Source organism: Erigeron canadensis, chromosome 5, assembly GCF_010389155.1.
Source record: "Erigeron canadensis isolate Cc75 chromosome 5, C_canadensis_v1, whole genome shotgun sequence".
Lineage (NCBI taxonomy): Eukaryota > Viridiplantae > Streptophyta > Magnoliopsida > Asterales > Asteraceae > Erigeron > Erigeron canadensis.
The window spans coordinates 39,182,161-39,309,430 of NC_057765.1; the positions used below are offsets into that span (position 1 = coordinate 39,182,161).

The 127,270-nt window shown below is 34.1% G+C and overlaps 12 protein-coding genes, 5 long non-coding RNA genes and 4 pseudogenes across 22 annotated transcripts; 14 read left to right on the forward strand and 7 right to left on the reverse strand.

Moving 5' to 3' along the window:
* Positions 1 to 10,038: 10,038 nt before the first annotated feature.
* On the forward strand, positions 10,039 to 17,468 carry LOC122599936 (probable inactive ATP-dependent zinc metalloprotease FTSHI 1, chloroplastic). The gene is made up of 15 exons (XM_043772555.1): positions 10,039 to 10,793; positions 10,888 to 10,972; positions 11,712 to 12,146; positions 12,235 to 12,288; positions 12,403 to 12,468; positions 12,615 to 12,710; positions 12,796 to 12,924; positions 13,215 to 13,267; positions 13,843 to 14,038; positions 14,177 to 14,291; positions 14,736 to 15,010; positions 15,256 to 15,339; positions 15,746 to 15,858; positions 15,956 to 16,205; positions 17,057 to 17,468. The coding sequence occupies exons 1-15, from the start codon at positions 10,129 to 10,131 to the stop codon at positions 17,231 to 17,233; spliced, it is 2,793 nt and encodes a 930-aa protein (XP_043628490.1). The 5' UTR covers positions 10,039 to 10,128; the 3' UTR covers positions 17,234 to 17,468.
* Positions 17,469 to 22,375: 4,907 nt separating this feature from the next.
* On the reverse strand, positions 22,376 to 23,296 carry LOC122598975. The gene is made up of 3 exons (XR_006323811.1): positions 23,202 to 23,296; positions 22,703 to 22,754; positions 22,376 to 22,385 (listed from the first exon to the last, which is right to left on the reverse strand). It is a non-coding gene; the product is annotated as an uncharacterized LOC122598975 (long non-coding RNA).
* A 5,199-nt stretch (positions 23,297 to 28,495) lies between these two features.
* LOC122600523 lies at positions 28,496 to 31,792 on the forward strand. 2 transcript variants are annotated; one of them, XR_006324060.1, is made up of 4 exons: positions 28,496 to 28,525; positions 28,606 to 28,769; positions 29,307 to 29,370; positions 29,445 to 31,792. It is a non-coding gene; the product is annotated as an uncharacterized LOC122600523 (long non-coding RNA). The 2 variants fall into 2 exon arrangements; XR_006324059.1 differs by having other exon boundaries at positions 29,307 to 31,792.
* Positions 31,793 to 32,539: 747 nt separating this feature from the next.
* LOC122600521 lies at positions 32,540 to 37,425 on the forward strand (annotated as a pseudogene).
* Positions 37,426 to 39,201: 1,776 nt separating this feature from the next.
* Positions 39,202 to 41,978, forward strand: LOC122600701 (GDSL esterase/lipase 7-like). Its single transcript, XM_043773455.1, has 5 exons — positions 39,202 to 39,594; positions 39,920 to 40,047; positions 40,162 to 40,401; positions 40,813 to 41,068; positions 41,564 to 41,978. Exons 1-5 carry the CDS (start codon positions 39,207 to 39,209, stop codon positions 41,794 to 41,796), a joined length of 1,245 nt encoding a protein of 414 aa, XP_043629390.1. The 5' UTR covers positions 39,202 to 39,206; the 3' UTR covers positions 41,797 to 41,978.
* Positions 41,979 to 42,680: 702 nt separating this feature from the next.
* On the forward strand, positions 42,681 to 43,479 carry LOC122601983. The gene is made up of 2 exons (XR_006324134.1): positions 42,681 to 42,898; positions 43,204 to 43,479. It is a non-coding gene; the product is annotated as an uncharacterized LOC122601983 (long non-coding RNA).
* Positions 43,480 to 44,356: 877 nt separating this feature from the next.
* Positions 44,357 to 45,390, reverse strand: LOC122598828. 2 transcript variants are annotated; one of them, XR_006323751.1, is made up of 2 exons: positions 45,255 to 45,390; positions 44,357 to 44,593 (listed from the first exon to the last, which is right to left on the reverse strand). It is a non-coding gene; the product is annotated as an uncharacterized LOC122598828 (long non-coding RNA). The 2 variants fall into 2 exon arrangements; XR_006323752.1 differs by lacking the exon at positions 45,255 to 45,390 and adding an exon at positions 45,155 to 45,243.
* Positions 45,391 to 53,380: 7,990 nt separating this feature from the next.
* LOC122601779 lies at positions 53,381 to 53,864 on the reverse strand. The gene is made up of 2 exons (XM_043774518.1): positions 53,730 to 53,864; positions 53,381 to 53,650 (listed from the first exon to the last, which is right to left on the reverse strand). Exons 1-2 carry the CDS (start codon positions 53,862 to 53,864, stop codon positions 53,381 to 53,383), a joined length of 405 nt encoding a protein of 134 aa, XP_043630453.1.
* A 681-nt stretch (positions 53,865 to 54,545) lies between these two features.
* LOC122598953 lies at positions 54,546 to 56,815 on the forward strand. Its single transcript, XM_043771416.1, has 2 exons — positions 54,546 to 54,955; positions 56,360 to 56,815. Exons 1-2 carry the CDS (start codon positions 54,578 to 54,580, stop codon positions 56,537 to 56,539), a joined length of 558 nt encoding a protein of 185 aa, XP_043627351.1. The 5' UTR covers positions 54,546 to 54,577; the 3' UTR covers positions 56,540 to 56,815.
* Positions 56,816 to 57,857: 1,042 nt separating this feature from the next.
* Positions 57,858 to 61,858, forward strand: LOC122598954. Its single transcript, XR_006323799.1, has 6 exons — positions 57,858 to 58,144; positions 58,746 to 58,827; positions 58,925 to 59,100; positions 59,435 to 59,545; positions 61,152 to 61,378; positions 61,460 to 61,858. It is a non-coding gene; the product is annotated as an uncharacterized LOC122598954 (long non-coding RNA).
* Positions 61,859 to 65,004: 3,146 nt separating this feature from the next.
* LOC122601780 lies at positions 65,005 to 66,354 on the forward strand (annotated as a pseudogene).
* Positions 66,355 to 67,814: 1,460 nt separating this feature from the next.
* LOC122598952 (pentatricopeptide repeat-containing protein At4g21065-like) lies at positions 67,815 to 69,991 on the reverse strand. The gene has a single exon (XM_043771415.1). It carries the CDS (start codon positions 69,676 to 69,678, stop codon positions 68,227 to 68,229), a length of 1,452 nt encoding a protein of 483 aa, XP_043627350.1. The 5' UTR covers positions 69,679 to 69,991; the 3' UTR covers positions 67,815 to 68,226.
* Positions 69,992 to 74,427: 4,436 nt separating this feature from the next.
* LOC122600285 (formin-like protein 3) lies at positions 74,428 to 77,514 on the forward strand. Its single transcript, XM_043772987.1, has 3 exons — positions 74,428 to 74,686; positions 76,401 to 76,555; positions 77,203 to 77,514. Exons 1-3 carry the CDS (start codon positions 74,443 to 74,445, stop codon positions 77,218 to 77,220), a joined length of 417 nt encoding a protein of 138 aa, XP_043628922.1. The 5' UTR covers positions 74,428 to 74,442; the 3' UTR covers positions 77,221 to 77,514.
* Positions 77,515 to 78,127: 613 nt separating this feature from the next.
* On the reverse strand, positions 78,128 to 79,156 carry LOC122601781 (vinorine synthase-like). Its single transcript, XM_043774519.1, has one exon. It carries the CDS (start codon positions 79,154 to 79,156, stop codon positions 78,128 to 78,130), a length of 1,029 nt encoding a protein of 342 aa, XP_043630454.1.
* A 2,725-nt stretch (positions 79,157 to 81,881) lies between these two features.
* LOC122599441 lies at positions 81,882 to 85,193 on the forward strand. 3 transcript variants are annotated; one of them, XM_043771954.1, is made up of 8 exons: positions 81,882 to 82,011; positions 83,443 to 83,629; positions 83,743 to 83,859; positions 83,944 to 84,026; positions 84,104 to 84,167; positions 84,261 to 84,378; positions 84,466 to 84,620; positions 84,881 to 85,193. In XM_043771954.1, exons 2-8 carry the CDS (start codon positions 83,513 to 83,515, stop codon positions 84,965 to 84,967), a joined length of 741 nt encoding a protein of 246 aa, XP_043627889.1. In that variant the 5' UTR covers positions 81,882 to 82,011; positions 83,443 to 83,512; the 3' UTR covers positions 84,968 to 85,193. The 3 variants fall into 3 exon arrangements, with proteins under 3 accessions (XP_043627889.1, XP_043627890.1, XP_043627891.1); XM_043771955.1 differs by having other exon boundaries at positions 83,463 to 83,629; XM_043771956.1 differs by lacking the exon at positions 81,882 to 82,011 and having other exon boundaries at positions 83,558 to 83,629; positions 83,724 to 83,859; positions 84,881 to 85,133.
* A 1,414-nt stretch (positions 85,194 to 86,607) lies between these two features.
* On the forward strand, positions 86,608 to 88,560 carry LOC122599442 (nucleoside diphosphate kinase 3-like). Its single transcript, XM_043771958.1, has 7 exons — positions 86,608 to 86,894; positions 87,115 to 87,243; positions 87,335 to 87,372; positions 87,463 to 87,513; positions 87,617 to 87,784; positions 87,891 to 88,003; positions 88,245 to 88,560. Exons 1-7 carry the CDS (start codon positions 86,807 to 86,809, stop codon positions 88,366 to 88,368), a joined length of 711 nt encoding a protein of 236 aa, XP_043627893.1. The 5' UTR covers positions 86,608 to 86,806; the 3' UTR covers positions 88,369 to 88,560.
* Positions 88,561 to 91,153: 2,593 nt separating this feature from the next.
* Positions 91,154 to 94,780, forward strand: LOC122599583. 2 transcript variants are annotated; one of them, XM_043772112.1, is made up of 7 exons: positions 91,154 to 91,297; positions 91,646 to 91,712; positions 91,837 to 91,901; positions 91,981 to 92,070; positions 92,173 to 92,312; positions 93,899 to 93,953; positions 94,328 to 94,780. In XM_043772112.1, the coding sequence occupies exons 2-7, from the start codon at positions 91,646 to 91,648 to the stop codon at positions 94,508 to 94,510; spliced, it is 600 nt and encodes a 199-aa protein (XP_043628047.1). In that variant the 5' UTR covers positions 91,154 to 91,297; the 3' UTR covers positions 94,511 to 94,780. The 2 variants fall into 2 exon arrangements, with proteins under 2 accessions (XP_043628047.1, XP_043628046.1); XM_043772111.1 differs by having other exon boundaries at positions 91,155 to 91,297; positions 94,325 to 94,780.
* Positions 94,781 to 101,142: 6,362 nt separating this feature from the next.
* LOC122599326 (UDP-glucose 4-epimerase GEPI48-like) lies at positions 101,143 to 105,770 on the forward strand. The gene is made up of 9 exons (XM_043771823.1): positions 101,143 to 101,574; positions 102,362 to 102,411; positions 102,612 to 102,747; positions 102,857 to 102,958; positions 103,695 to 103,922; positions 104,019 to 104,097; positions 104,433 to 104,515; positions 104,942 to 105,033; positions 105,337 to 105,770. The coding sequence occupies exons 1-9, from the start codon at positions 101,386 to 101,388 to the stop codon at positions 105,416 to 105,418; spliced, it is 1,041 nt and encodes a 346-aa protein (XP_043627758.1). The 5' UTR covers positions 101,143 to 101,385; the 3' UTR covers positions 105,419 to 105,770.
* A 2,944-nt stretch (positions 105,771 to 108,714) lies between these two features.
* LOC122599328 lies at positions 108,715 to 109,966 on the forward strand (annotated as a pseudogene).
* A 4,089-nt stretch (positions 109,967 to 114,055) lies between these two features.
* LOC122601783 lies at positions 114,056 to 116,338 on the reverse strand. The gene is made up of 3 exons (XM_043774520.1): positions 115,069 to 116,338; positions 114,864 to 114,982; positions 114,056 to 114,750 (listed from the first exon to the last, which is right to left on the reverse strand). The coding sequence occupies exon 1, from the start codon at positions 116,336 to 116,338 to the stop codon at positions 115,751 to 115,753; it is 588 nt and encodes a 195-aa protein (XP_043630455.1). The 3' UTR covers positions 114,056 to 114,750; positions 114,864 to 114,982; positions 115,069 to 115,750.
* A 1,803-nt stretch (positions 116,339 to 118,141) lies between these two features.
* Positions 118,142 to 121,100, reverse strand: LOC122600879 (annotated as a pseudogene).
* Between the last annotated feature and the right edge of the window lie 6,170 nt (positions 121,101 to 127,270).

Below are 127,270 nucleotides of genomic sequence, written 5' to 3' on the forward strand. Positions count from 1 at the left end.
CAACAGGATTCTGGAGATGTAAATTTGGGAACCTTGTCTGCAGCCACTTCCACAATTCTGGTAGGAGGAAGTGGTGAAGAATTTAGAGAGCCTGCCCAACTCTCATTAGAGTCCGTGTCTGAGCACCAACTTGAACAGCCAATAATTTCTGACACAACTCTTGCACAGGCTAGAGTAACTGGAGACTCACCTCTGGTTATTCAAGTCTCAACTTCTGCGGCAGGTGATATCATGAATGAAGATGGCAGTCTGATTGTGGAAGAAGGAGGAAATAGAGAAAATCTGGAGCTGGATGCTCAGATTGACTTAAACAGGATGGTGGAAAATGTCCAAGTAGAGGACCAAACAAGTGGAGCCGGCCAGGATTGGGATATGGCAGAATCACCTTTGTCTGAAAACAATGATTTTGATGGAGACTTAAGCTTTCTGGGAGAAGAGGAAGTAGATCGTGCTGTTGCTTCGGTCTCCCAGTCTGTTTTATCAGATATGCCACCTCCACCACCACCACTAAATACAACAACACCACTACCAGAAAATACACCAACACCACCACCAGAACAAGCAACAACAACAACTTCAACAACAACAACAACACCAATCATCTCACCCTTTGCACCAGAAACTCAACCCCTTCAACTTTCTGAACCACTGGTGGTCACTCAATCAACAAGAAATTTCACAAGGGTGGCACCAGCATCCCAAATCACCAGAAACATAAATCCTTCAGGAGATCTCTCTCCCTCTTCTACTGCCGAGGTCCACGTCCTTTATCATAAGGTAGAGGACCTGGAGAGATCCCTCCAGACTTCTACCCAGGTGATTTCTGACTTCAAAACCCTTATCACAAATAATATAAAGTCAGATATCAACATGTTTGCTGGGAATGAAAAGATGGTGTTTGAGAAACTGGAAGAACTTGTTGAAGCAACAAATTTAAATTCACAAAATATACAAGTTGCTGTCCAGGAATTGAAGGAGAATATGTTGACATCTGTTCAGACTGCCATGAAAGCAGAACTGGTAAAACCCTTGGCAGATCTGAAAGATGAAGTTCAGAAGTTGGTTGAGAAGGTGGATGATCTGGAGAAGAAGCCTTCCTTGGATAATGACTCAGTAATCAGCAGTGTCAGTAACTTAGTAATTCAGAGATTTAGGGGAGACATGCTGAAGGAAATCACTGAAGAAGTGTCGGGGTCTATTCTGAGAAGTCTCCAAGAAGGTTTTCTGCCCCAAGTTGTGAAAATGATTGATAACCAGTTGCCACGTCACTTTCCTCAGGACTTGGAAATTATCAAAAAGGAAGTGATGCAGACCAGGCAGACTGTGAACAATATTTCACCAGTATCTGGCAGAACTTTTGACTCTGCAGATAGGCATAAGCTGGATCTGGTGTGGAAACATCTTCAAGCTGGAGATGCTTCCAAGGGGGAAAATTTAAAGAAGGAAAAATTGAAAGAAAAAGTTCAAGAATCCCCCAAGGACGTCTCCAGTGCAATCAATACTATGGCCAGTGCAATTCAAAAGGCCTTCTCTTCAGATGCCAGGAAGTATAAAAACAACAACAAGTGACTGGTACTGATGCCAGTGCACAAGCATTTGGAGAGATTGTTGTTCGGGAAGAAGAAGTTGAGGTTGCTGGTACTGATGCCAGTGAACCAACCTTCGAGGACTTTCCAGATATTCCATCAGAATTAAAATTGGTGAAAAGGAAGAAGCATGTGATATCTGGAGGGGAATGATGTGCAGATTTGTTAACTATATTTTCTAACAAGTTTTAAATTTATTTATTACAAGATTAACTTCTCTACTACACTCACTTACGGGTTACGAGCAGTAGACCCATTCGTTTATAGTATAGCAAATAGGTAAGACCAGGATCGTTCTCAGGGACTATGTTCTAAGAATGTAGCTAGGTGCAATTCTAAGATTGTTGGGGGGTTTTGTCACTACTTAATTAACTAAAACTGAAAGCAAAAGTTTCCAACCGCTTGGTCTAGCGAGGAAACACTGAAAGATTTGATTTGTAAAACAAAGATAATAATAATGGGAACAATACATCTACTTGGAACTAGTTCACATGCCACATGGATCATCTACCAAATTACTTATAACTGTTGAACGACTAATCACGACCAAGTTTCCTATCAAGTCCCCCGGTCTCAGTGGTCAAGATTCCCGTCAAGTCTCCTAACCCTTTAATTAAGCTTCATGTCAAGTTGCCTAATTAAGATTATAACTAAGTATGTTTTTATGACCTAACCTTTATAGTTTAACGGATTCCTGTCAAGTCACCCAAGCAGTTTGGCTTCCGGTCAAGTCCCCAACCTACTTTAACTAGATTAAGCATAAAAACGATTCAACAAATACAAGCACATAATATCACTATGAAGGCATGATTACATTATCCAAGCAGATGCAAAACTATCTAGCTACTCATGGCAAAACAAATAATACTAGCAATCATTATCATAAATAAATCCACAGTAATAATTGTATGGTAATTGATAAGTCTTGCAACAGTAACGCTAATAAGAGTAAAAGAAACGAAATATCAAACAAAAGAGGTGATGCGGTTGTTGTCGACGACCACAGCTGTTCTTCTCGGCCGATCCACTCAAGAACCAAAAACCCACACCTTCTTGATTGATTATTGATGATGTTGTTATTATGGATTGATGTTTGATTATCGGATGATTTGGAGGTGTTAGGAGGGTTTAGATCTGATGAAAATACCCTAGAAACGACCTACAAGTCGCCTGGAGGAAGTGTGTTTCGGCCCTTAGGGTTTAGGGGGGTATTTATAGGTTTTCGGCAAAACCCTAGATCTGGCCGACCTTCCCAGCGCCGCTGGTTGATGTTCCAGCTCCGCTGGTTGACTCCCAGCTCCGCTGGTGATGGTCCCAGCGCTGCTGGTGGCTTCAGGATCACTTCAAGCGGCGCTAGCGCTTTATATGAGCGGCGCTGGTCCTGGACATCAACACGAAAGTTGTAGATCTTTCTCTTGCCTTTCCGTGGATAGCTTACTCATCTGAAAAGGAGTCCGTATGAAGAAGTTATGTCCAAAATACTAACAGGTGGTTGTATGCTTCATGTTGGCCTCGAATTCTTCATCTTCCGCTTGCTAGTCTTCGTCCAAAAGTCTCGTGGCTTCATGTTAAGTTGAGTAAAGATGTTTGCCTTCACTTCATGCCTTGTGAACCTATAATAACATGTTATCCCATTAAGTACCAAAAGTTCACATTTCTTAACTCATTTAGACATCAAAACATGACCTAAAGATATAGGAAATAATCACAAAATGGACGCTCATCAAGGAACTTGAAGAAATTGTTGAAGAAGAAGCTGGTGAGAAGAATACTGAGGAGTTTCCTTCAGTGGATGAGGAAACGTCCAAGAGGTTAGAGCAACAATGCATTGCCATCGAAATCTGGAAGCAGAATCTGAAGAATGATCTGGCCATTCACAAGGCAGACATGGCAAGGATGGGAACTCTGGATTCATACCATGCTGGTAGGTTGGGTGTACCAGTTGAAGTGTACAAAAAGATGAAGGATGATCCCAGAGTTCATAAATGCATTGCTGCTCTGGATGATGTTCATGTCAGGTCCAGATACTCCCAAGATGAACAAGTATATGATTCGGAGATTTATGGGGAGACTATTCTGGAGTTGATTGCCAAAAGAAGGGCCGCACTGGAGCAGCTTCAGACACAAGTTAGAAAGAATGCTGCATCCCTTGAAATTGAATATAGGAAGAAATACAAGGGTCTGCCAAAGCCTCCAGTGCGACGAAGCAAAGCAGATAGAGATGCAGATCTCAACACCTTCATTCCTTTGAACACCACTGAAAGAATAAACAAGTCTCAAATTCAACAAGTGGTTGTGGAGGTTATGGTCAGAAAGGCTCAAACAGAGAAAGGTATGATTTCATGACAAACTTTAGAGCTGATGCCAGACCAATTCTGGGAGCTGAGATCCATCTGACAGAAAACCATGAAAACTTCTCCAAGTACCATGTTAAGCTTTTCAGAGAAGGGAAGTTTACAGACGAAAGACCAAATACTTCCACCAGAGCATTTGGTTGGTCAGAATTAAAAGAGATTGCTCTCTCCTTCAAAGGAAAGTCAGACACTTCTAAGGATGCCAGAATGTTCATCAAAAGGATCCAGAAGGAATTGAACAGGAAGAAGGTCATGGAACTGGAGTTGGGACTAAGAACTGCTTTATCTACACCACCATCTCCAATCTCAAAGAGGAAGGCCACAGAAGAGCCATATGGGCATGCTGAAAAGAGAAGGGCCTGACTCTGACATTGTACTTGTATTTTATTTTTCTTGTATAAAATTGTAACTTTCCTTCAGATGATGTCTGTATATACAAGTTGCAATTTCAAAAATTTCACAAGTACTTGTCCAGATTAAGTCTAGTAATTAAAATGTATAAACTGGGAACACTGATGATCTATAAAGTGGCTCTCCAGTAATTCAAATTAGACTTAGTCAAATTTTCAAGTACAAACTTGTACAGATATAAACTTGAAAATCCTTGCATAATTTCTAAACAAATAGGGGGAATTTGTTAGGTCCAGATTTACTGGACTCGCTCCAGACGAAGAAATGCTCACTGGACGAATGTCCAGATTTGAAGTCTGGAGCCTTTAGAAGATTTGTCCAGAAATTATGAGAAGGTCAGTGAACAATTTACTTGTACAGGAATCTGGATTCCACCAGATATGTTCACTGGACTTCACTCCAGTCGAAGATCAACTTACTAAAGAACATTCTCACTGAAGTCAAAGACTGAAGTCTGAATGAAGAAGTCTAACAAAATAGCGGAGCTCAATGGAAGACTTACCAGATCTGATGACTGGAGACCTTGACAGTGTTCTAGACCTTACAAGTCTGAACACTGATTACGAGTATTGCTTTACATTGTGTCTCACCATTTACTTTACTTGCTTATTTATTTATATTGCTTAAGTACAAGTATTACTTGTATATATTCTTGCATTTATATATCTTGTAATACTAGTCCAAATCTAGTGCATACTTGACTTGTTATTCTACACTCTTGGGTTAAACCATCGAGTGAGGGACTTCACACTCAATTAGAGGCCTTAATTTGACTTGATCACTAAGTCATTTATGCCCTAATATTACCCTATAAATAGATGCTTAAGTCTAAGAGTTTTTGCATCAATTCACACAAAAAAAATCCTCCTCTTTTTCCTTCTTGGTTTCGGTCGAACAAAAAAAAAAACCAATCTTGTAAATTTGGTTTTGGCTTCATACGTATAACTTATATTAATATATTAGTATAAGTTTACTCATGAATCATTGATTACACATTATCAATAGTTTGATTTGATTGTGGAATTATTTTGGGTTACGACTTCAACACAAGGAAAAACACAACCGGGTTTGTGAGTTCGTGATCAAGTACTAGCATACATACATTCCAACGTTGTGTGTGCAATCGTAGAGAGATTAATTTAAACCTTGTTCTTGTTTTAATCTCTCCAATATAAGGTATATATTCTATACTTTGGTTGATTAATTAACTACATAGATCTTGTCTTCCGTTACGTGCTTTATGATTTAATTAGATAAATTGTTATATAACCCAACAATAACATGTTGTGGTTGTTTACGGTTTGAGCTACTTCGCAATCATAGTGTCTGGTGAAAGTCTTTGCTTTTGTTGAAGTCGACTCACATTACATTTAGAGTAGCAAATTAATATGTACTTAGATCATAAATTAGTAGAGGACTTAAGTGTTTTTAATTCTCTTCTCTCATAGAGAATTTCCGTAGCTTATCACTATATACAACAATTGTTTATTTATCCATCTAAATCACATTGCATCACATTTGAATGTCAATCGAAACATCAAAATCATGTCAAAATGTGCACTACACCTGTGTCGACCTGGCCGTGATGCCTGCAGTCTAGTCTAGAGAACATGTGTGTGTATTACACCTCTGGGTATAGCTTAATTCATTTCTAAAATTGTCACTTTTACTTAGTTTTTGACTTTTACTAGTCACTCAACTGTACATGAATCCTCAAGTCCTTAACGACTTCTGGTTATATTCCATATTTGAGCTTCTTAAGTTTATCAAATATACATAAATTAAAAAGAAAATGTTAAATATAATCCTAAAAGTTGTAGTTAACATGTATAAATAAATTGTACCTTTCATATCAAATTATCAAAACCCAAACTAGAAATAGTGGATTCAAGAGTTTCTAACCTAAGATATGTTGAATGTCGCCTTATATATGTATGTCGAACGTGTTTTATGAGAGTTCGAGTTTATGATTCTTGTTTATTCAAGTAGCTAAGACCATCAGTATATTATGTAGCTTATGATTTCAATAAATTTATAAACTATAAAATACTTGAAATAATAGTTTTTGAAAAGTAGCTATGACATACATGTGTAAAACGATAATAAGGATATCTATTCTAAATAAATCCTCGGAGTAAAAATTGCAAAAACAACAAAGTATAGTGATGATGATACACGTAATTTACTCAAAACTGTGTTACAATACTTAGGACTTAAAGCACCTGCAATGGTCAAGTTATTGGTTGAAAACTTTTGTTTAAAAGCTTTTTTATCAAGTCATTGCTCTAATAGTAAAACCTCAAAAAAAAGTCTTTTAATTATGAAACAAATAAGAGATAGTGTAAAATCTTTTCAAATACTTCAAATTCTTCAACCTATTCAAAAAAAGCTTTTCACTCCAATGGTAAAAAACTTGTTCAAAAGCTTGATGAAATAGTAAAAAGCTTTGAAAAAGTTTTAAAAAAAGCTCCATTTAGAAAAAGCTCCATTGAAAATACTCTTAAAGCATCCACAATGGTTAGGGCATCTCCAATGGTGAAAAATGAAAGACTTATTTTGTGCAAAAAAGTCTTTGTAAAAGGTTATTACCATTGAGTAAGAACACTTATTTGATGAAAAGGTTGAGAAATTTCAACCTTTTGGCTAAATTTTTTTCCTATTTGTATAGGAATTTAATAGAAAAAAAGCTTTAAAAAAAGTCTTTCCATTGGAGTGACAACATTTTAATAGGTTGGAGATAATGGGATGATGAATTGGCAAAATAAAAAGCTTTTAATGACTTTATACCATTGTGGATACTCTTATAAGTCATTAAAAGCTTCTTTTTTTTTTCCACTTCACAAATCCATTAACTTTAACTTATTAAAAAAAGTCTTTATTGTAATGGAAAAGCTTTTTTATAATTTTTTTTTTATATTAAATTGATATTTAGTAGAAATATATACAACCTCTCCTCACATATTAGAAAAATGCTTTTGGTCAATAGCTTGAGGCTAGAAGCATTTCCTTTATGTATATGTTTGAATTCATACTAAACAAAAAACTTGTATCAGTTCAAAACGGCAATTCCACCCACCAAATTGATAAATATAACTTAAATTATATCAGATTTCCCTAAATTATAAAAGTATAACTTAAATCAAAATTTATAAATAAAGATTTTAGAGAAATTATCACAAATCGTCCCTGTGGTTTGCTCGATTAGCATTTTCATCCCTAGACTTTTTTTTATCACTAAGTGTCCCTGTGCTTTTCCATTTCATTGCTAGACGTCCAACCTACTAACGTCCATCACTTTTTAGCCGTTAAGACCCTCACGTGCTTGCCACGTGAGGGTAAAATCATTCGGCCACACTAAAAACAAGCCACAAGGTATTTCATAAGTCTTTCTTTCGGTCTCTCTTTTTATATGCGAATATAAATCCCATTCCAAATAGTATAAACATAATCTTTCACTTTCAAAAAATGAAACAAGGAAAAAATATAAAAGAAAAAAAAGGAAAAATTGATTATTGTTGTAGGTCTCCAGCAACGATACGGAGTTTGATACGGAATTGTCCTGAGCAGATATTTGTTGAGGAATTGTCAGAAGAAGACGCATTCGATACGGAGTTTGATACGTTACCAAGAATGAGCTTTGAGGATTTGCAGAAAGCTATAGAGACTGATAACATATTGGCGGAGAAGATGGTTCATACTTTAACTCATGTTTTTAACTCCCGAGTTTTAGATGTGTGATTAACACCAGCGAATGTTATAATTCTAGCAAATTCTCGAAATATGACGAGATAAATGAAAAACGAACAGAGAAAAAATATGAAGGGACTATAAATGTGAAGGGATCATTTGTTGTCCTTTTATTATAAAAGTGTGTCAAATGACCACAATATCCTTTGTATAGTACAAAATTAAAGTCTAGATTTGTTAAGTTTAAGATGGATGGTCAAGATTTTAACTTAACTTAAAATTTGAAGAGTTTTAAATTTGTTAGTTGAGGGTAGTCTAAATACTTTACATATAAGTATAGAAGTATAAATTAGATAGTTATATTGAAAATGACTCCATTGTCATTAATAATTTTTTAAAATGAAAATAGTTATTGACAATTAACCAACTTGTCCTCTAACTAGATAGATGTCCGCGCGATGCGGCAATGTGACAACAACGACTGGTGGTGGTGGCAACGATGTCGATAGGGGTGGGGGTGGTGGCGACGGTGGCGTGTGACTATTGATGTAAAAGTAATTAATGTAAAAAGGTATTATAAAGCAACTAGGGTTTTTGTTTAACTTTTTAAGTTTCAACTTTCATACTATATTACAGAGCAAATAGAGTTTTTGTTTAAATTTTAAGTTTCAAGTTTCAACAATTCATCAAAACCACAATAAATCAAAAACCTAAACTACTCGACGCCAGCACCACTAATAATTGCCCACCACCGCCGTCATTACCCGCTGCATTGCGCGAGTATCGTTCTAGTAAATATATTAGGTAGATATATTTAAACTAATGAATAAATGAAAAGGGTAGCTTGAGGTTATCAAGTTCTTTTTTGAGGAATTTGGACAGAGTAAATTATTTATAACCTAGTATAGATATAGATGAACAAATTTACACTCTAAACCATTATCTTACTAATTTACACATTAAACTCTTATCATCTAAAATATTTCTGCCTACATCACTCGACACTGTCACAACCACTGTTGCCGTATTGCGGGTACCGTGCTACTGATTCAGAATTTCAAATGTATGTGACTTAACCAGAAGATTCTATAATCGAATCTGAACATTTTTTTGACCACCTTCAATATTATATCTAACAAGTTTCAGTTCTAGATGATAACCAACAGATCATTTTGAAAATGACAAAGTTTTCAAAACAATGACCTATACTTATATTTTGTTAATTTCTACTGTTTTTTTTATTTGGATAGGAGATTTATCTACCAGGTTCACATTTTATTATTGATGGTGTGATATATCACCACTTGACCTATTATTTGGACTTATTGTTCGATATCATACTAATATGTAATAAAGCATTTTTACTTTTGTACTATACAAAAAAGATGTAATGAAAGGCAATAAGAAAAATATGCTCATTTGTATTGCATTGTCACCATGGTTTCTAATCCAAAGCTTTATATAGAATTGAAGATAAGTTCATTTCTTTATAGAAACCAAATCGTTCATAAAGCTTTTGAGAAGTAAGTTCTAATATTAGTTTTCTACGAGCTATACTGAAATGAGATGATTCTAACCAAAAATTGATACATAAACTAAATTTCTTTCGGTATTATTTTCAACTCTAACACCCGTTCAATTTCGATATTTTGATAATCTTGCTCATTATTGTTCACTCAATTTAAAGCCTTTACGGCCCTTCCACCAAAACATATTTACAAATCTTCCGCATAGCACAAATGACTCAAGTTTGTACACGAGCTCGTGGTGATATTCATATCACAAATACTCGTATCTATTAAATACTAGTATCGTATGCTACAGTATATAATTTGTATTTTACGGTAAATTTATCAAGACTTTACTAATATCACCACCCATTTATTATTACTTGGTCCCATGCCGCCATGCGGTTGTCGAATACAAAGTTTGACCCGTTCATATACCCGGATCCGGATAAACTTCATTGTTCATTACAGATTACAGTATTTCACAACACAGAGGTCATACTCAGTCAATTTTCCATGAAATTCATCTCACACATTCTCTAAAACCCAAAAATTTCAATAAACCCTAGTTCTTAATCCAACATGCTTTCGACACATATACATACAGATAACAATTTTGTATCACCCAAGCCTTTTTCATCTCAATCCACCATTATCCTTCACACATCACTCAATTTCAAAACCGCACTGAAAAAAGATTCAAACTTTGTTCAAATTAGGCCAAAAAGATTGCATATTTTCAATGCCCTTTTTAGTCGAACTTCGGTTTCGGGTCAAAATAATGATGGGTCAAGTATAACCCAAGATGATTTTGTGACAAGGGTATTGAAGGAAAATCCTTCTCAAGTAGAACCCAGGTATAAAATTGGTGATAAATTGTATACATTGAAAGAAAAAGAGGATTTTGCGAATAAAAGGCGAAATTCGAATGGATTTATTAAGAAAGAAAGTGATGGAATGGAGTATAAAGATGATGTTTATTTGAATGATATTTTGAGGAAATTTAAGGGCAAGCTTTATGTTCCTGAGCAGATATTTGTTGAGGAATTGTCAGAAGAAGACGCGTTCGATACGGAGTTTGATACGTTACCAAGAATGAGCTTTGAGGATTTGCAGAAAGCTATAGAGACTGATATGATAAAGTTTTTGAGTTTTAAGGAAGATGATGGGGCTGTTAATGGTTACAAGGATTTTATTGTGATGTTGAAAGAGATTCCTGGAGATAAGAATTTGCAGAAGACTAAGTGGTGAATATATTGGATTTTAGATAGTAAAGTTTATTTTATGTGGTATTTGGTAAGTGTTTTGGTGGGTTGTTGATGGTTTTGTGATTGTGTTTAGGTCAGTAAAACTAGACGGCGTTCAAGTACAAAGTGTTTTGAAGGAGTATAATGGACCACGATATGAAATAGAAACACAAAAAATGGTATTTCATTCATCCATGATATAGCCTTTCGTAAATTTTAGCTTATAGCATGTAACTAGGTTGCAGTTAGGGGTGTTTGAATGTGCTTTTATGGGTTGCTTAAAGATAGTACTAGACTGCTAGTTAGTTAAGCTTATACATATCTCGACAAATCGTTTTCTTATGATTTGTTACCGCGTTCCAAATGTGATTATCTAGACACCTAATATTTTCATAAAATTATAATCAGCCTGAACGCTCAAATTTGACTATTGTGAGTTTACATTTACATGTACATCCAAACACCCTTACTGACTCATCATTATTGGTTTAGACGGTCAAGAATAAGGCACATGACAATGAGTTAAGAAATGAAGCATAAAGGATAAGAAACATCATTTGCCGGTCCTTTACTGTATACTTATCATCTAAAAGAGCTGAGATACACTGGTGTAGATTCTTAAGATTCAGTTGATGGTCAAGTAGTGTAATATGTTGTTACTCTTGAAATAAAGACACTGCTATAGTGTGGTTAATGCTCGACAAAATGCAATTCTAATCATAAAGGGGTGGTTATGTGTGTATTGAGAGTTATTAGCCGTCTAGTGTTTTCTTAACCTATGTTCCCTTTGATCATTTTAGTATCTAGGTGTCAAAAATAATCAGCTTGATACCAACCCTCAACAAAAACTGAGTATCAAGCAGTAGAGCAATTTTACACATCATTCTTATTATATCCTTCTCTTAAATTGTGATGCAGACATGGATGGCAAAAGTGCCACAATATCCTAATCCAGTTGCATCATCAATATCAAGCAGGGTGATGGTGGAACTCGGTGCAGTGACAGCTGCAATTGCTGCAGCAGCTGTTGTTGTTAGTGGCTTTTTAGCATCAGCAGCATTTGCTGCAGCCAGTTTTGTTTATGCAGGGACCGTATATGCCATCTGGCCTATCGCCAAGTCACTTTTCACTGTTCCTTTGGAAGTTCTTGTTGGTGTTCTAGAGAGAATGGGGGATGTCATATTAGACATGTTTATTTATGGCGGGATTACCTCCAAGTTCAATGAATTTTATACATTTGGGATTTTTTCTTCTGCCACAAAAATTGCTGGACCTATGTTGCTGGTTGGTGTCTGCATGGTTATTCTTCTTCGTTTCACTCTCTCTAGAAGGCCCAAGAATTTCAGGAAATGGGTGAGATATGGTTTCTATAGTTTTTTATTTGTTAATATATGAACTTTAGGAGTTGTAGTTTGTATTTAATTCATTGTTGATGTTGCAGGACATATGGCAAGGGATTGAATTTTCTCAGTCTAAACCACAAGCTCGAGTTGATGTTAGTTTCATATAAATTTGTGATACTTAATTGTTAAGCACATTCTTTCAGAGATCAGATTGTTTATCTTCTTTTTTTAATGTATTACTAAATATTTTTTGAAAACTTATGTAGGGCTCAACCGGAGTTACTTTTAGCGATGTGGCTGGTATCGAAATAGCAGTCGAAGAGCTCCAAGAGGTAAAAATATGCGTCAGTTTTCTAACATCAAGCATTGTGTGTCGATTGAAATTGATTTTAATTTTCTCGTAACATATGATTGTTAGGTAGGTTATATCTGTTATAAGCTGATTATGTTTTTTCCTCATGATACTTGTTCAAATTAGTTGGTGAAATACCTGAAGAACCCTGAACTATTTGACAAGATGGGGATAAAGCCTCCTCATGGGGTACTTCTAGAGGGGCCTCCAGGATGCGGCAAGGTTAGCTATATCATGTTCTTGTCTTGCAAAATTTATTGGATATCCTCAATACACATGTGAAGAAACTTAATTCGATGTGATTCAGACCCTTGTTGCCAAGGCTATAGCTGGTGAAGCTGGTGTTCCGTTCTACCAAATGGCTGGGTCAGAATTTGTCGAGGTGTTGGTTGGTGTTGGTTCTGCTCGTGTTAGGGACTTGTTCAAGAGAGCCAAGGTGATTACAACCCCTCTTAGTATAATGTAGTTTTATATTCAAACTCAGAATTGATTTATTTCTAACAAGGTTTGAAGACATATCAGTTAACTAGGGTAACCTTTACCCAAAAAACTTTGATGACATATCAATATCTAACTAATACTGCCTTTAGATTATTGGTAAAAACATGTTATAAGATTTTAAAAACTTTGAATTTAAAAAATTTGAACTAATTCCTCATGGAAAATAAATGGTTTCGCAAGTATGAAACTCTACTAATAAAAGAATTGGTCGTTTGGTTTTCGCAGGTCAACAAGCCATCCGTTATTTTTATCGATGAGATTGATGCACTAGCTACAAGGTATTGGTGTTCGTGTTGGTTTCTTTTTTTCTTAGACATTCTATCCTGGAGATATCAGATAACCTATTTTGGTTTGAGTTAATTGATCATTAAGATTGACATTCAAATAACTTTGATGGTTACTTCTTTTCAATGCTCTTAATTAGCAGTCATGGTTTACATTGCCGAACTGGATTCTTGTTTGATGCAACCTCAATCCTAAAATAGGCGCAATAGTTATTTCTTTTTAAAGCCAAATACTTAATGCAACTTTTTTCTTTTTGACAAATTATAATCTAGAATTACCTTTTTGCTCAGCAGTAATCGTAACAAGATACTAACATCATTGATTTGACCCATTGAAATCCTCTATTATTCTATCTTGAAGTTGGAGGGGAATTTTAGATCGTTCGTTAACAGTCAACACTTATATCAACCTCTGAACCGAGTCATATATTGACTTGCTTTGGTATGAAGGGAATGCATTGTTCCTCTTTATAGTATGTTTTAGTCCAAACGAGTTAATTCATCTTCATACAAACACATATGTCCATCTTTGAAACATTGTAATTTATATTCCTTTGTTTGTTAATTAGGCGTCAGGGAATATTCAGTGATAAGACAGATGATCTTTACAATGCTGCTACACAAGAAAGGGAAACTACATTGAACCAGCTGTTGATAGAACTGGATGGATTTGATACGGGAAAAGGGGTCATATTCTTGGGTGCTACAAATCGTAAGGATTTGTTGGATCCTGCGCTTCTCCGGCCTGGTCGCTTTGATCGAAAGGTTGGATTTTTGCTATTGAATAGTAATGGTAACAAAATGGATGGGTCGAGCTGTCTGGATAACAGGTCAAAATGGATATTATGTGAACTTTATTTGTCATCTGTGATTAATTTTCTTTATTTGGTGCTATTTTCTTAGATAAGAATCCGTCCTCCTAATGCAAAAGGGAGGTTGGAAATATTGCAAGTCCATGCCTGCAAAGTAAAACTGTCAGAAACTGTTGATTTGTCCGTTTTTGCCCAAAACCTTCCTGGTATGTGTTTCCCTGTAGACCCCTTCCCTTTTTAATAACTTTGTACTCACAAAAGAGAGCAAATAGTTAGATAAATAGATTGTAACATCTAGGGTGCAATATAATATGATGATCACATTGGTTGATCGCCTCTTTGGTTTGTTTCATGAAATTATGATAAGTATTAGACAATATGAATGGTATTAGGATTAAGATTAGGATTAGGATGGGTAGTATAGTACGAGCAATTACCATGTTATATCAAATTAGTTTTCTAATATGATCAGGTTACTTTGTTATCCAAGCCTATTTATATGGATCTTTTAATTCTAAGTTAATTAATTCAATCATATACATTAATTCTTTGTGATCTATTAGAAAGAGAGACTTATATTTAGTTTTCATAAATCTCTATATCTGAATCAGTAATGTTTATATCTGAAATGTTACACAATCATCCATCAGGATGGAGTGGTGCAAGGTTGGCTCAGCTCCTTCAAGAGGCTGCTCTTGTAGCTGTCAGGAACAAACATAGCTCAATCCTTCAATCAGATGTGGGTGAAGCTGTTGATCGGCTAACCGTGGGCCCTAAACGTGTTGCATTAGATTTGGGTCATCAGGGTCAGTGTCGTCGAGCCACAACCGAAGTGGGAACTGCGTTGACTTCCCATCTTATAAGAAAAATAGAGAATGCAGATGTTGAACCCTGTGATCGCATATCAATTCATCCTCGTGGCCAGGTTTAAGATCGCTTTTATATAAAGACATATTATTGATCTTTTACTATATACTTCATTTGGAGAAAAGGTTTACCTATCATTTTGCAACATTGTTATGTGTCAACATATTATGTACACTTCGTTCAGGTGGTCAACATATAAATATGGCTCACAACGTAAACAAAGATGAACTTTACCATTGAAAAGTAGCACACAATTCCATGGATTTTTTATCTAATGATTTTGTTTATTGCATGTGTGTGCAGACACTATCACAAGTTGTATTTAATCGACTCGATGATGAGAAGTATTTATTTGAACGACGGCCACAATTGCTTCACCGCCTACAGGTATGAACTTAAATTCTTTATCTATATACTGGTGGTAATTTCTACCCATTTGATTGAGTTGCTCAATTTGTGTTGTGTTATATCTCTAATGGGTTAAAAAGGTTCAGTATAATAATAGTATGAGAGGAACTGGATTGAATAGGGCAAACCGATCGAAACTTGAAAGTTCCAATTTTTCTTTCTAATGAATGAGACCATATCGTGTAAATAGATCGTGAGATAGTTTTCTTATTCATAATTGACACACTAGATATTTATCAAAAAATCTAAAAAAGGACGGTTATCCGGATTAACTGGGGCCCATTTCAACATGTACCTCTAGTACCTGACCACCCACCCATTTTGCGACCTCTACTATGCATGTTGTATAGGAAGGAACATAAGCGCTTACTGCCAACATTAACAGGTTTTACTCGGAGGGAGAGCTGCTGAAGAGGTGATTTTTGGGAGGGATACATCCAAGGCATCAGTAAACTACCTTGCGGATGCAACTTGGCTTGCTCGTAAAATTATCACAATGTAAAGTTACACATTATGATCATCACAATTCAACTGATGTGAGGGGTATTTTAGATATACGAAGGAACAATCTGACATCTTTTTTTCTTCACTTCAGATGGAACATGGAGAACCCGATGGCAATACATGGGGACCCACCTCCATGGAGAAGGCTGCCTAAGTTTGTGGGCCCACGGCTAGACTTTGAAGAATCATTATATGATGATTATGATTTAATAGAACCACCAGTCAACTTTCATATGGATGATGAAATTGCAAAAAGAACAGAAGAGTTGGTATCTAACATGTATAGAAAGACTGTTGGTTTGCTGAGACGCCACCATACCGCTTTGCTGAAAACTGTAAAGGTAATGTAGTAATTATATTCTATGTTTTGTTTTTAACGCTTTTTCGTTGGAGAATTGTCGATTTTTTTGTCAAATATGATTAATGACGGCAAGCTTATAAACTAAAATGACTTATTTACCCATTGGTGTCATTATGGAAAATTTAATATAAGATCTGATTATCAAGGGTCTCCCTTTATCAGTAATGACTAATGAGTCATGGAGTGCCATTTTCATCATTAGACTATTATTGGAACGCGCTTTCTTTAACTATGTAGTTGACCAAACATTGTCATGTTTCATCGGATACAGAGATTAAAATAGTGATACACTAATTAAAGGAATTGTTAAGACTCAGGAGTTGGTAATAATGTAATATATTGAGAAGAGTTTCTATGATAAGATAGGAAACTATCATTCTAACAATATGTGGAAGTTTCATGAGTGGATCCATCTGGGCTATAATTTTGTTTAAAATGCTAAAAGAAAATTTGAGTAAAAAGGAAAAGGGGTTGAACCTGTTTAAAGTGAACCTATGGGTACTCTTTAGTCTTTATGCACTCAACCTTCATATATCTAAATTATTACCGATACAATCAAAGATAATCAAACTTGATGCATTATTCGTACAGATTTTGATTTCAAAGGACGAAAAAGTGTCTTTGGGCTAACTTGCCAATCCTGTTTGACCTGATACCATTTGCCAGCCCATTTGCCACTACTGTCCCAACCAACTTATGCTTTACAGCCTTTAATGTTCTCTTACAAAGTTACAAGAATACTTCCATATTACTTGTATTGCAGTTCAAATTACCTCATGCCAGTATAAATTAGACTAATAGTGCAACATGTATGGCTCACTTGCATTACAGGTTCTTCTTCGTCAAATGGAGATGACTGGGGATGAAATTGACTATATTTTAGACAAATACCCACCAAATACTCCTACAAGTCGCTTACTTGAAGAAGGAGATCCAGGGAACCTTTCTTTTTTTAAGCAAACGCAAGGAGAAGATCACGAGTTGGAGTATAGCATCTTGAATCAATGACATGCTATCGTCATACCCAATACTAATAATTGCAGTTAAAGTTTTCTTCCGATTTGGAATTTTGGTGTTTGTGTAAAAGGCATAAGCAACTAGTTTTGTTTACAGAGAAAAACCGAGGTTTTAGATGTCTGTTTTATAGTGGTGTTGTAGAAATCTTGAAAGTAGCATTGTAACAAATATTTATTTGGTGGTTCCTAAGTTCATAAGAAAATTTCTAAATTCACTTTCAGCTGAATTATACGAGTATATCTTACTGGATTTGTGTACCAAAAGACAACAGTATAAATTTAGCAAGCTTTACTTGTTTTAGTCCAAAACTTTGGGGTCAAAATTAGCATAACTGACATTAGTATATATATACGAGCATGCTACCCGCGCAATGCGGCAGAGAGCCGACGATGACGGTGGTGGTGACATATATTGGTGTAGCCGTGTAGGTTAAAGTATTTGATTTAAAAAGGTAAGTAGAGATATTTTATAATATAATGGACTAATTGTGTAATCTATACTATATTATAAAGCAAATAGGGTTTCAACTTTCAAATTTCAATTCAACATTTACTTTCCCGAAATACCCCTTCTATCAATTCTATATTACCAAATACCATTTCTCTTTCCTCAAATCTCAACCAATCATCTTTTTTCTCTCTCATCCATAAATCATTTATTCCTCCAATTCGTTCAAAATTTTTTATCTCACAAACCGTACATCGATAAATTATAAAAATTATATGGATGTTTTTAAAATTTCATGCTCTTTCATTAGAGATATTATTCGATATACTTTTGACGAATTTTTAAATTCGAGGTCGGAGCCCGTACGGCTAAGACATTTGGCTATCTCACTCTATGACGTATCACCCCATCATCTCACCGCCGCAACGCGCAGGTACTTGCTCTCGTTTAATATTAAGAGTTGATGATGATTTAATTCATTAAGGGTATTTTGGTCAATTTGCATGTCCCATTTATGTAAACTATGGGCTATAATTTTTATGCCTATTTTAATCAAACTTTAAAGCGTTTAAATACATATTACTGCAAATATAAAGACAAATGGGCAATTGGTTCAGTTGGTTAAACAAGTTGCCTTCTACACGCTCTACCCGGGTTCGATTTCCCTCCCCCACCCCATTTCTTGAATTTTTTTTTCCCTTAATTCTTTTAAAAGCAATTAAAATGGTTAAAATTAAAGTTACAGCAAACAAATAACAACTTTTGAATTGTTTCTGGTGGTAACATGATGCCTATGACACTTTCCACTCGGGTTCTACTTTTTGCAACACCTTTTTTAAAACGTTTTTGATTTATAATTTCACATTTATCATTGTGATTGCCTCACACAAGTTTAACCTTTTTATTACAAATCTTCGTTTTTCAAAATACTATTTCACATCAATATTTATCTTTTTTTTAAAATATTTTTTATATATATTAATTTGATAAATTTCATATTAATCATAGTAATTGGTTAGTTTTTTTCTATATGTTTCATGATTTATTAGTACGTTTGTATCATTTGTTTCAATGAATTTCAAGCCAAGTAAATATAATTTTATTAACTTCGTCATTTTATATATTTTTTCAATTGGTTAAATAGTCCGATAAACCTCAAAAGTACAAGTACGCATAAGAAACGTTAAAGAGGTCGATATCAAAATTTACATGTTATAGTATACAATAAACGAAACGTTTCCCGGGACAACGCCACGGGCGAATATAATACTATAAAGCGGCATTTTCGTTATAATAATCTAGTTAGCTTCTAAATATTCGTTTACAACACTTTTTATTGTTCGTTGTATACCTTTTTTTAACCTTCAGATGCTTTTGTAGTGTACATTTATCATTACGTAATTATTTTATATAATTGCAAATTTTACGTATCGTTGTGTGTCCCGGGGCGAAGCCCGGGCACAAAAACTAGTTGATCTGAAAGGTAATATAGGATGAGGCTGTGGACATTAGTATACCCTTCAGAATACGGTAAAAAGTATGGATTAATCACTGGATACCTAACGTATTTTCTTTTTTGTACACGGTTGCCCATTAAACTGGAATATAGAGATGTATTACCCACAAACTTTTCAAATTTATACATGTTTGCCTAATATGTGACCGGTTACCTGCTATAGCCAATTAAAACATTTTTTTATTATTTAAAGTTGTATTCTTTTATTTCATTTTACAAAAAATAAAATATATATTTCATTTAAATCAAATTCATATCTGCATCTCTCTTTGTATTTTTTTAGATAACTGCTTCTTTTGCATGTTTTTATTTATTTATTTATCACATCAATAATATAAAATAATGTTAAAAAACATATAAAATGGGAATTATTACCTAAATAAACAAAAATATTGGTCTATTTTATGAATTAAACATGCTTTTGAAAACTTACCAAACTAAACAAAATACCCGTGAGATTTTTGTAGAAACCACACGGATTCCCTTACCCAATCATATATCACCACTTGGCCACTACCTTTCACTCCCCCAAACACCACCATCTTCTTTCTTTTTTTTATTTCCCTTTCAATTTTTTATGCAGATTTCTTGTAAAAAAGAAACATGAATATTTAACCTCCTTCTGCCAGCGGTCAAAAAATGTCACATAAACCATCATTCGAATCAACAAAGTTAATTACTAAGCTGATGATTCTTCAAACCGTAGTTTTCCATATATTTAACCTCTTTTTCTGATAAAGTTAATTATTATAAATTTTGCAATTGTATTTTGCATAAAATCAATCAGTTGATATATACATTAGTGGAGGGGCTAAAAAGGGCTTTACACAAAGCTTGTTGAGACAATTTTAAATAACTTTCAAAGAATGGAGAATGGATATATACCTGGATTTTTTTGTTTACAGTGAAAGATTAAGAGCTTGTATATTTTATTATAGAAATATCAAATCTTGTCATGGCAAATATCAAACGATGTCGCATAAAACAATGACTAAATTTCAAAAAATTGATAACGGCAAGAATTTAAGTCCCTAATCTTGCTTTGTCGGATCAACATCGCAAATCATACTAATCTATACATTGTAACGAAAAACAATGATCTAGAAAGAGGAGGTGAAAAGGACCCAACTGAATGGATAAAGTAGTAAAAAATGATACACGACTTCAGGTTTGGTCCGATCGAGTGTGCTCTTATACCTTGCTCTTGATACCTTGCTTTCTATAAGAAACGGAGTATGTCATCTTCTTCTTATAAGAGCTGATTTTGTGCTCCGCCATGTAGTTTCTCCAAACTTATTCCATCATATTTAACATCTTGACTGCATTAATAACATTGATCAATAATCCCCTGATGACTAATAAGGAACTTGCGAACATACCATATGACAACTTTGGATCTGTAAACACTTCTTATATATGTAGTTGCAGCAGAAGAGGAAAAGGAAAAAGAGTTTTTCTGGACCTTTCTATATGAGTAGTTTGAAGAAAATCAAACGTATATATCAATAAATCAGATTCAAGGAGATGTTTTGGGAAAAAGAAGAAGATAATGGTGGTTTCGTGTCTTTTTTCCAGAAAAAATATGCAAAAGGATCAAAGAGAAAAGGGAAGATGAAACGCCCGAGAAATTTTTTTTTTTTTTATTTAAAAAAAAACATTTATATTCTGTTATTTTTCTTTTATAAACTGTAACTATTATCGACTAGTGTATAATCTCAAAAATAGAACTTGGTGCATGACTTGTTACTTACACGTGTACCATTCTAATGACCAAAGCTCCAGACACGAGACCTTTACATAATATAAGATGAAGTTCTAAACACAAGACTGAAACTAATGACTCAAGAGTTATGACCAGGGGCAGAGTGTAGTTACCATGTAAACCCGATGAACAGATTTTACATCAACTATTGAAAGACGACTACCACCTGATCTTTGGTAACAGAGTAATTAGTCTACAAACCATCAGGTGGTTTGACATGAGCCAACAATAAAGATCATCTAAAGTTTGCTAATAAGTATTGATTCATTTTGTGACTAAAAGCTAGATATAATCTGGACAGAAAGCATCAGAAGGTTTTGACATAGACCATCAAATAGTTTCAACATAAACCCCGAATTGAAACTGTAGGAGGCTAACTAATAAAATTCGACTCTTGTTAAATGATCAGGAACTACGATATAATTTGGACAAAACCATTAGTGGAGTCTCTTTGTACAGAGCACCAAAAAGGACCAGAAATATGGAGCTCACTCATGTAATAACACTGCTAGAGAATAAGATCTTTAAAATACCGGACTAGTAAAGACTCGCGGGTTTTGACCAGGAGTATAGTTATATTATGATGTAAACTCACTAGAAAGATTTTTCCTGATCCAATCACTAAGAACAACTACCACCCGACACACTTTAATATGTAACCATTATTATATAAAACCATCCGGTGGTTTAACATTAACTTGAACCAGAGAAACGTATCCAAGCTACCTATATATTTACTTTTCATTTTATGACCAAAAGCCGAGATATAACTGGACAAAAAGCATTAGGTGGTGGTTCTGGACATGGACTACCAAGGGGAAGCTATACAACTAACATATGCAGCTCGTATTTTATAATCAAACGCTAAGGGTATGAACCGGACAAACGATCAGGTAGTTTTTCTTTTGGTTTTGGAGTGACCAAGAAGACCAACCATACAAGTAGTGAATCTGCTCACTAGTCGACTCAACCCTTGGCGTATCTCAGCCTAAAACAAAACATTCAGTACTACTTTCAACATCATATTTACATACAAAATGACGATCCAGGTTCAAGATACATGAAGTTTAAGCTTGACCAAGACCAGGCTGCAAGCTGATGCAAACACTACTTTCTTACTTGTTTCAAAACGACTATTCATACTTTACTAGGACCTGCTTGCAAAAACCCTTTTACAAACTGATATGGATAGCACTACATATTTACTTACTTACAACATGACCCTATATAGTTACCATAATATGTTTCAAAAGCTGGTTTACAAACTGGTTTAATTTGCAACTTTATAAGTTGCACAAAAAGGGCGTAACTAGTATCAAAGGAAGGCATAAGAGATACTCGTTACCCATCCAACGAGCAACACCGCTAGTGCTAAGCTATACCCTTCCCTGGATCTTTTCGGGCTCAACTTGTCTCACCTAAAAAAAAACATATATAACGGTAAGTATAAATACTTAGTGAGTAAACGGGTTCTAGCATATAAAGAATGCATAATCTAAATTCTTTCTGTTGTGATCTGAAACAAATTCAAAGTCACATTCTAGTATGTAAGGAATTCCTTTTCTGGTAATTCTATGCATTCAACATTCATGAAATAAATGACATACTCATACGAGAGATATCTAGATCAATCCCGTATAAAATAACCTTCTGGTAATGTGATAAGTACATACCCTCATACATATCTAGATGCATTCCGGATATTACCTATCATTCTATTCTATCCGTTACTCACCTTATAATCACCGTTAGCTTTTAAGTAAAACTTGGTTGATCTCTTGTATCACCTATACACAAAGCATAATACACGTATCACTTAAAGGTTAAAATACAACTATCTATTCCTTTTGGGCTGTTTTCCATCAGCTTCTAACTACAAAATATCCCATAGCTAATATGACCTTTTTCTGAAACTCGAGTTTTCTTTGAGGCTTTACATCAAATACCTTGTCTACATGATTTTATTCACTATAAAAAATTACTTCTTTTGTTTAAGTAAACATCCATGTATCTGCTACATCAATTCCAATCAACTTGTTGCAAATCACGAGTAAATTATATGAAGCAAAACTTGTATAATCAAATCTTATAAAAACATATCTTTCTCTTTTTGACTAAAACATGGTGGTATAAGATTACCACACCATCTTTATCTATAATATCTCAACTAGTAAGTTGAGACTCAGATCTTCTACAAAAATCAGGTTGATTATATCTAGTAGAAAAATTCATACCTTGATTTACTCCTGATTAAAGATCAAAAGCACTCTACTTTACTTTCTAGTTAGCTAAAATCAAGTTTCTCTTTAATCTTGAGCTAGATATCTTCACGAGAGGGACACATACTCAGGACACCATGTTTTCACACACTAAGTATATGTCGTGTTTGTAGAAGGAGCTCCCAGATACTTCTGTTAACTTCCCTTTTGTTTTTCATTCACTTTTTCTTTTAAATTTCTACATATATATCTATTTGATTAACTTTATCTAATAATAATAAATATGAACTTTACATATATGATACATTAGTCCCTAAAATAACTTATTGTGTACAATAAAGGCACTAACTAGTTGACTGGTACTTCAGGCATATAATAGATATAACTTATATATCATAATGTTTATATTTTAGTTCATATAGATTAAAAATACCTATTTGAATTACCTTAATTTATGGGGTGTTACAGAAGATGGTGGTATTGGGGGAGTGAAAGGTAGTGGCCAAGTGGTGATATATGATTGGGTAAGGGAATCCGTGTGGTTTCTACAAAAATCTCACGGGTATTTTGTTTAGTTTGGTAAGTTTTTAAAAGCATGTTTAATTCATAAAATAGACCAATATTTTTGTTTATTTAGGTAATAAAGGATAAAATTTGTCAATTTAAACCTAATAAACATTAATTCTGGTAATTCAATTTCATTTAAAAGAAATACAAATACATAAAAAAAAACTGAAAAGTACAACTACATATCCCCACGGGTGTTTTTAGAGCCGAACTTGAAGTAGGGACCATCATTAATAAGCTAAGAGAAGGGCGCCTAAGATGGTTTGGCCATGTTAGGAGAAGGGATTGAACAGCACCACTAAGGAGAGCGGAACCTATTCACGTTGAAGGCATACGAAGAAGGGGAAGGCCTAAGATGAGGTGGGAGGACCAAATAGCGAAGGACCTTATAGAGCTTGGTTTGTCGGAGGACATGACAGCGGATAGGAAGACCTGGAGAACTAGGATTAGAGTTGAGGATTAGGTTAGGGTTTGACTTTCGCGGGACTCTGATCATCATCTTTTCCCATATTGCCTTGCCTAAGGAAAAGTAGGCCCAACATAGGTGACTCGAGGCAACAGAAGCCTTTAACCGGACAGGAGAAGAGGTAAGTTGACGGAGGTGGAAGGACAGAATACCGGAGGATACGAAGGAGTTTTCTGGTGGAGGAGGTGGACAATGAGTGTAAGGCATATGGGAATAGTTTTGTTTTTTTTTGTTTTTTTGTTTATTTTTTTTAGACTTTTTTTTCTTAGTCTTTGGTTCTCAATAACCTCCGTGGTGGTTTTGGCCGGAGTAGAGGGAGGCCAAAATCGAGGGGGGAAGTTACTCTTGGCTGCCCCTTGCTTTGCCTGTTGAAGGACATGACCGATGAGAGATTATTAGAGTACTAGGACTAGTTTAGGGGTTTGAGAGCTTAGGAGAGGACTAGGTTTAGTATAGCTAGGCGGCTAAGTTAGTGTGTTCCATAGGTTGTGCACTACTCGTTATTCTCCTTGGACCTATCGGGCACTAGGATTTCTTAGTTAATTCCTTGTATATAGGTAGGTTTGAGCTTTATGCTGAAATACTTTTAAATTTGTCTACGTTCTATATGATTGGTATTATATGAGTTTTGTTGAACCTGTGCTTTTAGTCCGTAGGTTGTGTAGAAATAGCTTAACCCCCTTAGTTTTTAGTCAATACATATGTATAGGTCTGGTTGCCCTGACGGTTTACGTTTCTCCTATTTGAGCCCCTTGCTAAAGTCTTTGTTTATTATGTTTCTACTTTTTATGTTGTTATTTGCGTACTATCATTGTTAGAGTTTATGTACTGTGCTAAGGTATTGTTAGGCATACGTTTGCTACTCTTCGCTACTCTTAAGGTAGCCTTACCCAGTGGATCCAGCTGATAGGTATATACACTTCACTATTTACGGCTTTTACATCTTCGTGGCCGAAGGTCCTTATGGAAGTAGTCTCTCTACCTTTTGGGTAGAGGTAAGACTGTCTACAGCTCACCTCCCACATACCCCGCTCAAGGATTGGGTACAGTTGTTGTTGTTGTTGTTGTACATATATCAATCTGGAAATAATAGATTGTCTAGATGGGCAGATCTACTACTGTTCAGATCAGATACAATGGATTAAAATAAATGAAAAAGATTGATGATGCTAATGTTGGAGAATAAAACGAGATCGTTCGATAACCGGATCTGCTACTTCTCTTCTTTGTTTTGATGCCTCTTTCACAAAATCCCATTGTTCTCCTTCTTCTTAATTTCTTTTCATTCACCGATAGGATATTATTATGTATGTTACTATGCCTGTATCTATCTATCTATCTTGCTTGATGTTTTGACATTTTATATTTATGAAATTGATCTGATGTATGTATCTATCTATATTGCTTGATGTTATGCCAATAATTGAGAGGGTTATGTTAGTTACTAGTTAGATGGTATATATGAAATTGATCTGCTTATATAATATGAATAAAGAAATATTGTGTATGTATATGTAATATACAAATAAGTCCACCTCATCTCTACCGCTCTACACAGGATGTCAATTTAAATACTAAAAAATATTTCAACCAGCTATAACAGGTAACTAGTTACATATTACGCACTTTTCAAAAAAAAAAAGTTACATATTACGTAACCATGTACAAATTTAAAAAATTTACAAGTGATACATTTCAATATTCATGTTTAATGGATAACCATGTACAAACAAGAAAGTACGTTAGTTATCTAGTGATTAATCCCTAAAAAGTATAATGAAAGTGACATGTCTGATGCAAATTTTACGTCTTGATGCACTAATAATTGTTGGTACATTGAAAAGTAAAAAAGTAATTATTCTTCATGTATTTAAGCATAGCATTATATGCAATGTGTGTAACTATCTCCGAATACTACTAAAGGAGATTAGATAATGACTTAAGAAAATGATGTTGTCAAGTAATTAGAATAGCCACGTTAGTATAAAGTGCTAATTTGATGACATCAGAATTTGGTTAGGAGGTTAGTTAGGAGCTTAATTTGGTTTTAACTAGATAAATAGGTTGGTTTTTGTAAAGGTTTGACCACAAGTTGTACTATTAGGAACAATTTGCATGCACCAGTAAAAAAGGGACTGTACGTTACTCTCATCAAAAATTCAAATTTTAAAAGCTTCTTATATACACTTTTCACCAAAGTGTTGGAATATGATCACGTTATAATAAACGCATGTCCGGTAATTATTTAAACTTACGGGGTTACACAAAAATGACACGTAAACTCTATGCAATTAATTAATGTATTAAAGTAATATATTGATTAATTAGATCACGAAATAATTAATAAACTATTAAAAGATTAATAGTGTTTATTAATTAATTAAACGAGAAGGATTAAAGTGTAAATTAGAAAATAAGAAAGTTTCCTAATTACACTAAAATAAGGGGTGGGCCGAAAATTGTAGATGGTTTTCTAATCCTCTACAAACTTGGTCACCAAGTAATTAAACCTTAAATATTAGTCCTTATAAATAAGGGTTAAGGTTTAAAAATTTTGTATGACAATTAGATTCGTAAAAAACCCTAATTAAATCAATTCGTCTCTTTCACTTCTTTTAGTTCGATCAACATTAAAGTTAAAAGAAGTTTCATTGGTTTTAGTCAACAATTATTATAATAATTGTCATGTAAATCAAAACCAAATTAATCATTTATTATTCATTGTGAATTGAAGCGGTCGATCTCTAATTTTGAGTGTTCGACTATATATGGTAAAGGATATACGGGTTTTTAGTTTGTGGTTGGGTACTAGCATACATCATAGGAGTGTTAAGTGTGTGATCGTAGATGGGTTTTAGTTTAGACCCTTTAATAATAATAGTAATTATTAATAATATTATTGTAAGCTTTGGCGGAAAGTTACACATATTCTATTCATTACTTTATTAGTTAATATAATTGCATAAACGTTTTTTTTTCCGCTGCTTGCTCGTGATGTTTATGTTCACAAGACAAAGCTTCTTCTGTACTCCTTCTCTTTCTTTTTCTCTCCAAATAATTCAAAGATTACAGATGGTCTTTTACTTTCATGTTTCTCTTCTTCCTATATTTCTCTCCAAATAATTCGACAACCCTAACTTTTGAACACAAATTAACACATCTAAACAAATCATGTCACTCTATAGATCTAACCGGAATTTTTAGGAGATGTAACAAATTAAGAGTAGGTTGGTGGTTGTTATTATATAACAAGATTCACTTATGTTTTTTTTGTTTAGTAATTAGGGTTTGTTCTCTCTTCTATTTTTTCATTTTTTTTCTTTATTACAGATAACCATTAAAAGATTTAATTTAATTTCTTTTTGTTGAGATCGTAGACTATATATAGAAGCATGGATGAATAAGAAGATTGTAGATATATTTATGGTTTGTTCGATCTTGTAGCTAGAGGCAGCCATCGGTTAATCGAAAATATGATACAGTGATATATTGAGTATGGGATTGTTCTTCATATCTTCGGGGTTTTTCCATCTGTTTCTACTTCACAATAAAAAATTCGATCTTTTAGTGAGAGGCAGCCATGGGTTTCTTCCATTTGCTTTATGTGATTATATATATACATGTGTTTTTAAAGATTTTTGGTGTTAATTAATAATCTATATATGAAGGTTGTATCAGGTTTCATTGATATCTGTTTTCCCTAATGGGTTTTGTTACATATATCAATTAATTAATAATCCTTAATGGGTTTTGTTACATATATTAATATGAAGGTTGTATCAGGTTTCATTGATATCTGTTTTCCCAAATTCATATTAAGAGTACATGCTTATTATAATTTTTACTTTTTTTTCTAATCTTTTTCCAGTTTTGTATTTATGAGTTTAATATTGGTAAATTAAACTTTTAAAATGTTTTTTGTTTGGTGTTTGTAAGCCATAGTTGGACTTCAAGCTTAAAAGGTGGATAAAAGAACGTGAATGAATGTCTGTGAAGGATACTCAAATCATGTATGTTTTTGTGAATTTCAATTTTGTGAGGCAATATATAGTTTACTATAGATAAGGTTTGTAAATAACCAACTAAGTCATTAAGGTTGTGTAGAATCGCTATATTTACAGGCAACTGGGTTCTTGCTTTAGATTGATGAAGCTGTCGTGTCAATTATATGTAAATTGTGGGATTACGATGCAAGGCAAGTTCTGATTTTTATAGCTACTTATGTAATAAGTTTGTTGTTCATTTAAATTACTTACTTGGGTTATGTTTTTTCTATAGGTTTACTGGTCGTTGGAAAGAAGATTAGGTACTATGGGCATATCAAAAAGCCTAGCTAGGGTTGAACTTGTGTTTAGAATAATTATATAATTGGTTTATGTTTAACAGGGATGTTTTAGGTCAACCGTTGAATGTTGAAATGGCCAAGTCACTACCTCATAGGCCTGCTAAATCTGCTCTCGATTAATCTTCTTTGCTAATGGTGATGCAACAGGTTGTTGCAACGCAGTTTCAGCTGCCTCTTATAATGCAACAAACAAGGTCATGAAAAGGTAATGTTTTTCAATCTATCCGTTTTTAGTTTTTTTAATATAAGTTGCTTTGCTTAATCTGTAGATATAATCTTGATTAACAATCTTTTGTTGGTAGCTATAATAAAATTGCTCAAAAGGGGTTGTTACCAATCTTTTTTCTAAAGTGAACATTTATATTTGTTATATTTATTTTTCATTTAGATTGGTTATTGTGTAATTTAAATCTTTGTTTCTTGAGAAAGGTGTTGACCTTTTTAATCTATATATTCATTTCACTGATTTTGTTTATTAGGAATCTTTAATTATTTGGATTCATTATAAAAAAAAAAAAAATTGTAGAGATGGTACGGTTTCCAAAGAGGCTTTTAAGTGTCTACATGAATTTGAAGAAGGAAATAACAATGGATGTTGTCTTAGTGTTCTTTTGATTAAATATTTTTGTTTAGTTGTTTATCTTGAATCTCTAATGTAATAATTGATTACTACAAACTTCTTCTCATTTATTGAAACATTTAAAGTCAAGAGCTAAGTGAGAGATTCAATTGTGAAAACCAGGCATGGTGGATTGAGTGTACCGAACAGAGAAAAGTTGACAGCTTGATGCCGTAGCCAAAGCAAGGTAAGTGCCAACACTATTGTCAGGTAAAAGCTTTTACAATAATCTTAGAAATTTATGGGTATATGCAAAAACAGGTTATTCTTTTTCACATAAGCTTTACTATCTATTGTATTGGTGGGGCCTTTGGATAAGATGAAGGAATTTGATGATAACATCCCTCATCATGACTTCCATAATTTCTAGGTAAGAAACAATGCTACTTCCTCAATATACAAAATGTGATGGTGGAAATGGGTCATTGTTAGTACATGTCAAAACAAGTGGGCTGGGTTGTCATCTAAGTATATTTTGTAAGAACCAGCATGATAGTCATGACCACTTATTTTTTTGGTTGTGACTATCCTAATGGAGTGTGGAATAGGTTAAAGACAGATGCAAGGTTGGAGATGGCTCTTGATATTTGGTCTGATATTATGAATTTTTATATAGCTAGACCAATCAAAAAAACCATCTGGAATATAATTCAAAGGTTAGTGCTTGGGGCTGTGGTTTATTTTATTTGGCAGGAAAGAAATCTCAGAATGTTTGAGGGGAAAACAAGGCCTGTCGAGGTCTTGTGTCAAATTATTTTATCTGAAGTTAAATTCAGATTGATGGGCCTTAAAATTAAGATATCTAAACATTCTGGAGCAGCTGAGACGATTTGGGGTTTTAAAGCAGATAAGGGTTTTGTTGTTAATGATTATGATAATAAATCTTAATGGAGCTGCATGTAAGGTGTAAGAATGGAAGGTTTTTTGGCCTTGTGATCTCTTATTCTGTTCAATATATATTTCATTTAGGGGTAGGATAAGAGTTATAAGGGGGTGTTTAGTTGTAGTACCTGTTGTGGACATTTGTGTAACTATGCCAAGACATGAGTTTTGGAGTTGGATGTTGACTCATGTTTTTTTCTTTTCTGGCCTTTTCATTATTGGGGGCTTTCTTTTATATATATATATTTTTTTGTCAAAATGCTTAGTCCAAACGGGCATAAGATTAGTGGTGTTTAGGGTTGTTAGTTGGCATGGAGGGAGGCTTTCTTGGGTTTTCTTTGGAGATATAAGGGGGATATGTGTTGTCATTTTATTGCATTTTAGTCCCTCATGGGCTTTAATGTTCCTTTTTTCTTCATTTTTGCTTTTTAACAATTCAGTACTTTTGTATTTCCACTGGATTGTTGTTAGAGTTTTAGGCTGCAGATTCCGGGGAAGGAGGATTTGTAGAATCTGGTCCCTTATTGAGTCTGTCAGTCTTGGTTTCTTTTTCTTTGTTTTGAGTCTGGTAGGTATCTGGCTCTTTATGGGAGGGTTTATCGCTTTTATTTGGGCTGGGTTGCAGATTTTGAGAGTAATACTGTATTTAAGTATCTTGGGTATGGTATTGTTGCTGATCCTGCTCTTCATTTAGATGTTTATGCCTATGTTCTGAATTTTAGTCTAGATATGTGGATGAATGGGGTTTCTTCTGGTGTTGGATTGCTTTTATTGAGGGTTTGGTTGGGTTGTTTGAGATGTTGCTGCTGTTTTGTTTTTGAGTGTTTTAGTACAAAGAATGAGTATGGCAGCTTTTGTTTGGATATAGGAATTATGAGCATTTCAGTTCTATGGTATTTTCTGGATAGTATTAGTGTTTTTTAGGATGCTGGTTTATTAATGGGGACTTTTAAATTAGGGGATGTATTGTATAATAATTGTTGTAATGAGTTGGTTTGGGTTAGTAGAGGGATTTGTTGTAGAAGAGATTATTGGCATTCAAATGATAGCAAAATTACACCGAAGCTATTTTATTTTGAAGGTTAGGGTGTTGTGAAATGCGCAAATCAAAGGGGTATAATTGGTTTTATATTCTTGGTGCTTTCTGAATGTGAGTGGGTAGGTTTGACTTTCAAAAGTTAAACAATATTTGTTGGTATGAATTTTGGCTCAGGATATAACTCATTGATATTTGGAAGTAGTGATTTTGATTCTCACTTTGATTCATTTGCTGGGTCTTTTTTGGGCTCCTTGGTATGATCAGTGTATTAAGTTGTTATAGACTCTTTTTGGCATAAATGGATTATTTTGATTGTGGATAAACAATGGAGGTGGGCTAATACATATGGGTCCAAGATTTCAGTAGATTGGGCTAATAGCTATGAAGAATCAAGAGATTTTGTTGGATGGTTTACTGAGGACAAGAGATTTTGGTTTTCTTTATATTGTTTCGTATTTATACTTTGTAATAAGTTACACTATATTGTATTTTCTCTGTTTTTTGTTTATAGTTTTATTATTTGGGATGTGCAATAAGGATTGTAAAATGCAATCCCCTACGAGGATGCCCATAGTATTTTTGTCTTCTTTTATTTTCTAATAATATTATCTAAAGGGTAAATACCCTTTTACCCGGAAAAAAAAGTATATCAATGAAATGGTAACTGATGAACTTGTTTTTGAACGTACTTAGATGGAATATGTAATGTCAAATATTTTATAAAAAGTCTATGGATTGTCCGTGTTTTTACACAGGTCTAAAACTAGTTGTAGAACTACAGGTTGAAATTACAACATCAAGACATGTGAGGTTTGCTTGGATTAGGATTCTTTAAAGTTGATCATCAACTTTAGGTAAAGTTGGATCAATTTTGACCATTGGATTAAATCCAACGGTTAAGATTAAAGTATGATATTTAAATCTTAACCATTGGATTTAATTCAATAGCTAAAATTGAAACAACTTTACTTAATCAACTTTAAGGAATCTCAATCCGGTTTGCTGAGTAGAGTTTACTCGGTCAAGAAGTCTGTTGCACATTTCCTATTTTACATGTTATATTATTTGATTTAGTCTAAGTTAGTAGTTCATTTAGTGGGTTAGTGGTCCTAGTTTTTAGGAAGTGAGTAAGTGGAATGCCCAACGTTATTTTAGTAGTTTTCCTAGTTTTATTTTTTTTTTGCCTATTTAAGGCCTTCATGTAAGTTGATTTTGAGTAATCAGAATTTTAGAGAGAAAACCACTTTGTGTGAGTGTGAGTTATAATTTTCTGATTCAACACAGGCCATAAAATGTTAGATGGTAGACAAAAGTGTAAATTTTGTGAAGACATTTCCTTAGTATAACCAGCACAAGAGAGTATACAGTGACATGGCAGACCAATTTTTTGGGAGACCTGTTGTGAGGGGTGAGGGTGTTAAATACAAAAAAATAGGCAAAAGAAAATAGAGTAAACTTCTCATGTCCACTCTTAGGTTGGTAAATCTTTAAACTTCCATGAAATATGAAGAAACCCAATATCAATGATGCATCATCTACAGATATTGAATTTCATCCCAATAACCTTAAATTGTTGATCAACGACGAAAAAGATAGTTATTTAAAGCTATCATTGCCTTTGATCATCACATTTTGGTTCCCTTTTATAATTTCATTCTCTGCATTTGGTCCTAATCATGGCAATGAAGGTATATCTTGGGAAGCTATTCCTGATTTGTGTTCATTTTGAGAAACAAATGTTCTTTTTCCCGAGTAATGTCATGTACCTGTGATTAATTTCTTGATTTTAAGAATATACATTGATGAAATGTTCCAAGACAATCTGATATTTAAGTTTTGTTCATGTAATATTTAGCCTGGTTTTGAGAAATGTGACATCCCTTTGTTCCAAAATGTATTGTTTTCATAATTGACCCGGCTATGAAGGTGCATTGCATTGTGCGTTTAAACAAAAAAAGATTGTTCATGAATCATCTGCATTCCATTGACATAGAACATATTGGATGAAAAGATGTATCGATGAGGATAATCATAGGTATGGTTTGGATGTGTGTTTGGAATAGATTCTCCGATCCTAGTTATCAGGATCAGGTTTAGCTGTAGTGAAATGTATTCCAACCAAAAAACATTTAAATCTTTCTTCTTGAAGTTGGCTTCGTACACGGCTACAGGATACCCTAATTAGGTCGCATCGTCTGAGTCAGCCTTCCTCGGATAACCTAAAGAAGGACTTTCACCATCATTTGTTTTTTGAAGTTGTAATAAATGATTTACTGTACATTCAGTTTTCATTGAGTTAAAACAAGGTCATTTGGTAAAATTTAAAGGTAAAAGATGGGATTTTGATGGTTTCACTAGATATTTGGTTTTCTTGCAGTTAGTATCTGATCATTAGGCCCCTGTTTGATAGATAACAATTTGATCTAACTGTTGCAGGGAATGCAGGTGTCTCTTATAAGAACTTCACTAATATGAGCTCGTATCCATACCTTGAAGATCAAGGCAGAAATCATACAGAGAAGATCCTTTTGGAGTTGAATATTTCTAGAGTCTATAACGATTCTCCATTTTATGAAGCTAGCATTGAAGAAACCGAGGATAATCCTCTTCAGGAAAAAAGCCCAGGGGAGGACTTATTGTGGAAACTTTTAGGTTACTCGGCATTCATTTGTGAACGACAAGTTCAAGATATTTATATCGATAGTAAACAAGAAGAGGTACAAACAGACCATTTAGCATATTTCACTTCAGACGATTTTAAGACCATTACAAAGGAGGACAACAGGCTAAGTGGTACCCCCAGTAGGTTTAGTCGACATCACTCATAGGCTCGAGGCAGATGGGACTAAATACAACTATGCAGCTGCATCAAAAGGAGCTAAAGTTGTGGCTCCTGATAAGGAATGATAAACCTTGTAGGTTATTGTAATTGTAATTGTAATTGTATTATTATTGTTGTGTTATTGAAAGAGATTACAAGAGGCTATATTTATAGAGTAGTCTAGCCTAATACATGGAAACTAATATTATAGAAACTTAATATATAGAAACTAAACTATGACTAATACTCCCCTGAAAGCTAAGCGCTGAGCGATTCTAGCTTGAAAAACAAATATGAAGAAACATAAAAAACTTAAATCTAAAAGCAACTTTTAAAAGCAATGTCTTCGTCTTCAACTTCTTCTCTTCAAACTCCTCCGTTTCCGCCTCTAAAGCGCTGAGCGATTCTAGCTTGAAAAACAAATATGAAGAAACATAAAAAACTTAAATCTAAAAGCAACTTTTAAAAGCAATGTCTTCGTCTTCAACTTCTTCTCTTCAAACTCCTCCGTTTCCGCCTCTGGCTTGTATTTATGCCGGAAAAAGGAAAAAAAATATAAGCAAACCTTTATTGTGATCGGTGCCGTCTTTGTATGACAGAAATTTGTGAATAGAAGTGGCTAGGACCGCCGTTAGTCGAAACGATCTTCTAACCGTTGTTGTATAGGACCGTCGTTGTCGGTACGATCACTAAACAAGTATTTTATATGCAGATTGTTTCTGCGAATTGGATAGGACCGCCGTTTGTCAGTACCATCTTCAAACCATGTTTGTATAGGACCGACGTTAGTGGGTACGATCTCTATAGATTTTTTTTAAGTGAATTCTGAAAGAAATTTTTTTCGAAAATTAGGGTTTTTGGCGGCGGTTTGCGGTGGCCGACGGCGGTGGAAATCAGCGGTAGGCAAAATTGAAAACAGGGTTTTGACCGGAATTCGTCAAGGATCACAAATATGTCGGCGGTGTATAGTAAGGCACTGTAAAAGGGGTGAATCGGCCGGATTTTACTTTTTCCGACGAGATAAAAAAGCGGCGCGTGACAATTCCGTAGGTTGCAAAAGTTGTAGGGTTTTCTCGAAAATTGGTTTCGAAGCTAATGGTGGTGGAGGTGTTGTTTAATTCGAAGATATTAAGTGTTAATTGCACTCGACCAGATTTAGTTTTTTTTTTTTTTCTTGGTCGGAATTTATAACTAGAATTGTGTCTGGATTCTTGGCTCTGATACCATAATAAACCTTGTAGGTTATTGTAATTGTATTATTATTGTTGTGTTATTGAAAGGGATTACAAGAGGCTATATTTAGACCATTATTAAACGGAAGGTGAAGACTATAGGTGAAGGGAGATAATGGATAGGTGAATTGTTAAGCCACATAGGTGATAGGAGAATGTGATGTAGAGATAGGTGAATGGTTTACCCTAGGTGAAAGATGAGATGTGGGTCCATTTTAATTTATCTATATTATTTGTGTTGTTTTGTTCTATTTTGATTGGCTACATTGTGAGACATAAAATAAAAGTGAGGACCAAACGATAAGTGAATGGTTAAAGGGAAGAAGAAGGTGAAAGAAATGTGAAGGTGATGCTGAGATGGCATGAAAAAGTGTATGTGAAAAGGTGAATGGTTATGAATTATAGAGTAGCCTAGCCTAATACATGGAAACTAATATTATAGAAACTTAATATATAGAAGCTAAACTATGTCTAATAAGGAAGCTAAATGTGCAAACAATATATTAGGTGGAGATCATGATATGTATTTAAGGAACCCTTGTTCGGTTCTTGGGAAATTTGTAGTCATTGAGCTTGCAGAAGAAACTTTAGTTGATGTAATCACGATAGCGAACTATGAACACCATTCTTCTAATTTTAAGAAATTTGAATTATTGGGAAGTTTGGTTTTTCCAGCAGAATCATGGTATGAGCTTGGGACTTTTGTTGCACAAAATGTCAAACATAATCAATACTTTAAGTTACCCGAACTAAAATGGGCTAGATACATTATGTTGAGATTAATTACTTATTATGGAACAGATTTTTACTGCACTCTTAGCCTTTTTGAAGCATATGGTATTGATGCAATTGAAAAAATGCTTGAAGATTTTGATCATGGCTTCAGGGGAAGCAACTGACAGAAAAGTATCAAATCCTAACCGGACTGCAGCTCCTGCCTTGTGGGAAACTACTGGTTTTTCTAACAAACTCGATGGTGACAATAAAAAGATCGAAGGGGTAGATGATCACGATGCAACAAAGAAACCATTGATAGATATTAGAGTTCCTGAAACTATAACCAAAGGTAATGGAAGAATACACGGTGACGCTATTTTAAAGATTTTGATGCAAAAGATTTGATTATTGGAAAATGATATATTGTCGTTGGAGGATTACATTAATGAAGTGAACAAGATACAAGGGGATGTTCTTCCGCATCTTGATAAAGAAGTTGTCAAGTATTTAGGGCTCGTAGGGCAAACTAGATTGGAAATTAAGGAATTCTGGCTGTGGAAAGAGACCATGGTTTGTTTTTTTTATCCGACTAAACTGGTTTTTGAACCTCCCAAAGACGGTTCTGTTTGACTAGGTCCCATTCAACCAGTTAGAATTAACTATCTTGGGTACTACTTATTCAAAGTTATATGATTTGTGTACAAAAGGTTAACCATTTCAGGAGAAAGGCATTGCAGACTTGGAGTCATGGAAAGCTTCAGTCTCGTTCTTATTGGAGTCAGTTGTCAAGGAAAACGCCATGCTAAGGTAATTGTTGTAGTATGAAAGAAGCTAATATGCATACATGAAATGGTCATCTGCAAGTAAATTCAGCTAATTTTTCATATGCATGATAAACCTTGTAGGTAATTGTAATTGAATTATATTGTTGTGTTATTGAAGGGATTACAAAAGACTATATTTATAGAGTAGCCTAATCTAATACATGGAAACTAATACTATGGGAACTTATTATATGGAAACTATCCTATGTCTAATAGTCCCCCCGCAAGCTAAGCGCGGAGCGATTCTAGCTTGAAAATCAAATAAGAAGAAACATAAAAAACTTAAATCTAAAAACAACTTTTAAAAGCGATGTTTTCTTCTTCAACTTCTTATCTTCAAACTCCTTTTCTCCCCCGTTTCCGCCTCCGCCTTGTATCTGTGCCGGAAAAATTATTTAACTTGTTTCATAGGCAAGATATCGAGAAGATTGCAAGAGATGAAGAAAGCATGGACAAGACTGAGCATGTTTTACTTTGTGCAAGCCTTTCTTTCGCAATCGTTACTGCCTTCAAGATTCTTTGGAATTTGTTACCAAACTCTGCCAGTAGCTTGCCTCAAAGGCAAGTGAGTAGGCCAAAACGAAGGTGGAAGCCACTGGTTTTTACCTGCTTTATCACAATAATAGTTACTTTAGCTTTTTGTTAGACTGTTGAACAACGCTAAGCTCGGGATACTTGTACATTACCATTAGTATAGCCATTTTTGAGGTTCATAGTTCATCCAAAATGAAGCTGTTTAGACATATTTGATTCTTGTAGCTTTCTTTTGTTATTAGTATTTTAAAATAAGCATAAACTTACCGTACTCGCACCAGTAATCACAAACAATATGAAACACTACGAGTCAACTCGTACTAGTGGAGTCACATTTTGAGTTACGCATCACAAATCGAGATTTCAAGTCGGGATTTACGAGTCGAAAACCAAGGGTAAAAACTTTAAACATCTCTGGGACCACTAAGTTTTATTGAGATACTTATAAGATTACTAAGTTTTATTGAGATACTTATAAGAATGCTTAAATATTCACACATTCGATCAAAACTATGATGTCAATGTCGACTTACAAAGTTTCTAGACTTACAAATGGTGGTTTGCAAATTCAATTTGAATGAGATTTTGAAATGGTGGTTTGCAAATTCATTTTGAATGGTCCAAAGAATACCAGCCAGAAATTAAAAAATTTCACATAAAAACCGTTACATTCAACTGTATATATGTATATATTTATATAGAGATGGGTTATTTGTAGTACATGTACTTTTTATAGTACATGTTACACATGTGTAACTTAACTTATACACTTCTTCTTCATTCTTCCTTCCATCTCCGACCACCACCATGATCCTCCGGCGACGGCGACCATCTCCGGCGAGAGTTACACATGTGTAACTACAACTTACACATGTGTTAGTTAACTTTCCGGCGAGAATCAGGTTCGTTTTAGGGTGGATACGGTACGGGTCAGAGGCCCTCATCCGTTCTAAACTTAACCGTCAAGGGACGCATATGAGAATCGTATGGATTTGATGGACGACAATCCAAAAGATGGTGGCGGTGTGCTACGGTACGGGCTCCGCCCTTGCTGTCGGCGCCGGCACCGTCGCTGGGTGGTCGGAGATGATGGTGGCTGGTGGTAGTTGTCTCGCGAAGGAAAATACCTAGAAATTTTAAACCCTAAAATCTAAAAAAAAGTTGTACTTACACATGTGTAATTACTTACACATGTGTAACTCTCGCCGGAGATGGTCGCCGTCGCCGGAGAATCATGGTGGTGGTCGGAGATGATCATGGTGGTGGTGGTGGTGTTCGGAGATGGAAGGAAGAAGAAGGAGAAAATACCTTGTACTTTTTGTACTTTTTCAAACCTTTGTACTAAAAATAACTTTCCTCTATTTATATATATCTATACTATATTATAAAGCAAATTCTTTTTGAACTTTTAACTTTTCAACATTTATTTTCAACATTTACATCCCCAAAATGCCCTTCTATCTATTCTATATTTACCTAAAATAACTATAATACTTTTTCTCTCTTCTCAAATCTAAACCAATCATTTTTTTTTCTCTTTCCTCCATAAATTATTTATTCCCTCGATTCATTCAAAATCTTTTATCTTAAAAACCGTACATCGATAAATTATAATAATTGTATAGGTGTTTTTTAAATTTCATGCTTTTTCATTAGAGATGTCATTCGATATACTTTCGATGAATTTTTATATCCGAGGCGGAGCCCGTACAACTAAGACATTTGACTATGACACTCTATGACATATCACCTTATATGACTACTTATCACATTCCATGACCTATCACCCTCACTATCTCACCGCTGCAACGCGCAGGTACTTGCTCTCATATGTATATATATATATATATATATATATGGAAAAGTGAAGTTGTAAGACAAAGTTAGCTGGCTCATCACCTTCACTTCCCCGTATATATATATCTATATATCCCGCCATAATTCCTCTGTCTCAAAACCTCCAACTATTCATCAATGGAGCCATCATCATCATCTTCATCGTTTTTCCGATTACTTCCACTCTTAATTTTCACACACACATTCTTTTCATCTTTCGAACCAATCGAATCCGTCCACGTTTCGCAAGATCTTTACACTCACCCATCAAGAAACGCCTCTCTTTCTCCACCACCACCGCCATCTTCATATTCAACTCCGACACTGCAACCTCCCCCATTACCTGCACTCCCACCATCTCCGGTTCCGGCGTTGTTTGTGATTGGTGACTCTTCTGTTGATTGTGGAACTAACAACTTTCTTGGTACACTTGCTCGTGCTGATCATCTTCCTTACGGCCGTGATTTCGATACCCATCAACCGACTGGCCGGTTTTCGAATGGTCGGGTTCCCGTTGATTATCTTGGTAACTACCCATTTTACTGTTTTCTTGAATTAATAGTTTTTGTTATAAAATTTTGATGCTCTTTATCGGTTGCAGATTATGTGTTTGATGAAATGCCTAACTGAATTACTTTTTTTATATATATCTCTTTTTAAACTTTATCATACTGATTTAGTAATTTACAAATGACTCTTTGATATTCCATAATTAGTAGTCTTGAACCGAAATTTTTAACTTTGTTTCTTGATACGGGTTTGTAACGAATTAAAATGAATGTAGTTCATGTTATAAGTTTTTCTTGCAATGGCTGACAAATGTTTCTTTTTTTCCTGTAAATTTAAATCAGCATCTTATCTTGGTCTCCCATTAGTTCCGAGCTATTTAGGTCAAAGTGGGGCAGTCGAAGATATGAAACACGGGTTGAATTTTGCTTCTGCGGGTGCTGGAATCATCTTTTCCAGCGGTGCAGAGTTGGTACGCTTCAAAACCCAATAGTTTGTTCAGATAACCTTTTAGATACGATATGGATCGTACAGTATTTGTTACTTTCTGCTATTTCTTATGTGGTGAGTAATATATGTAATGCAGGGTCAGCATATATCCTTCTCTCAGCAGATTCAGCAGGTTATGGATACCTTTCAGCAGTTCATAATAAGAATGGGTGAAAAGGCGGCTACTGATCATATTTCAAACTCAATGTTCTACATTTCTATCGGGACAAATGATTTTATACATTACTATCTCCGTGATGTGTCGGGTGTACAATCAAAGTATGTTTCATGGAGATTTAACCAATTTCTAGCCAAGTCAATGAGACAGGAGATAAAGGTTAGAAGAATCCTCCATCTTCTCATTTTTTAATCAGATCATAGAAGTTAGCAGTTTGGCCCATCTATGATGGATTGATGGTTATGTTTTATTTCTAACAGGTTAAATGGATGAAATATTTTTTCAGAAAGATCGCTAATGAGGAAACGGGTCAAAATTAGCTCGCGTCATATAACTAAACCTCCATAACCATTTAGCTAACCAGACTTAATTTTATACTGATACATCGCTTGATGATTATCTATAAAAAGTTAATACTTTTGGACAAAAAAGTGTCTCGTGTCCGGCCCATTTGACCCTGGAAACATTACCCAAGACGCCTGACCTAGCACATTCTTTCCATCTGAATAGAATCTATTCTATTATACATATATATGCCTGTTTTGGTTTAATCTTGCATTCATGGTGCAGAATTTGTACAATGCGAAGGTTAGACGAGTAGTGGTGATGGGACTGGCACCTATTGGTTGTGCACCTTACTACTTGTGGCAATACAACAGCAACAATGGAGAATGTATCACAAAGATAAATGACATGATAATGGAATTCAATTTTGTTATGAGATACACAGTTCAGGAGCTTAATAAAGAACTCAATGATGCCACTATAGTGTTTTGTGATGCTTATTTGGGATCTATGGACATCTTGAAGAATGCTGAGCAATTCGGTAAGATCATCCAGTTCTTTTTTTTCAAAATCACATGGAAATGAAATAAATAGGTCATCTTGATTGCTTGTATCTGAGACTGAAAATTTGAGCTATTTACTATAAAATGGATTGTATTCTGTCTCCAACAGGTCAAACAGGTAAAATCTTAAAAACTTGGCTAAAATGGAACTGGGAAAATAGATGGAGCCTAGTTTAAAGTGTTTCCTGATGCTTATAGCCTCAGAAATTTTAAAGTGTTTCCTGATGCTTATAGCCTCAGAAATATTAATTTGGATAACAGTAATCAATATTTCAGAAAAATAGTTTCCATAATCTTATTTAATACATTAGTCATTAAGATTTTAAGATAATAGCACTGTTGATGAGTGGACCAACGAAATTCAACCAATTTGGACTCGTATTACTGCTTCCCAAGTGCCCAAGCTGCAATAAGCTCATGTCATTTAGTGTTATGATTTCGGTTTGTAAGGTTTTGTCGATTTGTTTTTGAAGGATTTAGTGTTACGAATTCGGCATGCTGTGGTTTAGGAAGATACAATGGTTGGATAATGTGCTTATCAGCTGGAATGGCTTGTAGGAATGCTTCAAATCATCTATGGTGGGACCAATTCCATCCAACAGCTGCTGTGAATGAGATTTTAGCAGAGAATGTGTGGTCTGGATTGCATGCCAGCATGTGTTATCCTATGAACATGAAGGACATGATAATGCAGAGGGTTGGATGATGGGACCAAGATAAGCTTTTGTTTCTGTAAATAGAGAGATCTTTTAGTGTTTCAGTATAGTTCAGCAAAGAAAGCATAGAGAGTATAAAGCTTTAGTTAGTACATAGATTGTTGTCTCATTTTTGTTGTATAAAATGTAAATTGGTTATCAATAAAGATGAATATCGGTTATGCAACCTCAATCTGTGTTTACTATGTTTCTCTCTGTTGGCATAAAAATGAAGTAGTTGCATTAACTCTTTGTGACCTATTAGAAAGGGAGACTGATATTTAGTTCCATATTTGTAACTTAAGAGAGTGTTTGTCAGATCCTACACATCATGTGCCCATGGATGAGATTCAAGTGGACAAGAAGCTCAATTTTGTTGAAGAACCGGTAGAGATCTTGGAACGAGAGGTCAAGAAATTGAAGAACAGACGTTATACGATAGTCAAGGTTCGATGGCATGCTAGGCGTGGAGCCGAGTTCACTTGGGAGCGGGAGGACCATATGAGGTCCAAATACCCGCATTTATTTAGTGATTAGGGTTCCATCGAATTTCGGGACGAAATTCCCTTAACGGGGGAATGATGTAACAATCGTGGTTTTTGACTCTTTGACCATGTGTACATGTTTTGACTAAGTGTGGTTAATCAATATATGTTCGAGTGCAATTTGAGGTCCAATTGAGTGCAATGTGTTCATATTGGTCAACCTATTTAAATTGTGATTTGTGTGCTAGTCGAGGTCGTTATGGGTGTTAATTGATTTCCATTTAGATGACTTTAAACTTACTAGTAAAAATGAACATGGATCCTATCCATGGGTTCTACCCAACCCATGACTCATTCAAATCAACCCAACCCTATCCTTCTTTTATTCACTCATTCTTCCATCCATTCATTCATCTTTCACTCTCTCTATCTCACTAAATGCAAGACTACACTCACAACTTTCTCTCTCCCTAAGATCTTGACATAATTAATGTGGGTTCAAGCAAATTAATAGCAAAATCATTTTTTATATCATCATTCCTTCGACATACCAAAAATTCAAAGTTCAAGGTGCAAGAAAACTCTTCAACTAGGTCCAATTCAGGTTTGACTTCTTGTGGAGCTTTTGGTAAGTAAATTCTAACTCAAAATCATCATTTTATGTTATTAAACATGTTTCTAGCCTAATCTAAGTGCTCTTGGTCGATTTGAGTGCCAAAAACCGATTTAGGTCATTTAGGGTTTTGGATTCGGTCAAAAGGATTTTGGACAAGATTTAATGTTTTGAATCGAGTTTATGATGTGGGTTATGTCCATTTATGCTTAAGTTCAAGTCTTGAAGCTTCTCCTAGTCGATTTTGAGGATTAAAATGAGGTTTTGAGTTGAAAAATGGGGTTTATGCCCGTCAGACTTAGCACGACCTCTGCTTGCAGATCAGTCTTCTCTTTGAATTACGGTCAATCCAACGGACATTGCAACTGCTGGAGGAGCATAAAGAGCAAGTAGCTCAGCTTGCAGAGCAATTACTTGATAAAGAAGTACTGTACCAAGAAGATATTATTGTGGATGCAGACTATAATACTTTAGTCGTCTATTGGAAATAAACATTTGGTTTCTCATGTTCTTCTATCTATAGTTAATAGTTTTTTTGTAATGTAATGCGGCTTTAATTTTAATGATTTCAATTCAAATACCATTGTTTTGTGCAAGAGGTGATCTTCATAAATTACAAAATTTAAACCCTAAAAGCTAAACCTTAAAATGCTAAAGCCTAAAGGAGGGGGACGGAAAATCTAAACTCTAAATGTTAAACCCTAAAATGCTAAACCAACTTGGATTAAATCCCAATCCCATGCGGATTATTCGCTTTTATTCTTCATAAATTTTTTAGCCAGTTATGGTTCGTGATTATATGTCAATCCCATAGGGATATCTCTGTAATTAAGCACCAATTCCATGGGGATTATTTGTTTTTGTTCTTTTTAAATTTTTTAGCCAGTTATGGTTTAAATCTCTTAGTGATTAGGTGTCAATCCCATGAGGATTATGGGCTTATCCCATGGGAATTATTTGTTTTTATTCTTTATAAATTTTTTAGCCAGTTATGGTTAAAATCTCTCAGTGATTATATGTCAATCTCATGGGGATTATGTGTCAATCCAATTGGGATATCTTTGTCATTAAATACCAATCTCATAAGGATTATTTGTTTTTGTTTTTTGTAAATTTTTTAGCCAGTTACGGTTTAAATCTCTTAGTGATTATATGTCAATCACATTTATTTATACTTGTATTTGTTTAACCAGTTAATCTCCATGGAATTGGCACATAATACCCATGGGATTGGAACTTAATCACTAAGAGATTTTAACCATAACTTGCTAAAAAATTTAAGAAAAACAAAAGCAAATAATCGTTATGGATACCCTTTATATAAAGTACGGTCGGTCGGATTTTTAAAATGCTTGAAACTTTTTTCTTAACATCCTGTTGCAAGTATATGCTAAATGAAATACATGATGCACCCTATTGTAACAACTTTAAAATCATAACGATACATCTTTCAAACCATAATACAACACTTTAGAAACTATAATGCAACACTTGCTAAGATTTTATTACTAACAATTTGGTCAAAATGTAACACTATTATTATTTAAAAACATCAATGTACAACATTATATTCTTATGTGTAGCTACACTTTTTATCATCTTTTTTTCGACAACTTCATCTCCCGCGTCCTCATCGTCATCACTGGTGTTAGACATGCGTTCGGCAGGAGGTTTCATCTGCAATCGAATTGCCAAGACCCAAATAAAACTCTGCCAAGATACATATCTCAAATTAACATTAAAATGATTAAAGCAGAACAGGTCGAGTAGGTCCATCAACTCTTGTCCAATTCTCTTCCCACCACTGAATCACTTTCGGCTACATTCAATCGCTTTAAGTTATGCTAACGTTCACCTATATAATCAGGATTGTATGGTTGCTTGGAAATTATGAGCAGATTAAGATTGCCCTAGAGGAAAAATAAAAACTACACGAGCATGTAACCTATCAAAACATGTAATTTTGTATTTAATGAGCTATTCGTCCAAAAACACAATTTCCAATTACCTATTTAGATATTTCTTTAATTTGCAAACTTTTTGAATCATTTAATACGATTGATCCATTTCTTGAATGCGAAACTTTAGTATTGACCTAAACCAATTGAGACTTTAAAAAGAAAATCTATAGACCAAATCTGTTTTAGGTGGTGGTTAACATCGGATTCGGATGATGATGAAGTGGTAGTTTCGGTGCTTTTTGACTACAACCGATTGTACAACCGTTTCTACATAGGTTTAATAAAAAGGAAAAAAAAAACCATATTTTACCATCATCAACATCCTCACCGACATCAACAACATCAATAGATCTGAAAAGAAAGGAAAACAAAGATACAAATCTCCTGGCGGAATGTAAGTAGAATTATACCGCCAATATGGGACTGATTTGCAGATGGGATATGCAAATGGCCCCCAACCACAAACGATAAGATTATGGCAAAAACTTGAGGAAATCATCAAATTACTTTGGAGAAGAGAGAACAGATATATAGAAAGAGAGTGAAAATGATTTTCATCGGAAATGAGAAAGAAAGAACAAAGCCCACAGTTTTGTGCCTTTCTTACGAGCAATACCATTTCCAGCTTATTTAGATACGTGGCCTTCATTCCCAAAAACCATTGTACATGTGGCTTTTCATTTTTAAACAAGTATTTTAAGGAGGTTAATATTATACGGAGTATAAGGTTAGTAAACATTATTTTATAAAGTTTTATATGTAAGTCTTTACAAATCAAAATTGAATTACTATCCAACTTTTAATCAAAGCATTAATATATATTATAAGAAAGTTGAACTAATGACTTATTAACCAATTAAATCGCTTACTTTTATCAAATTGATTTTCGCTTATGTTATCATTTAGATTAACTATAAATTAAAAATCCTAATAATCATTATCCAAATATATTATTATATTAGTATTTATATTAATTTGTGGAAAAAGTCTCATTAATTTACATTTTTTTGAATTCCATCAATAATTTACACTTTTTAACCCTTAATACTTAATTTCTATTTATTCTTAGCCATCAACTTGAGAGAATTTTTTTAAGTTTACAATCATTTAATTAACTAAAAAACTTTCGAACATATGAAATATTGTCTACAAAGAATAATTTCAAAATCTAATTGCTTATTAACAAATATTAGATTAGATTTTTATAAACTTATATTAATATTTAGTTTAATAATCAATAGAAACACTATTTAAACTCTAAATACATATCCCAAACATAATAATAGATAACGATATACAACATCCTTATCCTAAACACAATAGGAGTCACATAACATGGTGACGATCACATAACAAAACAATATTTACAATAATTGGTTACTTGAATAATAAATACAAATCAATATCAACTCCATACAAGATTCATTATATATCTCAATAAAAAAGTTACATAATTAGCTCCTTTTTATATATTAGTTTTGAGTATTAATGCTCCTCAAATTAAGAGTTTTAATTGTTATTAAAGAATATAAAAACAATCCTAATTGTTATCTAATTATCATAGGACAGGTGATTGAAAATAAACCTATACGTGTTATTGATCTGCATCATGATCAAATATATATACTTGAATGTGAGGTACAAAATCACAAGTATGTTTATATTTTAGTTTTTAATTATCTTTCATAGTAATGTCACATTATAAGTACGTATGGTTCCAAAAATTTCTATAATAGAGATATTATTATAGCATGTGTCTTGTAGAATGATTACGACAAACAATTATATCAATATCTATCAGCTAATAATAACGTGACGAACCTATGATTATTGTACTACAGCTTGCAAAATATAACACTTAGAACCTTATATATTTAAAATTATAAGTTTTTATGATTTAAATGTATAAAAATCTAATAACGATGATATCGTTAAACCCGTGTCCAGTATTGGACACGGGTCTAAAATCTAGTTATCAAACTAATACAATAATCTTTTATTTTACGGTAAACAAGGTGGAAATAAAAAAGACATATGACAAGAAAAATATTTTACTTAAAAAACTAAACTTTAATTTTTGACCCTTAATTGATTGGTTTGGGAAAATGTCATTGTATCATCGAAAAAACAGGTATTTTGTAGCTTGAAAACGTAATATAATTCGATTTGGCATTGCATATACTTTTGAAAGTACATAAGTTGAGATTTACATAATTCCGCGGCGAAGCGCGGAGGGTATATTTTTAGTTTCCTATTAATTTATGTATACAACATTTCATACATCCACATGTATTATGTAGATAAAAAGAGATAATAAGAGCGTGTTTGGTTTATAAATTCTGATAAAATCTGATAAAATTAAAATTTAATTACATGCCGTAGTATGTTTAGTTGTCAAAAAATGATGGGATTTTATTCTCATTGGAATGTAAACATTCATTTATTTGATGGAATCTTAATTCTTTGAGGTTATTGAATGAAATATCATTCCTTCACTAGTTCACTCTCTTGAATTTTTTGAAAACAAAAAATATTTGGATTGACAAGTAAAAAAATTGAACTTTCTTAAATAAGTATCTTGATATTTGGATTGGGATTAAGAAATAGTTATGCGGATATCTTGAATAAAATCACACACATCAAAATTGAATCTGTTTCCTCACTTTCCTGAGCATGGAAAACAATTATCCAAATTCGAAATGTAAAAAAGAAATGTTGATAAGTGTTAAAGTAGAAGGATAGAATATGTAATTTTTTTTTAATATAATGAATCTTCCATTCCCATTGGATTTAGATGAATTGATTAAAAAACCAATAAAACATGGTGAAGTAAGCAAGGCAAACAAGAATGGCTTGATTCCACGTCGATAACCTCTCTTTGGGTGCGCATTACGCCATTCTCATTTTTCATTAAAAATATTTAAAAAATTGAATAAAAAAGTAAACTCTCATTTTCAATAAGTTGTACCTCACGCAATATATATTGTACACTCATTTCCATAATATATACAGTATTTCCATTGGACGGCATTTTATTACAACTAACATTGTAATATATAAACTGACTTATACATGTTTTTTTCTTGTATGCAACTATGACTACAAACAAACATACACTATATATGAGGAGATAGTGAAAGTTGTTGTAGTAGTAGGGCATCTGAGGCGTCTCCGGGTGGGGCGGTTGGGAGTCGAAAAAGGAGACCGAAAGTCGAAGTTTATGAAGAAGTGTTGAGGAGACTAAAGGAGAGTGATTGTTTAGAAGCTTGTCAACCTGGTTTTGAACATCAGTTATGGTCTCATTTTAACCGTACGTCTTTCTGTTCGGTAATTATTTTTTTTTACATATTATGTTGTTATATACTTATATGTAAAGTTATAGTAATTATACATATAGTTGTTGTCTTGTTTATTATTATAAATGAGTCTAAGTTAAGTTATCAGAAATGGCCAGGTGAAATGGCTTACCTGAAGCAAACTCGTTTAGGATCTTTGGTACCTCCGGCCTCCGGGTATCGATGTGAGGGTACGTAATATAAACACCAGCAAGCTCATCATGTTCCACCGGCCCATTCATCATCAGCTCCTTAAGATTCACAATCTTCACTTTTGCTACCATTTGCTGTTGTAGTGGCCCAAACTACGACTGTTTATGGCATTTGATTTTAGCTTGTTCTTTCAACCATTTGTATCGGGTTCTTCATAATACAATATGACCATTGTGCCGGTCAACTAGTCCATTTGGCAAAATATCATTGGAAGAAAGATTTGATCCAAAGGAAGGAGATTAATTTGATGTTTGTGGCAGCTCATACTGGCCGGCAACCTTTTCGTCATGTCTTCAAGCTGTAATTACAAACCAAATAAAAATCTAAGCTAGCTAATTTATGCAAATAAATGAACTGCAATTCACATGTGTCTCCACATATATAGCTACGTACTCGAAAGCCAGGGTAAACCTTATGCAACTTTTAACCCGTCAACCCATTCAAACAGTTGTTTGAAAAGAACCAATTAAAATCTACTCCATCACTCACGTACAATGCATATAATACTGATTTCATTTAGAATAAATAATAGTATTTGGGATCGAACAAAAGAATGTTGAATAAGAACAGAAGTTCGTTACGTACCCAGGAAACCAGCTTAACTCTTGAGTGGGGACCCCAATAAGTGTTAATCCATTTGCTTTTAGAAGCGTCATGATTTCATGTACATAGCCACTCGAATTAACATAAGAATAAAGAGGCACTTCAGTAGACATCACCAACATATCACTACGGTTTGTAATCAAGGTCCGCAACAAAAAATTAATAATCAAAATGTGATGTCTCATATATTAGCAACTCGATTTCACGGCGTAAGCGATAAGAAATTCCATTGATTTTCAAAAGCTCTTGTCTTGTTGATTCTCACACAGGAATCTTACTTGAAACATCTATATCTATATCTATAGTACTATATAAAAATTATAACCCTTATGTTGAAAGTTTACATAAATGGGACATGCAAATTGACCAAAATAACCTTAATGAATTAACCACCATCAATCTTAATACTCGTATTAAATTACACCATTAGTCCATTATATTAGAAAATATCTCTACTAACCCTTTTAAATCAAATATTTTTACCTACACCAATAGATGTCGCCACCACCGTCATCGCCTATTCACCGTCGCATTGCGTGGGTACCATGCTCGTTACCTATAAAAAATTATGTAACCATGTTGAAAGTTTACAAACTTTGGACACAGGATTTTACCTTTTTGCCCTTTTATCACTCATGACTTTTTTCTCTCAAAAATTGTGTCTGCCTCTATCATTACTGCCTATTGATATTTACTCCACATATGCTTTCAATCGGTTTCAAAATTCAAATCCCCCCTCTCTCACTATGAGATGCTTACATGTTAAAATTAAAATTGATCAGAGTTTGATAACAAACCAAATATATTTGAATCTTAATTCAAGAACAAGAACAATAAAACAAATCTGATCTCAATCAGATCCACACACACTCAAGTTTACCCCCGATAATCGGTTGCAAACCTATTATCTAACTTGATAATAGTTCTATTACACAATTTTATCAAAGAACAAGAACAAAAATTGGAGAGAAAGGTACAGACAATCTTTAACGGTAATAATCTTCACAATCACTCTCAAAGAACCCTAACGGGTATAAGGCTGAATATATAGAAGCCAAAATCTTCAAGTTGCACTTCTAGTCCAAACCTGCAAGAATAATAAGAAAAGGCAAGAATGGTCCCTCATGTTTATAAGGTTTCATTTCAAGGCTATAAATTTAACATCCCCTCTTAGCCTGAACCTGAAACACATCATAGAGACCTAATTTAGAAATCAACTTATCATGTTGAAATTTATTCAACCCTTTGGTGAGAACATCAGCCATTTGATTAGCTGAATCAATCTTTTTTGTTTCAATGACCCCTGCAATGACCTTATCTCTCACAAAGTGGAGATCAATTTCAAGGTGCTTGGTTTGTTCATGAAAGACAGGGTTAGCTGCAATCTAATTGCAGCTTGACTGTCTCAATGTATAGGGACAGGAAGCCATTCTCCCCATTTCAAGTCATCAAGCAGTTTAAGAACCCAAATTACTTCAGAGGAAGCTGAAGCAAGAACTCTGTATTCAGCTTCAGCAGAGGATTTAGATAAGGTAAGTTGTTTTTTGCTTTTCCAAGACACAAGTGAGCCATTTAAAAACAAGCAAAAACCAGTAACAGACTTCCTAGTGATAACACATTTGGCCTAATCTGCATTAACAAATGTTTCAAGGGACAAATTGGGACTCTTGATAATGTGAACACCTAATCCAGGTGACCCTTTCAGGTATCTCAATACTCTGAGGGCAATTTTAACATGAGATTTCAATGGCTTATGCATAAACTGACTCAAACAGTGCACAGAATAAGCAATATCTGGCTTAGTGTGTGTAAGACAAATTAATTTTCCAATGAGCTTTTGATATTCAGTCACATTATCAATGATAGTATCCTTTTTACTAGCTTCACTTGTGATAACTAGATTCTGCTCAAGAGGAGTAGCAAAAGGTTTACAAGCAAGTAATCCAAATTCACTTAGCAAATCCAAACAATATTTCCTTTGAGAGAAACGCAAACCATTTTCAGTTTTAATAACTTCAACTCCCAAGAAATATTTGAGAATTCCTAAATCTTTAATCATGAATTTAGACTTAAGAAACATTTTGAATTCATTAATAACTTCAAGATTGTTACCAGTGACAATAATGTCATCCACATAAACTAATAAAGCAATGAACACATTTCTTTCACATTTTGTAAAGAGTGAATAATCATTCTTACTTTGCACAAAATTATTTTCAAGAAGAGCATGAGTGAGTTTGGCATTCCATTGTCTTGGAGCCTGTTTCAAACCATACAAGGACTTTTTAAACCTACAAACTCTTTTATCATCACAGGTAAAGTAACCTTCAGGCACTGTCATGTAAACAATTTCATCAAGTTCACCATATAAAAAGGCATTATTAATGTCAAGTTGAAACAAAGGTCAGTCCATTTGAACAGCCAAGTTAATCAAACATCTAACAGCTACAATTTTCACAACAGGGGAAAAAGTTTCATCAAAGTCCACACTAGCCTTTTGACTATAGCCTTTAGCAACTAACCTAACCTTATACCTTTCTATCTCCCCATTAACTTTATACTTAAGGGTTTATGACCTGGGGATGTAGTGAACTTTGACAAAATGTCTATGTTATGTATTTATCTAATCGGGTGTCTATATTATGTATTGATCTTACCAAACCGTCCTAATGATGCACTTAACCGGCTAAACTTTCGGTTGCCGGTCACAAATAAGATTTTCTTTTAATTTTTTTTATTACGTGTCCGTTTGACTTCATATGTGGACATTTGACCCAGCTATTATATATATATATATATACATATACATATATCGATGCACATACAAATAAAAATACAAACCCTAAAACACATCGGGATCCTTTTTCTCATAAAAAAATCCCCAAACACAAACCCTAAAAATTCCATCCCCAAATCGCGATCGAAATGCAAAATTAGTCTGATATTCTTCCTAATCGAAGTTGTATTAAGGTATTTCCTTTACGAATCTCCTTACAAATCTTGATATATATGTAATATATATGTAATATCTGTAACAACTAGGGTCTTTAATAAATAAAAAATAGTTTAATTCTATAATTTTTTAACACTATAATAAAACCCTAATTTTTGGATAGATTGTTTATTTTTTTTGTATTGGTTGATTATTTTGCAGAAAATGCTTACTTTCCATAAGTTTAATGTCCACTATGATGGGGCCTTCATGTTTGATCCATTTCAATACGAAGAAGGCAAGATTATTCAAATAATGCAAGTAACCAAAACACCAATGCAAGTAACCAAAACCCCACTGCAAGTCATCAAAACCCCACTTTAACTCATCAAAACCCCACTTCATCTCAACAAAACCCCACTGCAAGTCATCAAAACCCCACTGCAGCTTACCAAAACCCCACTGCAACTAAACAAAAGCACACTGCAACTCACCAAAACCCGAATGCAACTCAAATAAACTCCACTGTAACCCAAACCCCCACTGCAACTTAACAAAAACCCAGTGCAACCCAAGGAAGTGCTCATGCTACTGAAGGTAGTGCTCCTGCTACTCAATCAAGTCAACCAGTAAGCCCAAGGAGGTTTGGTGTTACCAAGGGAGGATTTAAATTTGGGGTCACAACTATGGGTATGTACATCTTAATTGTATGCATTCAATATGATTAAATTGCATAGTTAAATTGCTTATTTTTGTGTTTATTTACAGATGATGTTGCAAGAAAAGAAAGTCAAAAGCCTTTAATGCTAAGGGCTAATGCAAGAGTTGGTTTTGGGATTACCATGAATTGGTTATCTAGTGGGGTTGGTACCTCTGGGATGGTCATAAGGGAGCAACCAAGGATTACAACAATGGATGATAGTATTTCAATGTCTGCACCAAGGAGACCAAGTGACACACTAGTTGGGACACAAGAGTCAGTCAATGCTTCCAAGAAGAAAAAGGCCAATAAGATTGAAGTGAAGAGAAGAAACCCCAGTGAGAGATGTTTAAGACAGGCTTCAAAAACAAGTTAAGGGACCAGGAGATAGTTCAGATAATGCCATGGTGGTTAAATGATAATTGTAAGGCACAATTGTGGTGTGTGCAATGTCACTAATCTTTTCGAAACTTTTTCATGAATTGTATTGTCTTTTGGGCACATGTAATTGGCTATGTAAGTGCACAGACACTAATCTTTTGGGAACTTGTAATTAGCTAATTATGTACATAATGGATTTTAAGTGACATTGATAACATTATGTGCAAAATGGATAAGCAATATTAGGTTCAAAATTACTTCATTCCATTTCATACAAAAGACCACAGGGACTGCCATAAACCATTACATTTTGCCATAAACCATTACATTTTGTCAAAAGATACAACACTTTGTCAAAACACTTTGACAAGTCTATAACACCAGCACCACTATTACAATGCTTAATATTGCAATAACTCCAATCAAAAGATAGAATACTTTGTCAATGTCATTCGACTTTGGCTTAGGTAAAGTCAATTCCTTCATTGCTTGCAACATTTGGAGATTAGAATCTTCTTGTTGTTCTGCACTACCAACTGAGTTTTTGGCTTCTTCATGAAGTTCATAAAACAAATCCTTGTAATATTCACTGGGAAGCTCGTCATCGATGAAGTTAAAGCTTGTACAAGACCTTGTTTTAATCTTAAACAATTGTGAATAAATTTAGAATCACTATCAAACAGATATATATAGCAAAATTAGGTGAAATTAGAGAGCTTACATTGCGGCATTTCACAAATCTCCTACCGGGATTCTTCCTTGTCCACGAAGTGAAAATCCTCATTTTGGTGCCACACTGACAATACATATACGGCAGGCTCTTGTTCACTGATGAAGATGATGCAGAACCAGCCATGGTGGGAGAGGAAGGAAAAAAGAGGGAAAATGGGAGAGAATTGGAGAGAGGGGGGAAAAGTGAAAAGGGAGGGAAATAAGTATGTAAAATGGGAGGGAAAAAGGAGTTGTGCAAAATGGGAGGGAAATTTGATATATATACAGATTTTTCATCATGTGAGGTGCTGCATGGAGGTACACGTAGGCATTTTATTTATCCACCGGCTGATTACAAAGTTTAGCCGGTTAAGTGCATCATTAGGACGGTTTGGTAAGATCAATACATAACATAGACACCCGATTAGATCAATACATAACATAGACATTTTGTCAAAGTTCACTACATCCCCTGGTCATAATCCCTATACTTAATTACCTGTTTATCATTGCTTTTTATTATAATTTAGCTGCTATTATCAATCTACTTTAACCACAATTTATTTTACACTCATGAATCATATATGAGACATATTTTAATTTCTTTATAATACAACCTATATAGTTACCGTACATCGTACGGGTATTAGGACTAGTCTATATAAAAACAATGAGACTTTCCAACATGAAAAAGAAACAAATGCCAAACTTTCCAATCACAGGGACCCCAATGCAAAAACATACAAACAACAGGGACCATTTTTGTAATTCTCTCTAAATTATAAAATTAAAAGCATTGTGTGGGATCTGAGAATTCAATTTAGGGTTCCTTTTTTTGCTTTTCCAAATTATCCGACCATGGAAAAGAAGCCGATAGAAAAAGAAAACCCGGAGTTCGTTTTTAGCTGTTTCGGCCGTGAGAGGGTGGGTATGGATCTGAGATGTGTCCATGAATCTGAATCTCTCCATAACTATTTGCTACACATAGAATATATTAGAATTACGAAGGATTGTCCACGAATTGATTGGGATGACCGTGATATAGGGCGTGCTCAGGTTATCGAAAGCCCGAAGTTCATCATTACAATGGTTAATGATTTTTGTGTTGGACGTTACAAGCTCATGAAAACCCATGAAAAAGATCGTAATCTGAATCTCTTTTCAGAAAAGTTGAGGGAATTTGATTCCGGATTTGTCCGAGAAAAGCCATTATCCATACTTCTTCTGCTTCTCAATGTACGTCTTCCTTTCCCTTTTCCCTTCTAATTTCCTTTTATATACTCTACTATTTTAATATATATATATATATATATAGGGTAGAGATCCAGAGAGAAGTTCTTAAGGAGAGATGGGAGAGAGGTTCTTTTTTTATTTTTTTTAGCTTGTTTTTTTGACTTTTATTCTTTTTTTGACTTTTATTCTTTTTTTAATTAATTCAATCAATACAAAAGTTTTAAAAAAATAAATAAAAAAAAAAAGTTTCTAACCCGAGTTAATAAGTTATACATGTAATGGTACGGTACGGGCTTCGCCCTTAAGGATATTAATAAGGGGTAGCTGGTAGGAGTGATAGGTCATAGAGGGTGATAGGTTATAGGGGATGATCGGTGATGGGGTGATCTACCTAACGGGCTTCGCCATAAGCCGAAAGGCTTCGCCTATAGCTTACGGGCTACGCACTTTGAAAAAAAATTTATTTTAAAACTTTTTTAAAATTTTTATATGGAATAAGTTAATTAAAGAGAGAATGAAAAAAGTGAAAAAAAAAGAAAAAAGTTTTAAAAACAAGTTAAAAAAAAAACAAAAACGAACCTTTTCACCCTTCTCTTCTTAAGGTAGCTTCTCATTTGATCTCTATCCTATATATATATATAGGGTTTAGGGTGGCTATCAAATGAGAACCAAATTAAAACTGACATAATGCATAACTAATTATCATTATTTAAGTGTTTAACAACACATTGATCTGTCAAAATCGAAAAAATCATGTTTTTTGTTGGATGCATCATTTTGATAAATATGCATCCAAAATGGATGCACAAAACAAAAAATGTGATCTTTTCGATTTTGATGGAGCAATGTGTTAAACACTTAAATAATGATAATCAGTTTGCAATATTAGTTTTATGGACTTTTAATGCATCAAAATGATGTTTTTAAGTGTTCTCACCGGAGTGTTACCCTATATATATATATATATATATATATATATTTGTGTGTGTGCTTATCTATTTTGATTGTTATGGCTCATATACATGGATCTTGGTGTTCTAGTGATAGAATAAGAATTATGAGGATGACGTTTTGTTATTAACATCTTATGAAGTTTTGTTGGAAAAACGGTGATAGATAGTTTACACTTTTGGTACTATGATAAAGGATATGGTTATTATACCCTCGGCGTGCAAGTCACATAAGCAATGACCGGCTCCACATCATGCCCACGAAAGATATTTTTCCGGTTTTTAATCTCACAATGAAGAAAATTTTTTTGGACCTCAAGATAGGTTATTGTGCCAAGTTTGAGAACTTTCCAATCAATTAACCCTTTATTTTTTATGAATATGTATATGTATCATCGGCTCCTTCATGAATATGTTGATTGCTTAATTGCTTCACAATATTTTCTTCTCATGTCAGGCTGCTATCCAATTGAAGATCAAAAGCCTCCTGAACCTGGTGCGTAATGCTATTGCCGACATGCATGCTGGGGAGTTTGCTGTCAAGATATCTCATTATATTAAGAATTCCGAAGTCTTATGCTACATAAAAGAACCTTGGACTATGGATGGAATCCCTTTTGAGTCTTCCGAAGAGTGAGTGAGGCCAAGAGCAACAGGCAAACCAAAAGGCAAAGCAAGAGACAAAGCAGAAGGCAGAAAATACTAGTCATTATTAGTACCTGATGATGATGGAGAAGGCGATGACACAGAAATGCTTAAGAAGTTGAAGACAGCAGCAGAATTGTCTTGTGTTTTGGGTGTTAAAAAGATTATTATCATATGCTTTTGTTTCCATATTTTAATTTAATTTGCTTAATTGCTCTTTATGTTTATTTGGACTAATCACTTATTAATATTAAAATATTAATGTTAATTTTTAGTATGTATAACAAATTCCAATCATTAGTGCTTAGTTAGGAGCTTGGTTACATCTGTAGGTGCAAGGTGTTCATTCTGATTAGAACTCATGCTCGGTAAGTCACCATCCTCACACATGGAATCACAAGATATAGTTTCTCCACTTGCCTTTGGCAACTTTTGAACCTGTGGCCTCTATATAAATGGTTTGTTGCATTTGCACTTTCTAAAGTCTATCCCAAGCTGCAGATGCTTGTGTGCTTGTGTCCAGTTAAAGTTTCTTCAAGCTGTTAATTGGGTTATTCCTCCCCATTTACAAGTCTTTGTATTTTCAAAGACACGATGGACAAGCTGTAACTTGTGAAGATTCCTTTGCTGCTATGCGAGATGCTAATGATGCTGATTTTGCTAATCTCTTGTTATGGTATATGATCAACTCCTTCTAGTGGGTGTTTGGATTTATGATATGAAACTGATTTTGATCTTTAAAAGTCTTCATAACTGCTATATACTTGTCTGTTTGTAGAGTGACATGTCGGGACTGGTTCCAATTGAGTTTGAAGGAAGGTCTTACCGTTTTTCGTGAACAAGGGGTTGTTGCTAATTATCACAACAAAGTGTTCTGAAATCACTATAAGTGTTAAGCAGTTCACACGTTTGCAGGAGTTTTCTTCTGATTTGGGAAGCCGCACAGTCAAGGGAATTGGAGACGTTTCAAAGCTTCGTATATACCAATTTTCACAGGTTATTTTAAATAGTATGGTGTCATCATTTTTATTGATTCTGAGATATATAATTACCTTGATATGTATATTTGTTATCTTTTGTAGGATGCATGTCCAATGGCTCACCCTGTTAGGCCCCACTCTTACATTAAGGTTTGGAACTAATCTCTGTTTTCTTCAATGTTTCATTATCTCTTCATAACAAATCTAAAGATTTTGTCTCTATACTCTTCATTTTTACTCTTCCAGATGGACAACTTCTACACAGTGACGGTTCTGATTTGTTTACTCTTTGTTTAATATATATGTATATATATATACACACATATATACTTGTTTTGGCATGATGAAAGACAGATTGTTTATGTCTTAATTTTTTTAATGGTTATAGGTATATATATATACTTGTTTTGCACATTATCTTATGGATTCAAGAAAATTGAGCAGCTAATATATTCAATTAATGTAGGAATTTATTGCAAAAGCAATCACTCTTCGGGGTGAAGGTGAAATTATGAACATGATGGAAGTAGCCGACCCTGCTGCAGTCAGTGCATGCCGCTCGATTATTTATTAGAAAGCAGCTTGCTTCTGAATTGAAGCAAGAGTTTTTACATCTGGTATGAATCCCCCCACCCGCAACCATATCAAGGGTTGTGCTCTGACTTGATTGCTTATATTGGCTGAATTGCTGTAGTGAAATGTTTTCCTGCCTAAGTGGAAATGGGTCAAATTGGTCAAAAGTTTCCCCAGGTTTATTTTAAATGCATAAAAGTCTGCCAAATCAATTCAGAAATCTGAAAATATTTTAGTAATTGTTATCCTTTAACAACACTAATTGTTTCTAAAAATGAAAAGGTTAACTCAAAAAATCAGCCGTCTCGACCTGAGCCAAAACTCCAAAAGTATCCATTTTGGCCTGAAATTTGGTTTACCCGACACCGAAACACACCTTAGTACCCTGCTCTATTGCCAGTTTCTCAGTGAACCTTGAAATAATATTGGAGTACATTATCTTCGCCTCAATTATCCCCGTAATTTACACAGCTCATTCACAGCCCGTTATTCACAGCCCGTTATTCACAGGGCTTTTATTTGTTTCCTTTTTATCTCTTGTTTTCGTTCTATATATTTTGGGTTGTAATTCCTTTTTATTCAATGAAATATACAAAAACCCTTCCAGAGCTATACGACTTCAATAAATAATGACTTGTTTAACAGGTGAAAGAGAATAGGAGCTCGGAGAAGTATGAGTTCAATCAGACAAATATGGTAAGACGTGCTTTAAAGAACACTGCCCTTGGTAATTTACTAATTTGCTACCCGGTTGACTTATTTTTATTATAAATTTTTATTTGGATGAGTGTGCTAACTTTGTTGGTTTGACTTTTTTGAAAAAGCTTATCTTGCATCACTTGAAGATCAAGAAATCACCGAGATTGTGTTGCATGAATACAAAACTGCCACAAATATGACAGATCAGTTTTCAGCTCTGGCCGCCATTGCCCAGTAACCGGGTAAAGCCCGAGATGATGCTTTGGAAGATATCTACAACCAATGGCAGAATGACTACTTGGTAGCGTCTCTATCTTGTAATCTTTTTGTTTTCTTTCTTTTTTCTGTTATCGCATATATCAGATTTGTTAAATGTACAAGCTTAATTATGGGTTTATACCAAGGTTATAAGTATTACAATAAAAAGGAACTGTACTGGATGGGTCCCTATGGTTCGGCCCGTAACGGTCTTCATCCAAAAGTTAAAAATTTATCACAATTAAGAAACATTATCTCAATAATAATATAGGTTTCTGTTTGATATGATTGGGGAAGTTTCATGCACAAAAATTGCATATTGGATAATTTTTGATCTTTCGACTCATCTTTAAGCGAGTTTTTCTTCTGCTTTCTAGGAGGTTAACAAGTGGTTTGCGCTTCAATTATCATCGGATATTCCCGGGAATGTGGAGAATGTTTAGAAACTTTTGAGCCATCAAGCATTTGATCTTCAAGATCCCAACAAGGTTACCCCTTTTTTTCATCAAGCCATTTTACACGTTTTTGTAGGCGTGACCAAGCAGGGTGCTAGGTAACGAGATAATTGTTTTAATTTCAAGTGGCTAAATTTCAATACAGGCTCAAACTGCATTAAGTTATGAATTACGCCCCAAATAAACAGAAGTGCCACGTTACGTGTTAAATATTGTTGGATTATGAATTAAGTTACTAATACTTAAACAAAACTTTGATACCTTTTCTTTTTTGGATTTGTTTCACAAAAGAAAAGAATAACTTGTTTTAGTGTCTTTCGTGAAGAATGTGACGACGATGGACTGGAACTTTCGCATTCGAGAGACGCTTTGATGAGTAATATTTGTTTGCCGGAATATTCATTTTCCGGCGAGGTTATATTTGCCGGAGTTTATAGAAAAGAGTAGTTGGTTTGTGTGTGTGAGATTGTAATATTTGGGAGTGAGTGAAAAATATGGAGTCAGTTGAGAGGTTTTTATACAAAAACAAATGATGGATTAGAGACGTGTGATGACGTGGACTGGATTATCCAATAATTTGAAGGGAAAATTACTTGAATATACAAAATTAAGACCCTATTTTATAAATTAGACTCGTTTTTTAAATCTGACCAATTTAGACATTATACCCGTGACTTCTTTGTATACATCACACGGACTAATTCACCCAATTAAAACTCACCACGTGTCTTTTCTTCTCTCCAGTCTCCACCCAATACTCCATCTTCTCTCCTCTTCAACCGACCTCAAAAGTGAAAATCCCTCTTCCTCAAAATCCTAAATTAAACAAATCAAGAGTATAACACCGTTAATCCAACCATTTTTCCTTCAATCAATTAAACAAGATTTTTGGATGTGTTTTGCTTTAGGGAGGATTGTTCGTTTTCACAATGTCGAATTTCTGGTCCTACACTTTCTGTGTTCCCTTCTTTTGTTTCACTTCTTTTCGAAATTGTTTGGTTATTTCCATTCGATAAAGCTGCGAGTGTGGTAATATTTTCGTTTCTGTACTATTCGATGGGTAACAGGTATAAGGGGTTCTTTATATAACTAAGGTACATTTGAATATTAAAGGGTTTGTGAGGGTATTTAGGCTGATAAGAGCATTTGTGCTTGTCACACCTGCCACGTAGAGATGGCAAAAAATAGGTGGATTAGTGATGGGTTTTGGTCAACAATTAGATGAATGGTAAGATCACGATCAACATTAAGATAAATGGCCAGACCATGATCAACAATAAGATGAACGGTGAGAGTAATTTATGATTTGTTTTATCGTAATGCGTATGCCGATTAGTTTTGATTCTTTGATTATCTTTGGCTTAATTTGTTTGTTTAAAATTGCCCGTTCTAGTTGAAGTTTATAATGCACACCAACGGTTTGATGTAATGTTTGAATGAAAATATGTGAGGTTTGGCTGGCTTAATTAGTTTAGTACTTATGTATTGGCTAGAGTAACGTGATGAATTTATATGAGAGTAGCGGTAAGTGATTTCTAATGCCTCTTGCTGTTATGTAAACTTTGTTAGATGAGCTCAAGAACAATAAAATAAGTCTTGTAAACTCACTAATGATACTGTTTATGATTTCATTTAACAGATACAAATACTATGATATGTTTTTGGCACTGTCACATTGTGTACTAAAGGAAAGGAGATCATTACAATGTCTTAATGCATTGTGTATCGACGCTTTTTAGTTGTTGATTCGTTTCTGCGCCATCTTACTGCGGGCAAACTGTTCGAGTTGAAAAAAGGAGCTAGAAAACAAAAGCAATTGAAGATGCTTCCCCCAAGTTACAAACATATTTCGACAGACTAATTCAGGTGGATGGTGGTGGATTGTTTATTTTTTGGGTCTGGTGATTGTTTTCCTTTTAAAACTAATATTCGAGTTGATTAACTCAGGTATTTGATGGACATGGTGTTGATGCTGCTTCATTTACAAAAAGAAACATTCTTGAGTTTATCGTTTGAGGACTCTAATTTCCCGAATGGGGTAGAGAAAGCCGTTAAAAATGCTTTTGTCAAAGCTGCTCATGCAAGTGGATGGTGATCTAGAATGGCATATGGAGTACGAGTATTATATTTGTTTGCTGCAAGTGGGATGATTTAGAAATTTTGTGGTGATCTAGAATGGCATATGGAGTACTATATCTGTTCATTATATGGCCTTTAAAATGGTTTTTTAGTTTTTAAACGAGTGACTTTTAATTTGTGTAAATAATTGTCAATTCTCAAATGAATATATTTGTTTTGTAACCTGGGAAGTTATAACTTTTATATGATATTCTTAATGTTTTATCATTTATGTTCTAATTTTTCATTATGCTTGAGAATTCTTTGCTGGTCTCTTTCTTGCAAGCATCCATACAATAGTAAGACAATTAAATTGACTAGGGATATCTATACAATTGACAAGACGAGTCACATAATAAATTTGACGATAGAGACCAAGGAAAACACTTTTAGAGCAGGCTTTCTTCCGTTCTTCTACAGTTATTGATTCTACAAGTTAACTGCTTGATTCTCACTGTATTGATGATTGGTTCCCCAATTGCAATCTTGATCGTTTGGTTCCAATAAATAGCCTTGAGTTCCTCTCTTGCCATAGATGATAGCTAAAAGCGGTTGTCAAGACAAACTTTAGTAATTAGTACTATAAATTAGGGATGTGCACGGTCTGGTTTAAACCGGCTAAACCGTTTAAACCAGAGTAATTAGACGGATTGATCGGATTTGAAACCAAAAACTTAGACCGTCGGTTTGTCTTTTTCATAAACCGCTCTTATGGTTTGGTTCATGGTTTAGACTTTTTTTAAACCGGTTTAACTAAACCGGACCATTTATTTATATTAATGATATGTTTATATATATATATATATATAATCAATACTATAAATTACTAAGTAATATACTATTAGCTTGACAAAAGTTTGTAAATATTCAAATTTTGTTATATTCAAATTTTGTTATCTTATATTTTTCAAGGATACGATCCTTAAAATACTTTTTAGCAATCAATTACCAAGCTAAGTAATATGATTTATATATCCCTAATATGATGAATCACCGTCGAGTATATATAGCTGAAATATTAATTCTACTTTTTCTTTAAAGTTTTTTTATTTTTTTTCAATACTTTATATTTCATTTCAAGTATGTGTGAAACTTTTGCAATTTGATATTACTAGAAGCTTTAATATTTTGTCTATCAAAAGTATAAGTATGATAACCGTTTAACCGAACCAAACCAAACTGGTTAATTGGTTTTGGTTGGTTAGGTTTGGTATAACAATTTGGACGGGTTGGTTCGAAAAATTGTTAAACCGTTTACATTGGTTTGGTTGAGATTCTTGACAAAAACCGATCAAATCGAACCATGCACAACCCTACTATAAATACAGAGTTTTATTAGGCAATGCAAAGATATCAGAAGTATTTTGCATTCCAGTTTGGATTGAGTGTAACTTTTAGTACTTAAACGTAGAGCTATAATCAACTAAATCTTTCCATGAAGTGGGCATCAAATGATTTGCAGACCATGTGTTTGCAATAGTACAAAAACATAAGAACAACTACACAAACTGCTAATTTACATCAATTTTAACATAGACATAGGAAGAAGGCCCAGAATGACATTTGTAAATCAATGTTGTCTAAAATGATATTAGAAAACACAAATATAACTTGCATCTCAAAGTAGAATGGCATGAAGTTGCAAAAATTACAACTACAGAAGTGCAGTAGACAATCTACCCACAATCTACAAAGCAGAACATTACATTTTTACAAATCTTATTAAGAAATGAAATTCTAATGAAAAATTCGGACTTTCGGAGTAGTTATAAATCCTAAGTAATAGTACGAAGATACTCCTATTTATTTGACAGCTTCCTAGTGAAAAATGTCTTAAACAAATCACAAATCAACACCTATATATCTTGGTACTATTACTTGAGATTCACAAATTCGACTGAAGCAACTGATCCATTCTCTTCTCAAGATACGGGATCAATTTTGATGGAAATGTTGTTCTTGTTTGATTGATTGAAGGTAAAATGGTTTGATTTGTAATTTAATCTAGGGTTTATTAAAGAGAAAAAAAGATGGGGTTTTGAGGGGAGAGAGAAGAGATAGGAAGAACAGATATCGTAGGCACGTGGTGAAATCTGATTTATTGCATTCATCCGTGTTATATATCTCCCTTCTCAAGGGCTGTTTGGTTCCCTGAATTCCTAGGAATTCATTGGAATTGGAATTTGAATTCCATAGTTTCATGTGTTTTGGTTAGTAAAAACTATGGAATTGGAATTTATAACTTTCCTTCAAATTCTCCAAAACACAGAATTGACAATTCCTCCACTTATCTCATGGAAAGTTTGAATTCCAATGGAATTCATTTTTTTAGACAAAAAACCCTTTTGTACAAAATTACAAACCAACCTCTATCTTTCTGTTGAACATCATCGACGCATTTAACACCAAACATTGTTCTTCTGATGTTGATAAATTTATTGACAAAAACATGAAAAGTTGTTTCCGCCACTAAGCACCGTAACACCGCCGCTGCTCCACCGCCAATGAACAATTTTTTTTTTTCCTTCATCGATCGACTGAACACCAACCCTCTGCAGCTGTTGCCACCAGCCATGACCACCGTGGCTGCTTCTTACAACTTACGGCTATCAACCATCACCGCCGGCTGCTGATTATGAGTGGAATTAAGTTTTGCTATGTGTATGAGATAAACAAGAATTTTATGCGATTGATATTGCTTGTTGGTCGTATCATTTGCAAATTTATATGATGGATTGGTAGAATAATAAACTTTGAAGATAGGAATATGGGATGAAGACGGTAGGTTTATTGATAAATGGATTGGGGGTTGGTTGTTTCTTATATCTATCCATCAATCTATTATTATAATTAATTAATTAATTAATTAATTAATTCTATATTAAAGCAATGGGAAATGAATAGTAAACTTTAGGTTTCTTAAATTTAAGCACAAAACTTTTAAAATTTTATTTTGATCTGTAACGCCCCACAATTTAAGATCCTTTTTATCTATTAATTTACTAATTTAAATCATCATTTTAAAGACAATATTTAAAAATTCAAGGTATATACCATCTTAGAAAGGTTATGTTAAATATATACGTACAAAATGAGTCAATATCTAATTGTTGTGGGCGTACATGAATACCAAAATCACAAGATATAAGGGATTACTAACCCATAATGACAAATACATTTTAAGATGCTATCACCTCCAAACCACCATTACACATCAATTCTCTTAGTGTCTCGGTCTTCAGGGTTGCCTATAAAAATAGAAACAACTAAACAATAAGCGCCACGGCTTAGTGAGTACACCCATATACATATACGCATATCATGGCCAACACATCAATAGCCTTAAGAACATAATGCCAACCCGGTCTTAGATAATGTTCCTAAGCAAATCAATCAATTGCATATGGATCCATACCAGTGCCACTAAGTACATCGAGTCGTCACCCGGTACCGTGGTCTCTACCCATCATCAACAACATAAGTTAACATGAATTAATGCCCACCGGTCTCACATAATTCATGTTAACCCCCGTGATACAAATTAGGGTTGTGCATGGTTCGATTTGGCCGATTTTTGTCAAGAATCTCAACCAAACCAATGTAAACACTTGAAACCTGATTTGCTCATTTATGATATCATTCAGCCGTGGGCTCCTATGGCGGCTGCTGCCCTTGGGATTCCTTCTGTGGTTTTCATCACCACTAGTGCTGCTGCCTCAATGTATCATCAATACTTGAACACCACTAATAAAGGCATTGTGTTTCCATTCTCTTCGACGATTTTCTATCGTACTTACGAGGATGGACACAAGTCTAAGAGGCCAGCTGTCCGCCCTAAGGAAAAAGATCGTGTCATGGAATGTGTTGGTAAGTCTTCAAGTATTGTTCTTGTTAAAACTTTTGAGGAAATCGAAGGTAAGTATGCTGATTACCTTTCTTTCCTTACTAATAAAAAGATTGTGCCTGTGGGTCCACTTGTTGCAGACCCTACTGATGTAGACATGAAACAAAACGCGGTGATCCAATGGCTTGATTCTAAAGCCACTGGATCAACCGTTTTTGTTTCTTTTGGGAGTGAGTATTTTCTTTCTAGTGTTGATATGAAAGAAATAGCATGTGGGTTGGAAATGAGCAATGTGAATTTCATATGGGTTCTTAGGTTTCCAAAAGGGGAGGATAGCAAAACAAAGGCTTCAGAAGCTTTGCCATTGGGTTTTGCTGAAAGGGTAAAAAATAGGGGCTTAATTGTTGATGGATGGGCACCACAAGCAAAAATATTAGGACACAAAAACTTGGGTGGATTTGTGAGTCATTGTGGTTGGAGTTCAGTCTTGGAAGCTATGAAATTTGGTGTTCCAATAATAGCCATGCCAATGTAGCTTGACCAACCAATCAATGCTCGGTTGGCGGTTGAGGTTGGTGTTGGGGTAGAGGTGGTTAGGGAAGACAATGGGCATCTCAACCGGGAGACAGTGGCTGCGGTGGTGCAATAGGTGGTTGTGAGTAAGTCAGGGGAGGCTGTGAGGGAAAAAGCTAAGAAACTTGGTGCTGATTTGAAGCTGAAAGGTGACAAGGAGATGGATGTAGCCGCGAATGAGCTATTGCAGTTATGCAAAAGTGGCAATGGCAATAACCTTCGTGTTGGTAGCGGAAGTGGCTTGAGGAAGACTAAGAGTGATGCATTCCCAATTGGGGCGCATTGTGCTTTGAAGGGCGAAGTTTAGTATGGTGAAAATCTCCCCTCTTGTTTTTGTGTTTACAAGTGTGTTTAGCTAGATACCGAAGAGTGGTATAGAAAATAGTCTAATAGAGTTTCTTACCAAGTGTATTAACTTAGAATCTCTTTAGATTTACCCCTTCAGAGTATTACTAGTTCGTAACCCTGGTTTGTTTCTGAGAATAGGTTTTTTTTTAACTGTTTTTTTCTCAATGAAACAAACCCAACTTTTGGTTTATATATTTATCTATGTTTTAGGTGCTGGTGAGGGGAGATGTCAAAGAGGAGTGGCTACCCTCTTTGTGTAGCCTACATATATTACTAAATAAAAGACTTTAAAATATATATAGCTGAGTGCATATATCTCTTTTTCTTCTATGATGTAATTTTATTAAATTCGTAATTACATATATTGTTTAATTTCTACTAATAAGCTTCTATTGCAAACCCAATTGAAAGAGACCAGCCATAGTCTGGTCCATTAATTTAGCACTACTTGTTTTGTTGTTGTTGAAGCAGATAATGTTCCTGTTATGGCAAATGCACCAACAGACGGCGAGGATGAAAACGTCCTGAGTAACTAGTGCCGTCGGCCCAGTGAGACAAGCGAAACTGAGTAACTGACCCAGAATCAAATGGGACCCAGTGAGACAGGTGAAACTGAGTAACTAGCTGAGGAGTGAGTGCCTGAGTGCATATATCTTATGTCATCTTTTATAACATCAGATGGGCTAACAAAATGGAAGCAATTACATATATTGTCTAGAGATTCAATTAAACAGCACATCTAAAGTTACAAAATCTTAATACTTCTATTGCAAACCAAATTGAAAGAGACCAGCCATAATCTGGTCCATTAACTTAGAACTATTTGTTTATATGATCGTGCAGACGTGCAGTAGTACATCAATGTTATGCTTATGTCTTCTTTTATATACTCTTTAAAGGTAAACGTAATAATATATGTATATACTTTTCCGTGGCTTATGCTTATGCTATATTGTGTATCTTGGTTAACTACATCAATTCTATGATGTTACTAGAGAAATGCCTAATGGGAGCAGACAACAATAACTATGTGCTTGATGCTACTGAAGCAAGCAAGCGGTTACCTTTAATTTATGCACTTATAATTACTAACTTCCTGAACATCACCTGCTTAGAGACCCTGCAACAATTCTTTGGAGTGATTTCACAGCTGCCTATGTTGTTGAATCTTCTGCGATTTTTACAACACTTGATACAGCTTCTGCACATAACAAGTTCCCTGTTGTAGATTAGTACCGAGTACTGACCATGGTTTGTGTCCAAAATCTAGCATGTCATCTTTGTATGTACACCAAATCTAGAAAGTCGAGTTGTTTTTGATAAGTGACAATACAATTCAAAAAGATATATTGTCAATGAAGCTTCAGATATGCAGAATATTTGAATATTGGCTTGTAAATATCAATTAATAAGTATTTATGCAGTAAAAAAGTTCTTTATAGTATTTTAGTAATGAAAGACTATATATATTGTTCTAGTGCTCTTCGGGAGTGCTCTCAAGCACCACTTCTGTTTGAGGATTACAGTAGCAGGGAAAATAACTTAAACCAGAGGTAAAGACAGTCCAGGGACCATGTTTATAACTCTAATGCAACTTAAGAACTTACACTATGACTCTTAATTTCCGAGTCTGTGTATTTAGACACTGACTATGATGGATTTGATGTAGAACTATTACTCTACTTTGTCAAAAATTTAACAAAACTAGAACAAATTCTACTTCTTTTCTTCTCTGGATGCCTTTAATCATCTTCCCACATGCCTATCCAAAATGTTGATTCACATGACCCTCCAGGTGAATTTTGGTTATTATAAACTTCCTACTGTCTACTTACCAATAATCTTTGCAAGTGCAAGATCCATCCTTAAAATGGTGAAACCGGCTTCTATCCCTTACCACAATTTCTCGCTTAAAAACCTTTGAAATGAGTTTTATCACAAGGTGACAATCAGCACATACCCTCAAGTTCTTCATAACTGTCATAGGAGCTCCATTCGGTGTGTTGATAAGCATAAATGCAATTGCTATTTTCTCACTATGATACGATAAAGCAGTCTCCTTCTCCTCTTCTTCTATGTCCGCAAGCACATTTGAAACGTGAGGCATATAACCTTGTAGCCTCAACAACTTTGTGATCTCTCTCAATTTCAAATAGATATCTTCACTTTGTGGATGAGATGTGTCACCCATGGTGAATTGGTAGACCCGATTTCCTAACTCAACGAGGCTATGGCCAGGAGACTTTTGTATCCCTTCTTGTAACATTGTTTGTCTCACTTTTGACACATCAGTCCAACGTCTTTCAGAAGCATAGAGGTTTGATAACAAAACATAATCTCCACTGTGTTTAGGTTCTAATTGTATCAGCTGTGCTCGAGCTACCTCTGCTAAATCCGTACGCTTATGTATTGTGCATGCTCCAAGTAAGGTCCTCCAGATAACTGCATTCGGCTGCAACGGCATGTCAATAATGTAATCATAAGCTTGTTGTACACGACCCACTCTCCCCAACATATCAACCATACATCCATAATGTTCTATTCTAGGCTCAATCTTAAACTCCTCTTTCATTCTTTTGAAATACGCAAACCCTTCATCGACCATCCCACAATGACTACAAGCATATAACACCCCTACAAAAGTAATCTCACTCGGTGTCAACCCTCGCCTTTCCAACTCCTTGAAAAGATTAATCGCCTCAATACCATATCCATTCACAGCCAAACCAACAATAAGCGCAGTCCACGACACAACACTATTCTCCTTCATTTCATCAAAAACCTTTTTCGCATCCACAATGTTTCCAGTTTTCGCATAAAGATCCAAAAGCGCATTAACAGCATGCAAATTCTCAACAAATCCAACTTTAAACATGTAACCATGAACCCGCTTACCCAACGCCAACGCACCAAGCTCTGCACACGCCGTCAACAAACTAACCAAACTAAAACCATCCGGCTCCACCCCATCCTCAACCATTTCCCTAAAAACCCTCAACGTCTCATTCGGCCTCCCATTCAAAACAAACCCATTAATCACCGAATTCCAAGTCACCAAATTTCTCACAGACATTTCATCAAACACCTTATTCGCATTCTCAACCTGTCCACACACAGCATACATATGCACCAACCCATTTTTCACAAAAACCAACTCACCAAAACCATTCTTCACCACCACCTCATGAACCATCTCCCCTTCTCTAACATCAATCATCTTAGCAACAGCTTTTAACACAAACGGGTAAGTATGATTATCGGGCTGGACCCCAAGTACCCTCATTTTACGATATATATCGATTCCGGGTTTCGGGTTTTGGCTGTCTGCAAAGCCTCTGATGATTGTGTTCCAAGTAAATACATATGGGTTATGAATTTGGGTAAAGATTTTGTGGGCATATGATAATATTGGCGCAGATGATGATGGTAAAGAGAGTAGAGTGAATAAAAGGTGTTTGGCTAAATCTGGGTTGGTGACAGGGACTCCGTGTTTGATGGAAAAAGCGTGGATTTGTTTGAGTTTGGGAGTCGACGTGGCACATGAGTGTAGTAAAGCTATGCATTGTTTGATTATGGACCGGCCTTGTTGCTGCTGCTCTGAGTACATCATCGATCACTCTCACCCATACAGATTTTATTTGACCCGACACTTTTTATAAATGGGAAGTAATATATCAATAACATTTAGCCATCCACAACAATACATGCATTATAAAATCTGGATAAAAAGAATCTATACTTCTCTATAAAGATATTGGCTTTTGTATTTTTAGAAAAATAATTTTTTCAGTATTCTCATAATGCTCCTTATACCCCAGTCTTATATACCCCTTTCCCCATTCTCTCTAATAATTGCACGCTCTCCTTCTCCACCAACTCCCTCGATCTCCACCGCCGCCTCTCTTTTCTATTGTCCTCACCTTCTAGCCGTCACAATGCGCGGACACTATGTTATGAGCAATTAATGGATAACACATATCACCTTCTTATAATTTTAGGAGGATTTTTAAGCTAATATCTAGAAGGATTTATCATTTTCTTATAAAAAATGAACTCGTATATTAATTTAATATAAATAACATTATTCTATGAGCAATTTTCAGTATACACTTAACGAAACTAATTTATAAAATCTACCTTTTTTTGGAACAAAAAAGTTAGAAATAAACAATATTTACCACTTAATTTTTGAAAATAACCATACTACCTTTTTACATCCATAATACGCTGACACTATCATCATCACCAAACTTAGGTGTGAAATCATTCGCATTAACATTGTGAATCATTAAACTAAAAAATTGTGTCATCAATATATTATACAATAAATTTATTTATTATATTGATTTGTAAGGTTTCATACCTAACTTACACTCGGAATTCTGTATTGTGTAAGTAGGTTTTTTGCAAACTACTTGATGTTTTTTTTATTTGTGTGTTTTACATATATTCCTTTTTCTTTAATTTTAGCAGTAATTAGCTTTCACTAGATACCATATATAAAGGTATTGTAGCACTTCATGTATACTTTGTTCTTAGGTTGTGACTTACGGTTTCCAGCTTTTTAAGTTATGTTGTAGACTTGTAGCAACGAGTTGATTCTTTCGTGAAAAATTAATGAGTACAAAGTATGTAGTTTCATTTAGTTGGTAACCATTCTCCATACGTGTCTACTATTCTATGATTTAATCCGTGTTATCAACAAAAACAGTACTCAATCCCAAAATTTTAGTCTATTTTGTTCGTAATGTCATTTTATTAGTCAAATATATAGATGGAGACAATTACATAAAAGTTGGAACTGTAATTTGGTTTAACGTAACATATTGGCTGACCTTTTCAAAGAATTTAAACAAGATTACAAGGAAAAACAAATGTTGCCGATGATAAGTTCATAACATAAAAGAGAAAGAAAAAATTGTTATTAGTCAAAGATTTACTATATGTAAGGATATGACATAGTTTAGGTATGTAATTATTTAGGCTACATATATATTGTGATTATCTCACGCAAAGATTAGGATTCTAGGGGCTGCGCCCCTTTTAGTGGTCTCTACTGGAGCTGTTAAGCAAGTCGTTACAAGTTGTCAAATTACAACGGTCAATAATCTACTTGTGGGGTTCGAGGCAATGTTGTGAAAAGGAATAAATAAAATAAATTTAAAACAAGAGTAAATACGAGTACCGTGGAAATCTTATTTTTCAGTAACACATAAAATAGAACCATATGAAATTTTAAATAATAACTTGATGTTCATATGTGAATGATATAATGTAAATAAATTAGCTCACATATAAACCGATCAAGTTATACTTAAAATTGTTTATGTTCATATGTGAATCGGTCTCACATGAACCTTAATTACCTATATATTTGCAAGTCTAGTTTGTTGATCTAACAACATTGATGATTAAAGATACTCACTTGTGTTATGCATAGTTATATATGCAGTAAAAAAGTTGTTTATGGTATCTTAGTAATGAAAGACTTTATATATGTATCAATTGTTCTAGTGCTCTTCGGGTATGCTCTCAAGCACCACTTCTCTAAGAGGATCACAGGGACGAACTAGTGAAACACGGCTAGGAGGGATTTGCTTGAGCTCCATCGTGGTGTCTTGGAAACTAAGAATTCCTCCATTGTCACATTTTGAAGGTAGCATAATCGCTTCTTCTTTCGTCATCACCACTTTATCCCTCATTGAACTACTAATATTTTTCTTAAATTGCTTCCAGACTTGTGGTCCACGAGCTTCATATCCGAATATAGTGGTTTAGTGGCATCTTTAACAACACCAATTTTGGATTTCACATCTATATCTACATACTCTGAACCTTTAGTACTATTCTTCCTATACCGAAGTGTACGGGAATTCAAGCTCAAGAAGCCAAACATCTTGGTAGTTATGTTGTGAAGGAGAGATCAAGATAGAGTACGTGTTTGAAAATGGCTGTTAAAGTGTGAAGAATAAAAAGGCTATCCTTATCCTTGATCTACATCTTCTACATATATAAGTAGGCCAATTGGACTCTATTTACCTTGAGTGTGTTACGGGGCTAAATTTTGAGTAACAAATAAGTCTATAACTTTTGAAGGTCTACTAAACTATTTTTTTTTTACCGGGTCCAACTTAAAAGTCGACTAACCAATACATATTAGGAAGAAAAATCTCATAATAGTTCGTCCAAAAACACAAAAACATATTAGAGAATGATTTTGACCTTTAGACTCAAACTTGGTTCTTCCGAAATAGGGGATTAAAATCTACTAAGAAACTAAGACATGTCATTTACTAGTAACTTCATAACTTGTTAATTTCTACATAGAATACAGTGGGTAATATTTTAAGAAAAAATCACACATTACTTTTATGTATGTTTTATTCAGCCTCTTATTTTGTCATGCGATTGCATTTGAAGTTTAAAATGGAGAAGTTTTTTTTTTTAAATATATATGTCTACATTTAAACGTTACAATAAAATTAGTATTTGCTAATTGTGTGGTCTTAGATCAAGTGGCCACCTGGAACCTTATTTGGGGTTATGGAGAGGGGCTGTTGGCTTAATGAACAGGAGTCGAATCTTAGTTCATCATGGTTTCGGAGATTGATTACTTCAAACGCGTGAGGGCGTGTTATCACACCCTTGGTCTTTAGTGGTGTCTTCGTGTTCCAACCTTTAGCATAATACCCGTTTGGATGTCACTGTTAGGGTTCAAACCACTAACACGTTATCCCAAAAAAATCAATATATGCAAAATTTTAAGCAGATGTTATCTACATCAAACAAAAGAAAACCGTATTTCTTTTAAACTATCAAAACAACAAATAATGGTTTTGATTATTGAAAGCATTTTTTATTAAATTAATCTTTTCTAACATAAAAACTGGATCAATAGACCACGTAAAACTTTGAAGAATATTCACTTTGACCTTGTCAAAATGATTCACATGAAACCAAAGATCGATAGGGATGGAAGAGCAATAAAACAAATTTATTATTTCCATTTCCCAACTTTTTGAAGTTATATATATTTTATATTCTTCTGATTGACGTATATATGTAGTAATTTCTTCGGTTCACGCATGGAAAAGTCGATAGGAAGACCATAATATTGACTATACGTATTTTCCATAACACGTGAGGTTTATAAATCGTATATTTTAATCTTTAATAAAGCGTAAATGGAGGGAACCCCAGTATCACAATTATATATTCGTCGACTCATCTTGTATGAGTCATGTGATACCGGTACAACATCTCCATCTTAATCCCCACATGATTTAGGCATCCTGAAGGATCGGACTCGTGTTTTTAAAACTTCATATGTAAGTCTAGACTTCATTGGTAATGAGTATCTTAAAGGAATTATTTTTTTTTTGCCAAATAGGGCTTCAATTTAAGACTTTAAGGTCACAAAGTGCTTCCCTAACCACTAGGTCTACTCTACATAAGTATGACTCTTAGACTTAAATTGTTATGTTATTGTTATTTATTATTTCTTTTAATTTAGTTTGTTGTCAATTGTAGTTGAATTATGTTTTTTTTACTACAAAGGGGTTTATTTTTTTAGAATTGTTTTGTTCGATTTTGTTATTTTTCACCTGTTTTGTTATTTATCATTTTGATATATACTTTTAATATACTTATTTTGAGTCTATATGTTCAATAGACGGGCCTGAAGACTAGTATATAATATAATAAAAGTTTAAGGTTTAAGGCATAAATTAGTTTATTAAAGACCAAATTAATAAAAATTGTATAACTTTTTTGAAAAAACATTTATTAAAGACAACTAAATCATGTTCAAACTAATTTTTTTAATTTGAAAATGGGAGTAAAGGAATATTTTATAGTAAAAAAATCCTGTCTTAGAAAACTTTTTGTGAATGTAATACGTAGCATACGTTTTTCGTAAACTTTAACCGCTGATATAAACTTATTTTATAGAAAACAAAATCTAAACTGTCGGAGTAAAATTTTTATACGAGTATATGTTTTGTCTCTGTTTAAGGTAATGTATTAATTAATTAAAAAAGAAAACAAAATGGGAATAATGAACAAATGCAATAATCTTTTGTCATCATTCTATAAACAAATAAAGTCGCCCTCTTCCGTCTCGAAATCCCGTCAGCCACCGCAGATTATTCCATCTTCCCGTACGCCGCCGTCACCACCACCGTCACCGTCGCCGCCGATCAATCGAACAATGGGCGGAGCATCTCAAGCTTTGAAACACATCCCCCGGATCAAGTTTCCTCAGCGTCATCCCAAACCTTCTTCTTCTTCTGGTTTGCTTTTATCATATATATATATATATTTATATTTTAATGTTACGCAATATATCTTTTCTCATGTTGGCTTATGGGACCAATTGATATAGATAATCTGTCGGTTATCCATTTTATGTTACATTTAATTGGTGTATCTAGATTTAAAATCTGTGATAATTATATTCGTTTGACATAATTTATATATAATTAGTATTGTAAGTTTAGCTATAACTATACATACGTATGAAACCGGTAACAATAGATAGTAATTGCAATGAAGAAAAATGCTTATCTAAATATCAGAATGAATAGTTGTTTGATAAAAAACTAGCAAGGTTGGATAAATGGTTAACATTCTTGCCTCTAGAGACAGAGTTCAAGGGTTCTATAGAACCTCTCTACACCGTCGTTGGTAAGGGTAAGACTGTCTACATCTTAACCTACCCAAAACCCGCGGAAGACGGCATTGGGTGCTTACTTACTTCTACAATAGTTGTTCGATAAACAGGCTTCGGCAGTAGCCGGTTTCTGTCACAATTAGCACATATTCCTTTCTCTTGCGCTCTTTACGTTGTTTTTTTTAATCTTAAAATAATAATGAATAGTTACTTTTCCTGTAAAATGGTTGTCATACGGTTAGGAGAATCTACTATGTTGGGCGATACACTGAAAAAGAAGAGATTTGTTTTATACATTTTGATAATTTGTCGAACCATTGTTTATAGAAAGTGTACAACTGAAAAGTGACTCACTGCAAGGAAGGGATTTTCTTGGTAGTTTAAAATGGTAGATATGCTGTGTAAATGAACTTTGGATAAGCGATAAAGATTTTGCATTGTTGGAGGTTATGTGTTCAGTTTAGGGACACAAGCTAGTTGAAAACGGAATTAACTCTAGTTTAAAAAGTGTTAGCCGTTCCTAGTTTATAAGGGCTTGGTGGAAGTCTTGTGTATATCAGATTTTTTTTTTTTACTACAAAAATACGTCGACATTTAATCACTTCCCTGTTATTTAGATACTTGAAAGTACTTATAAATCACTTTTACATGACAAAGCAATTAAAATATGTCACTTATATACCAAAAGTATCCAAATTCCATTTGGAGGGGATACAGAACTTCATTAGGTTATTTTCAGCAAGCAGGCTTATGAAAAGCTTAAGGGAATCTCATTAGAAAAGCCTAATACAAACCCACTAATATCGTGAAGAAACCACGAGTTACAAAAATGTAAGTGCACCTCACTAAAAAGAGCCACTGAGCTGTGCATTTGAGCCATCTCTCCTAAGGTTACCCCCTAGAGTAGGTTGAGGCGTTTTGACTTTTGAAGATAGCCTAGCGTCTAGTGTGCTCCTCTAAACCAAGGAATGAACTTTACAACCCTCAAAAAGCCAAGGATTCATGGTGTTTGGATTCTTTTAAGTGAAACAACATTATGTCTGCTTTCGTTAGCTTTTGGGGTTCGATGACATCTTTTAATGTATGTATTAAGAATTTTGTGAATACAAAACCTTTACATAAACAAAATGCTTATCTCAGTCTAGGTGATGCGGGACGATACTGCCTTATTTACTTTTTTGATAGATTTAGTCACTACAAAGTTTTGCAGAATAGCACTTGTTAGCTTCAGCAGACAACTATTAAACATTTTGTGGTGTTGCATAGCTTTTTTTTTTCTTTAGTATATTTTAAGTATGAATATTTGCTTCATGTCCACGTGGTTCATCTTGCAGGTTCTGTGACTCAGACCAAAGCAACACCTGCTACCAATGAGGTACCTTCCACATTTTTTTCTAGGTCTGCCCCATCTGAAAAAACTTTAGGGGGGAAAGCTTCTCTTCAACCCAAAAGAACACCGATGACTCAAGAAGAGATTGATGCTATTATGGTAAGCAATATATATATATATTTTATTTCCAGTTACTTTTTTATACTTGTTATGTGAATCCTTGAGCTTAGCATTGTGCTTGAAATATATATATTCTTAGCTCTACATGATCTATTCTTGTAAAGTGTATCACCCAGTGAGCGACTGTTCTTCTCATTATGTATTTATGCTTAGTCTCAAGAAGTTTATAGTTTGAGCCTGACCACAACTTGGCTTAGATACTAAACTCTAAAGCCCTGGGTTTATGGAATCGTATAGGCTTGAGCTATGGACCTGTTCAGACGTCCCCTATTACATTTAGAAACAATATTTTTAAAGCAAATTACTTAGTTTACCATTGCTAAAACGTGACAAGTAGAAGCCTTGTGTAAACTAATGACTAGTAAATTATATAATAATAAGTTATACTATGCCTTCCTGAGGCATGGTTTGCGTTTGCCTCAGTGAGCAATCAAACCTAATCTGTGTTAGGGACATTGAGCTTTGCCTGGCTGGTTCAGGCTTGCCAAGTCATTTAGTGAGCCAACTTATGAACTCCCACCAGCCAGATTTTCCCAACTAAATCACCTAAATTTAGCAAATTTATGTGTGGTAACATATTAATGATAACTGCACTTGTATTTCTTACTTTCTTCATATTTTGGTAGTTGGGAGGCTGCTTATGAATTTGACGAAGATTTCATGAAAGAGAAGACCTCACAAGACCTATCTTTTTTTCTTGTTTCCAAACTTTTGTCCATAAATATGTGGTTGAATCTGAATTCAACATTCCATATGCTTAGAGATGTTTGCATTCTTGATAATTGTAATGACACCAGCCACTGTAAGCAACACATGGGCTTATTTTGCTGATTCTTCTGACTTTGACGGTTTCAAAACATTAAACCGGATATGGTTTGATTTGATGTATTTGCTCATTGTATTGGCCTGGAAATAGTTTACATATAGTGTTTGTCAAATTTGGTTTAATTTGGGCTTCCAACTTCTTGGAAAACCATGTCCTTTGGCTGAAAACTTTAACTTCTGTCACTTTATATGAAAACTGTGTTTTCTGTATCAACCTTATGAACCCGTCAAGTGATCTGAATAGATAGCAGTGTCTTGTTTCAATTATATATAGTGGATTTAAAGACCTTATTATGAATTATATTAGTTGGTCACTGGTACAAGTGATATCATGACCATATCTAGATTTCATGTTTCAATACTGGCCTATCTATATTCAAACAGAAAACGCTTTGATGTCTTCATCTTGTTTAAAATAAGGGACGTCTTTTACTCCCATGGTCACGTATGCTTCCACTCCATTACCTTGGGCATCATCGAATAAGAACATACCCCTCTTGAATGGCAGACCTCCAGAACTGACCCATATGGGTTTTCCAAAACCAAAATCGATATCATAGAATGGGAATTTACACCAGCTAACCATCCATATGACGTTTGTTGTATCAGGAATGCTGGTGACATCAGAGAATGACTTTACTAGCATTTCTTTCCTTGCTTTGCTATCACGGCCTACTTTTGCATTGTTTCTAATGGTTTTCATGACAGAATCCGACGACATGCCTATCACTCTTCAGGCTCCTTGACCGTTTTGGTAGCGTCACACCTAGTGATTATTGGCCCCCAATGATTCCCTAATGAAATTTTAGCTTTCATGGATGCAAGTTTTTCCCCCTTTTGCCTAAGTGCTAACGATTGAAGTAAGATGGAATCTCTTGGATGACCATGAATTGCATAATCTACATCACTGAAAGTTTTCCATATGAGTGCCGACACCAACTGTACCTTAAACAACTGACGTGTGTTGCTATCTCCATTACGCATAACCTTGGCTTTCATGTTTGATATTCCATTAGCATTGAATGACAATCTCTTTGTGACATATTCATCATTGATTGGTAACTTGGCAAAGCCTACCTCAATGGAAGGTAAACCTTGAGCCGGAAACAATAAGGATGATGTGAAATCAGTGCCACAGGATTCAACCTTGATGTTTTTTCGACTCAGGGTAGCCCATTGAGTAAGGAATGAGTTCATAGCAGAGGCGTCACCAATCCTATGTGCAATACTTACACTGAGTGCTAAACCTCCACACTGGAACATGGTGACCTGAGTAGCAAGCATCGCATTAGTAACATTTGAGCCCAGTAATTTGGAGGGGCTCAATTGGTTGACTGTATGGGGATCCAATTTGTGATCAAGAATCTCTTTGATTGTTATATCAGCTCGCGCTTGAATAAACTCGACACCTTGATCATTACAGTCAATTGTGGAAATGTTCTCCATATAGCTACCTGCAAAAGGGTAAAAAGGTGTCAGGGCTTCCTTTAACGATTCCTTGAGTTGGGCAATGGGTTCTTGGCTAGTATGAAGATTAGGAGGGAAAAAAAGAACAAGAGGTATGTTCATCTCGGGGGAAAGTTCATCGATGATGCTTAGTTTATATTGACGAAGAGCAGAGGGAGTTGAAACAGATGGTTTTATCAATTTTCTTGATTGAATTTCGACCTTCATTGCCATAACAACTTTTACTCGATGTATTTTCATAGAGGAAGCAAAGGGAATGGAAATATGAACGTATGACCTTAGAGACATCGTCATATGAAAGATTGTTTTTTTTTTTTATTGTTCTTTGGGGTAGAATCAAAGAGTTATACTTCTTTCATTGGATGCTGGCTTTTATAATGTATGATATACATTCAAGTATATATAGTGATTAATAATGACATGTAATGGCAAACACCACAATCACGTTTTTAATTTACTAGAAGCACCCAACACTAAAGTCATAAACTCTAAGCAAATCAATTAGCTAGATCGAAAGAGCATCCCAAATAGATCCAAAATGTCAAGAACCGTACGGCATACATTGCATTTAGAAAATAAATTTACTAAAGATTTTATGATGTATCACAGGTTACACAAAAACTTACAATACTTTGTTAAAAATTACATAACCTGTAAGCGAGCTAAACGAAAGCATACCTTCACACAAAAAAATAATTATCTACTTGGTAGTTTGAGAGCCAGCTTAACCTTTTCGGAAGCCTTAACGGAATCAATTTTGGCGGCCTAAATCGTTTGCATACAAATTAAGTGTAGTTGGTTTTAAGATTCAAACACGAAATACTTTTAATATCCTTTGGAACAGTACACATATAAGCAACAAGTTTGAAAATTAACGTTAAAATGTATTTTTCACATAATTACTAAAGTCCACAATGTTATGCATCTCTAACATTTACTTAGTGTGGCTATCTATTTATGACTAAAGTTATATGACAAGCGAGCCATGTATGAAACAGACAATACTATACAATTAAGAGTGAATCAAAACATTACTAAAATTGAATCAAGATTAAAACATTAATTATAAAAATCAAATAAAAGTTTAAATCAATAAATATCACATAAAAGTTTTTTTAATACTTGCAATACCAATTAAATTAAAGGTCAAATTAATATAAAACATCGATGGTTATAAAAAAATTAATTATTATTATTAAGAGTTAATAATCAGTACCAAATTTTGATGATTTGTAGGCTAGTATCATTTGTAAAGTGTACCATCCCTAATTAAGATAAGAGATTGAAAGTCAAATATGGCATCGAACCAAAAGAAAACTTAGACAAAACCATCAACAACATAATTAGTATAATACGTATTATTTTACTAAACTTGTTATGCGGGGCCTCGGGGAGTTTGTTCTAAGGTCTCGAGTTCGAGTCTTGGTATGTTTTACTCGACAATATCTTCCAATTAAAGAGGTGGTATGATGAGAAATGATATTTAAGATCCGCTTAGTGCGGGATCATTCATTGTGCAATTAGCACACATTATATGTCTGAGGTAAAATTTCCTTTGTAAAAAAAAAACAGAAGCTAACGGCACCGTGTCGTGTTTTTGTTTTTTTTCTTTGTTACAACAACAACAAAAATACTATAATAAAAAAGCTATTATAAAATCTATATAAAATATATATATCTAACAATAATACTAAAAAAGGAACCTAAATTCTAAAATGAAAAAATTTTAACCCTTGGATGAAATTTAATTTTGAATGAAAGCCTTTAGATGAATATGATGATGTCTTATTTGACTTAAGAATTAGTCAATGTCAATACTAATCCTTCAACTTCATATCATCTATTAATATCTCCTAACGTTTTAAATGAGTATCCAAAATTAGCTTCAAAGTAATAAATTATTAGATAATATTTGTAACGAAGTAATCATTCTTAGAAAATTATTTTTTTGTCTTTCGTTTTTAAAATATTCATAGCAATTTTTTATATATTATAGCAATTTTTTATATATTCTTTTTTGGTTTAAAAAAGATAAAAATCTTCATTTCTACTAATAAGTATTTTAATCTCATTTAATTTTAATCTGCCATTAGATGTTCTATATGTAATTTATGGTGTTACACTCTTGTTAAGTTATATCGATGGATTGCATTAGTTTTGTATATAAATCATTGGTTCATCATATTAAAAATTTGGGTAGTTACTTGTCGTATTAAGAGTTCACTTATATGTGAATGTTAGAAAGAGTGAGTTTTTATTAAGATATTGTATGTTGCGAGCAAATGATTCATATCTTTTAAAAAAAAAAAAGTTCACTTATATGTGAATGTTAAAAAGAGTGGGTTTTTAATAAGATATTGTATGTTATGTAATATTTTTTATTTATTATCATATCATCATATCTCTTATTAGAAAAGAATTTAATGATTATATACTCTATGCTTATATTGTATTGTATGCTTTTTAACTTATGGTTTCATTTTGGTTTTTAATAGTTATATATACTTGATAAAAGTTATATGAATTGATTGTAAATTATACGTGTTTTTTAATGGTATAATTTTTATCAACTTTCATATAACACACAAAAATATATCTAAAGTCAAAGTGTAAAAATAAAAACTTTGAAAACTAAAAATAAGACATTGTAACAGAATAGAGGAAGTAATAAAACCAATTGTAAACAATATAGCTCATTATTTTAGTATTACGCGGGTTCATAATCTAGTATATATATATATCTATAATACTTTATAAAGGAAACTGAGTTCTTCCCCTTACTTAATTAAGAACCTGATAAGACAAAAATACCCTTAAATAATCTTCCTTGTTAAGCACTTTCTCACGTGATATACCAAATATGCCCTTCAACTATTTTCATATCTAGAAAAGTAAAACTCTATCACCGCCACCACCAGACTGTCTCTCCCACCACCATCGCCGCATTGCGCAGGTACCATGCTTGTATATATATAAACAACCTCATTAAGAAAAAAAAAAAAGAAAAGAATAAACAAATAATCTCTATCATCATCGTCATCTACTTTCTCTCTCTAGAAAAAAAAGCAAACATCTTCTACAATTACAAAACATCTTCCCCTTTGTTTGGTTTTGTGCTGCTGACGTAATCTAATCAACTCATCGTAAGTTGTTTTTACTACATCTGATATACTTTGGTGCTAAATTGTGTTATTATACATTGTATTTTGTTTGTTATTTGTTGGAAATTAGGATTAATAGTTGCTAATTAATCATGATGAACTGTTAGGTAGAAGAATATAATTAGCAGTTGTTTTGTGTGTATTATTATTTTGTATCTAATTGAATTTGTAATCAAGGTTAATAAGGGGAAGAATGTTGTGCTCAAACCTTGTTCTGTTACTTGAATATGGATACAAGTTAAGATAAATTTCAGGATTTTACTTAATCCGGTGTGATTAGCTTAATCTATGACCGAATTAACTAGAGAGATCAAATTACCGTCCCGACTTTGTAATTACATTATTACTGGTGTGTATATAGAAGAAGGGTAAAGTTGCATAGTCCAAGGGTCTAATCTAGATAAGCACCTTTGGACTTCCGCTCGTCCTGGCAAACGTCAGACTCCACAACTCAAGAATATACAGAATTCTAGTTAGGTGTTGACTCTAGTTTAGCTATATATATATATATTCATGAGGGCTATACTCCGTAAGAGATTCAAAAATACAATTAAGGTTTTGGTAAACTTACGTAAGTGAGCAATGCACGAATGGCATTTTTCAGAGAGCTTTGGTAGGACTCGGGTAGTTTAACTCCTGACTTATTATTGAGGAAACCTCTGTTTATGTCACTCATGCATTGTGTGTTCATGTCAGATTGGATCATGAGCGTATACCATAGATAAGTATAGGTTCCAGAGTGATGAAATCCAACATCCATGTTAGTAACTCATATATACCCAATGACATTGCTTAAAATATATCTTTAAAGCCAAATATCCAACTACTAGGTGGATACAACAGGTGTTAGCGGTGATGTAAGGGAGTTTGGTGGATGGTGTACCAGTGGTGAATCATAGAGGATGATTCACATGCACTCTGTATCATGTAATGATAGTCCAATATTGGGAGAAAGATAACCCTTTTTAAGTGTTGAATTTTGATTAGTTAAATTTACATGAGACTTTATAGAACAGCTGTAACTTTTAGGTATCTTGAGACATGATTGTTTGATCGTAGGAAATACCGGGATTGCATGATATGATAAGAAGTAGGAGAGAGGATATGATTTGATTATATCTGATTATGATCATAGAAGGATCCAATAATCCCACAGGCAAAATGTTTATATTCTAAACGACTGTACTATAATTGGCCTGCTTCCATTTTGGATTTTTCCAGTTTGTTACCTTTTTACTATTAGCAAATGATATAAGTTACATCACCTTATTATAATGCTTTAAACCTTGGGGTACCCTGAAGTCCTTAGAATTAATAAAAGGTTTTGTTATGTTAATCAAGGTTTGCAATACTTAAATTTTTAAAGCCCGTTGGTGATAGCTTTTGTTTATCTTAAAATCTGATGGGTTTCAGTTTGAATATTAAACTTGAAGAATCTTATCATTATCAAAGTCTGCTTTTACTCAAGTGGGGGAAAGCTTTCATGGGTGATGGTCCCAGAGGAATAAAAGTTTTCCAAGATCATTTCCAAGCTTCGACTTCTGGTGCAGAGACTCCTCAAACAGGAGCATCAAATTTGCATACTAAAATTGAATTTGAGGTACCAATGACATAAATCAGCAATCTCATACACAAAGCTTCTCTGTTTTTTTAATGAACAGACTTAAAGGTACATTGTACTGATTTGATTTTAGTTTTTTTGATCTGCATTAGCGTCACTCAAGCAGCCATTTGTGGACTACCAGAAGATTAAGAAGCGTTACATTCATGTTGAACTTATTTAATCTGAAAAGGCTACCTTGGGGAACAGACACTAATGGGAAACAAAAGGTCGTTACTCGCTATAATAGAAAATTATTCAACAAGTTTGAATTTTTACATTTTATCTAACACTAATGTTGGTATCTTGAACAGCTTGTATTATCTGCTACAGAAGTAGAATCACTTCGGTCTGAACTTGCTGATTTGGAGGAACGTGAAGCTCAATTGAAAGCTCAGTAAGTAGTAGTGATACTTTTATTTCAAAAGAAAATTTTATTTTCCCCGCTTAATGTCACCTCTTATAAATTTGCAGGTTGGAACATATTGATGAAACTCTACGTGCTGCACGTCTTTCGGGCTATTTACAGATGCGAACTGTATGTCAGCTAACTCGTTATATATGTTCTTCTGTAAGTTGCGAGTTGCAGCCTATTAAATATATGCCATCCCCTAAAAATCTCATTGTACAGAGATGGACAGCGTTACCTGGAGAACCAGCTCCGCTTGACGATACAGAAGTTGATGACTGGCTTCCACGCTTTGTTGTTCTCCAAGGACCATGCATATTTTTGTATTTTAAGTCAACGGGTAATAGCTCAAATACACACAATCACACACATCGTTTCTATTTCAATCTGCATCTGTGCATTTGCTTATCGACCTGAAATATTGCAGATATAAGTCCGCAAGACTCCACCCTTTTGTCTGATGTTGTTGAAGTAGGGCGTATGCCATGTGTTATTCAAGAAGAGGGGGAAAATCGACATTACTTTTACATAGTAACTCGCCAAGGATTGAGATATGAATGCTCAAGTGCTTCAAAATTGCAGGTGCTATTTCATAAGTTTGAAACTTGTTTGTCATGTTTGGTTCTTTTTTCTTATCAGTTTGTGATGCTTAAACGAGTGGGTCTGGTTTTATTTACTGCCTTAGATGCCAATATAACCAAGATCTTGGTGACCCCAATTGGATTATCAAAAGTTTAATAAAAACAAATTATATGCCTATTAGATAGCATCTGATAATCGGTCAAGTGGCAATTGTGTTTTTCCAGAGCTGGTTCTGAACTTTTATCTTTAACTTTCTTCAGGTGGATGCTTGGGTGACGACGTTGCAAGAAGTCTGCAAACTGAGATCAGATTCACCCACTACCCCCGATCGTTCACCTGATACATGACATTGCTTCGTGGTTTAGTAAGGTTATGTTGTACATGGTTCCTAGTTGTTGGATTGGGCTAATGGGCCATTGACAGTGGCGCATCATGCCTAGTTATTTGTACATAGACAGTGCACTCTTTTTCACTCTTATGAGCTTTTTTCTTGCAAAATCTTTCATTTTTGCTTCTGGAAGTAACAAAAACTGAACGGATTATAGTGAATTTCCAAGGCCAGTTAGAGGTAAACGACAAATCTGTTCATACTCACTTTCTCTGTCTAGAGCCTGTTATTGCCGAATCTAACATCGATCTTACAGTTATTTTCAGTAATAATTTGATTCAAAAAGATGAAATTTGGTCAAAAATAACCACGTGTTTCTAGTTCATGTCTTTACGCAAATCACTCGAGATGGATGCTTCTATTGATGGGAAAAATGTGTCAAATATAAGATTTAACATATGTCAATTTATCATACAGTCATTTTCATATCTATGTTAACAGACATCTTTCACTTAATCCTTTTTTATATCAAACGACCTCTTTTACACCACTGCCGTCAAAAGCAGCTGCAAATCGGTTCTTTGTGTAAGTACAAGACCTGTTTCCTTTCAATAATTTTGCTGTCACGGCTCGATATCTGATCAATTAGTGTGGTGTTGAAGAATGTGTGTTTATGCCACATTGTAATTTAGATAGGAGATGATCCTTTCACGGACATGAAAAGTATAATTGAGTTCGTGGCCCTGAAGTTGTTTTAAAGAGAAGAGATAGGATGTTGGAATAGTTTTGTGGGTTGTTTTGACTTTCAAGGATGACATAGGTAAAATAAACGTAGGTGTATAATAGTCTATTCCTGCATAGATAAGACTGGCGCCAATGGTGCACTCAGTGGAGGAGCTATGTGGTGGCCACGGGTGGCCATGGCAACCCCACAATTTCTATAAAACTCAATATTTTAGTATTATTTCTAAGTATTTGATCAGTTTTAAGGTAATTGGCAACCCCATACCAAGGTAATTGAATTTTGTAATTTAATTTTACACTTTTTAGTATGATGAAAACTGTTCGGCGTCCCCAGAATAAAATTCCTGGCTCCGCCACTGGGTGCATTTCGTCTGCCCCGTAAGTCGGCTCATTGAATTACCCCTCAACTGATGTCACTAGCACGCCTTAATTGGTTGGGCATCAGTTTCAACCCGTCGGTGTACCAGCAAGTGAGTAATGAATGGAGCGGAACCGTGTATGATTGTTTTTTTCTTTCTATGCACTTTATATGTGTGGATGGGTATGGATACCTACATATATAATTAATAATAAAAAGTGATGAAGGAAGTGATGAGGTCCATTGTCAGTAGTGTGTTGGTTGTGTGTCAATAGAGAAATACTGACGTTTCATCGATTCATGAGATTAGTTATGAGACAACCGATGCCTCCATTTGGGAAGTATCCGTGAAAAAATAAGCCGTTAATTTAAATAGTTAAAAAGAAATCGAAAGGAAAACGTGCTATATAAAGCATAGATAAGATATACATATATGATCCGAAGCATGATATATATCCCAACTTTATTCGGGTTTGACCCACTAGTTCGGATCTAAGGTGTGCTAGGCCTAACAAAATCACACACTTTCTAAATAAATTAGTTCCAAATTGGCAACCTCATATATAATTAGTAAGTATCCTATTCTCCATGACAAAAGCAAACCAAAACACGTTGTCCGTACCTTCCTTTGTTCTCACTCAATTAAGCTCTATAAAGAATAAAGATATAACTCAAAGAGAGCTTCTGTATTTCCTTTTGGTTCAAAATTCTGTTGGATTGTTTCGGTTCTAATTTATAGATCCATCGAGAGGGAGAATGAGTTCTCATTTCTACAAATCTGCTTCACGAGCCGCTAGGTCTCTTCTCTCGTCTGCTTCCAAACATAGACATCATGTTGTCTCTGGTGAGTTTGATGTACATTTTGTGATTCCTATAATGTTGTATCAAATATTTTTGATTCACATATTTTATATATTTATACATTATTCATTTATGCATACGTTGTTTAGATTCTAATGTACTCAATGGTGTACTAATTTTGATACCTACGTGATGTAGAAATCTGTTGTTTCAAATAATGACTACATTGCGAAATTTAACGTATTTGTTTCTTTTAATGGTAGAAGGAAGAACAGCCATGGCGGCTGCAACAGTATCCTATAAAGGAAAGCTGCCAGCTCTAGTCTCTTTTTGCGATTCGTCAACAACCTCCAACAAATGGATTACTGGAGCCCTTGCCCTACCAGCTGCAGGTTTAAAACTTATGGACTCTGTGTTTTTGTAACCTTATTCTTTCTTGTGCTTATTGACATTCGTTTCTTTATACATGTAAAATAAATGCAGCATATATGCTTCAAGACCAAGAGGCATATGCAGCACAGGTTCTTTTTTAATAGCAATTTGTGTTTAGTAATGTTTATAGCATCTTCAATGAGCTAGTGATTGATTATTTTGTACATATGTGTATTTAGATGGAGCGAACCTTCATTGCTATCAAGCCTGATGGTGTACAAAGAGGACTGGTAAATTGAACAACTCATACTCCATATGTTTACATCTCCATATATATATATATATACCAAACTTGTCAATGAGTTCACAGTTTTTTGCTTTTTCATTTTCTAGATATCAGAGATTATACACAGGTTTGAACGTAAAGGCTTCAAACTCGTAGCTATTAAACTTGTGGTACCTTCAAAGTCCTTTGCCGGGAAGCATTATCATGATCTCAAGGATAGGCCATTTTACAATGGCTTGTGCAACTTCCTTAGCTCTGGCCCTGTTCTTGCAATGGTACAGAATTAGGATTCATCATTGTTTTTTTTTTTACCATATATGCACCTTATGAACAACTACAAGCAAATGAAGTTATATCCTTGTTTGTTTACTTATTATGTAGGTTTGGGAAGGAGAAGGTGTGATTACATATGGCCGTAAACTTATTGGAGCTACAGATCCACAGAAATCAGAGCCCGGAACCATCAGAGGTGATTTGGCCATTGTTGTTGGAAGGTACTCCTTGCCTTCTATTGTAGTCTATGCAAAAATTAATTCCAAAATGTTATGTTTTGCTTTCAAATGTTGTCATAGGGCGTATCCACTATCAAATATTGTCATTGTCTATATCCGCTGATATTGTTAGCATTAATTTAAAGTTTAGCCAATGTACCGAACACCTACTAATATTCATTCCAGTCTACCAAACACTGCCTTAAAATTAAGCCCTCAGTAACATAGTCTGTTTGCGTTGCAGGAATATCATCCATGGAAGTGATGGTCCAGAGACAGCCAAGAATGAAATCAGCCTGTGGTTCAAACCAGAGGAGCTGACTAATTACACCAGCAACCAAGAAAAATGGGCCTATGGAGTCAACTAATTGACATGTTCAAGAATCATATATAGACAACAAAAAATTAACACCGTAAACAGCTTATTTAGATGGGCTTGTTTAATTTGTTTCTAGAAAATAAACCACACACATAATAAGATGAATACTGAATAGATCTTTTATTTGTCTTTAAAATGTTGGGCTTCATTCTTTCTTAATACAAATGAATCATCTTTGATATGTAGTCAACTTTGGAGAGCCATTACTTATGGATAAGAAAGCATCTGATACTCTTATGAATATTTCAAATTTAGAAGGCATGGTTAATGTATTTCACAATTTAGGATTATCGTACTCTTTACAAAGATAACACAACTTTTTATGTAACTCATATATCAATCAACGTTTGAAAAACTATCTTCTATACTCCTTATAAAGAGTATTGAATATCTTAAAATTCAGCATTTTTTTTCTTCCTAAAATACACATACTTAAACATAAAACCCTTATATACCCTCATTTTCTCATTATCTCTAATCATTACGTACTCTCATCGACCTTCTATCACCCTCCGTCGCCGCCCTCCTTCTCCACCGCCACCCTCGATCTCCACCACCGCCTCTCTTTTATATTGTCATCACCTTCTAGCCGTTGCAACGCGCGAACACTATGCTCGTTTTAATAAAGAATTTACTAAACACAAGTGATGTAGGAATTTAACCATCCCGCTCCATCTTTGCACATTGTGTTTTGTGTCTATATTTTCCATCTTGCACAAAAAAAAAAAGAAAAAAAATCAATGTCATACATTTTGTTCATCCAATTTTAGCATATTTACTCATCACAAAGTTTAAACAATCATTGAAACATTTCACTATTAAATGGATCAAACTAACTTGGTTTCAACATGGTACCAAAGTGTAATTGCATTGCATTAAATAATTATACACTTATCAATTAGACTTTTGATATGAAAGGTATAATTTTTTTTATATACGTTAGTCTTTTCCTTTAAAACATCTTGAAAAGTTGTTAACTTTTATCATTGTTTACCAATTTTTCTTTTGAGTGTTTTTTGAAAATTGTGTAACCATGAAAAGAAACATTTGATGTACATCAAAATTTCCATTTCAATTGGAGTCTAATGGGAATTTTTTATTTTATTTTTACCATTACTTGCTCTGTAACATAATCCAGGTTTACATAATCCAGTTTAAATATAACCGAATATTTGATGTCGAGTTAAGAGCTTACTATTTACTATTTGAAATTCACTTGCTAAGAAAAGTTAAATATGTAATTTAACATTATTATCCCCAATTATTAATGTTGAAATATTAGTGTTTGATTATCTGGGTTGTAAATAAATATATAAATAATCTTATGTTGAAAGTTACATAGGAAAAATGTCTAAAATACCCTTAATGATATATATTACACTATTAGTCCTTAATTTTTTAAAATATCTCAATTAACTCTTTACATTAAAAACTTTTACATCAATTATCTATATCATTCGATGTCGCCTCTGCCACCAACAGTTGTCACCCACTAACACCGTCACCGCCACGAATAATATAATTGAAATGAAATGACAAAATAAACAAAAGAAATATAAAAAATATTTAAAGATTAAAACATCAATTGTCCACAGTCTTTCACAACTGTGGTTAGCATCTCAATCTAAAAGGGTCGCTCCTACATTGTCTTCTTGATATTTTTCTGACTGTATCTTCTTCATATTTTCTGGTGTCTGGGTAGTGATTGGTAGATTGTGTGCTACTGGTTGTGGGTGATACAGTATGGTTCATAGGAGCTTGGTGTTTCGTTAGCTTGTACAGTTGATGTTTATCTCACTTTTGTGGTTGTAATTTCGGTCTTCTAACACCTTGCTAGTTGACAATTATTAATAATATTTCATTTTACCGTTAAAAAAAAGAAATGTAAATCCAAACCAAAGACTTAGGGGGCGTTTGGTTCACAGAATGTTTTTGAAGGAATTGAAATTTGAAGGAATTGGAATTTGAAAGTTTTAAAATTTGTCATGTGTTTGGTTGACATAATTCAATGGAATTCAGTCAAAGAAATCTAAATTTAATTTATAAAAATAACAAGAATACCCTTTATTAAATATAAATATTAATAATAATTTTATATGTTAATAATATAAATAATATTAAAATAATAATAATAATAAGAAAAATAATGATAAAATTAATAAAAGTAATATTTTAATAGTAATAAAAATAAGAATAAATATAAATAATGCCAATAAAAGTTATATTAAATATAAAAAATAATAATATAACTAATATAATAATAATAATATGATTATATTATTTATATTAATATTATTATAATTTATTAGTTTTATATAATATTTTTATAAATATATAAAATAATAATATAATTATCTATTATTTTTATATAATATTATTATAAATATATAAAATAATAAAATTATAAATATAAAAATTATTAATAATATAAATAATTTAATAGTATTATTATTATATTATTTATATTAATAATATTATAATTGATTAGTTTTATATAATATTTTTATAAATATATAAAATAATAATAATATAAATATATAAAAAGATTAATAATATATGTTATTTAAAGGCATTTTGGTAAATTTGTAAACATTCCATCCATTTTGTGATGGAATCATAAATTTCATGATTTAAAGAATTTGAAGGAAAGTTTACAATTTCAATTCCATCAAGTTTTCCAACCAAACATAATAAAGTGTGGAATTCAAATTTCAATTCCTATGAATTCTTGAAAATTACGCGAACCAAACGCCCTTTATCTTTTCTCTCATAAATAACACACGCCTCGTCATATTACTTCATCTCGAAGGCTTTCTCCTTAAATAAAAACCCTAAAAATCTTCACACTCAATTTTGATCTCGCCGGAACCCTAATTTTCAATTACACCCGCCTCCGTCACGTACCTTCGTCTAATTAGGTAATTACTTCTCAAATTTCCGTCCTTTTTCCCTATATATCTGTATCTATAAACCTATATCCTCTAATTTATCTTTTTATTTTATTTTTTGTATCTTTTAAACTGAATTGTTCACTGTTTTTAACGTTTTTGTAACTACTTCATGCTGAATTTAGCAAAAAAGAAACTAATTTGTAGTGAAAGTTGATTAATTTTGGATTTTTGTTAAACTAAATTAGGGTTTTGATGTTAATTTTGTCATGTATAGTGCATAATAGCACCTATACGTATATAATTTATATCTATACATATGGGGCTTAGGATGATTATTTATTATTTATTTATATGAATTTGATGTAATTGATTCAGATGGCAACAGAACCACTAACAACAGTTTCAGTTGCCATGACTGTGAAGAAAATGGACATGTCATTAGGTACAAAAAAATTTACATACAATATTATATATTGTATCTATTGGTTATATAGTTCTGTATGTATATATATGTATGTATAGGTTGTTTAACTGAGCTAAGGTGTATATATGTGTTGTTTGACCAGATGATATTATTAAAATGTCCAAGAATGGGAATGGTGCTAGTAAAGGGAAGCAGCAAAGAATTCCAGTAAGATAGTTTTTTATTAATGTGCTTTACATAATTGATTTTTTGTTTCGATGTTATAACGATATATGATTTGATGCAGAATAAGAACCAGAAGTTTTTTAACAATGGTGTTCAAGATAAAGCTATGAAGATGCGTCGTTTTATGGACTCGAGGTCTTCCATGAGACAGGTGTGGTGTGTTTTTAGCAAAACGTGTTATATTTTGGCAGTGTGATGGTGTATACTTTGTTATGTTTTGATATTTAGATTAAAGATTCCATTTCGATTTCAGGGTGCTCTTGCTCAGAGGAGGTCCAATTACCAGGGTAACCAATTCCCTTTCACAGCTGAGGCTGCTAGAAAGGCAGCAATTGCTCCCATGAACAATAGGAACTTCAATCGGAATCAGGCAACGACTTCATATAAATCAAGGCAAGTTCTTTTATTTTTTCGAGTTTGTTATTTTTTTTAATTCTTTAGTTCTTTACTAGTTATGTTTAATTATTTATGCCATGATACAAATTGCAATCACCTGATTAGAAATTCCTTGTGTCCGGTTACTGACGCAGGTAAATAGTGGTTCTTCTACCTAGTCAATGAATTAGCGATGTGCTTATCAGTTATATGCATGAGACTATCATCTGTGGGGAAAAAAAAACATTTTTTGTTCTGAATTGGGCTTTAAGGAAGTTCCTTGGATGATTAAAGTTTAAAACTCTTAAGCCTTGGCATTTGGAAAGAGCTTTTGTAGGCTATGCTTGAATATATTGGATTATTGGCATGTGCTTGAGCTGTTGATTTCACTGTGTACATGGTCTTTATTGGTTAGCTTGCATTATGGGGTCGTATTATTGGAGTGGATGGGTATTAAAGATATATAATGTTTAGTTGATGCTCAGTTGATTGGAAATAAAAGGTGTTTAATGGGAAAATTAGCAGCATGTAAAACTGAAGATTTATGTTTAAAGGAAGAAATATGTATCATGGATGGCTCTACGAGATCTTTGTTAACCGTATGGTGATCTTGGCCAATTTTTGGGAGCTGCATCTCAACTTCCCATATCTGTTCCAGTAACTCTACTCTTGACTTGGATTATGTATCCAATAAGTACTCTTCACTTGGATTATATATCCAATTAGGTCTGGGAGGGCTTGTTGGTCTAATCTCGACTCGGATAATATATCATATTTCTTCGTTCTATTGAAAATCTTTTTACTTGACAACAAACGTGGTATCCAGACTTTGTCTTAGTAGCTCTCAAGTATCCTTGTAATTGGCCAAGAGTTGCTGTGAAAATATACCACAAATCCTCCTAGGAGCTCTTAAGTATCCTTATAGTTTACTAAGAGCTACTGTGAAAATATCTTATAAGCGTCTTGATATTGTCTCCAAATATATGATCATCTCATCCACACTTTTGCTAAGCATAGGTTTGTGTCTGATCATTTATCTCTAGTAAATGAGAGGAGGATCATGGTTGGATTAGTGTAATCTGGTGAAAGGTTAGAGGGAGCTTATTAGCTGTATTTCACATGTTACGCTGTTGATTACTTGGGAATCATGTGTTGTGAATTTGACGCCAGTTTTATATATCTCTATATGATTGGAGAGCCACCCAATCACCATACTTTACACATTCATTAGAAGTTTAAGCTGCTTAATCTACCAAAGTTTTGAAGCTGTTTAGGAGATCATTTGTTTGAATAGATGAGTAGAAGGCCATGGACTCATGGAGGTTACTGTCTAGGCTTCTTGATAGATAGATAGTATATCTAGGGGTGTCGTCTTCTCTTCTCCAGCTTCAGTCTGAGTGTACAGTTAAAAGGAAGAAATATGTTCTGATGACAACCGTCTTCACCATTTATGGTTTGTGTAGTTAAGAATCTTATAAAATTATTTAATGGTAAGTAAAACTGCTTTTATGCATCCACTGGCTCAAGATTTTGATGGTAGCTGCAACTTTCTCGAGAGGTATTCTCTATTGCCTTTCTCCAATTATGTTTGATTTGTTGTGCAGGGCTGTGGCTAAACCAGTTCAAAATAGAGGTGTCAATGGAGGCTTTCCTGTTAAGGTACTGCTCATATCTGATTTGACCTGGCATGTAGGGTTAACTATTAAAGTCTGCTAATAAAAAAAAACTATATGTGGGCCCACGGTAATATTATTATTAGTATGTAGCAATTGCTGATGTGTCGTGACTGAAGTTTTTAATTAAAACTCACCTCAAAGGATAAATAAGCTTTCACTTGGGTGCAATGGCAAAAAGAGGTTGGATTTGCTTACCAAGTGCAAGCAATCTACCTTCAGTGGTTTCAAGTCTAGTTTGAATCGCAATGGTTCAATTGTTCAAATTTGCTTAATATTCTGGAATCACATTTACCTATAAATATCCTATATTATCGCACTGTTGTTAATTATGATAATGTTTTATAATTTACACAGCAGCAGCAGCAGCAAATGAAGGTGGTGTCAAAGCAGCAGAAGTCTCGAACGTTGGATTCATTATTTGCAAATATGAAGGAAGAAAGGATGAAAAAAGTTGCATTTCAGCAGAACAATGGAGGAGGAAGAAGATTTGGAGCAGGCCAGCAAAGGCCTAGACCTCCATGGACCAGATATAATAACTGAACCCAATGGTTACTCTTTCATGGCAGTTGGGTTGGCTGGATCTATTAGGCATACTGGAAATTGTTAATGAAATATAGCATTTGTATCTGGAAGACGGGAACGATTGCCTGGAATCATCGTGTTCGTGATTGTTTGATATTCATATGTCAAATCATGTTTTTTCTTTTCATAATCGTAGGTGATTGTGCTTTTCTCTCTATTGGATTGAAAGTTAATGTGTAGATATGAAGCCTCTATCCTACTTGGTTTAGGAGTTCTGTTTACTCTGAATTTAGCGTTTGTACTTAGGTTGTGCATTTGTCTTTCTTGTTTCGATTGTTGAAGCATCAAACATGAAGCCTCTGTTCTGCTTGGAATAACTTTTTGCATCCAGGTAAGGAAACAGAACGATTGTCTGGATTAAGATGTGTTCTGTTTGTTACTTATAGCCCTATGTTTTGTTATGCTTCTGATTTGCCAACAATAGGACTATGAAACTTATACATCCAAATTTGATTAGATTTCCTGCAGTCATTAGAAATAACATACTACATCAAGCTCATCATTACATACCAAACAAACATATATCACATGCTATAGAAAGGTATACAAGCTGTAGATTTTATATCCCCTTTATATACAGAATAGGAAACCTATACTGGCACCTCAACAAGCGCACTCACCTCTGCGAACAAAGATTCGAAACTGCGTCCACCCTTTTTGCAACTGCTGCATTGTGTTGACCGTGATTAGTTCATTTATGAAACTTAGAAAGATATACAATGAATATATAAAAACTGTATGGAGCCTCGGTTCATATCTATAATATAACTAAAAGAGGGGGTTAGGGGTACATTTGGCACCCCTAATCACCCTCCTAGAGCCTAATCCTCCCTTCTCATTAATTCTTTAGTTTTTTTAATATTAATCTAAATTAATTTACACTTTTTGATTTTTCCATCACAAATTTACACTTTAACCCTAATCTAAAGTAATTAATTTACACTTTTTGGTTTTCCATCACCAATTTACACTTTAACCCAATTTGAAAATAATTAACTTACACTTTTTGATTTTCCTCACCAATTTATACTTTAACACAATTTAAAAATAATTAATAACACTTTTTGGTTTTCCATAACCAATTTACACTTAAAAATAATTAATTTACACCTTTTGGTTTTTCTTCACCAATTTACAATTTCACCCAATTTAAAAATAATTAACTTATACTTTTTGGTTTTATTGGTAATCTATAATATAACTCACGTACGACAATCGTTTAGTCTAAAATTGTTGTTTGTGTGTGTAATAAGTTAAGATATAACAAACTGTAAACTTTTTATTTAACTAAAGTTGAATAAAAAAGGGTAAACTGGAATGAATATTTACATGGAGTTATTTTTCATATGTTTCATTCTTTAAATTTCGTATTGATTAAGTTGTTATATTGGTCATAGAGATTTTGACGTCTCCACATCATTTGATCAACGTTTGGAATATCCTTGATTGGGTTCTTTTTTTATCCTAAATAATTCTTCTGGATAAGTTGAATAAAAGGAGGTAAACTGGAATGAATATTTATATGGAGTTATTTTTCATATGTTTCATTCTTTAGTTTTCGTATTGATTAAGTTGTTATATTGGTCATAGAGATTATGTCGTCTCTACATCATTTGATCGACGTTTGGAATGTCCTTGATTGAGTTCCTTTTTTATCCTGAATAACTTTTCAGGATCTGTATGCAAAGATATTTATTTGATTCTTATGGTTAATTTGTTTGGAGTTAATTTTTTAAAATTGGATTAAATACATCGAAAGACACTAACTGTAGTTTTTTCTATTTTTTTTATTAGACATGGCTAGGTCAAATAATGAATGAGCGGAAAATTTTAGGAGTATTTTGACCGATGGAATGGCTATTGAGGTAGCAAATTTCCAAGTTGATTTCGTTATATCTATAAAATATATTTGAATTCTAATTTTTTAGCTTTGATTAATATATTTTAAAACTACCCGTCCATTGGACGGGCTTGAACACTAGTGTATATATATATATATATATACGGTTAAACGAGTCAAGTGGATGTTGAGTGCGAGTAGCTAGAAATTTGGGTTCGTTGGTTCAAATTCGAATAAATTTTTTAGTTTTCATGCTAAAACTCATATATTTTGTTGTTTTGGTTATTGGATTCTTCCACAACTAAAAATGTTCAAGCTTGGATTTCTTATTTAGGACTTGAGTTTGCTAAACGATCTCATTGCTAAAACTTGTGCAAGTGACAAGCTTAATTCTGATCATAAACAATTACTATATAGGTTAAAATAAACAATCAACATAAAGGTTAAAATCTCATAAAGTTCTCTTTATTTGGATCCATACAACTTGTCAAATTCAATTTGTTCGTTCAGTTAGAAACCTTAATAGAGCTTCTAAAGATTACTTTTTAAGAGCGGCTCATTTGACCAGTCTCTTTAATTTGAGCCCGACTTGACCATAAGTGTTCTCAAGCTTGAACTCGAGTAATTCTTGAATTTGCTTGAGTTGTTTACGCTCTGGTATAAGAGAAAGAAAAATATAAAATAGATTCAACTCAAACTTCTCATGGTAACACAGATCACAATCGAATAAAATAACCACAATAAAACAAATAAATTGTATAGTACAAAAAAGAGATATCACTAATCTAATATATGATCGGGGATGTAGCTCATTTGGTAGAGTGCTCGTTCGCATGCGAGAGGCACGGGGTTTGATTCCCCGCATCTCCAATCCTTAGGTCATTTTTGTTTGATAAAACATTGTCTATACAAATGAAATTTTTATATCTACTAAAAAATATATGTTTTTGTGTTTCAGTAGTATTCACCCAACGTTATTGGGTGTTTGTATACCTGTTAAAGTTGGTTTGTTTGCATTTTGCAATTTGGTTGGTCAGTTTCTTAAACAAGCAAAAAGGTTGTAATGCATTGACTTTTTTTTGTTTTCATGAAGTTGACTTAGAATTAGTCAAAAGCCAAATTAGTTAAAAACAAGCTACGTTACATAACACTTTAGTTTAGTCTCAAGTTTAGTTTGTTAACTATCACGAAATTAGGCGACAAACTATAACTTTAGAAGTACTAGTTGTTTTTAACAGCCATTTTATCTTTACCTAAACTTATTGCATAATATAATCATGTTTATTTTTAGATTTCCGCTTTGTTTAACTATCACGGTGGTGTAAGAAATAAATTGTGGTTTTTATCGTACTATAAAGGTTTTATTGAAGGATTTTCGACTAGTTGATTTTTTAGACAATTTGTACTCCTGTTTTTGCAATCAAAGCTTAAAAAAGCAAACCTTTCTTGTTTTGGAAATTGGAATCACGGTAAACCATTCTACCATCCATTCAAACCATATACCAGGGAAGAGTATTAAATACGAGTAGTTTGGTGTGCAATAAAACACCATTTTTCTAAATTTAAATCATATTATAACATTATATAATTGGTATTTAGTTATGACAAGCAAAAAATAAAAAGAGTTTGGAAACATCTATTCCATTTAGTTTATTTCTTTACATGTGAAAAATGATTGGGTGACACATGAGTCTTTTAGAAAATGATTGTTTTATAATGATTGGTTTTGATAGTATTATTGACAGTTTGACACCCTAAATACATAAATAGTTTTCTTAAAACAAACAAATAGCAGTAATTTATTTATAGTAACAACAAAAAACAGCGTTCATGATCAAACAAATAAGAGTGTTCATGTATACTTAATTGGAAAATATGTCTAATAATCCATTAATATCACATGTTTACAATCCTTTAGAGCTGGAAGATGCTCGATTTTGTTCTAATATTAGATTGGAGCTAAACTTAAATATGAAACTCTTCATAAAATTTAACTTTGTAGCATATCCTTGAAGGCTTGAAGCCTACTCCCAAAGATAAAGAAAAATGCATAATATGTTACTTACAATCTAGTTTATACAAACATATATATATATATATATATATATATATATATATATATATATATATATAATTCACTAATTTTGGATGTATTACTTATACTTTTTAAAACAAATATACAGAATAAAAGTGAAAAACATCACCACATAAACATCAAGAGCATGTTTGACCTAGAAAGTACCCCATTTAACGGTTAGACACTTAGACACCAATTGAATAAACAAGTTAAGAGTTCAATGAGAATCGTATGATGTGTGTTCGGTCATATATTATGAATTTACATAATCTTATTGAAAGTTTAAATAAATACTTGTCTTGTATACAATCGGCTGGACATCACATGGCTATGTGCAACCTTGCCCCACAAATAATGAATCAAAGGCTCATTTCCAACTTTAATTTTTAACTTTTGATACCAAAAGAGATTCACTTAATATATTTTAAATAGCACAAGGGTTTTCAAGGAATGTGTATACTGTATAGTACTCAAAGCAAGCAAAGGCCTTGGCCTATACCCCTTAATCCCTTATTAGGGGTGTTTGATAGGAGGGAATCATAAAGAATGAAAATGTAATAGAAAATGGAATCAGTGAGAAAGAGAATGAGTATTTGGACAGAGAATGAATTCCGTTGTTTAGTACCCACAGAGAATGGATATATAAAAAAAGTAAAATTTTAAATAATAACAAATTTAATACATATAATATCTTGAAAAGAAAAGAAAAGAAAAAAAAAATTTTTTTTTTCCATTCTCACCCATTCTCTACAATTTGTAGAGAATGGAATCAATTCTACTTTATCCATTCTCATTCCCTTTCCTTGTTGCAAACAAACAAAGGAAGTCTTTCTCATTCCCATTCTCCCCTTTTCATTCCATCATACCAAATACCAATAGAGGTCCAATGTCTTCTTTATATCAATTCGATCTTTCCTCTGTTATTGCCTTTACAATGAAGCAACATCATTAGAATTTACTCATTATTATTAGAAGGAGATGTATGCTCATACAATACGGGCGCTTATAATGGTGGAGGTTATGAGTAGCGATGACAGCGGTGTGATTATAATGTGGAGGTAATTAATGAAAGAGGTAATATAATTATTTGTATGATTTACGGATGTATGTTGTAATAACTTCATCAAGAATATTATAATATGTTATGTAAAGATATCTAAGTTGGTTTAAAAAAAGACATTTTTGGCTTATCAACTTCTTAATTAGAAAAAAAGTTAAATGTTTAATTATGTACTATTGATAATGAATGAAGGCCAAGGCACTCAAAATTGAAAAGATACGCATGTAATTTTGGCTTATTTTTTAAAAGTACAAATATCGCAAAAAATGATCTAAATTATGTTTCTTTTAACCGTATCACACTAAAGAGTCCATTTGAACAAACTTATAATCATTTATCTTATATTAATATCATATAAAGCAAACCTCATTTTCTTTAACTATAATCTGTAAACCTTTATAAAATATATTGAATTTTCCTATTTTAGGAAATTCATCACATTTTATATTCAAAATACCCTATTGATTAATTCTATTTTTTTTACATCTAATATATACTTTTATACTATCTAAATAAAAAACACCTTTTTTTAAAAAATGTTACATGGAAAAATTATCTAAAATAAATTAATAATTAAAATACATTACCAGCCATTTATCTTTTAAAATGTCTTCATTAACATTTTAAATTAATTACTTTTACATCAATTATCTACAACACTTGACGCCGTCTCCACCACCAACAATCACTCCCACCACCACACTGTCGTCCCCACGACCACCGCCACATTGCGCTTGAACCGTGCTAGTCTCAAAAAAGTAGGCAACTCTTCCTACTTTACTTCTCTCATTTATTTATTAATGGAGAATCATTAATCCTCTAAATTTTTTTTTTTTTTAAATCCTCATAAGACTATGATTGAGGCATTTGGCAAGATCGATTAAGAGAAAAAATTAATAGAATACACTTCTCATATAGTTATGATAGTAAGAAATTCTTTTATTAATTTAACTTTTTTACCTAATATTTTATGATAATTCTTATGAAATAATTTACAAATCTTTAAAATAACTACATTAGACCTTTTAACATCAATTAGTTTTAAGTTCATCACCACACCGTTATTGCCGCCCCCACTACCCTTCGCCGCCACCAGCCGCAACCAATACTGCCGCCTGTCGCTGCCATCACTGCCGCCACCACCCCACCACCGCTACTACTATCGTCTTCGCATTGTGCGAGTGCAAGCTTAGCTTATAATTAAAAGCAATTAGATACTAGTACTCATCATAACATTTCCGTATATTGATTGATAATTTTGAACTTTGTAAATGATGTAAAAAGATCTAAAGGGAAGTGTTGGAGTTCCACCTAAGTTTACCAGTTACCACTTACCACCACTGATGGCACAAAAATCTCAAAGAGATCTTCAACTTGATCAACCCAACTTTTTCCGCAAAGATAAAAATTTCCACAAAACTTCCATTTTTCCACAAATTGGGATTGCCAAAATTACACTAAAACAAACCCTACTTTAACCAAAGTTTCTTCTTCTTGTGCCCCACTCAATCACCACCACCTCACATGTAATCATTCATTCATCAAATGTATCTATATTCTACTATATATACACCCATTATCCCATTCAAATTTCCCATCTGTCAAAACCACACACCAATATTCTCTCTTCTTTCTTTCTTACAGATCCCCTAAATTAACAACAATCTGTACATAACCCATTTCACAAAACCCCTCAAAATTTATACTTTTTTTCTTTATACCTATACATACATTATACATTATACATACACACACACACACATGTATATGCAATTCTTGTAGATTTATCTATCTGGGTTTTAATCAAAATCCAAATTTGATTCATACCCATTTCATCAATTGTCATTATTATTACAATGGCGCCACCACATTGTGTTTTGGTGACCGGTGGTGCCGGTTATATTGGAAGTCATACAGTCTTGCAGTTGCTTTTAGGCGGTTACAAAACGGTTGTAATTGATAATCTTGATAATTCTTCACAAATTGCGATTAATCGAGTTCAACAACTTGCTGGTGATCATGCTTCTAATCTAATCTTTCATCAGGTTACTAAATCTTTTATTTTTTTTCTCGAATTTTGATATTTGTGAAATTGGGGTTTAATTTCAGATTTAAGGTCATTTTAAAGTTTGAATCTTTATTTGATTATGTATGCTAAATTGTTGAATTTTTATTTGAAGTGAATTGGGTTCTATTAAAGTTCAAATTTTTAATTGAATATGTATGCTAAATTTTCGGTGTTGGATTTGGGTTTTAGTTAAGTCTGATCAAGTACAAGTCTTTATGCACCTTTAAGTTGTAGAACTAATCATTATGTGATTATTGATGTTGATTTGGATTAGAAAGAACTTTTGAAGTTGGATTAATCATGATGTTAATTGTGCCTTGAATAAGTGTCATATCAATTGTGATGTGGAGGGTGGACCTTTATGTTTCAATTTTGTGGAAACTGATTGATGTTACAGCTTTCGGTTGGTAGGAATTTCCAATATTTTGGGAGATATGACCACGTAAGACAACTCAGAAAAGTGAAAATACTTATGATATATATAATTTTTGGTTTTAAATTAACCGGTGATTAATTTTCTTAACCGTTGCCTTTAAAAGTACAACACTATTGTGAAAGCACAATCTTCGATTAATTGTGGAACTGTAAATGCATATTGCAAAGAGACCTTGACATGCCTGTCCTGAATTGCTAGTGCTCTTTTTGACTTTTTTGCATAAACATAAAAATGATGGATTGTTTGCAACAAGAAGCTAATCTAGTTGCATTAATACATGTATATGTGTGTTAATTCTTGGAGGTTTCCTTCTTCTGTTTCTGTGCAGATTGACATCCGGGACAAGCCTGAATTAGAGAAGCTTTTTGCCTCCACGAAGTAACTATATTGCATTATTGCATATATACTCATTGCAGTCCTTGTATTGTATAATTTTTTGTTTGAAGCGTTTGTGTAGCAGTAACTTCAAATTTCAAGCATAATCTCAAATGCATAGTTTGTATATCTTGTTCCTTTTTACAATTTGAATGTGCTTATAAACAAGGTGGAAGTGCGGAATAATTAAGATTTTTATGCAGGTTTGATGCCGTTATACATTTTGCTGGATTGAAGGCTGTTGGTGAAAGTGTGAAGAAGCCATTGATGTATTACGACAACAATGTTGTGGGTACTTTAACTCTTCTGGAAGTCATGGAGGCCCATGGGTGCAAAAAGGTATATTTTGTGTTTTAATTTTCTCATATTGATCGGATTATTAGAGACTGATAAGTGGGTGGCAAATATGAAAATATGACATGCTTTTTCTCGGTTTCAATAATTTCAGATCGTGTTCTCATCATCAGCTACTGTTTATGGTTGGCCAAAGGAGGTACCATGCACAGAAGAGTTCCCCTTATCTGCAGCCAGTCCATATGGAAGAACCAAGGTATCAATAGCTCATATTTATGTTATAAGGTTACAAATGAAATGATAAAAAGACTATCAACTCTGAAAAAAGACTATTGACCTACTTGTAGATCCATCATATTTTTTAGTTTTTACCTATAATTTACCTAATCTGTCCCAAAAATTCTACACTTAAATTTTCATTTTTGAGCAACATCTTTGATGTGGGTTGAAAAATGTTTTCATATTTGTTACAATAGTATATTTTGATAATATGCATTTATTGAAGAACTAGGAAACTTATCTCAGTTTTTAATATGAATAATGAATACTAGAATGTCTAAATTTACAATATTGAATGTAACCTTTTAAGGACAAGGTGCTAAAATGGCTACAAATATGTGTTGACGTAGACGTCAAGTGTGGAAGATATTAGTGATGGCAAAGTGAGTGGGTCGGCAGGTTCAGGTCAAGGATGAAAATTCCAATGGGGATAAAATGTGGTCTTATGCATCCGAATGCATTTTGGATTACATTTGATGCATATTACTATACTAATTAAGCCACTTGACCCTTTAGAGATATGTTATAAGCTGAGTCCACTTTGTAGCCGTAGGTAAATGAATCAAAATTACCACGTGTAGAAGATATAAACACAAAATCGATCTGAAAACTCTGATAAAACTAACTACATTAATAAATTCAGAAAGTCGAGAACATATCATAAAGATTAGTTATTTTTATTAGGTAGGTACTAATCATCATAATTTATTCAGCTCATGATTGAAGACATTTTCCGCGATATATATGCTTCGGATCCCGAGTGGAAAATGATAATGTTGCGGTACTTCAACCCAGTGGGTGCTCATCCTAGTGGATATATTGGTGAGGATCCTTTGGGAACCCCAAACAATCTTATGCCTTTTGTTCAACAAGTAGCTGTTGGCAGGCTACCTGCACTTAAAGTATTTGGAACTGACTACTCAACCAAAGATGGAACAGGGGTATGCTTGTGCCTCCAGTATGTCATAATTTAAATCTAAATATGAAAATTAGTTAAAATTATCCAGTTTGTTAATTGGGGTTGTTTTTATTTTCAGGTACGGGATTACATCCATGTTGTAGATTTAGCTAATGGGCATATGGCTGCATTAAGAAAACTCTCAGATCCAGAAATAGGTTTGTCTTCTTTCTCATGCTTCATTGTGCCTGTGTTTTCTTTACACTTTGTGTCAATATGTATGCACATACTGTGCCCTTCAATAGTTTCGCTTTATACGTGAGGAGTAAAGGTGTAATGCTGGTCGTATTTACTTAATGGAAGTATAAATGCAGTTGAAACCATAAATACAAAATGGGGGAAAATGATATGAACGGATATCCTCTTGATTCTTCTGATTGGATGGGACCTATGCTCAGAGTCTTGAATATGCTGTTGGTTTTATTGTTTTAATGTTGATGGCTAAGATAAGGTCCATTCTTTTGCTGGGTTTAATTATAATTTGATATTTCAGGTTGCGAGGTCTACAACTTGGGAACGGGTAAAGGGACATCTGTTTTGGAGATGGTGGCAGCGTTTGAGAAAGCTTCAGGAAAGGTATTGTCATTTTAATTATTTTGTTTAGATTTCATAATACTTGAAAGAAAACTGAATTAAAATTCCCAGTTTCCATAGTAGTTTAGATTTGTTAATTTTCTGTCTCTAAAAGAATGGCATTTGAAATGTCTGACATCATAGACAAACTTGTTTTATTTAATTTAACCTTATCTCTTCAGCTTCATTATAGTTTCTTCTTAGTGCTATTAAACATGAAACTTAGTACTTCTGGTCTTAAAAATGTAAACCTATTGAGTTAACGAACACTATCTTTAAATCTTGTGGATTAGTCTGCCTACAGCCTGACACCTTTATATTGATTCAATAGAGTCATTGGTTTAATAATGTAACTGAAGGTAAATTTGGTTAAATACTTGAATTTACTCATCTATATTCGTTCTAAACTGGGAAGCCTTCTTGGTCCAGGAAATTCCTCTTGTAATAGCTGGACGACGGCCTGGTGATGCCGAGGTCGTTTATGCTTCCACAGCCAAAGCAGAGCGCGAATTGAACTGGAAGTAAGTACTTGTTTTTAACTCTTAGCAAAATTGTTTATTGGTTTGTCATACTCTTTGACTCTATTTGTCCACGAGAATATGATATGACGAATTTCAGATAATTGTTTTGTATTATATGTAATATACCAGTAAATAGAAATAAAGAGATATTATCAAAATATAGTGTATAGTGTATACTATCAACTTTTAAGTGTCAGAGAATAGGCGAATGGATAATTCTGACATCGAACATTTCTGAAAAGAGAGGTTCTAATTTTCATGGGACGATAAGTTTATGATATAGGATTTACTATATGAATGCAGGGCAGAGAATGGGATAGAGGAAATGTGCAGAGACCAGTGGAACTGGGCAAGTAACAACCCATACGGCTATCAGGACAAATAAACAGAGGCACCATAAGGACGGTTTATATTTATATGAGCAACATTGTGGAATCTTACAAAGTCAAATTATTCTTACTAGTAATAGGATTATACGAGTAATGTTTGCCTGGTTTCTATAGTTGACACGTTTTGTCTTCTTGATAGAAGGTTTGGTAGGCTAATGACTAAGTTAAGGGAATAAAGACATGATAGATAGTCCATATTCTTTTTAACTCCATTGATACCCTTTTACATTTTACATGTAGTTCAGTTTCTTGTACATGAGATCTGGTGTTTGTGTAGCAATTGAAGGGGCATATTATATGTTTATTTATATTAATTTATTTGTTACATATATAACAAGCTTCTACTTATCACTTGTTCTAGTTCTTTCTTTCCCTTTTTTGCATTTCATATGTTTGTTATGTTCTTTGAAATTTTTGTGCTGTAAAAAAACCGAAACCGAACCCGAAATCAACCCGTAACCGAACCTGGTCAACACCCGGTTTTGACCCTAACCGGGTCGGGTTCTCCAAAACCCGGTAGTTAGTAACCGGGTATACCATATAGTCGTTAGAACCGGGTTGGACCCAGTTAGAGAAACCGGGCTCCAAACCGATTATGTAACCGGTTAATGGGCTTAAGAGGTGTTGGGCTTCCCAGTAAGCAATCAGAACTTGTTTTGGAGCTGCTAGCCGTTATTATAGCCGTTTCCTACCGTTTATTTTGTTTTTGTTTTTTTTAAACTTGTTTATATATACGTTAATTCATTTTGGTTAAATTACAACAAACAAAAAACTTCCAAACACTCCAAAATCATGTCAAAACATTAAAATGACTCGCTCAAAACTCACTTTAACATGACAACACCAAGTTCTTCGAATGACCAACCACGTAAAAGTGTTGTTCGAGTGTTAACTACAGATTGAGCTATAATGTTATGCAACAAAATGCTCAACTATATAATGTTATGCATGAGGTATATAAGATGGGGGTGGTCCTGACGGCTCACATGAATTATACACCCAAAACTCAAAAGTCTAACTAACAAAATGGTGTCTGGGTCGTTTTTTCCATGTGGAGTTAATGACATAACTCATCCCTGTGGTTATACCCAAAAGTCAAGTTCCATCCCTTATTTAGACGGTAACAATCTTTTATAGGAGAAGGTTCCGATTTGGTCCTTTAAGATAACAATCGTTATCCTTATTTCGTTAAATCTCTCACATGCTTTCCACATGAGGGTATTTAGGTCTTCTTACCCCTTTCTTCAACCTTTCTTTCCCCTTTCTTCAACCTTCAAACAAAACCCAGGTTCATGTTCTTATAAGCAATATGAGCAACATTTCAAATCAAGCTAAAATCAAAAATCTTATATTAACATAAAACCAAAGTTGCTAGTGCAAAATGTACTTTAAGATTGCTGCCACTATTTTAAGCAGAGGGTGTACGCTTTCTTCTCCTGCCAAGCGCGCTTCTTCTTCTCTTTCTCTCGCCAAACGCACTTGGTGCCTTTGATCATCAAGCTTCATACGATCATACAGAATCTCCTGATCCTCAACATCAAGCTTCATACCATCACACAAATGCGAACCCTTTTGCTTCTTAAGCTATCTTTTGTTTCAAAAACCGCACGTTTCTAAACCTATCAACCTGAAACTCAAACTCTTTTCCAAAAGCGGTCTCAACCGTGATCATCACAAGACGGTTAGAAACTCTAAGAATCAAATTCAGAACTGCACCACTTGACAACTCTTTTCCTTGAAAAACTAACTTTTGTTTCTTAACTAGAAACCCTTTACATGTTTAAATCCTTAACTTCACTGATGCAATCGAATTGGACTCCAAAATACACATGGGAATCACTGATCCAGCTACAGTTAATTATATAGCTATAGATTCATTCGGGTTTCGGACTAAACCAGATTCGATGTGAATCGGACTCAAGGCAACATCAACAGCTGACATTGCATCAAAATCTTGATCCACACAACAAAAAGTCACTAACTTTAATCTTTCTTTCTTTGTTACAACAATATTTCACACATTTCAGTCTATAATACTTACAACAACCAGATCAAACCCAAAATCTATCAAAAAAATTCATAATTTGAAACCTTAATGCCCTTTTAAACAGAAAAAGCCTGTATCAAAAGGGCATTTTCGTAAATTAAAAGTAAAGTTAACTTCATCTCTGGGTATTCAAATTCAATCAAAAATAAGATTGCTCATATCAATTAATTGTAAAAAAGCTAAGATCTTTTTTAATGCCCTTTTAAACGATCTAGTGTTTCTTGATAGAAAATGAAGTGTTTTTAATTGAAAGTATTAATGAAATTGATTGCCTTATAATGAGAATGAATCAAAGGTTATGTAATATATATGGCTTCTGCCATTCCAAAAAAAATTTGTAAAATGGGTTCAAAGTAGTTTGTGATTTTAGAGGAAAATGTATGTTTGTATGGAGAGAAAGAGCGAAAATAGAGCCGTTGAGTAAGGTTTTTTTTTTTTTTTGTCTTTGACCTGAAAACATGAATGTATACTTTGTATCAATGGCCATTTCGAGTGTGTCTTCTTTTAATAATCAAGCTAAAATCAAAAATGTTATTAATTTAGTGTAATTAAGGGATTTGGTTATGACACTTGAAAATGAGTTTGAAGGTACGGAGTGTATGCCCATTAAGTAAATAATATCCCGGACCCAAAATCGGTTTTCTTTGATCCGTAAATGTTTTGACTAAGGTAATATTATTTCTTAGTAACTAAGTTTACTTGGTGATTAAGAATAGATATTTCCTTTTTGACTAAGTTTACTTAATGAGTAAACTTACTAAGTAAGTTTCCTTAATAATTAAGGTATCACATTGCTTGGTGACTAAGTTTCCTTAGTGGCCAAGTAAACTTACTAAGTAAGTTTACTTAGCTTGGTTACTAATATGAGCCTATAAATAGAGCTTTTGCATTTCATTCCAAGATACAACAAAAAAAAAAAACTCATTTTACAACACAATCTTTCAAGCTTCAAGTATTCTTTCAAGTTGTAAAACCATTTTAAAGAGTTTCTAGTTAGAAGAAGATTTTGGGTGTCTCCATCTAAGAGAAATGATACATGAGAAAATACTAAACGTTAATACTCTTTAGCAAATGGGTTCTTGATTTCTGCCAAAGTCAAGAATACTGCTTCTTGTATTTTCCCAAAACAAAATTCGTGTAACCCAGGCATATAGGGTCCAATTGTTGTTTTCGAAAAGTGATATCACGATACAAAAAGATATCCGGTCATTGGTTTCTTACCCTTGATACAAGGTTACCCGTATGTGAAATACCCCAACAATCGAAAACAACAATTTTCAGAAATCAATGGCAGCTACGATGAAGCATATGACAGCAAATTTCTCGAAGCTCGATAAGTTTGAAGGAATGGATTTTAGGAGATGGCAGAAGAAGAGGCATTTCTTCCTCACTAGCATGAGTGTGGTTTATGTGCTGAGCACTCCTTGTCCTGAAGATGGTGGTGATGATGCTACGGTTGAAAAGATCCGAAGAAGGTGCAAATGGGAGAACGACGATTACATTGCTCGAGGTTTAATCCTCAATGGTATGTCTGATTCCCTTTTTGATATTTACCAAAACCATGAATCTGCTAAAGAACTATGGGACTCTCTGAAACCAAGTATATGTCTGAGGATGCCTCTAGTAAAAAGTTCCTAGTGAGTAATTTTAATAATTACAAGATGGTCGATTCTAGACTAGTCATGGAGCAATACAATGAGCTCATTCGCATACTTGGTCAATTCACACAACACAAAATGCACATGGATGAGGCTATTTAAGTCTCGAGTGTCATTGATAAACTCCCTCCCTCTTGGAAAGAATTTAAACATTCTTTGAAACATAAAAAGGAGGAGTTAACTCTTGTTGAGTTGGGCAGTCATTTGCGCATAGAGGAATCCCTCAAGGCGCAAAATATTGACAAGCCAAAAAGCAACAATGTTGATGGTACGTCTTCAGTCAATATGGTGGAACAGAAAAAGTCCACAGGATACAATGACAAGAAGGGGAAACGTAAACATCAAGAAGCTAACAAAGCTGGTCCCAACAAGAAGTCTAGTTTGGCTTGTTGGAAGTGTGGAAAATCTGGACACTTGAAACGGGACTGCAGAGTTAATATTGGTAATAAAAATACCAATGGATCCGGCACAAGCGGTTCGGGAAATGGTTCTAACAACCAAAACTCGAAAGGTCAGTATATATATAATGATTCGATTCAGAGTTATTATGTTTCGTATATAACTGAGGCTTATTTTTTGCAGGATGATGATGTTGCGTGGTGGGTTGACTCAGGTGCTAATACCCATGTGTGCAAGGATAGATGTTGGTTCAAGACTTACGATTCGGTGCCTGACGGATCTGTTCTTCATATGGGAAATGAGTCAACAACCCTTGTTCAAGGACGTGGACGTGTGGATTTGAGTTTTAGTTCTGGAAAAGTTGTTTCTTTATATGATGTTTTGCATGTACCTCAGATTCGTAAAAATCTAGTTTCAAGTAGTATTTTAAATAATTGTGGTTATAAACAAGTTATTGAATCTAATAAGTTTGTTTTGTGGCCATGTTTGTTGGTTTTAGTTATTTATGCAATGGAATGTTTAGACTTAACATTAATCACATGAATGTCAACTTTGCCTTTTTGTCAATTTCTAGCATAAATGATACTACTCTTTGGCATGCTAGATTGGGACATGTACACTTTAAAAGAATGCAAGATATGTCTAAAGATGGATTAATACCGGCCTTTGACATAAATAATGAAAAGTGTAAAACATGTATGTTGACAAAGATCACTAAGAAACCATTTCAAAATGTGAAACGTGATTCTGAAATTTTAGAATTAGTACATAGTGATCTATGTGATTTGCATGCAACTCCTACTTTAGGGAATAATGAATATTTTGTGACATTTATTGATGATGCTTCTAGATTTTGCTATGTTTATCTGTTAAATAGTAAGGATGAAGCATTAGATAAATTTAAAATATTTAAAACTGAAGTAGAATTGCAACAAAAGACTTTGATAAAAAGACTTAGAACGGATAGGGGAGGTGAATATATTGATCAAACCTATTTCCAATCCGTTGGGATTATCCATGAGACTACGGCTCCATATACACCACAACAAAATGGTATATCAGAAAGAAAGAATAGAGTCCTTAAGGAAATGGTTAATTCCATGTTATCCTATTCTGGTTTGAGTAATGGATTTTGGGGAGAAGCCGTGCTAACAGCTTGTTATTTGCTTAATAGAGTTCCTAACAAAAGAAGCAAGATTACACCTTATGAACTTTGGAACAAAAAGAAACCAAACTTGAATTACCTTCGGGTATGGGGGTGTAGGGCTGTTGTGAAACTGCCTGATCCCAAAAGGAAAAGTTTAGGTGAAAGAGGTATAGATTGCATATTTATTGGATATGTTGAACATTCCAAGGCTTATAGGTTCTATGTTATTGAGCCTAATGATTCATATGCGGTTTATTCCGTAATTGATTCAAGGGATGCAATCTTTGATGAGAATCGTTTCTCATCTATACCTAGACCAAAGGATATGGTTCCTATCTCTAATGAAACCAATAAGGATTGTAATGTTGAAGTCTCTGAAAATGTTGTTGACCAGTCACTTGAGCTTCGGAAAAGCAAAAGAGAAAGGAAACCTAAATCATTTGGACCAGATTTTCAATTATATTTAGTTGAAGGTTCTAGGGAGGAAGTTTCTACCCAATATTCCTATTGCTTCAATGTTGAGGATGATCCTAAAACATTTGATGAAGCAATGAAGTCTCAGGATGTTGCCTTCTGGAAAGAAGCAATCAATGATGAGATGGATTCCATCATGGGCAACAACACTTGGGTGTTGGCTGATCTACCTCCTGGTTGCAAACCATTGGGTTGCAAATGGATCTTCAAAAAGAAGATGAAGGTAGATGGAACTATTGAAAAGTTCAAGACAAGGTTAGTCATTCAAGGCTTTAGACAAAAGTCTGGAGTTGACTATTTTGATACTTACGCTCCAGTGGCTCGTATCTCTACCATTAGATTGCTGATTGCTTTGTCAGCAATTCACAATTTGGTCATTCACCAAATGGATGTGAAGACAGCATTCTTGAATGGTGAACTGGATGAGGAGGTTTATATGGACCAACCTCAAGGCTTTGTCATGCCAGGAAATGAAGACAAGGTTTGCAAACTGGTGAAATCCTTGTATGGATTGAAACAAGTACCTAAACAATGGCATCAAAAGTTTGATGAAGTGATTTTATCAAATGGTTATCATTTAAACCAAGCAGACAAATGTGTATATAGCAAAATTGATGCTTCCAGTAAAGGAGTTATCATTTGTCTATATGTTGATGACATGCTAATATTTGGAACTGACCAAAATCAGGTTGACTTGACAAAAGAATTTTTGTCATCAAAGTTCCATGAAAGATATGGGGGAGGCCGGCGTTATCCTTGGTATAAGGATCAAACATGAAAACAAAGGAATTTCAATTTCTCAATCTCATTACATTGAGAAGGTGCTGAAGAAATTCAATTGTTTTGACTGTACTCTAGTGAGTACACCTACGGATCCAAGTATGAAGCTGATGCCTAACAAGGGTGAAGCTGTATCACAACTTGAGTACTCCAAGGTGATTGGCTTCTTGATGTATGCCATGACTTGTACAAGGCCGGATATTGCATTTGCCGTGGGAAAACTGAGTAGGTACACTAGCAATCCTAGTACTCATCACTGGCAAGCAATCAGGCGGGTACTAAAGTATTTGAAGAAAACTATGGATTATAGTTTAGCTTATACTGGGTTCCCTTCGGTTCTAGAAGGGTATACTGATGCGAGTTGGATAACCAATGCTGAAGATCATTCTTTTACATCTGGTTGGGTATTCTTGCTTGGGGGAGGTGCTATCTCATGGGCTTCCAAGAAGCAAACTTGTATTACCAACTCAACAATGGAATCTGAGTTTGTTGCACTGGCTTCTGCTGGTAAAGAAGCCGAATGGCTAAGAAATTTGATTCATGAGATTCCATTGTGGCCTAAACCTATTGCACCCATTTCTATTCATTGTGATAGTGCTGCTACATTGGCAAAGGCTTATAGCCAAATGTACAATGGGAAGTCTAGACACTTAGGTGTTAGACATAGCATGATTCGTGAACTAATCATGAATGGGGTGATTTCTATAGTGTTTTTAAGATCGCAACAAAATTTAGCTGATCACTTGACGAAGGGATTAGCTAGAGACTTGGTTAATAAGTCTGCTGAAGGGATGGGTTTAAAGTCCACCTAAATTTCTAGTTGTGAGATACCCAATTCCTTTCTGATATTATTCAGACCTGAATTCAATGGGAAAACTTACACTTAGAAATTGGAGCACATAAATTTATATATCATCCCAAGGTATGTGCTCAGACCTGATGATGGTTAGGTTAAAGTATAGCTTCTTAATAGTTCCTTTGAAAAAGTGAAGTAGCAGGTGCATGAATAAAGAGAACTACCTATATGAATGTGAAGTTTTGCCGCTTCAAGAAAGCTTTGGACTTTTAGCTTTGGATACATTCATGAATGAATATGGATGCATGGCTTGTATAGCGTCAGGATAGCTTTAGAGTATTTGAAAGCTTATGTGTATATTATTCTCAGTTATTCAAATGGGTTGAAGGGTTCAATTCTTAGAACACCCCGATTGTCGAATATTTGGAATGTGTAATGTACTAAGGTGAAAATTCAATCTTCAAGACATTTTCATTTACGCATAAGTTTTGTTTTGGTTACTTTATCATGTATCGGAATTGCACTAAATTGGGGAGGATTGTTATTAATTTAGTGTAATTAAGGGATTTGGTTATGATACTTGAAAATGGGTTTGAAGGTACGGAGTGTACGCCTGTTAAGTAAATAACATCCCGGACCCAAAATCGGTTTTCTTTGATCCGTAAATGTTTTGACTAAGGTAATATTATTTCTTAGTAACTAAGTTTACTTGGTGATTAAGAATAGATATTTCCTTTTTGACTAAGTTTACTTAATGAGTAAGAAAAAGAAACATTTACTTAATAATTAAGGTATCACATTGCTTGGTGACTAAGTTTCCTTAGTGGCCAAGTAAACTTACTAAGTAAGTTTACTTAGCTTGGTTACTAATATGAGCCTATAAATAGAGCTCTTGCATTTCATTTCAAGATACACTAAAAAAAAACTCATTTTACAACACAATCTTTCAAGCTTCAAGTATTCTTTCAAGTTGTAAAACCATTTTAAAGAGTTTCTAGTTAGAAGAAGATTTTGGGTGTCTCCATCTAAGAGAAAGGATAAATGAGAAAATACTAAACGTTAATACTCTTTAGCAAACGGGTTCTTGATTTCTGCCAAAGTCAAGAATATTGCTTCTTGTATTATCCCAAAACAAAATTCGTGTAACCCAGGCATATAGGGTCGAATTGTTGTTTTCGGAAAGTGATATCACGATACAAAAAGATATCCGGTCATTGGTTTCTTACCCTTGATTTCTGCCAAAGTCAAGAATATTGCTTCTTGTATTATCTCAAAACAAAATTCGTGTAACCCAGACATATAGGGTCGAATTGTTGTTTTCGGAAAGAGATATCACGATACAAAAAGATATCCGGTCATTGGTTTCTTACCCTTGATACAAGGTTACCCGTCTGTGAAATACCCCAACAAAAAATCCTATATTAACATCAAACCATAGTTGCTAGCGCAAAATGTATTTCAAGAATGCTGCCACTATTTTAAGCAGAGGGTGTACGCTTTCTTCTCCTGCCAAGGGTGCTGCTTCTTCTCTTTCCCTTGCCAAGCGCACTTCTTCTTCTCTTCTCTTGCCAAACGCACTTGGTACCTTGTCATGTACGGACCCTCGATATCTTCTACTATAATGCGATCCTCCATGATGTGCTCATAGTCGCTTTCATGTTCCAGCGATTCTCTATCAGAATCAGTATCAGTATCATAATCAGTATCTGTATCGTCTGCTTCTACATTTGGCCCTGGTGCTTTAGAACCTGAAGTTCCTGCTTCTAAGTCTCCCTCTGGTCCTGGTGCTTTAGAACCTGAAGTTCCTGCTTTTAAGTCTGCACCTTGTGGAATAACCTGTCCTGATTCTAAGTCTCCTGGAGCACCTGAACCTGATGGCTCGGGTTCTAAGTCGGGGACTGGCACTTGATATGACGGGTCCCTATTGCTCATCCATGAAAACCACCACATGCTCATAGAAATGATGATAAGAGAAAGTAAACTGTAGCTTAAGTATGCCACTACATCTCGAACCCCCGCGGAAACATCTGTCAATGGATCCGGAAAGTAACAGTAATTATTGTTATGATAATATACAGCATTTTTACTAAGTATGTAGAATGTATAAAAAACTTCTTTGTTAAAGACAAGGATATCATACCAAAACTTTCAGTGATCAAAGTCATTTGTCTCCATAGCAGCGTAGAACATTGAGTCAGAAATATGCTGAAAGGTTTCCATAACCTGCGGAATTTGCTGAGAGAAGGATATATGCTGACCCTGCATAACATGTTTCAAACATCTAAGATCCATATCGCATCTAAAAGCTTATTTGAACAAAAAAAAAATTTGGTTGTGGAGCATACCAATTCCGAATTGCTTGAAAAGATACCAGAACCAGCAAGGGCCGTCTGCGCTATCATGTCCTTTATGTTCATAGGATAATACACGCTGGTATGCAATCCAGACCACACATTCTCTGCTAAGATCTCATTCAAAGCAGATGTTGCATGCAATTGGTCCCACCATAGATAATTTGAAGCATTTCTACAAGCCATTCCACCTGATAAGCATGTTATCCAACTATTGTATCTTCCTGAACCACAGCATGCTATTATGGATTTAAACTCAACTTAAGGCTGCTCATTTCGTTATCATCATTGTTACTCGTATTACTTATGATAGTTGCTCAACAAAACATTACAAAAACCATAAACGAGAGTACGAGACTTATTTTTGTGTAATAGGCCACATTTCATTTCAATCAAGTTTCAAATTATAAAAAATCCATGTCGATTAGGATTAACCACCACAAAGGTGGTCTCGTGGTTAGGCGGCTTGATAAACGGTTATAGGGTGATGAGGTGAAAAGTCTGTAACTGTTCACAAGGATACTTGGTTAAACCAGATACATCTAAGTCAATGACTTGTTTTCAAGCAACATGAACCCGGAAAACCTCTTTCATTTATCCATTTTGAATAGGATTGATAAAGTCAAACACCTTAAAAATACACCAAAACACACACACATACAAAAGACCAATGTAATTAACAATGAAACCCTACAACAGATCCATCATTAACACCAATAGCAACTTTACATTCAACTTTGACCACCACATAATGTGTAAAAAAATGCATAACCCTGACCCGACCCGCCATCTCCATCTTCGTCTCAATCTCCAAACTCTGCCCGACCCGAAACCCATTCAACCCATTATCCTTCAACTCCACCGGAAAACCCTCAACATCAAATGTGGCAGCCATGTACACTTTCCGGCCAGCTCCAATCTTGCCGGAAGGGACAAACATGAAACCCATTTGGTTCCCGGCGTTCAAAAGCTGTAATGAGCTGTCGTAGTGTGTAAACACACCGTGGTTGGGGTTAGTGACGGTGATGTAGTGGGAGATAGTCAACGTGACCGTGACGGCGGTGGTGTTGGTGGCGGAGAATGACGGAAGTTGGACGGCGGAGATGGTGATGGTTGGTGGTTTGGGTTTGAATAATGTAAAGAAGATTATGAGAATGAGGGTTGTTATGAAGAGTAAGAAGATTGTTGCTACTATACATGAAGCTAGATTTGTCCGGCCGGAGGGCGGTGGTGGTAGCGGTGGTGGGTTTTTCCGGTTGGCCATTTGTGGTGGCGGGTTTGAGAAGATGGTGGCCGGAGAGATGTAAATTTGGGTTTTTTATTTTGCAAGATGGGTAATCATTGTGTACACATTTTTTAGCTTGGATGAAACATGTATGTACTTTAGAATTTATGGGAATGTGTGTATACGTACATATATGTATACGTATGAATGTATGATATTATATATCAAGGTTGGGGACTCGGGATTGGATCGGCAAGGGGGAGTCACGGGTTTTTAAGAATCCAAAATCGGGTTTTATATAGAAAATTTATAGTTCTTTAAAATTATATGGAATAAACCTCAAACTTAAAACATAATTGTTTAAAAACTTTAATATAATATTTCAAAGTTCAAACTTCATTTATTAAAAATTTAAACTTGAACCAATTTAAGATTTTTTTTATAAGAAGAAAAACAAAAAAAAAAATTCTTGAACAAAGTTGACCCGAGTTTTATCCCGGTCAGGCCGATGTTTGACCGATACAGGCGAGTTTGACCGAATTTTACAAGCGACCAGGTTGACCGAATTTCGATCGATTCTAGCTAGTTCGACCCGATTATGAGTTCTCAGCCGAGTTTTACAACACTGCTATTTATACATACGTATATGTATATAACTATTTATTGATACGGGTATGTCGGGATTGAGCACTCATGTTTATGAAAGTAGTCATAAACCATTCGACTAAAAGTTTGTCCGTATTTTTTAATTAATTTAAATGAACAAACATAACAAAACATTTCTTTAGAATTTTAACTCATCAAATTTGAAAGAATCCTTACAATAACATTGTGTAGGACAGTAGCAGCAAGAGAGTGAGGGACCATATGTTGTAGTAATAATTACCGAGTTATCATGGAGTCAAAAGTATACATAGATACTTTGAAGATATAATAGGAAGAAGTTGAAAGAGAGTGGGACCTATCTAAGCTCGACATACAAGGCAGGCTTGCTGTATCAACCAAACAGTCCATGAAACAAAGTCCTCTAAATAGAGTGACCAAAACTATGTCACATAAAAGCGAAAAATTATTCATAGAGTTTTTGCAACAAATAATCAGATTCCAGACTAGTGTCAAGAACGTGATTCAAGTAAAACATTTCTTAATTGAAACACTAATGAAACCAACTTTAGTATTTAATCTTTATCTCTTTCAGAAATCTTAAATTCTACATCAAGCATGATGAACTCTAATCCAATGTCATGTTAAAGTTCTTGTTCCTATTTTAGATCAGAAGGTGTGTTTTCTTGTATCAGCTAGTTTCTTACTAGTATTTTTTTAATAAAACTTTAATGCGGTTAAAAAAAAAAAGGTTTCTTGTATCGGTTTTGTAACTTAGTTAAAAGACATCATATCAAATTCTTTGTAGTCTAAATATGAGACTGTGGCATATATGTTAGTAAGACAACCAGTTCTGTTTTCTTGTGCATGCCAAAATCGTCACATTGAAAATGCAATACTACTTCAGATATGTTGTTTGAACATACCCACTACCTGACTGTAGATGATCTTTTACTTTGTGCATATCGATTTATATCCTTCGATCAGAAGCAGAAAGAAGAATAGATAAGTCATGTTTGGTGCAGGTCTTACTTTCTTACCATATGCTGTAAATGCTTTGTGATACAGCAAGTAGCATGATTATTGCAAATATGACGAAGATAGACGTTGCAAGTCATGACTCTAATCTTGGTTCAGTGTCCCTGTAAGACCTGAAGCTGTGAACGGTTCAGTTGGGTTCCTCAGAAAGACCAAAACTATAAGAATCATACAAGAAACATAACTTTACAAGGGTTCTTAACACAAAAACATTATCATTCACAACAAAAGCTTCGTTACAGAGCGTGTACAAGCATATATCTATAAAAGCCAAATTCAGCAACTAGATCTAAAAAACACTGATTGCTGATCATAGTTTTATTTGTATTGTTTCTTGAATGCTATCGATCCCCTCGACAGTGTTTTGAAGCATATACTTTATAAGAAAACTAGAAGCCACAAATTACTAAAGTTCTTATATGCCTGAGGTCGACGAAGTGAGTCATCCACACTTCATTTCCATCCAATTCAGACCAGTTACATATTTTATATACCTACAGATATCCTAAGACATATTCTCGAGCTCGGAATCCATGATTCTGCTAACAGTTTCAAGGAATGCAGCCTCACTCATTCCAGTGAGTATGGAGTCATGGGCTTTCTGAATAATCTTCTTGATCATAGATTCCTTGTTCAAGTTTTCTCTGCACATGATCTGACCTATGGCAAAAGGAGAGAGCCCTTTTGTAGCACCTTTTTTGAGAAGCATGGTAGAGATGCGAAGTGTACGTGAACACTCTATTGAGAGGTCCCAGCCATATGAGCTCAAGAGTGCTATATCTTGCTCTGCATCTAATGAGTTTATGTAGTCGAGAGTTTCTTGAGAGTATGGTTCCCGTGCTTGTGGCCAATACATCCAATCAAATGTGCAATCTTGAAACTGCAAAAAGATCCAGAATTTGCAGTTAGCGTGTTTCAGAACCGATAATAGTGTATGCTTAACAGAAGTAGTGAGTTCCTTCCACTTCACTAATCCCTGACCTGCCCACCTCCACATCAATCAAGACAATCATTTTCATATAGCACTATACAGCTACAACTATGTACAAGTTAAACTAAAATAAATGCAGGTTGAAGTGTCCCGGGCAAGATCTATTTAACTAATGATTTTTTACTAAACGTTTCAAACAGTGCTATTGTATACAAAAGAATCGGACGGGTGGCAATAGTTCCTATCTCTTTCTAATTCCATTGCTAGTCTATCATCATAAGTGAAATTGAAGTTTAACAAAACTGAGTCTTTAAACTAAAACCGGACATAGCTGATAAGTCAAGAAAAGTCACATATTATCAGCCTTTTGATAATACAACTACGCAAAAATATCATATCTTCATACCAAATAAACAAAACAAAATGCATATCAGAGCAATTAGCAATCCTGGCTCTGTTACTAGTTATGACCCACATAAATGCAGAGATGATAAAGCTATTGAGTCCTTCAAACCAAACTCCAAACGGCCAACCCACTAACTAGTGAAGAACTATAAACTGAAAAGTGGACAGAAAATGCAGACTAGAGTTGTTAGGACTCATGAAATCGTAAAATGGCAAGTTTAGCAGGATTAAAGACTCGTTATGGACTAACCCTGACTCAACTATTGGTTGTCAAAAAAGTCAACTATTATATCTATAAACCGAAAAGTGGACAAAAGTGCAGACGATAGTTCTAAGGACTCAAGAAATGGTAAAATAGCATGTTTAGCATGATAAATAACTTATATCGGGCTAACCCTGACTTAACTACTGGTTAATTAGTCAATAAAGTCAACTATTTTAATATCACAACTATGGAACAATAATATAAGGGTTGTAATTCCTTACATTCTCAGGCAAACAGTATCCGTGATCAATAGGGATCAGCACGATACGGTCCCCTTCTCGGTTCATCAAGATGTTCCCTGCATGCCTATCAGCATTCGCTGTTCTTAAATCAAAAACTGTGATCTTATGAACCTCCTCCACTGGAAAATCCCTTGGACCCATATCTTCACAACTTCCACAGTTCTTCACAAACATCTGCAAAGACCCAACCTTTATGTTTCCCTGTCCACCATCATACCCTCGTGGATGATTAAACTGCGGATTCAAACATTTTACCATAATTGTTGGGGGTACACCAGCAAAACCCGTCTCATTTTCATTCTTTGATGACCGAGGTCCAGTCAACTGATGGTCCAAAATGTATGCTGCAACTTCCCTCAGTGCATCTTCACCTACCTTAGTCCCTTTCTTTAGTCCTTCACCATTTGCAGATGGAGGTAGCCCTCGAGGGTTATTGACCGTCAACGGTTCCTCATCCATAGGCTTAAAAACAGCAACATACTTATTCCCTGAAGGATGCTGCATAAAGTATGCGCCGCCAGTGCCCTCAGATGATCTAATCGGGTTTTTCCATTTTTTCAGTCCTTCTGATGCAGAGTTAAGCATACTCCATATAGCAGGCGAAATTTTCAAATTAGGATTAACAATCACAGGCTGCAAGGAAAATCCAACATTCTCTAATCTAGTTTGAATCTTATCCTTCTCGAATCGTGCAGGTTTTACAACAACTAAATGAACGATAGCATCACGATTCTTACACATATCATCAACAAGCCTCTGATCATCAAGCTTCATACCATCACAAAATCTCTTGATCTTCAACATCCACAAATCCAAACCCTTTTGCTTCTTGAGCTATCTTTTGTTTCAAAAACCGCACGTTTCTAAACCTATCAACCTGAAACTCATACTCTTTTCCAAAAGCGGTCTCAACCGTGATCATCACAAGACGATTAGAAACTCTAAGAATCAAATGCAGAACAGCACCACTTGAAACACCATAGTCTTTAACTAGACAACTGTTTCTTGACAACTCTCTTCCTTGAAAAACTAACTTTTGTTTCTTAACTAGAAACCCTTTACATGTTTGAATCCTTAACTTCACTGATGCAATCGAATCGGACTCCAAAATGCACATGGGAATCACTGATCCAGCTACAGTTAAGTATATAGCTATAGATTCATTCGGGTTTCGGACAAAACCAGATTCGATGTGAATCGGACTCAATGCAACATCAACAGCTGACATTGTATTAAAATCTTGATCCACACAACAACAAGTTACTAACTTTATTCTTATTTTCTTTGTTACAACAATATTTCACACATTTCAGACTATTACACTTACAACAACCAGATCAAACCCAAAATCTATCAAAAAAATTCATAATTTGAAACCTTAATGCCCTTTTAAACAGATATAGCCTTTATCAAAAGGGCATTTTCGTAAATTAAAACTAAAACTAAAACTAAATTCAGCTCTGGGTATTCAAATTCAATCAAAAATAAGATTGCCCATATCAATTAATTGTAAAAAAGCTAAGATCTTGATAACGATCTAGTATTTCTTGATAGAAAAATGAAGTTTTTAATTGAAAGTATTAATGGTTAATTATAGAAATTGATCGTGTTATAATGAGAATGAATCATGTAATATATATGGGTTCTGCCATTCCAAAAAGAAAAATTGTAAAATAGGTTCAAATTAGTTTGTGATTTTAGGGGAAAGTGTGTGTGTTTGTGTTTGTGTGGAGTGTAGAAAGAGAGCGAAAATAGAGCCGTTGAGTATGGTTATTTGTCTTTGACCTGAAAACATGAATGTATACTTTGTATCAACGGCCATTTCGAGCGTGTCTTCTTTTTATTAACGAAAGGAATTTACTTTTTGATTAAAGTAAAAACAAGTTATGATTACATGGAAAGTAAAAAATTTGGTGATGCTACCTTATGTTATTAATTTAGTGGAAGTAAATGTTTAGATGATGGTTGTCTTACTTGATTTAATGGGGAAAAATAACATGTTAATTTTATTAGATATTGTTAAATTTCAAATGCTTTAATAAAAGTTTTTATGTGTATTAATTTTTCGCCAAGCAAAGCCCTCCGCATCGCAATGCCTATTGTGTCTGCTAGACCTTACGAAGTCATAGACACGTAGATGCAAGGCCAAACCGATTACTCCAAGAGCTCTCATCCAAGAACCAGTTATAATGAGGTTAACAGCTATTATTAAAAGATGATTATTATTAAGATTTTTCTAATAACAAACCCTTAGGCTGTTAATAAACATGTATATATATTTGAGAAAATGGAGTATATGTATGTTAGATACTCAAGTTTAGGTGTAGAACCCCTCACATCCTAATATTTTAATATATATATATATATATATATATATATATATATATATATATATATATATAAATGTCTGGGCCCTATGATTTTTATGGATTAAAAAAACAAGATATGAGGGGAAGTTAGGTATCTAACAGCCATATACTCCATACCCTCTATATATTTATACGTTTCATATGTTATGTATAATGTCTTACAATGTGTTAGGAATTTAACAAAAAAGCTTTTAAGAAAATAAACTCTTAAACCCTATGCCCATGATAATACGCACTTGGTAAGCTTGTCACATTGGGACCAACTTAGATGCCAATGCATTAGAAAAGGGGTTCCAAATCTACAATAGATATATGGTTACTTTAACATCTAAATTTATTTGGGACACTAATAACTTAAATACTTAATATGTCAATAGTGTCAATGTATATGTTTTCCCTCTAGCAATTTACCTTTGGCTATTTTAACATCTAAATCACGTTTAAGATTTGAAGTGTATGGTTTAAGACAAACAAAGACGTATTACTTATATATTAAATCGGCAGAACCATGATACTCAAAATGGTTTTTAGAACAAATTATACCTGAGTAAACTACTCAGTAAGTATTTATATTTACTCAGATTCGTCTTTAATTGCATGTATATTAGTATATAGTTATGCTAGGTATTTTACCCCGCGCGATGCGTAGTTAGTTAAAAAGGTAAATTAGTAAATAGGTATTATATAGGTTTATCATGTAGAAATTGATTATGTTATAGTTCATGGTTGATTCCTGGATGACTCTAGTCATCTTTTGTCTTTTTCAACATGTTAATATCTTAGTCACTTAACCTACTATAGTGATTACACACCCTTCTGAGAACATTTAACCTAAGATATTTTGATATCATCAACACCACCATTAGTGTAACTATAAATTGCGTAAAAACTTATTCACTTGATAGACTACAAAATTAGGTTTAAAAAAATATACCATTTTCATCATCTGTAATCACTATCAAAAAGTAAAAACACATAATCCAAGTTCAATAAGCGTTCAAAATTATTGACCCTCTTAGTTCAGCGTAGGACCTATACATCTGTATACATATTTTTTGATTTAATGTATCCATATTAAAAAACCTATCAATTGAATTACAACAAACACCAATAAATTTTTAAACTTTACAACTCGATGAACATAAAAATTCAATTTTTATAGGTTTTATTTTCCGGACCCTAAATAAATATCTAAATTGATAACGCGTATATGATTAAAAAAATACACAAATTGCAAGTATAGAAATTGGAAAAAGATAGTGAGAACATATCATCTTAAACAAATAAAAAAAATCAGATAAATTAAAACAAACTAGCTCAAGAGATGGAAAAAAAAATCAAAATTGAAATAGATATTTACATTGAGTAGGGATGATTATTACCGTAATGAATAGATTAGGGCATGTTGGAAAGAAAAAAAGGCTTAACATGGGGAAAAAAACAGGAGAAAGAAAGGGAAATAAATATATCTGGGCATGGAAGAACATGGTAAAAAACATGAGGAAGAAGGGACGGGTAGCCTGAAATAATCGGGTGGGCTTTAGGTCCGCGTGTGTTTTCCTTTTTCTAATTATTATTTAGTTTAAAAGTAAATAAGATAAAATATGGAGATGACACCTAAGATACATCCTAAATGGCAATTTTTAGCATAACTTTAAATTTGTAAAGGGTCTTAAAAGGCTTGGTTAACTACTGTTTTAATAATTATATAGATGTTTGTACATAAGCATACATGAGTTTTCAATATATCGGATACATTCGTATAACCACGATTCGAAAAAATAAGATTATTCTAGATTGTCGATGTGTTTACTTTTAAATCCATCTCAACAAATGCTTTGAAAAAAGCTAATGAATACATGAATTAACCTGAGTGTGTATCATTAAATATAAAATAAATAAACGTACTTGCAACCATGAGACCACCAACCAAATTAATGGAAAGTATGTAACAACAGTATTATATACATTTGATCAAACTCGATATTGTGGGTCTTTAAACAATAGACAATAAAGAAATTAATTTTAATAATCGTCTTGAGATTCTCGTGTATCTATAGTTCTATACATATGTCTAAATCTAGTTTAAGTTATAGTACGGACTATAGTAAGCATAATAAATTTGAAAAATATATGAATGTATGATGTATCTAAATGGTTACCATTCAAATAAATATCGTGTTTTATCATCCACTTTAACTTAAGAAATCTTAAATCATTTTATTGTGCATCATATCATTTGTTATCTTCAAAATTTTGTTACATCTAATGAAGTTAGTAACAAGAGCTTGCCAAAAGATTTGGATTAATATGTGGTTTGGACCTACACACCCTAACAAAAATTGAAGATCAAACGATACATGGTCGCTTATTGGCATACCTGTTGATGTGAGGTTACTTATACAAGTCCTCTGTTTAATTAGTTATTTATTTTAATTAAAAAATATATGTTGTTACACTAGTATTCCCAAAAAAAGACTTAAGATTTAATTGATTAAAACATAATACTATTAGGTTGAGCTCAATTCATTTCGGTTTCGTAAGCTTTTCAGTTAAAATCTCGGGTTTCGACTAGTTTTGATTAAACTCGAGTAAAAATTATTTTGCGCTTTAAAATGATTTCAAATCAGGTTAGTATTGCTAAAATAATGTATTTTGAACTTAATAAAGGACATTGGTGTCAAAGCAAGACTTCTATTCGGTTTATTCGAGTCTCGTCATTTTTAAACGTCGTTTAAAAGTTAAATAAAGATATATGAACTTAAAGGCATTTCTAATAGGCTAAGACTTAAGACAAAAGACTGTTATTGTGACTTGTCATGTATTATTGATAGGTGTTGATTGTCGTGGACCTTGATTGTGTTTGTCGTGCTCGTTCGTTATACTTTCATAACACTTTTCAGGTGAGTTTCGTAGCCCCTCTTTTTACAAGTTTTGGGGTGGAAAATATACTTATTTTTCAAATAGTTTTGTTGATTTCTGTTTATGTTCAATACGGAGCCTGTGTGTATAGAGTTACTTGTGGCATCTGACGTGCTTGATTTTGTTTATATGTGTATGATTTATGTGTTTAGTGTTGTGATTTATGGTTTGGACGTCCTTATTGTATGAGTTTAAGATTTGGACATGAGACTTGAGACTTGGACTAAGGCAGGTACCGTAAGGCCGGACTTTGAGACATTGAGTCTTCGAGACTTTGAGACATGAGACTTGAGACTTTGGACATATTATGGCGTAACTCTGCTCATTATGTATTGAACTAATACTTAAAGAATTGGCAAAAGACTTATTTCTTTGACTAGACTTTTTGACTAAAACCTATGTACTCACCAACCTTTGTGTTGACACGTTTTAGTATACTTTTCAGGTACTCAGGCTATTCAGGGATAAGGACTTTCATGCTAGGACTGGATTTTGGAGACTAGAGCTCCTTTACTTTTGTCAGACTTTAAGGTTGCATGCCTTGGTTTATTCCTTTTATGGATGTACTTGTTATAAGCTTTCCTAGCATTGTCATGACTTTGAACTCATGTTTTGGGAATATATTCATTATATTCTATTTCATATAGCAGCATCTATGTAATTCCATGTCGTGTTGTACTTTTCATGACACCTCATGTTTCCGCCAACGGTGGGGTGTTACAGGTCTTGGGAGGGCTTAGGCGAGCTTTTATCCTTTTCGGAAGTTGTACGAAACAGTGCTCATAAATAATATCACGTTCACTTCCTCCATCTATATAGACCCTATAGACTTTGGTGTTAAATACCGATATCTGTATTACGATTGGGTTTCCTGACGGGGGTATTTTTAATATTGGGAAGTGAAAAGCTAACGGGGTCTATTGAGCGAGATCTTTCCTTTTGTTGGGTATTTACTCGACATGGTTTTAGTGAATCAGTGTAGTGGTTTATACGTGGGTTTTTTCTTTTTGTAAGTTGGTCCCACGGATGACGCCAAATGATTGTGCACCAAACCATGTCGAGAGGGTTTTAGGGTCGAAGGTGTTTAGGAAAAAACCCTAAAGGGTTTTTAGGCTTTGTTGGCGATTTCCTGAAGGTACGAACGGTGTTCCTTTACGCCAACGAAAGTGTGTTGTTGTGATAGTCGAAACGTGTTCGACTTTAGGGTTTATGTTCGATAGATGATCGAGTGTATTAGGGTTTATTCGGTGATGTTCCAAATATGTGTGTGATTGAAGTATATCGATTGTGAAGGATGTCTCCTCCTTTTATATGAGGAGATTCCTTTGAGGTGAAGGTTAGGGTTTCCTATTCCTTCTTTGAATCAAACTATACTTACCATGTTTATCTGATCTAGTTTCCTTAGAAGGATATCCTAGAATATTCCGGATTAGGTAAGGATTGTGTTTATCTTTAGGAAGGATTTGTATTAATTTTAGAGTCGTCCGTCTTGGTTGAGTACCTTCGTAACTATGCTTCGTACAGATGGCCTTCGTATGGTGACTCAGAGGGGTACATCGTCAATGCTCACGCAAGGATGATTACCGTCCATAGCATGTCCGCGTCTTGGACCTTCTTGGACGCTCGCGAAGACCACTATAAGCACCGCCCTAACATATGGACAATACTAACCATGTCTTCTCACCAACCCATAATTAGACATTAAACTGCAGGGTCCATTTTGCTAGTGGATGTATCCAATTTACAGACCAAATCAATATTGTGTGTATTAAAGCTGGCACTTTAGAAAGCCAAGATTATCAAACAAATTATGCAACTTTCTAATAGTTGGATATATATCATGAAAGCCAGAAGTTTCGAGTTCACAACACACAACCACAAACTAGATAAAGGGTGGCCGCTTCAAATGAGGGTGAATTTTGTAAAAATTATCCCAGGCTTTCTGCGGATCAATTGGTGGTGGATGTTCTGGGCGAAGTCTGTTCAGTAGATTTCTTATTGAGCCATCCTGAAATCACGCATACAACACAAGTCATCATTTTTTTTAACTATACGTTCTGAGTCCAGCTAAAGGTTGTTTTGATTTTTACTCCGCAAATCAAATATATATTCTATTCAAGTTTTTTTATTGTTCACATGACTTTTATTAAAGATATATAATATCATTTGACAGATACTGTATATTCTTTTAAATAT

Bases quoted from the DNA above. Each gene is read 5' to 3' on its own strand.
- LOC122599441 (XM_043771954.1), top strand. From the start codon at position 83,513: ATGGGTGATGGTCCCAGAGGAATAAAAGTTTTCCAAGATCATTTCCAA. The intron at 83,630-83,742 runs GTACCAATGACA...GATCTGCATTAG, and splicing joins ATACTAAAATTGAATTTGAG to CGTCACTCAAGCAGCCATTT. The intron at 84,379-84,465 runs GTAATAGCTCAA...GAAATATTGCAG, and splicing joins TTTGTATTTTAAGTCAACGG to ATATAAGTCCGCAAGACTCC.
- LOC122598953 (XM_043771416.1), top strand. From the start codon at position 54,578: ATGGAAAAGAAGCCGATAGAAAAAGAAAACCCGGAGTTCGTTTTTAGC. The intron at 54,956-56,359 runs GTACGTCTTCCT...TTCTCATGTCAG, and splicing joins TACTTCTTCTGCTTCTCAAT to GCTGCTATCCAATTGAAGAT.
- LOC122599583 (XM_043772111.1), top strand. From the start codon at position 91,646: ATGGCAACAGAACCACTAACAACAGTTTCAGTTGCCATGACTGTGAAG. The intron at 92,071-92,172 runs GTGTGGTGTGTT...TTTCGATTTCAG, and splicing joins CGAGGTCTTCCATGAGACAG to GGTGCTCTTGCTCAGAGGAG. The intron at 92,313-93,898 runs GCAAGTTCTTTT...TTTGTTGTGCAG, and splicing joins ACGACTTCATATAAATCAAG to GGCTGTGGCTAAACCAGTTC.
- LOC122601779 (XM_043774518.1), bottom strand. From the start codon at position 53,864: ATGGCTGGTTCTGCATCATCTTCATCAGTGAACAAGAGCCTGCCGTAT. The intron at 53,651-53,729 runs GTAAGCTCTCTA...CAATTGTTTAAG, and splicing joins GATTTGTGAAATGCCGCAAT to ATTAAAACAAGGTCTTGTAC.
- LOC122600701 (XM_043773455.1), top strand. From the start codon at position 39,207: ATGGAGCCATCATCATCATCTTCATCGTTTTTCCGATTACTTCCACTC. The intron at 39,595-39,919 runs GTAACTACCCAT...AATTTAAATCAG, and splicing joins GGTTCCCGTTGATTATCTTG to CATCTTATCTTGGTCTCCCA. The intron at 41,069-41,563 runs GTAAGATCATCC...TTGTTTTTGAAG, and splicing joins GAAGAATGCTGAGCAATTCG to GATTTAGTGTTACGAATTCG.
- LOC122601783 (XM_043774520.1), bottom strand. From the start codon at position 116,338: ATGGCCAACCGGAAAAACCCACCACCGCTACCACCACCGCCCTCCGGC.
- LOC122599442 (XM_043771958.1), top strand. From the start codon at position 86,807: ATGAGTTCTCATTTCTACAAATCTGCTTCACGAGCCGCTAGGTCTCTT. The intron at 87,373-87,462 runs GTTCTTTTTTAA...ATGTGTATTTAG, and splicing joins AAGAGGCATATGCAGCACAG to ATGGAGCGAACCTTCATTGC. The intron at 88,004-88,244 runs GTACTCCTTGCC...TTTGCGTTGCAG, and splicing joins TTGGCCATTGTTGTTGGAAG to GAATATCATCCATGGAAGTG.
- LOC122601781 (XM_043774519.1), bottom strand. From the start codon at position 79,156: ATGTCTCTAAGGTCATACGTTCATATTTCCATTCCCTTTGCTTCCTCT.
- LOC122599326 (XM_043771823.1), top strand. From the start codon at position 101,386: ATGGCGCCACCACATTGTGTTTTGGTGACCGGTGGTGCCGGTTATATT. The intron at 102,412-102,611 runs GTAACTATATTG...ATTTTTATGCAG, and splicing joins AAGCTTTTTGCCTCCACGAA to GTTTGATGCCGTTATACATT. The intron at 103,923-104,018 runs GTATGCTTGTGC...TTTTATTTTCAG, and splicing joins CAACCAAAGATGGAACAGGG to GTACGGGATTACATCCATGT.
- LOC122598952 (XM_043771415.1), bottom strand. From the start codon at position 69,678: ATGAGGGTACTTGGGGTCCAGCCCGATAATCATACTTACCCGTTTGTG.
- LOC122599936 (XM_043772555.1), top strand. From the start codon at position 10,129: ATGCTTTCGACACATATACATACAGATAACAATTTTGTATCACCCAAG. The intron at 10,973-11,711 runs GTATTTCATTCA...ATTGTGATGCAG, and splicing joins AAATAGAAACACAAAAAATG to ACATGGATGGCAAAAGTGCC. The intron at 13,268-13,842 runs GTATTGGTGTTC...TTTGTTAATTAG, and splicing joins ATTGATGCACTAGCTACAAG to GCGTCAGGGAATATTCAGTG.
- LOC122600285 (XM_043772987.1), top strand. From the start codon at position 74,443: ATGGGAATAATGAACAAATGCAATAATCTTTTGTCATCATTCTATAAA. The intron at 74,687-76,400 runs GTTTGCTTTTAT...TTCATCTTGCAG, and splicing joins CAAACCTTCTTCTTCTTCTG to GTTCTGTGACTCAGACCAAA.